The following is a 115,723-nucleotide window of genomic DNA, read 5'->3' on the forward strand; positions in this document are numbered from 1 at the left end:
TGCTTGGCTTTCTGAAACCTGTGTGACGTAAGACAGTCTCTGTTTACCTGTAAGCCAGTTCCAGATCATATAACAGTAATTATATTTTTGCTAGGATTTTGTGTGTTCATGCATATAGAATCATGGAATTATAGACTGATTTGGATTGGAAGGGACCTTAAAGCTCATCCAGTTCCAACGCCCTGCTACGGGCAGGAACACCTTCCACTAGACCAGGCTGCTCCAAGCCCTGTCCAACCTGGCCTTGACCACTGCCAGGGATGGGGCAGCCACAGCTTCTCTGGGCAACCTGTGCCAGAGCCTCAGCACCCTGAAAGGGAAGAATTTCTTCCTAATGTCTAATCTAAGTCTCCCTCTTTCAATTTAAAGCCATTTCTCTTTGTCTTATCATTACATGCCCTCGTAAAAAGTCCCTCTCCAGATTTCTTGTAGCCCCCTTCTGGTAATGGCAAGCTGCTCTAAGGTCTTCCCAAAGCCTTCTCTTCTGCTTTCTTTTGTTCTGTAATATGCTTTTCCTTGTTCTTTTTGTTCTGTAAAGCACAAAATGATTTAATCCTTCTGACATATAGATCCTTAATTGTGTACATGTAATATTTGAGCTACTAATCTGCTTTGCACTCAAATTCCAGAAGGCTGAGTATGTCTTTTCATGTTCAGGTATGCAGGAGGCAGGAGTGAGTCATTCCTCTAGCCAGCCCTCTGAGTGCTCACAGGTTATAATACTTTTCCTAGAACGAGCAGAACAAGTCCTACTAAATGCCTGTGTGTTGTTTTGGGAAAAAAATAATGGGCTTCCTGTGTGCTGATCATAACATAAACAAAGCTATAATAAAGAAGGGATGGACACTTAAGATGTTGTTTCCAGGAAGACCAGTGGATATGATTAAAATGTTATTGGCTTTACTAACAATGATATCTGGTAATCACAAGATATTTATAAACCACAGAGGTCATTAGTGTCTCATTCTGACTCATGTGTGGCCTTTCTCTGCTATCTTGAATTTGAAACCTGTGCAGTAACAAGTCACTTTATGTAAGAACAAGTGCCTTACAATGTGGATTTGCACCAAAACGGTTCTGCCATTGCTATTGTGGCTACGCTGGCGCAAGTCTCATTCCTCGCAAGCCATTTAGCTGGTTCTGATTTATTAGTAGTCATTTGTTTGTACAGTGTAGGCTTAACCTTGTGCATTGTACTTTTAAAGAAGCAGTAAAGAACACTGAGATCTGGTACCCATTTTTCAAAATGTCAGTACTTGGAATCATAGAAAATTCCATTACACTTATAAGTAATAGCATGCTAATACTGTTCTCCATGTTCTTTTGGTACCAAAAGCGTCCTGTACTAGAAGATTTTAGGACAAAAAATATATAGCAATTATTACAGAGCAGATTACAGATTAACACATTTTCTGCAGGAGAATTCATGTTGAACGTGAGAAGATATGAAATTAAACTCTTAAGTGTTTACCTAGTTCACTGACCTTTTGACTTTCTCATGTTCGTGACAAGCTCTCCCAAAAACCTAGCGCACAATCCCACTACCCCTCCAACATCTGCACAATTCTCAGGGCAGGAGATACCGCGGAAGCCCAAGATTGATGGAGTCAGCAAAGGCAGGCAGAAACATAGTGTTTCTACTGAGGAGCAAAATAAGGGGAGTGGTACATTTAGTAAGTCCCCCAGTTCCATGCTAGCCAAGCCCTACTGAGCTGCGTGTGACTAAGCCAAGAAAGGAATTGGAGGACATTATTTTGCAAACCTGCCAGTGGTTTGGGGTAGATTTTAATAGCCCTATTTTTTCTATTGACAGAAAGTAAGTGTGAAGTCCAGTTTTATGACTCTATGTCAGGCAATGATAGTTTGACTCCAGCTTAGAAGCAGATAGCTATTTCCTTCTGGGAGCTGTCATTCTGGATTCGTACAAATCTGCAGCACAACGGTTCATTGTTAGCACGCTGACAAGTGTGTTGTAATTACTGCAGAGATGCCTGAGGCTGTCAGCTGGATGGTTTAACTCAGGTGGTTAGAGGCATCCAGGACAATGTTTCTCTGTGTGAGGCACAGAATGTTCAACAACAGCAAAATGACCACATCAATTCTATGTTGATTGAATAGAACTCATTTTAATTTGTAAAGGTCACAGTGGCTACCTTGAGCGATTCTCGTGTTCTGTGGACAGAGTGGTCATGCACAACAACCATGTGCTTTGACAGTCCATCCATCTTTCAAAGGAGCCAAGCGTGCTATGCACACGGCCAGGGTGTGAAGATACACAACCAGCTAGCTACCTGGTACTGCCAACGAGTTCCTCAGCAGCAAGCACAGTTTGTAGTCTGCTGCTGCTGTAGTTTAGGAGAGCTCCACAGCAGTAGGAGAAGGCTCTCTGGATCACAGACCACTGTGCACTTCAGTTTGATGGAGCAAAATGATGGGGTTTGTTGTGTTTATTTTCTAACCCAGGGGATTGAGGAAGGTCGGGTCCCCAGAGGCAGCTGTTGGCCAAAGCAGATACACCTCCTGGACAGCATCTACTGCTCAGAGGGGACATGGGGCATTTGATTGTGCTCTGGGTGAGGCTGTCCTGCAGGAAGGGCTCTGCTGGGAAAGGTGAGTATCGGAACAAGTGCCTGGTGTTCCTTGACTCTGCACCATTATTTCAGTAGCCTCGCTGCAGCTGTGGGTCTAGTGCTGGCCCAGATGGGAAACACTTGATGCAATACCCAGCAGAGAGAAGTGGAACAGCAGCAAGAACACATCTGCTGAGACAACTAGCTTGCTTACAAAATCCTGCTCACAGCAGTTCAACATCAACCCTCTAACTCCAGAGCCAGGTCCCATTACCCTGTGTCACATTTTCCTTCTATTGGTAATGCAAAGACATCAGCCTGGGAGTTACCTCTCTCCTGAGGCCACCAGTGTGCTGCTGAGCTGTGGCTGTTCTCACCCAGGGAGAGGACACTGAGAGGAGGAGAAAACAATTGACAGAGCAAAGGGCATCCATGTGAGATCGTGGCTGCTAATGGAAACCCAGACCCTTCAGATCCCTACAGAGGGAACGGGCTCAAATACTGCTGTCCTCGGGAGACACAGCTGTAGTTTTGCCATCTACTGATTTAATTTCCAGGTATTAATTATTGTGGGATAGTATTCCAATTTTAATCAAAGAAGAAAATAATCAACCTAGAAGTATAATAGCCTGTGCTGTTTTCTAGGGATTTTACTTAAGAGGAAATGAGTGTGAGGTGGAGTGGAGGTATGCCAGTGAGTATGTGAATGGTGTGAATATTTCTATATCTGTTCTGTTTTATATTCTTCCCCTCCATATCTTCTTTTTCTTGCTGAAACAGTAACTGAGAAACAGGTCTGTAAAGCAGAGCTTCTATAAAACCTTTGTTACAGAATAGACAGGAAGGAGGGAGCCAACATGTTTCATGGCAGAGATGAGGAAGAGCAGTGCAGAATGACTGCCAGCTGCGGAATGACAGGATGCAGAGGTGGGGCATGAGTATCATCACAAGCATGAAACTGAACGGAAGAGGACAAAAACACAGAGAGGTGGAGAAATAAAACAGAGCACATTGCAAAACATTTCCAATAATCATGTATGACTCCAGGTAATATCCTTTTATTGGCCTGAATATGTCTTTCAGGCTTAAATTTGTGCTTAATCCCTCTTGGGGTAAAAAAGCAGATGTGTTTTCCCTCCGCCCTCAGTGGCTGATGTGTGATGTGGTAGTGGAAAAAGCAAGTGGGATAACCAGTGAGGGGGACTGAGTGGGTACAAGTAGAGCAGTTCATGTCCTTGTGTTCCATGGCTCTGTGTGGCAGCAGGAGGTTTGCCCGTGTGAAGCTGGAGCCCTAAAGTGGAAGGAGCAGGAGAATAGATGGTGGCACAAGTAAGTCTTTCAGCCTTTCTGTACATAGTTGTTTCTCATGGGTCAGGAGAACTGGGTGCTTCCCACTTCAGCTTGCTCCTCTTTTTTTTGCTGCCTATGTTGTTTCATGGTTTCTCCTTGTTGCTCGTCCCTTTCTTCTGCTTTCCCCCTCCTGCAGTCTCACTGCTCCACTCGGCACAGACAGCTCAACAGGGAGAAGGACATGTACAGCCAAGAGCGGCTTGGGCAGGCGCAACGTTTCCTGTGAGGTCTGGGGGATTGAGGCAGGAGGCCAAGCCCAGGACTGCCCCAGGGCTTGATGTGTTGGGTCAGCACATCCCGCTGGGCTCACACACTGCTTCCTCCCGGGCCCTGTGCCCGATTCTGTTGGAATCGAGCCCAGGCCCGAGGCACCTCCTGTTGTGGGGCTTACCCCACGTGGGTCATAGAATCGTAGAACGGTTAGGGTTGGAAAGGACCTTAAGATCATTAAGTTCCAACGCCCCTGCCATGGGCAGGGACACCTCACACTAAACCATGTCACCCAAGGCTCTGTCCCACCTGGCCTTGAGCACTGCCGGAGATGGGGCATTTATGACTTCCTTGGGCAACCCGTTCCAGTGCCTCACCACTCTCACAGTAAAGAACTTCTTCCTTATATCCAATCTAAACTTCCCCTGTTTAAGTCATGACTAAACTGGGGATTGTGGCCGTTCAAAATGCTTGAAGCACCTCCAGAAGAAGCAGGGCCCATAGAGAGGGTGTGGGAAAGGCTGGGAGCGGGATGTTGGCCACCGCATTAGGCCAATAACTCCGGCTCCGGGTTTTTGCTGCAGCTGCCTCGGGAAGGCTCCGGCTCCGCTGAGTACACTCCGGCGCCCGGTTTTGCTCGCGTCCGCCGCTGCCGTGTGCGGGCGGAGGAGGCTCCGGCTCCGTCCGTTGGACGGGCGGGGATCCGGTGCCGGGTTTTGGCCGGGCCGGCCGGGGAAGTTGCCGAAGTTGGCCCGCGAGTGCCGGGCCCGCGGCGCGTCCTTCCTGCGGGCGGGCCGGTGCATGATGGAAGCAGCATGGCTGCGCACCTCTCCCTGACACAGGTACCTCTAGCGGGCTCCCCCCACCGCTGCGCTGCGGGGCCTGGAGCTTCCCGTGTGGGGTATGGGGGGTCCGGGGCAGGAGCGGGGCCTGGCGCTGCCCCGCTCCCGCGCCGCTGAGGCGGGTGTCGGGGCCGTCTCGACACCGCTGGGGAGTGGCTCGGCGCTCCCCGGAGGGCCCCGCGGCGGGGCGGCTTTGTGTGCCCGCCGCCGCCCCTCAGCCCTGCCCCGCCGCCGTAACGGCCGCGGGCGCTGTCAGGTGGCGGCTGAGGCGCGGTGGGGGCTGCGGTGTGTCTGAGGGACGGGCAGCCGCGACCCTGCGGCGTGAAACCAGATCCCGCCCGGTGCAGGTGCCTGTGCCCGGGGCTGAGCGGGGAGCGGCCTCCCGGGGGGGCAGCGCGCTGAGGTCTGTAGCTGCGGCCGGTCTTTTGTCTCATAAAGGTATAGAGCGGCCGGTTTAAACAACAGCAGAAAACCGAACGTGCCCCGTCAATTTCGGGGGCAGGTGGCGAGCTGGGAGGCGGGAGAGGGAGTGCTGGCCGCGGGGCTGAAAGGCGATAGCTGTGGGTCAGGTAGCCGTGCCGCGGCCGGTGCCAGCGCGGCCTCCCGGAGCTCAGCAGCCGGCAGCAGGACAGGAGAAGGGTCCGGGGGCAGCGGTGTCAGCGCCGTAACGGGCGGTGTGCGAGAGGGGTGGCTTGGGGGAGCATAAATTCATGTTTAAACTCCGAAGATACTGCTTGGAAGTCATTTTAGCTTGTGTTTGGTGGGCCCCACCGGTTTTATACGCTGCCTATACAGGTGCCTAACAGAGAAGAGCTCTGCAGGTGATGGTCTCAAAACTCGGAGAATCTTTGCTCTGTTTCATGCTCAGGTGATCTCATTTTGCCGGAATCTTTGTGTCTTTTTCCTGACAGTAGTAGAGTCACTTCATGCAACTTACTCTAGTTAGAGTGTTCTATTGTACACACTGCTGTAGCATAGTTAGGATTGCATCTTATTCCCTAGAGAGCCGATACCAAATAAACTGTGCTTTATGGTACTTTTGTGTTTCATTTAGCAGTGACATGAGAAATTTGCATTCCTAGCCTGAGATGGGCCTGTTGGTGCACACACTCCTGGCTTGGGATGCTTCAATCTGGTGCTCAGTTGTCACGTTTACTGAAAGCTGGTAAATAAGTGTGAATCACTTAAGGACATAGAAGTAAACTTAAAAAGTTGGCTGCAAGGCTACTCAGTTTGTGGTTACCCACTTATCTAGTTGACTTTTGAGGAAATCATCAGTTATTTCAGGGAAAGAAATGACACTTCAGTGAAACAGTGAACTTTAGGACCAGATGATCCTTGTGGTCCCTTCCAACCTCGTATTCTGTGGTTTTAGTGGAGAAAATAACTGTCTTTACAAGTCTAAAGATATGTAGTTATGAAGTATAGTGCCTTCTATGAGAGCTTGCTTTGATATTAAAAAGCCTTAGCTTAGCCTTTTCTGTGTCTCTTTTTCAACAGTCTTCAAGCAAAAGGCAAGTTTAAAACATCCTCTTACTGAAGAGAGAAAAGTTTTTATAGACCAGCAGCCTGATTTGTGTTGGTCTAAAGACATGGGCTGCTCTGGCTCTCTATTTGGAGAGAGGGGAGCAGTGTCTCCTCTGGTGTGTTGTATAGCAAGACATTATTGCTACAGGCTGTGCAATCCTTTCATTGTAGGATTTATTTACTTTTTTGGTCACGTGGCAGTGGGACCAAATACAAATGTGATAATGTTGACAGAAGCAGAAAAATCGCCGCAATCTTTAAAACCATTGTGACTGCAGTGTACATCAGTGCTTAAATTGAGGAAGCTGTTGCTGAGCATTTGTGGGGGGATCACTTTTCTGTTTGGTTGGAGTTTTGTTTGTGTTTTTCTTCTTGCATTGCATAAAAATCATCTTGGTCAAGCAAGCATAGAGGTGATTACTGCAGTGTGGGTTCTAATTTCTGGAATTTCAGGGTTATGAAAAGTCACAACAAATTGTTAAGTGTTCTAAATGTGTGTAGATGAGCATGAGGAAGTGAAAATACCAGTGTAGGGGGTGGGGGATACAGTTGCTGGCTGCAGTGAGATCAGTTACTAAAACAAGCAGTAAAAAGCACACAGATCAGTACTTTCTGCTGCAGACCCTGTGCAGAGAATAAGAGGCATATTGACCTGCAGCAAAGCTCATGACTGTGTCAGGTTTCTTTTCCCCTTCCCGTGTTTGGTTTGACTTTGGTGATTGAGTGTGGCTGGGAAGTGGGGTGTTTCCACATGGGGCTGGGGTATTTTCAGATGGCTTTGCAGCTGCAGTGTCTGAGGGCTGGACATCCTTTATCTGACCATCAAAGCTGTTTAAGTAATGGGAAGCTTTTGGGTGCTTATTGTGTTCTGTTGGCTAAAGAGTAACAATATTTCAGGTCCATGTAGATGTAGTGAAATTTATGACACCCAGGACACATATTTGCAAACCAAAGGTGATTATCTCATCCTCCTCCCCCCAATTTAGCCATGATCTGAAATATATTTTATCTCCCCATTTTGAACCCATTCCATAACATCTTGTTGCCTCTTGCATTTGCTCAGTCAGTGTCATGGTCTGAGCATAGCTATGAATTTAATATGGAACTTCTAAGGAAACATTCTACCATGTGAATGTTTTGTTGTGGTTGCCTTTAGTTTGGAAACGAGCTAGCAACATCAGTGAGAAGGAAGGGCTCCTGTCTCAAGATAGTTGTTGGAAAACTGAAATTAAGCTGTAGGCAATGTGAAGAGTTGTATTTTTGATCTTCCAAGGATGGTTGTTAATCTTCCCTATTTCATTTAGGGAATTTAGGGAGGGTGAAAAGTGAAGACGCGAAAAATCCATGTTGAAACTGAGGAAGATCTGTTTGTTGAAAGCTGGTGTAATACTGGCACTCAGAAACTCCTTGAAAACTGAACATGTGGTTTATTCTGAAAACCCCTTGTGATGGAGGGGGAAGGCCTGTAGAGAAATGTTCAGGGAGAACAGGAAGGTAGCTTCTTGTGTTTGTCTTCCTGATGTCACAGAAGGCTTTTTGTGGAAATTGTGGTCACTGTTTTGTTTACTATAGTAGGTCATAACTGCTTTAAGACAGTCATGTAATACCAGTTTGTATCCCAGTTAGCTGCAGGTTTCAGTTTGTAACTTCAGTGTTGTGTCACAGGGTCAGTTGTGTTGAAGGGAAGCATCAAAAAGTACTACTAGGCTAAGCTAGATAGATACCTAATGCATGTACTGCCAGGGTTGATGTCTTGTTACTAGAATACATAGGATTTGAGTATTTAGGATAGGCATGATGCTCTCATAGTAGTATGTATGTTATATATAGTGTAGAGCCAGAGTTTTTGAGGTCCCGAGACCAGTTTGCCAGATAAATGATGAACAAAATGGTAAAATTGAGGTTTGAATTTGTCCTTTTTACTGGAGTGAGAGATCTGTTGTTCCTCTTTCTGCCTTCCATAAAAGGGGAAGAAGAGTATGCAGGTGTGTGTGTTTAAACTTGCGTATAGAGGCAGCTGACTGCTCCTAAACATAGAACTTCATCTTTTTTGACTGATAGTTCCATCAACCATGTTAGAGAGTGGCTGCATCTAAAAGGGCAGTGGAGCTCCTCTTTCATATTACACAGGCTTTGTTCAGTACTGATTAGAAGATGGTGGGAGCTTTCCTGTAGTGATTTGAGAATTCAATCGAACCATTCTCAATTATGCAGTGACAGACATTTATGCAGAGGGGAAATCAGCAGAGTTTTTGTGTATGCTTCAGCTGTCAGTGGGAATGAAAGTGCTGGATTTAGAAGTATGTGGTAATATTTGTGTATAAATTTATAGTAAATATTTTCTTTACTTTTGTTACTGCTGCAGGAGTTGTGCTTGGTTATATAGTGGAAAGCTTTGCCATGAAACACTTCAGATAAGAGAGTAAAGCGATAGGGGAAAAAGAGACAAGCTGATTATTGTTTAGAAAGGGCATTGTAAGAAAACCAGCTACGCTTAAGCTTACCTGATTTTTAGCTGGCTGACTGTGGGAAGAACATTTACAACCAGATGGTGTTGTTTGGCCTGGAAACCCAAAATTAATCCTATATCTTTGCATCATGATAGGATACAGTACTTTGGATTTTCATCAAGATAGACTTGCTTGTTTCTCCTGTTTCTTATTTGAGTTGGAGGGGAAAACTACTTTGTTTTTCTCAATGGACAGCTTGTTTGTTTGTTTGTCTTTAAACCTTTTTGTGGGCAGGAAGACTGTGGGTGGATGGGGTGGACAGACTGGTAGTGGTATCTTACTACACCTAAAGGCAAGTGTGCCAGAGGGGTGAAAACACGGGGATATAAAGGCTTGACTGACAACAGAAGATGAAAAAGAAGCGTGTCCCTGAAGGTGTTTTTTATTTCCTAGGTTAGTATTCTAATGTTCATAGTTTTGTAACAAAGGTGGTAATTACTGGATCGGATGTTGCTCTTATGAAGCAATACGTTATGAAGATTCCATTTGAAAGTTTATTTCTATTTTTGTACACTGTGGAATCTGACCTTTTCTCCTTCCCTCCTTTTTGCATTGAAAACGAGTTGAATTTCCTCTCTGCAATTAGTTGTTAGAAATCCAATAAAAAGGATTCTGCCAGGTAGATTCTACCCCGGCACTTCGAAAGATGTTCAGCAGTACTTTTCTTCTGATCCCAGAAGAATATTTGTGTGTGTTGTTTTACTGTGGGGTATCGTTGGAGGAACACCAGGTCTGTTACTAGTAAGATAGCCTAGAAAACATTTTTACTACTATTATTCTATTTGGCGTCACAGGAAATTCCAGTTACTGCAGTGATACTGGTGTTAAAATGAATATTGGAAACACCAGTGAAATAAATAAGAATTATTGGCTTGTTCTCTAGGTACTGAATGAAAAGATTGTTTTGCACTTAGTGTTTTCATTGCAGGACTTCAACACAATGTTTCCTGTCCAGGAGTGACAATGATCAGTTTGGCTGTAATAATGAAACATTTGGCTGAACAAAGAGTGATATTGGGCAAGAGGGATGATGTGTGAGGACTGATACTTCTAGTGCTGGCCAACTCTGTTCTAGTCTTCTGCGTATGGCTTAAGTTTGATTCTGTGCCTGTACTTTTACATCATATTGAACTAATACTTAGTCCAATACTTGAATGTTTAGGAGAACTGGCCCTCTAGGTTGGGTTTCAAAGTGTAGCTGAGTTGGTAGGTACAGCACTAGAAGTTTGTTTAAGAAAATAACTATGCTTTGGAGCATGCTGGAAAGTGATGGGAAATGTTCTATTGGTTTTATGGTAGGCAGAGGTCTGGTGAAACTTTGACTATGTTTCATCAGGCTATTTTAAGTGATGTGTAAAAGCCTGCATAGTTGATGGCTGAGATACTGAAGGTCTTTGGGTACCAGAGCAAGGTTAACCTATATAAACGGAGGTATTGTTTTGAATACCAGTGATATGTAATTTTTAATGTTCGGCTATGTGAGAAGTATTTCCTACCCACCTCCCAACAAAGAGACAAGTCTGCTCCCCCAAGAAACACACACACCCCCCCCAACAGCTAGAGAATCAGTAATGCCATGTGGCTTTTAGAGGAAACTGTGTCTCTGTGACAGCGTACTTGCTGAATAAGCAGATGTCAAGGTCTCAGTGAAAGTTCTCCTGTCATTTCTAGCTGTGCTCTGTAATTTATCTTTCAGGATGTTCTGGTGATCCTGCGCTCTTTTCTAGTTAAAAGGATCACACTAAACCCCTGATTTCTACCAACCAACCATTCCCTCTTAGCATTCTTTGATAATTGGCACCTGTGAACATGTAGGTACTTAGCCAAAAGAGCAACTGTGTTAACTGTTTGCTATAGAAAAGTGTATGTGGTCTTATTTAAGCTGCCACCATTTATGTGCACTGTAGAAAGTGTTTTCTACAACTGTGATTGATGATGTCTAGAATACTGTTGGTTTTCACATCTCAATACAAACTTCTAAATTTTAAAGCTGAAGAAGCTACCTTGTTGGATTCAGGTTATACAAAGGTCTGTAAATCCTGGGGTTTAAGATCATATTACTTTTAAGGGGGAGAATTCTGGTTTTGAATGATACACAAAGTTAAGTGGTTTAGGGTTTTTTCCAGTGTTGTGTGTTACTGTATTATGCTCAGCTGTTCCAGCTGGGTTTGTGAGGGCAACACGTGGTAATCTAGTGTTAACCTCTCTGTAAATGCACAGGGTCATGCACACAGTCTTTGGGTCAGGCACCATGCACTTCATCAAAACAGTATCTGATTTTTGTGCCTGATTATATCTCTGGGAAAAGGGGAAAATCTAACAGTATTGGAGCTAGATGATCTTTAAAGGTCCCTTCCAACCCCAACCATTCTGTGATGCTATGAATACATTTTTTAGTAATCTCTTGGGCAAGCCAAGATCTTAAGTTTTGCATGGTTTCAGGCCTTGGGCCTTTTTAGAGCTGCTAAAAATGGTTTAAAAATAAATTGATAAAGGGGCCTTTTCCAAAGAAGCTGTTTTATCTTTGTCCACCTAAGTTTAGGTGAGCACTGAATGTCTGGTAGGTAGCAGTGGATTAAGGCAGAAGCTATCTCTGGCAAGGATTCAAGTTACAAAAGCCTAAATTTAAATATTACTCTCTCTTAATTTGGTACCATTGCTGTGGATTTAGTTGTGAATCCAGGAGCTAACTTGGATATCAGGAAATTTTATGGACTGGTTGTATAGGTCACTAAATTCTAAAGAATGATGCAGGGGCAGTAAAATAAAATGATATTTGCACTCATCAGGGAGCGCTTCCTAGCCTGTGTCGTTTCAGGTTTCTTTTTTTGCCTATAGATGATCTTGCTTAAGAACTCATTTCACACTGCCTAACCTGGTGACCTGATAGTAATCTGATAGTGGTTAGTATCACTGGCTTCAAAACAAGAAGTTAGTCTTCTAAAGGTTACAGCATGAAGAGCTCTCATAGTCCTCATCATTTTACAGAATAAATAGAATTACATGAATGCTTAATGTTTCTTTGAAGAGCAGTAAAGTGTTTTATATATTTATTTATCCCGAGAGGAACAACTGAAATATGGATTATTTTTAATTATGGTTAATTTTCTCTCACTCTTTCTCTTTTACAGCTATCGAGTGCAAATCCTGTGTATGAGAAATTCTATCGACAGGTATGAATGTTCTTGAGAGAACAAACTTTATTTTGTGTTTAAACCAAAGAATATTCTTTACCTATGGACTTCAGCATGGCCAGCTGTGTGTAAACAGTAAAAGTTCAAGGAAAATTATTCAGCTTTAAAATGTATTTGTCTAGTAACTAACACTTGGGGCTGAGCTATGTCAGTATGAGTTTTACATTGATTGTAAGATGACTTATTTAGTTTGCTAGGGAACTGCCAGGTGTGTATGACATACATCACTTTACAGTTAGACAGTGCTTTGAATGGAGTAAATCCTTTCATAATACTGTATTGATGTGCTCTTTGATCCTTTTTACAAGCAAAGCTGAATTTCTTATGTTTGTAGTGCAGTTAGAGTCATGTAAGACTTGCATCTCTCTGAGCATACCCAGAAATTCTTACAGGTTACTGTAAGGAGTGAGATTTGGACAGAAGGCCCCTGAATGCCAAAAGAACGCATGTAGTTCTTGCAGCTTTACTCAACAGATACAAGTCTTTTGACTTTATAATACAAAAATAAAATTACATATAAATAATACGAAGTTTATGCATCACCTGTCTTATCTTTAGGCCCTGCAAAAATAAGGTGTATTCGTTGCTATAAAATCAGCTTTTTTGAAAACTAGCTGTTTCATCTATAATAGCAATTCCATAATAGGAATATTTTGTATCATGTGCATAACTTTTGTATTATTGTACAAACATAGATAATATGAAAACTTCCAGGGAAATGTAAACCGAATGCATGACTGTATAAAACAATTAAAAATTATTTTTTTTTTGATAGAAAGACCTGATGAGTCTGTAAAAAAACAACCTTATATGAGTGTGTTTTCCTTTGTGCAACTGTAATGTTCCTGTCTGTCTGTCCTAAGACAGGGTATAGAGTATGTGACACCTTTGTTTAGGAACTTCTTCTGGGCATCAACATTGGAATGTGAGCTTTTCTGCTGGCTGAGAGAAGACCATAAATTCTATCCAGCTCTATTTTTGAATTGTGCTTAGAGGACTAGTCCCGTTATCAAGTGCCTAAAACAGCAGTTTTATCAAAATTACTCAAAGTGTATAAACCTGTGATGCCTAAGAAGTTAGAGCTTTCTATTTTACTTTGACAGGGGGGTTTCTCCACTACAGGAGAGTAGCAGATTTGAAATTGCTAAATGAGAAGAGAGTTTACCTTGATCTAAACTTGGATTGCTCCTGAAGGCTAAAGGAGATAGTAACACCCTCACAAAGGTTTTCTTCAGTGATGCACAAACCCACTGTCTATATCTGGGCATTAGATTAAAAGCCTTAGGGAATCCCATATTATGGGGATCATTACAAGATCACAAGAAAAGGCAAGGAACTGATTTTTTTGTACCTTAGTTTTCCTAGCTCAATATTACTGACTGTCACTTTGATGATCTTTGGCACATGCTTGTCTCTTCCTCCTGACTGCAGTTGCTAAACCAGTGAAATGTGAAGCAGAAAGCTGGATAAACTGAATTTAAGCACAAATGTGATACTGGTTCCTAAATCACTTAGCATCTTGAATTCATTAGAATATATAGCCTAGTGAAACTGGAGCACTATTTGTTATCCAGAAGCCTCAGCTGTATACGTGAACATGATGTTACTGCTCATGAAGTTGTGCCAATAAATTTGCTTTCAGAGGATTAGTTTTCTGACTTGCTCAGCCAAACTCTTTTCTGCAAGCATTTGTCCTAAAGAATAACTTTCAAATGTACTGTGTCTGAAGTCTTTCAGTCGCACTGGGTAACTTTTTCCTTCCCTCCCTTAGATAAGAAGATCTCAACTTTAAGAATAGAAATGTTAGAAACACATTTCCCACTTTGTCCTGTGGTGCTGGTAGAGCATGTTTTTATTCTTTTATACCAGAAGCACTTCAGAACATTCTGTGCAATTTGAGAGTAAATCCGTCACCTGAAATAACTCTGATGCTTAGAACACTTCCAATTCTATCACAAAGTAATTCATCTGGCATAATGTGAAATGGATATAAAACCTGGGCTTTATACTTAGAATGTGGTTGAAATCAGCCTTTCAACAGAGGCAATTTTCTTTCAAATGAAAGTTTTTCTGTGTAACCTTTTCTAGGCTGACTCTCAAAACAGGGTCAGTTTAAAGGACAAATATGAGTGATAAAGTAGTAGGAAGTCACTTCGTTGTATGATGCCCTGTAGCAGGTAAGCAGCATGCCTGAGCTGCTGCTGAATTCTTGATGAATCCCACGTACTTCTCGCTGTTACCTTGTTGACTTAGTGACCTCAGATGTACGTTTGTAACTTTTAGTCATTTCTGGCCCTTACAAAAGACAGCTTGCAACAAGGGAGTTGCTGGCCAACACAGCTATGGAAACGGCTTTCTGCACATCAGAGAAAAAGCTCTACCAAGCTGTTGCATAACTGACAAAAACCAGTGATCTTCTCAGTGCAATAGTCAAATATAAGCCAATTTCTGCAGTGTTTTAATGCTTAGTATGTACTAGTAGCTTCCTTGAGTTATGCAAGTGTGCAAAAGGCAGTAATTTTAAAGAAATTGAAATGAACCCTTTAAAAAAATGTAGTTACTGAAATTTAGCTACTTAGTTGCACAGGAAGAAACTGTCCATATTGGGTTGAGTAATAACTGTAGAATAGTTAGGGTTGGAAAGGACCTTAAGATCAACCAGTTCCAATCCCCCTGCCGTGGGCAGGGGTTCCTCACTCTACACCATGTCACCCAAGGCTCTGTCCAACCTGGCCTTGAAAGTTGCCAGGGATGGGGCATTTACCACTTCTTTGGGCAACCTGCTCCAGTGCCTCACCACCCTCACAGTGAAGAGCTTCTTCCTTATATCTAACCTGAACTTCACCTGTTGAAGTTTAAACCCATTCCCCCTTCTCCTATCACTACAGTCCCTGGAGTACAGTCCCTCCCAGCATCTTTATGGGCTCCCTTCAGATACTGGAAGGCTGCCATGAGGTCTCCATGCAACCTTCTCCAGGCTGAACAGCCCCAACTTTCTCAGCCTATCTTCATATGGGAGGTGCTCCAGTCCCCTGATCATCCTCGTGGCCCTCCTCTGGACTTGTTCCAACAGTTCCATGTCCTTTTTATGTTGAGGACACCAGAACTGCACACAATACTCCAAGTGAGGTCTCATGAGAGCAGAGTGGAGGGGCAGGATCACCTCCTTCGACCTGCTGGTCAGGCTCCTTTTGATGCAGCAGAAGGCTGCCTTCCTCTGGGTTGGAGGCTGGGAAATAAAAACTAAACACGGACGATAACCATGCTGCTTTGTAACTTTCCCTAGCAGAAAAGTCCTAGGCTGGAGGTTTGCTGAGTGGATGCCAATATTTCTGTGCTTGTTGTGCAAGGTCGACTCCACTAACTGAAAAGGGGATTTGGTGCAGCGTCTTGGCAACTTTTTGCTGATAATATGAACAGCTGTCTCATACAGGATATTTAAACAAAATCTGAAGAGCAGGTTAACTGCAAGGCTGTAATGCTTGTAATTTTATTGCCCTGACCAGGAAATTCTCAACTATATGAAATAACCTCTTCTAATTGAAATCATACTAGTTATGTTGAAAACAGAAGATGTGTTCACTTCTGTAGTAAATGATGGTTTTGGGAGTGCTTTCGGAGTTTTTTCTTCACTTTTAGAAGAAGTGTCTACAGACAGCCTTAATCTGCTGCAGCATGCTTTCCAAATGACACATCAGAATCATAGAATAGTTAGGGTTGGAAAGGACCTTAAGATCGTCTGGTTCCAACCCCCCTGCCATGGGAAGGGCCACCTCACACTAAACCATGTCACCCAAGGCTCTGTCCAGCCTGGACTTGAGCACCGCTAGGGGTGGAGCATTCACAACTTCCCTGGACAACCCATTCCAGTGCCTCACCACCCTCACAGTAAAGAACTTCTTCCTTATATCCAATCTAAACTTCCCCTGTTTAAGTTTTAACCCATTACCCCTTGTCCTTTCACTACAGTCCCTGGCGAAGAGTCCCTCCCCAGCATCCTTATAGGCTCCCTTCAGATACTGCAAGGCTGCTATGAGGTCTCCAGGCAGCCTTCTCTTCTCCAGGCTGAACAGCCCCAACTTCCTCAGCCTGTCTTCATATGGGAGGTGCTCCAGTCCCCTGATCATCCTCGTGGCCTCCTCTGGACTTGTTCCAACAGTTCCATGTCCTTTTTATGTTGAGGACACCAGAACTGCACACAATACTCCAGGTGAGGTCTCACAAGAGCAGAGTAGAGGGGCAGGATCACCTCCTTTGACCTGCTGGTCACGCTCCTTTTGATGCAGCCCAGGATTCGGTTGGTTTCTGGCCTGCAAGCACACACTGAAGCCGGCTCATGTTCATTTTCTCATCAACCAACACCCCCAAGTCCTTCTCCGCAGGGCTGCTCTGAATCTCTTCTCTGCCCAACCTGTAGCTGTGCCTGGGATTGCTCTGACCCAGGTGTAGGACCTTGCACTTGGCATGGTTAAACCTCATGAGGTTGGCATCAGCCCACCTTGCAAGCGTGTCAGGGTCCCTCTGGATGGCATTCCTTCCCTCCAGGGTATCAACCAAACCACACAGCTTGGTGTCATCGGCAAACTTGCTGAGGGCGCACTCAATCCCACTGTCCGTGTCATCAACAAAGATGTTGAACAAGACCGGTCCCAACACCGATCCCTGAGGGACAGCACTTGTTACTGGTCTCCAGCTGGACATTGAGCCATTGACCACAACTCTTTGTGTGCGGCCATCCAGCCGGTTCTTTATCCACTGAGTGGTCCATCCATCAAATTGATGTCTCTCCAATTTAGAGACAAGGATGTCGTGTGGAACAGTGTCGAGCGCTTTACACAAGTCCAGGTACATGACATCAACTGCTCTACCGCTGTCCATCAGTTCCGTAGCCCCATCATAGAAGGCCACCAAGTTGGTCAGGCAGGATTGCCCCTTAGTGAAGCCATGCTGGCTGTCACCAAGCACCTTGTTGGTTTTCATGTGCCTTAGCATGCCTTCCAGGAGAGTCTGCTCCAAGATTTTGCCAGGCCCAGAGGTGAGACTGACTGGTCTGTAATTCCCTGGGTCATCCATTTTCCCCTTCTTGAAAATGGGGGTTATATTTCCCTTTTTCCCGTCATTGGGAACTTCACCTGACTGCCATGATTTCTCAAATATGATGGCCAGTGGCTTAGCAACTTCGTTCGCCAGCTCCTTCAGGACCCACGGATGGATCTCATCAGGTCCCATGGACTTGTGCACGTTCAGGTTCTTAAGATAATCTCGAACCAGATCCTCTCCTACAGTGGGCCCAAGGTCTTCATTCTCACAGTCCCTGCGTCTGCCTTCCAAGACTTAGGTGGTGCGGTCAGAGCATTTGCCAGTGAAGACTGAGGCAAAGAAGTCATTAAGAACCTCAGTCTTCTCCAAATCCAGGGTAGCCAGTTCTCCTAATAGCTTCCTGAGGGGACCCATGTTGTCCCTAGTCTGTCTTTTATTTGCAGTGTAACTATAGAATCCCTTCCTGTTATCCTTAACATCCCTAGCCTTAGCTTTCCTAACCTGGTTCCTAGCTTACCCTGGTCCCTTAGGTCCATTCTCCACAATCTTTCACTAGCTAGTTCTAAGTCCATCTCTGGGAGCTACTTGCTTTGAGCACCTTTTGTGTGCTGCACCTGTGAACACAGAAGTTTGGTCTTACATTCCAAACAAGCTATTTTAAACATAAAGCTGTGAGACTGTAAATGATGCAATGCATCATCATCATCATCATCATCTTGTGTTTTGCTGGATATTGCCAAACTTTTTGTTCTGTCTGAAGCACTAGTTTTCACTAGGCATTTTCAGGCTGCTTCCAAGCCATGATGACTCTGTGTTCAGCAAGTGCTCAGAAAGCATTGATCTTCAAAAGTGCACACTGGGAAATCTGATGGTAGCATCACATTATTCGTTCTGTGCAAGTACTTCAGTTTTCCATGCATGCTGATTTATTTGCACAATTTCAGGTTTGGTTCTCTCTTTTCTCTCCAGGAAGTATGGAAAGTAAATTGCCTCCATTGCCTCTTTCCTGTCCTTTGAAATGTTTGTCACAAACTGCAGTTTCAGGGCATCTCAGCTGATCATAGATGGGAAGACTCTATTTTTGAAGACAATGTTATATGTATTTTTATATATAATATATAACATACTTGATCTCTAGATCCTCTAGGACATATATGACGGTACCTGTTTGATGCAGTAAGCCTGACAGGTTGAATTCATTAAAGATACCCTCAGTCCTCTTCTTTATACTCTGTCCTTTTTAGCCATCTCTTGCGACCATAAAGTCCCCAAGACTCACAGCTTTTCCTCTATTTCCCTTGTGCTCATGTAGCTGATGTAACTTTAACTGCTTGCTTCTTCCACTTGAAGGTATAACTGAGGTAGTGTTTTCACTTAGGATCTTGAATAATGATCTATTTTAATGATCTCCCTATTAATCTAGGTAGAAATGCATGCTGGTTGATACTCTGCTCAAACTATCACCAACTTTTTTGTTGTGCAAATACGTTTCACTTGAGGGAGTAAGCATTTCCCTCTTCTAGGGTGGTGGAGGTATCTTCAAGCAAAGCCTTCTTTTTCAGAGCATACCAGTAGGAAATTTGTAGCTGGACAATTAAATGTAATCACACTCTGGGGCTTCTCTGTCCTTACAAATCAAATGTTTTGCAGGCATCAATGAGAAAATCCTGTGATTATGAAGGGCTAACTAGATAGGTTCAGATGATGGTCTAATGTGAATAAGCTTCCCTGTCTGCTGTGTAAGTTGAGAAATTCTTGGGGCTTTGTCTATACTTGAAACGTACTACTCGAGACTTTGAAATCCAGGCATAATCAATGCTTACAACCTTACAACAGTGGACACTTGATTGTTTGCGTATGTATTAGTGGGTTTTCCTCAATTTTCAAGTGGAATTAATCTAAATCTTCATTGCTGACCTATAAGAGTGTCTTGTGCTGGGGTGCCAGCTTGTGACTTGGGAGACCTGGGTTACCTTCCTTGCCTTCTGTCCCAAACTGGGCCATCTAGGCAAAATTCTTACCTACCTGGGTCTTAGTTGTGTACAGACAATGGGGATAACAGTGTATTTTTCTGGAACACTGTAAAACATATGAGAGTGTGAAAGATGCTTAGTTGCATATGCATAATATATCTTAAATTTGTCAGTGTTATTTTAAGCTATCAACTTCCAAAGCTTGTCTGTTGATATTTAATCTGAAGCAGCTAGCTCAAAATGTCTTCATTCTAATATAACATGATTTTTGATGAAAGGGAGTTTTTATTGTAATATTTAATAAACATTTATTTAATATTTAAATTACTCTTCAGAAGTCTGAAGATTGGTCTGAAAGTGCTGATGTTAACTTGAGCATTTTTCTTTGCTAGCTTTTTGAGAGCCTTTGTAAAAGAGATGGCATCAATTCAAAAGGCAGATTGTCATGTGAGGGGTTTTTTTTCTCCCCGCAGGTTGATTCTGCTAATGCTGGAAGAGTGTTGGCTTCAGATGCAGCTGTTTTCTTGAAGAAGTCTGGATTGACAGATTTGGTACTTGGAAAGGTATTTAATGGCAATCATGTAATTATCTTGTCTCTTGCTTCAGTTAGTAACCTGCGTAAATTAAAATGCTTAGTGCTACTAAAAGGGTATGTGATTTTTCCCTAATGTGTTTTCAGTTGTGCTGTCTAATAGTCTCCAACTTCATTATCCTTGCTTGTTCTACTATGTATGTAGGTGGTAGTGGAAAATAAAACTACTTAAATGTGTCACAACAAGTAAGTGCTATCATGAAAGTCAAGACCTGAACTTTGATCCAAGAATGTATTGTTAAATGGACTGGGAAGTTGCCAGCTTCCTCTCAGTGCTGTGGAACACTTGTGTTTATTGTTTTTATGTTTTAGATTTGGGACCTAGCTGATACTGATGGCAAAGGTATCCTGAACAAGCAGGTATGATTATTTATATGATGTATGAAGTTACTCTAACCATTAGGAAGCCTTGAAAGAAGATAAAACAAGTTTTCTAACTGATTTTTTCAGATTTTTCTGATTGTATCTAGATATGTTCGTCCTATTTCAGTGTAAGCTACAAGAAGTTAAGCAGCCTTCAGCTGCCTCATCAGTTTTTCTTCAAGTCATAAAATGAACTTCTGTGTAGCTGTGTAGTACAACATGATGAGAAGTTATTTAAGGGTTAATGTACTGCATTTACTACAAAGGTGACTTTCTTCTTAGCCTCGGAAGAAATTTAATGTAGTTTCAAAACTCTTTGTCTAATTTTGGTGGACTTGACATCAGTATGTTCTGTTTGGAGCTGGTTCTTCCAAGGCTGTAATGGTGAACGGCATGGCAGTCACACTGGAGTATCAATGCTACTGGAAAGCTCTAATGTACACTGATGTTTGCTTTGAGGTGTAGTTACTCTAATAACAGCCTGTGGAGAGTGAGTTGCTTCATTCCATGGTAGGAAAAGGAGGAGAGGAGCTGGAAACATCTACCAAACATTTTTTTTCCCAGATTTCCTTTGATTGCTTTTTCTCATGTGCTCTATCTTTGTCTTCCTTGTCCATCAACTGCCACCTTTGGGATCAACTCAGTTCCTCCAAGATGAGCAGAAGAACTTTAAATTTCCACTGCTCTGCCGTAGAACTGCTGAGTTCTAAAAACTGACTACACTAGCCAGGAAGTTACTAAATCCTTGGAGCTAGGAAGTACAAACTTTGCCTCACTGGACGAATTCAGTAGTTGCTGACTGCTGCTTTCTGTCACTTTCTGATCTCCTTTGAACCCGTTTGCAACACTTTGTATATATAGCAATACTAGAGAAACTCTTTAATTCTTCTGAAATTTGAGTATTTTCATATAATAAATCCTTTCAAATTTCATTTCTCCTGTAGGAATTTTTTGTGGCTTTACGACTTGTAGCATGTGCACAGAATGGATTGGATGTTTCCCTGAGTAGTCTTAATTTGCCTGTTCCTCCACCAAGATTTGTAAGATTTCTTTTTTAATTGAACATACCAACTCATTAATAAGAGCTGCTTTTAAGTGAACAATTGGGAAGGTTTGGTAAAAATACCAAGCACTTCTGACAGTGATGTTGTAGGGCAATAGGGCCCTACACCAGGGGACAATTAAGCTATGTGGAATAAGAATAAGGTGCTATATATTCTAATGGGGATTTGCATATAAAGTTGTGTATAATTTGAATATATATATGTCATTTGTCCTATTAGTGGACAGAAACATGTTAAATTTCTTACTCTGAATTTTGGTATCCTTAATTAAGGTATGAATGATTAAAATGCAGCTCTGTGAAGGAGCACCTTCTCAAATATGGGAGTGGTTTTCCAAGGTCAGAACCATGTCTTTTTTAATGTGTTTGGTTTTTTTCCTGTTTCTCCTTAGACTGATACCAGTAGTCCTTTGCTACTCAGTGGAACAACACCAAGTGATGTACCATGGGCTGTTAAGGTAAACTAGAGATCGGGCTGCTACCTAGATCTGTGATGCGGTTTGAGAGGAAACATAAGTCTAAGAAAAATATAATGCTGCTTGTAGCTATAATTGGTAAAGTATGATAAATTACCATTTGTGTCAAATCTGTAATTAGGCCAGCAGACCTAATTTGATAAAAACACTTGACCCTTGGGAAACCTCTTCATGTTTAGAAATTTTGCAGGAAAAAAGGGAATACTTATTTGAAGCCATGCAAATAACAGAAGAATAAATCTCACTGGGTTTTAGATGAGTCTCTAGCTGATTCAGAAATAATACCTTTTTCATGCTGTCTTTTAGGCATCAGGAAGTGCAATGTATGTGTGTTTCCAACCAACTAAAGCAAAAAGTTAATACTTTTGAATGAACAACTGCTTCTTAGGCTATGAGTGTGACTGTTACCATGAGTAATATTTTTCTTCTGCCCCTCAGCTGGAAGACAAAGCCAAGTATGATGCTATTTTTGACAGCCTAAATCCTGTGAATGGACTGTTGTCAGGTGACAAAGTGAAGCCTGTACTCCTTAATTCAAAACTGCCTGTGGATATTTTGGGACGAGTAAGACCACCTTCCTATTAATTGTTACTTCACAAATAGTAACTGTACTGCATTCAGCAATATCAGTTTTTCAAATGGAAGATTTGTACTAATGAGCCTAACTATTACAAATACTCTCTTGTGGAGTGGCCACACATGTGTAACTACTAAACTGTAAAAAGTATATAAAATATGCTTTTGATACTTTGATAGATTGCCTCTTACTACAGTTTATCAGTTGTGTGTACTCTTTAACACTTGGTTTAGGGCAGCGTGCCCTTAGCGCGCTCTTTCTCCAGCTTAAGTATCTCTCTTCTTTTGCGTGGTCTATGTGAATGTATGTTGCTCAGTGAAAACTTACGCTGTTCATCTTAATAGAACTTAAGATATTGTGGAGAGAGACTGTCCACATTTGGTTTTAATGAGGTTTTAAATAGGAAACTGCTGCAGTTCAGACAATCATCCCTATATGCTGCTTTTTCTTGGTAGGTGTGGGAATTGAGTGATATTGACCGTGATGGAATGTTGGATCGAGATGAGTTTGCAGTTGTAAGTATCTTTTTCCTGTTGGGGTTTTGAAAGCCTAATGACAGTGGTTTACAATAGATCTGTTGTATATTAATTTTTGACTGTTTGTGTGGTTCATTTATTGCCTTTATTCAGAGACCTTAATCAAGTTTTAGTACTATTTAATGTTTCTGTCAGTTCGAATGTCTGTCAATACACAGCAATAATTTCCTTTGTGGGCTAAATGAGCCATTAAGAACCTGTGATCTGTGTCCCATGTGAGACTGTTTTCACTGAGAAGGTTTTACCTTCACCTTCACTGTTTATCTAAAAAGAAAATTAATACCTGTTTAATTGCCAAGAATTGATGTTATGGGCAACATCAAAACTTTGCTTTGTTTCTTCATAATATAAATGTGATTAATTTACATTTTCCTGCTGTCATGTATGTGTTTGAGAAAGGATTAAAGTGTAAAAATTGTCTTGCTTGAATATTGTTCTGTCATTTTGGGCTTCTTTATGCTCCTGTTTCTTTTGAAACCAAGTCCTTTAAGAGCCTAGTAGTTAATTGTCACTATATTTGATTTCCTGTGTTTATGTTGTAATTCTTCAGATTTCTAGCTTTGAGATCAGAGGATTGATATGCTCTAGGGAAACTTTTGAGATACAATACTTTAAAGGTTATCAATTTAATTTATAATATCTTTAAAATGCAGTTCTAAATATTGAACAACAGTCATAATACCATCATATAGTGTGTATATATATGTATATATATATATAGTACTACTATATATACCAAATGTACCACTACAATAAAAGAATAGACGCTTAGTAGAGTGATTCCTGGAGAAATGGTAAATACATTAAAATTAAGTGTACGAGGTGTTTTCTCAAATAAAATTCCACAAGTGGTGGTACAAGCTTGGTAATATTTAGGTAAACTTTAGTGTTCCAAAATATGTTGAGCTGCATTTGCTAAGCACTGAGCCTCAAAAGAAAGTAGTAATGAAAAACACAGGTCAGAAGGCAAGAAGCTGCAATTCAGTTGAGGGGGGCTTGTAAAGGAGAAACATAATGAAAATAATGCTACAGAGTTATTTTTTTTTTAATTTCTCTCTATATATATGTTTCTTATATATTTATATACACACACCTTGTTTTCTCTTTAGGCCATGTTTTTGGTGTACTGTGCTTTGGAGAAAGAACCAGTGCCAATGTCCTTGCCTGCAGCTTTGGTGCCACCATCAAAGAGAAAACCTATTAGTGTTCCAGGAACAATGCCATTAATTCCATCTTCCACATCTACCAAAGAGTCTCATCAGTCCTTGCCACCTGTAGGCATTTTGGCTGCCAAAACACCATTAACACAGGTATAGTCTGAAGTTAGGTGGGGTTAGATGACTTCTGCTCTTATACTGTGCATTGGAGACTGCCTGTATGAAGAATCTTGACACAGGTTTTTAGTTTCCTTCTTGCCTGGTTGTTGAATTTTAAGAGGCAGATGGGAAGACCACGTGGTATGAAATTTATCTTCTTCTGCATTTTCTGGATGTCTTCAGATAGAAACAGTTGGGTAAAAGAACATTATTTAGTAAGGAATTTAAAGATACTTTCCAAATAAATTATTTCAAGGTGTCAAGCTCACCCCCAAGTTATAATATTAAGAAAATGGTTTAAAAATGTAGTATTGGTACATATATGCAGAACACAAATCTCTGGCTGAAAACCGACTTGAATATGGGCAAGGTTTTAAAACCAGTTGTGGCAGGCACCTCTGTGCAGTTGTGTGTGCATGCATGCATGCAGTTTGAAGAGGACATTATTGAAAGAGGAAAAGGTAAGTACAAGCAGTGGGAAAAAGAAACAAAAGGTCTGGCATATCCACCTAAACACATGAGATTTGGTATTTGTTCTGAATGTGATTATTAATAAGTTTGATGCCTCCCACCCCACTGAGCATCTTATTTAATCCTGGTTTGTTTAGAGTCCAGAATATGGAAAGATGTCTTTCCAGATAGATAGTAACTTGTTCTATTCAGTATAAGAAAAACTTGAAAAGGTGGTCTAAGTTAAGAACTGTAGTACATAATGCATAAGGTGCTGCTTGGACATTTGGGTAATCGATAACAAACTGGAGATGCCAGGGTTTTCATCTGGCAATTTACTTGACTGATTGTAAGTCTTTCTGTATGTATTACAAAGCAGTGCCATTCTGGGTGAGTGTCTCAATGTGTGTTTTGTGTACAGCACCATTTGGGATTCATCTGTTGAATGTCCTTGTATGCTGAAACTAATTAGCATTCATAAGCATGCACTTGAAGCCACTTTCACTCAAAACCAAGCCAAACATCTTTATGATAGCTTAGTGTTTGGAAAAATTGCTGAAGTAAGAGAAGTGTTTTTAATTCCCATCTTTACCTTGATTGGAGGCAAATTCTACAGTTTAAAATGTGCCAACTATTAAAAGCCTGGGCATGAGCAGACCAGCTGTCTAAAGCTGTCCAGCTGTGTAAAGAGAAATAAAATTGATAGAGCCAGACAGTAAGCAGGACTGTGACTGAGCCCAGTGATGAGGGCACAACCCCATGCTGGGAGGAGATCTGGGCTTTAGGGAGTGCTTTTAATGCACAGGCAAAGAGGCAGAGAAATACCAGCCAGACTAGGTGCTTCACTCACTAGGTGCTTCTGCTTTTGGACTTGATTGTGGATCTCTGATTTGGAGGATAAAGCTGGTTCATGAACTAGGCACCGATAGCACTTTCTAAATCTGTGTTGTAGTCCTTGACTTACATAACCCTGAAAGGAACTATGTGAAAAGAGACCTGCCTGTATCTCAGGATTGTGGGTTTGATTTCTTTTTTTCCCCTCATATCCCCACCCCCTTCAGTGGGTTGTGTCGCCTGCAGACAAAATTAAGTATGATGAGATCTTTCTGAAAACTGACAAGGACATGGATGGGTTTGTGTCGGGTGTGGAAGCCAGAGAACTATTCTTGAAGACAGGACTGCCTTCTGCTCTTCTTGCACAGATCTGGTAGGTTTTTTTCCCCGTGACAGCTGTTTAGATGATGGCATGGTTCTCGCTCCTTCCTAGCACTTAAAGAAAAGTGCTATGTTGACATTTCTGGGAAGTGTAACTTGGGGTTTTTTTCTATAATAGCATGGCCTCTGTATAAGCAGTGGTTATTTATTTGATTCTACTTTAGGACAGAAATGGGGGGAAAATGAGTTTATGCTATTCATCCTGTCTTAGAGGAGGAGGTAAAGCACCTGAACACAGATTGTTACAAACAAATACTGCAGTTGAGCTTGTGTATTTAAGACATCGTAGTGTTGCTGTGTATCTAAACATTGATACTGTCCATATACTGGTAACGAGAATTATCTGTATAAAATTCTTAGCATGTAAAACTTACTGCCTGTCTCAGTCTACAACTTACTCATCTGTCATTGCAGATAGCAGTGACACACTGCTATTTTAATTCTTTCCCCACTATAAGCTGTCATGGGGCACTCTGATAGGGAAAGTGGTTTTTTTTCTCTTTCCAAGGTATGGTTAACACAGCCTCTAATTTAGGAGAATTTAGGTAGACCTATATTGGCTGTGGAAAGTTTGTAGTTCTTTAACTTAGAAGGCACCTCAGTTACAGGTACTCGGGTGGTGTTATTGACTTACGGCTCTGATTCTGCCTTTCACCAGATCAGAACTTAACTGTAACAGAGCTGTGGACCTTAGCATACAAAGAGAAAAAGTGGCTGTGTATGTTTGAATAATGTTTCCTATTTATTACCATGCCGTACTTCTATAGTGCATCATTTTAGAAGTGATATACACCAGTAATTTTGACATTTTTAAATGACAAGTGCAATAAACAAGGTTGTACCTGCAGAAATGAGGGTTTGATTTATTTAATGTGCATCTCTGTACAGGGATCTCTGTGACATGAAGGACTGTGGAAAGCTGTCAAAGGAACAGTTTGCTTTGGCTTTCTATTTAATTAATCAGAAGTTAACAAAGGGTATTGATCCACCTCAGGCTCTGACTCCAGAGATGATCCCGCCTTCAGACAGGGGTGTCAGTTTACAGAAGGTAAGGATGGGTTTGGCATTTTTAGCGTCGATCTCAAAGAAAGAATGTTAATTTAAAAGCACCTCAAATACTGGCTTATCTTAAATTTATCATAGTATCAGGAGCAAAACAAGTCTTGGGTGCAAAGACTTGACAAAAAACTGTTCCGTCCATGTTTCAAATTGGAGCTGTCATTTATTATGCCTGCCAACCAAGCGGAGAGACCTTATGTTGGGAAAGCATTAATTTCTTTTTTGAAAGAATAATCCTTCTACTGCCTATCTAAAGAAATTTTAGGTTGCATCTGAAATAACACTCCCAAGTTCAGTGTTTTTCTCCTAATGTGTTTATGGTTACTTCTATTCATATTGATCTTTTTGAAGAAGCCTGGAAATAATGTGAACTAAATAAAGTCTAGAACTATGTAGTTAAAGTTTAAAAAGTAAATGCTCCACACTTTAAACGTCCTCATAGTCTGTTGACTGCCATCTACCTTAATCCAGCAGTAGATTGTACCTCAAGCAGTTTAAGCTGTATTTATCAGAATGGTAGAGCTCATCACGAATTCTTACCTGTTTTACACATCATGAAGTCTGATGTGAGTTACCTTTTCTTGGTTGTGCAAAACATTGGCCTAATTCTACAGCTTTCTTAAACAGAATGAAAAATTCGTACCTGGAAAAAAGATGAAACTCAAAATTTGGCACTCCTTTTGAGTTTCTGTAGTTGGTTTCTAATTCGTTTTTACATTCTGTTTTTAAAAAGTAATTGCTTTATTTGCAACTCTACTAATCTTTTTTGTATGTTTGCTTTCCTTTCTATGTCTCTTTTCTAGTTTGGACTGTTTTTTCCATTCTGCACCACTCTGCTTTTCATCCTTATTATTCTGTCAGTTTGTTAACTCTGCTTTCTCAAGGTTAGAGAATCTTTGCTTTTCTAATATTTACTGTCTGTTGGTTTAATGATGAACATCCTTCTAAGACTCTTACATATTCATTGCAATAGCACAGCACTTCTCCGAAGTGTCACAGTACCTTGCAATCTCGAATTATTGCTGATTTCCAGTGTTGTTCATCTGGCAGAACTCCAAGGTTCTTCCTTGGACCCAGACCTCTGTGTCTGTTACCTTTTGGTAATACTTGCTGCTTATCCTAATGCTGCATCTTACCCTGTTGAAATGACTGAGGAAGCGGTGACAGAGCAGTAGGCCAATGTAATAATTTGCAGTTGTCATTTACTGATTATATTACAGAAAATTTAGCAATTAGAACATTTTAGAAGAGATCAGTGTTGGTTACTGCTCGTCTATGTGTGTGAATTGTTTCAATAGAACTCTCAAAGATATTAGTATGCTGTTTTGGGGTTTTTTTTTTGCATAAATGAGAAGAGTATGAATATTGTGAAAGAAGGTAAGTTAGCTTTTAGTTAGCTTTGTAAATCCTCACCAAGAATTTATTTTACTAGATTGAGCTGAACCTTCAGCTTAGTTTGAGCTTTTCAAAAGAGATGTTGTCTTGTTGATATGAAATAACCTGTTTGTCCAAGATTATTGTTCGAGAATTGAGCTCAAAGGATAAAAGCAATAGACAGAAATAGGCTTTTTGCTGGTTTTCGTGAAGTGGCATGGCTTACACTGGGGCGACAAGACCCAGACTTACCCCCAAAACCCCGCCTTAGGCTTCATCTTCTGAATTGACCAATATGCAGGTAGTAGCAGGCATATCAGTAAGTATAATGGCAAACCATTACGTTTTTAAGATAGAGAATATTTACTTGTGACCCTTCTTGCTAGATATTCAGAATGCATATGTATGTATATTGCTGTTATCTAATGTTTGGTTTCCTTAGAGAATTTTATGACCGTGGTAGTGTAACATCTATTTCAAGTTTGAGGCCTGAATGCGATCCAGCATGGGATACAGCAGCAGTCTAGTACTTGTTGCTGTGTTTCTTTACTTAGAACTCTTTGAGGTTGTGAAATTGTACTTGCATTACCAGCCATAAAACTTAAACTTACATGCAGGTTCCTCTTAAAGAATTTTGACAGGGATTCACTTTTATTGCTGTTTTGAGTTTAAAGACCCAAACCGTTGTTTGCATGCATGTTGCAGTGTAGTAGATGGCAGCAAATAGCTCTAACTTACGTCTTTGTTAACTTGAAATTGAAGCTAAAAATGGCTTTTATGTTCTTCCCTCACACCAGTTCTCCTGAAAAATTGCAAATAAGACTGAACTACGTCTTGTTCAAGCTTGACACTGGCGTCAGTGTGCAGAATAACTGATGAGAGGAGGAGGCCTGGAAAGAATTTGAACTTGTAACTAATAGCTCCATGTTCTCCTTCTGTCTCTTTGCTAGGAGAAGTAAAATCTTTCTCACTAGAGCACCATGAGCAGCTCCGCAAACCTCTTGTGTAATTCCTTTAGAAGAGATCTGAACGTCATAGTCATTTGAGAAGCTGCATGCTAACCAGTTTAAGAATAGCTGTATGGCTTTTTTTATTCTCAGTTCATGATATTTGTTCTAGTAAAAGATGCATGAATAACCTATAGTTCTGCTGAATAATACTTTCTGCCAGTGTGCTCAGATTTACTGTTTAGGTCTTTTCATGGCTTGTGTTTGCTCTTTGGTTTTTCTCCAGAGTATAACCTTGAATAAATACATGGTTAATAATAGGTTGATTTATCTTTAGAGAAACTTTGGCATTTAAAACCTTTGGTGTTATTTTGGGAGTATCACTGCCTTTTTTTAATTATATGTATATACTTTTCTCTGAACTTTGTGTTTGTCCTGGATGACTTTATTCCACTTCCACTTGAAGGAAGTGATGTATTTATAGAAGGTAGTTACAGTGACTATGGCTTCCTAAACATGTTCTTGCTGTGATAAGGCATAGTAGAATAATTACAGTATTTGCTAATTGTGTCTTGTTGTTCTCTAGTCTATTTTTGAGCCAAATAATTTGTATTATAGTAATTGTCTTACAAACAGACTAAGTAAATGGGAACTCGTGGGCATAATTTGACTTTGTTTTACCAAAGTTGCATTCAGTACACTGAAGGTTCACATTAAACTAGCTCAGAAGCACTACAAAGTATCTATACTCTGCAACAGGAGGATCACCAAGGTGAAGAAATATGCAAGTACTAAACAAACCAAACCACTCTTAAATGAATGCTAGGAAGCCATATAAACGTTAATTTTAGAATTCATTTAGTTGTTAATTTTAGAGCTAGATTAATTTGTTTGTATGATCAGGTGGTCCTGTGCTTTGTGGAAGGTGACTTCAAGAGATTACAGGAGAGAAACTGTTTGAATTACTAGATATATTGGATGTATGTTGTGTTCTGTTAATATAGCATCTGGACTGACTGTGCTTTTGTTTGAACCAAGTGTGAAGATTTGAGATACAATGCTACCAACCATTGTTATAAGAGGATAGCTCATACTGTCACGAAAAAGTGAATTTAATATAGTTGTTGGACAGCATAAGCTATAAACTAACAGTATGTATTTTTTATCTTTCAGAGTACTCAAGGAACAAATCTGGTAGCAGATTTTTCTGCAATTAAAGAACTTGACACGTTAAACAATGAAATAGTAGACCTGCAGAGGTAGGTAAAGAAGGAATAGGCATAGTTGCCTTAGATTCAGTTGTGCTACTTACTGGGTTTGTTGTTTTGTTTGGGTTTGTTGTTCTGTGTTTTCTTTTTAAAACAAGTTCAATGCATAAGAGAAACCCAGGTGGCAATAGTCTGCTTTGCTAAAAATAAATGGTTAGCATGTCTGTAATGCTGTTTTAACACTTCTACTTCTTGCTCACTCCGATGAGTGCATTTAATAACAGCAAGACTGTGAAAGGTCTATCTATGGTGCCTTCTGGGTATTTTTCCTATCCAGAGATGGAAATAAGATTGTTTCCCATCCTGAGACAGAAACGTTCTTTCTTGCTTAGCTTTACTGGCAGATGAGAATGGATCTTTAGGATGCTGGAATCATGATGTGAATTGGTATTAGTTGTCTTTGATTTGTAGAGAGAATTCTGAGGACTCTTTTCTAGTGGCAGTAGGAAAATGAGATGGGAAAGGTCAAGTATGTAGGGTAGAGAGTTGGAAGGTGACAGTTTGTATATGGGCCTCTGTAGGAATTTGGTGGTGGTGAAGATGGACATGCTTCTGTTCAGTAAATTCAACTGATGCACTGAGAAGAACTGTTTTACTTTGAGGTCTGCAGACCCTTGGGTTCCAGTAATTATTTCTAATCTAATTAAGATAATGACTTCAGGTGACTACAGAAATCAAACTCATATATATATTGTGTATATATGTATAGTCTCCAGACTTAGCAGATATTTTTCTTTGGTTTTGGGTGGCTTTTTTTGTTTCTGATACTATCATGTATCTACCAAAAATTCTATTAAGAACAGTTAATTCTACTATTTTTTAAGTGAGGGTGCTTTGTGTTGATGGAATCTGCCTGTCATCTTCATGTCACTTGCAGGAATGATTTAATTTGGCAGTGTGTCAAAGCACAGTCTGTTTCCTAAATACATAAATGTTTTTTCACTTCAGCTGCTTGTTCTCCCTCTTATTACTCCCACTGCCTCCTCGCTTCTCCCTGCTATGCTTTCCTCGGCTGTTCTTTAGGCTATATTAATTCCAGTTTTGGATTCTGACATTTATTAACATGAAATGTGATTTGCTATCATGTATGTTTGCTGTTGGCATCTTAGAGGGAAATTAATTGTTCACCAGCAGGAATTTGCAGATGAAGTTGGTTTTCAAGTAGGTAAACTTGCAGCCTACCATGCAAGCTGTTCTGTTTATGTCTTGTTTTCTTTTATTACTGTGAGGTGTGAAGGATACATTGCCTTTGGAAAGTTATTGCTTCCATTTCTTCAGTGGCAAATACACTTGGGCAATTATTTAAGACATGTTTGAATGATATTAGATTGTTGAAGATATGGTGGGGGCATCTGTGTATTATTTCTGTTTGGAGAGTGGAAATTTACTTTTATATGATTTTTGATGTTCAGAACAGAACTGGATTAATGATCAGAGGCTTAGGCCTATTTCATCAAGCTGAGGTATAACAGAGGGGTGTATGGTTTCACTGAGGACAGCTGTCAAACTCTCAGTGTTCTAAAGTACATTGTGGCTCCTGTAAAATTTTTTCTTTATATTTTTTTAAGGAAAGTTGAGGGGTTTTATTGCTTGAAAATCCTTTATCCACTGTAGAGGAGTTATTTTCTGTAGCAGAGGAACCGTTGCCTTCCTGTACCTTTCCTCAGCACAGGTGGCTGAGGCAACACATTAATCTTTGGTAAACATAGGAAACTTTTTCATCTTTGGCAAATCTACATTTCTGTTACAACTGGTGACATTTTCAGTCTTGATAGTTACCATATAAAAATGAAATTTAAACGTAAGTTAGTTTTGTTCATTATTAAACAAGGCATATTGTTCAGCTGTTGGACTCAATATGCAGTAATTCTAGACCATGATTCCATTGAGGAGTATCCATGAGAGCTGCATTTCTGAGACCCAGTAATAGGAATTGAGTCTATTTTTGAAATGCACTCCAATAAAGGCAGCAGAGGAGATGCCCAAAAGAATGACAATGTGTGGAAAACAGCATTTTGAAAGACGGAGCAAATAACACAGAGGTGATACATTTGTAGCTCAACAGTTTGTGTGGGAAAGATATCTGGTACCCGAAAGCTTTTTAATTTAATTCAAAAATTCAGGATGGTGGAGGCTGAGGATCAGATGAAGAATAAAATACAACACACTTATTAGTGAAGATAATTCCTCTCTGGTAGGGGGATGATTTGCCTAGGGACATTGAATCTGCATGAGATGTGGAATGTGCATCATTTTGAGCCTGTCAGCACTGCTGCCTACAAGTTCTGTTTCAGATGCACTGTATTTTTAGAAAGCTATTTGGAGCTTTTTTTGATCAGCATTGTGGGAGGGTAGACCAGATGTTCTTAATATTCTTTTTTTGTGCCATAAAACCTTTCTCTTCCCCAGCAAACCCTGCTTTGCTTTCGTGTGTTCAGAGCTATCTACGGCCCACAAATTTGTGGGATTTCTTTGCACTTTGACAATATGACGTTCCTCTCTAAGCATGATAAGTAGTTGAGCTTAATTTAGGATAGCTCAACAGAGGTGCCATCCTTCACATAGGTTGGACAGGAACAGTTATACTGATTGAATCTAAATCAGGTTAAAAGGACCATAAGTTGGTCTCTTAAAAGCAGGGAAACAGCAAAACGTTCCCAGAAAACCAGGGCAACCTCTCCCTGCCCTGCACTGGCATCAAGTCTTAGTTTCAAAGTTCAGAGATCTACAGCTTCTTAGCAAAGAAATGTTAAGAGTTTTAACATGTGCTGGATTACTTCTTCTAACCTCTGTCTTGGAAGTAACTGAGCTGTTGCAGCTGAAGAGGTTGGGGGAACACAGGGGAGAAGAAACAAGGCAAACCCTCAGCATTTTTTCTAGCATTGCCAAACTGAAGTGCTACTGCACTAGGAATTGCCAAAATTACAAATGTTTGTGGAAATAAGGAATGTCGGGCAACTGTGAGTGTAGATAATGCTACCAGCCCTGTGCGTAGGCATCTGTCACTTATTATGGAAAATGGAACTATGATTTTTTTGCTTTTGTAGCTAAAGTGGTTCTAAGTGGCCATCGAAAAGCCTGGCCAGGGTTGTTTCATGCTTGGCTTGAATGCCTCTACTGACATAGGAACTGCAGTTGTCAGCTGTAACGAGTATCTGCAATGGGCTGGCTCTCATTTATAAAGTACTCCATTCACAAATTAATATAAAGCTTATGGATTTACTAAGATTATGTGATTGTAAATCATGAAGTATCTGCACTGGAGAAACCATCTATTAGTTAAGGGCTTTTTTTAAATCATTGCTTTTAGTTTCTTTGATGAGAGGTTCCCCTGACCTGACTGCTGTTAAAATGCATAGGGAAATAGTATTGCTTTCATAAATTCACTTGAATTGGTTACAAGTGTCCTTTATTGGCAAGACTGCAGTTCTTTGTTGGGTTGGTTTTTGGTTTGGCTTTGGGTTTTTTCCCCAAGTACTGATGTGGTAAGGGCCTTTATGATCCAGGAAATCTGTCATATCCAATAAATCAATTTTGTTACTTGTTTTTGGTTCTTTCAGTTGCTGAGCATTTCTACAGGGGTATGCCAGATAGTTTGTAAAAGAAATGGAGGCATTCAGAAGAATTAGTGAATTAAGTAGGTCTGTGTTGTCTTTTTCTTTCTGAAACAAAGAAGCATTACTTGGGGGGGAGGAGGGGATGTGTGATGTGTAGGCTATATACACTCAGCTTGTTTTCCTTTGCCTGAGACTGCTGCCTAAGCTTTTCTTGTTCTGCCTGACAATACTTCTTTCACTTGATTTTTTCCAATTCCTTGTTTGTGTTGTGGTTTGGCCAGTGTAAGCCGCCTGTGGGTGGGTATTGTATCCTGTCACTTGCTTAGCATAGTCCAGATCGCAAGGTTTAGGTGCCTGGCTTCTGTTGGAAAAAAAAGGAAGTGTTCTTCCTTCATCTCTGACAGTCTCTTAGGCGTATCCATGACAGTAATGTGGAAAAGCTGTATATTAAAGCATATGTATCTGCTTGCTGTTGTACTTCCTGTCTTCATTCCCAGTTAGGCAGAATAACAAGTATTTGTTTATCTAGTCAGTTATTCTCTTTTATCTTCAGCGAGGAATAATATGCCTCAGTGTTTGCTGTGTTTGATGGGTGTCTGAGGGCTTCAGCCTGCCTTGTAGTTAGATGTGTGGAATTGATTGCTTTACTGAGTTTGAGACCCTTTGTTCAAGGAAAGTTAAGGAAGGCAAAATCAACAGAGCTTGTTTCATCCTTGTGTTGCAGTTCTTTAAATATCTAAGAGCAACTATGCTACAAATACTAATTTATTGAGCTAGAGGAGTGTGCTATAGCTTTGATGTAAACAGTGAAGATTTGCTTAGAATTTCCATGATACTTTTTTCTGATGAGTAGAAAATGAGAAATTTTATGAAACTTGAAGGTTCACACTTAACAGAATATCCAACCTTGTTCTGCAGAGTTCCTCTTTCCACATCTTTTCTCTTCCTTCTATTTAAACCTTCCCTTTGGGCACAATCAGCAAGTTGTTCTTCAGTCAGATACTGAGATAAATAATAGCAGAATATAACTTATTGTAATTATTTCTCACAGCAAATGTTCATTTAAGATCTGTGACATTTGGGGGGGTGTTATTTGCATCTTTCACTGTACGTGGTTTAGCAGTAAACAGGAGTTCCTCAGCTTGAGTGAAGAGAACATAGAGTAAACCTGCTTTACTTTGGAGACAGAAGTGCTTTCTTTTATATTAAACAGTAAGATTACTAGTTTTAGATTAATTACCCATCTGCTGTATGAAGTTACCTTAATTTCAGTATGGACTAGTGATGTAATTTGGTAGCTTTTCACTATGGTATTTCATTTAGAAATGTTACTTTTATCATTGTTCAAATTCCAACTTCTAATGTGTGTGCTAATCTATTAACAAAATCGTTATGAAGGTAAGTATCTGTGTACAAAAGGTGGTGTTAAAACTGTGAAGCTTAATGATTCCATATACTATCTAGAGATAAACATGATCTTTCTAAAAACAATAACACTTTCTGAGTGTATTTCTGAGCTGTTGTTATGCCTGACTGCCAAGGATTTATTGGCGTCATAAATAGTCACTTTTCAACTTGAATAAATGTCTGTAGAGACAGACTTGATATGACACAGCAAATAACTACATGTGGAGTTTCTGAGCAGGGAGTGATTACGGCAAGCTAACCTTTCTTCTTCTGACTGAGATTACCAACAGCTGCATCCACAATCAGATAGGCGAAGTTCATTTATCAGCTAGATTGGCCTGCTGGAAATGTTTTCTAGCTGCTGTTAGCATAGGAATTACTGCGTTTGCAGGGGTTAACAGATGGAATCTGATGCAATCCCTCCCACTTTTCCCAGCAGTTTTCATTAGACAAGTGCTCCATAGCAACAGTGAGATCACTGGAGACAGTATTTCATTGATTTCTTCCTCCCGCCCCCTTCCATTTTTGAGCCATTCTTATCACTGAAGTGCAGTTGGGGGAAAAGACGGGGTTTTTATGCAGAACACTTATGTGGGCTTCTGTCTTGTAAATAATTTGGAAAGCAGAAATTTCTCACATCTTTTGTGTTTAATGTTTCACTATGTATTTAAAGAGAGATACAGGCTTAGGGGGCTGGATAACTGTACCTGCTGTAGCTGATGTTCTGAAGTATTCTTGCATTGTTTGCTGGTCTTCTAGGGAAAAGAATAATGTAGAGCAAGACCTGAAGGAGAAAGAAGATTCCATCAAGCAGCGGACAAGTGAGGTCCAGGTAAATAAGACACACAATTATTGTTCGGACACTTGATACTGCACCATGGGGTTCTTTAATAGCAGTGGGATTACTGAGTCAGTGAAAAGAATTAAAATTGGTGGCTAAGGAAAAGAAGATACTTTGAGATGTATTTTCTGTATGCATGTGGGTTGGTGTTGGTGTGTATATTTATATAAATGTGTGAGCATTGAGGATATGTCGCCTGCATGGAGTATCAAATGAAAAATATTAGAAGAGAATAGCCTCCTTCTGTGTTTTTCCTTGTTTTGTTTTTAGCAAGGCTTTCTAATGTATAATTAAAGCTAAAGAAGACACTGTAGCGCTGCAAATTAATAAACTGAAGTGGCTGAATTAAAAGGGTTTGTATACGAGGCTGCTTCTTAAGAGTCGCAGTAATTACCAGCTTGGGTGGAACATAGACTCAATTTTGCCTAATATGAGTGAATTAAAAAAAAATGATCTGTTTGATTTTTATTTAAAAGGCTGACATTGAATTTCCAGATTATTGGGAAATGTAAATTTTGCAAGTGGTTTACAAGGACTAAAAATCATCCAGTCAGCATCAGTGTTCAGGGTGTTAACAGTCTAGCCAAGCTCTGAACTAAATGCTGCAAAGCAATGTTTCAATTAGATTTTAAGCTGTAAAAGCAGTTGGAGCTGCTGCTTAAGATAAAAACTTCCATATGTGATACCTGACCACTGACATTTATTTCTACATTTATTTTAGGAATCTTTAGTTTAAATATTGGATTAAGAGCAAATTATGCCAGATTTCTGCATTTTACTTTGTGTTGGGGCAGAAAAAGAGCCAGTGTGTTACAATACTTGTGCATTTTGTGCTTGATTGTTTAATGTCCTTAAAGCTTAGCTGATAATTAATAGTCTGACCTTTCAGAAGATACTCAGATGCTGGCCTGTTAGTCACAATGGCAGCCAGATAGAGCAGCTGCAGGGATACATACAGAAGTTGCCCATGCCTGTGATTCTGTCCATGCATGCAGTGGTCACTGCCCCCACTCCCACTCTGCAGATTGCCTCTTCACAGTTAAAAATTCCTATGGGTATTCCTGGTTTTGTACCCAGGATGGTTTTTGTTAGTGTGTTGTGGAATCTGTGTGCGTGTTCCTGTGAAGGTTGAGTTCTCTGGTGCCTTTGCACAAAAGGCTCAAAGCCTAAATAAAACCCTTACCTTTAATGTTATAGTATTATTGTCATCTGCATGTGTTCAGTGTTTTGAAGTCAGCAGCATTACAGAATCAATTAAAGCATCGTATCTAGAGCAGTAATGTTGGAAGCAACTGTCTCAGGTCTTTAACCTCTTTGTGATCACACAAGCTCTTTGTCCCCTGTTAAATATAGAGTTACAGAGTTCTGTCAGGCTGCAGAGAAGGAACAGTCTATTACCGGCTTCTCAGAAAAATGAGAAACCATTGGGATCAAACAGGAAATGGCTGCAGCATTTATTTAAGCTGGTGGCCCTCTATCTCTGGTCCCTTTCTTGCTCCTGAACGTGGGAGGACCCGCGTGTTTCAGGAAACTTTCTGGAGCTTCAAAGAACAGTGCTGACAGACTAAGAATATCTTTACATCATGCTGCATTTCGTCTGGATTTATTCTACTGGTGACATTTCTAAAGATGGTGTACAAAACCAGTGCGTTCTTATCTGCCACCTTGGATCAAGCCAGTTTTGTGGCATCACGCTCCATGGTTCTGAGATCAGAATTACTTCCATGTGCACAAATTATAATCTCAAGTATAGTCGGGGTCTGTGATGTGTTGAACTGATTTTTATGGGAGGAGGGAAAGAATGGCAGGGTTCTTTTTTTTCTATAAAATAACTTCTATACTATGTTAATAGCTATTAAAAAACCAAGACAGAAAGAGTTAGAAGGAACCATTGATGGGTTTTGATGTGCTTGTTAAAATATCAGCCCTTCTGTAGCAAAGAATAAGAGTGTTTTTACTTAAAAAATTATGGGCAGAATAAGAAAGATCAAGAAACTTCTAAGGCACAATTTCCTTATGCTGTGATTGGATTAGCCTTTTCTCATAAATACGGGAGTAATAAATTCAGATATTAAATGTTCTTGGCAGTAGCGAACTTTGGTTTACAGCATTAGTATGTCACTAAAACATTAGGTTTTGACCACATACCAAGTGACATCAGGAAATGCCTTTACCTGGCTATCCCCTTGCACTCTCATCACCAGCCCTCCCTTCTAGACACAGATAATGGACTACAGTGGTTTTCAGCAGCTGGACACTGCCTCAAGCAGTGGGGCTTTGGACACATCCACAATACTCTCGTCTTCTATCTAGCACTTCACATGTATGGGCATGGTTTGTCAGTCTACCTGCTAAGACACTGAAATAAGTAGTATTTCTCCTGGCTTTCCCAACAGTTACAATGTTCCCTGGAATTTCATTGATGTGAAATCAATAAAATGGGACACTGAAACTTTGTAAAGGAATTTTTAGAACAAATGCATGTAACTCCTGAAAAAAATGTAATAGATGTTCATGTCATTGGGGGGTGAAAAGTGTAACTGCATATGAGACTGCTTCAGGGGAGAAAAGTAAAAGATATCTTGGGATTGTGGCCCTCTAAGCAGTCTGGAATGTTTCTGGCCTTCTCTTCCAGCCTTTTGATCTCCTTGTTGGCCTGAGTTTTATTAAATAGATTTATGCTTTGAGTACCCGACTCAACACTGGGTTTTCTCTGTTCTTTCTTAGTTGCAGGGCACCCAAGCCATTAGGAAGTCAGTGAAGTTTAACTTTTCCATGCTATTGCAGGCTTCATAGTTCTTGATAGTGCACCAAAAAGCTATTAAATCTCCTGTCAATCTGTGGAAATACACACCTCTGGACTTGCCTTGTCCTACAATACACTGACATGGAGAGTTATAATGATTGTAAATCTAATACAAGGATGTAAAAACAATGGCTTGTACCACCTCAAATATGTTAATGGTTTTCATATAGAATCTCACTGAGTGCTTGAACATTGAGATGTTGCTTCTCTGCTGAGAGAATTCTTTGAAATTCAAGTTTAATTGGAGCCTGATTTACTTCATGAAGGATGCATGAAGATGTATCTGAGTATTCAGGGTACATGAAGATGTGTCTATTATCCCTAGTTTTGTGTATTGTATCTACTCCAGCCTTTAATTTTGGAATGGTTATGTGAACATGCTTGGGGTTTAGTTTTGGTTGGGTTTTTTTTTCTTTTCTCTTCTGGGAGCCATCAGACTTAGGTCTCCTCAGTGCTCCTCTACTCCTGTGCTTAGTTCCAACACTGGGATTCAAGGAACAATAGCAAGAGTGGAGGTGATCTATGTTTAGCTTGCGTGGATGTCAATTCTTGCTTGCTTTTAGAGAAAGGAGATTGAAATCTCTTCAAGCTGTTATTTTTTCCCCCATTGCTTGCGTTGGGTATCAGCTGATACTTGCTTTTCAAAGCGACGTGAAAAATGAGTGGATCAAGAGTGTCCCAATTATCCAAGTCAGTAGCTGCTGTAAGAGCTTTTTTTGTGTGTGTGCTGGCTTGTCTGTCATAGATTCAAAGCACCCAGTGATTCACCTAGTCTAACTGCTGTACATCAGTCATACACCCTTTACTGAAGTTCAGATATGATTTGGGGGCTTGTGTGGGTGGTTTAGGGGGTTGTGTTTTGCTTGGGTGTTTTCTGTAAAAGCATCTATGATGTTTCTTTAGGTAGTTTTCCAGTTGTCTCGAGGTTACTTATTCCCCTAGCATCTGACTGCTGCACCATATGCCTTTCTATTTCTGTCTGGCTTTTCTGTCCTGATTTTCTGGAGGTGTTGGCGCATATGGATGCTCTCCCTCACCAAAAATACCCCCAAACAGAACATCCCTAAAAAAGGATGCCAGGATCTTAGCCTAGAGCAGCACATGAATATATGCTCTAATCAGAAATTCACGTCTGCTTGTTTCCTTATCTTCCCCAATCTTTTCTCTATTCATTGTTTTACTGTTGTTCATGATTCTTCCTTCAATTACCATATTTTCTTGGAAAGGCTGCGATCTTCTCTTTTCATCTAATACTTTTCCTTTGTATTAATCCTTTTTGATCTCCCTGTTACTATCACTTCCTCTTGACTTTAACAGTTCTTTCTTCATCCTAATTTCTTTTCTTGACATTATATCAATGTCATCCGTGCAATTTGTTGAAGTATAACCATTCTTGTTGCTCAGGAATGAACTAGTCATCATATGGTGCTACTTAATGTACTGGGAATACAAGACATACTGCTGTTTCATAAACTAAAAGATGCCATATTGCTTTGTGTGGAATGTGCACTTTTCACAGTACTGTTACATGGAAAATATGGTTTGGTTGTTTTTCACAAAATGAAAAGCAGGGATGCTCTAGAAGGGAGTGCATTTGAGCTGTTAATGCACCAATTTGGTCATTTAGCACGTTGCTAAAACAAGTTCCTATTTTCAGCCGTGTGCTTTTGAAGGGGGAAGGAGCGGAATAAAGACCTTCTATTACTATGGAACTCAGTAAAACGTATTGCTAAAGCATAGAGACAGACAATGGAGTGGCCTGAATAAAGACAACTTCTAAATTCAAAATGAAACCTTAACCTCCCTGTGTGTAAAAGAGTTAGTCTCTGTGTTGATGCACAATCTTCAATATTTCAGTGAGATTCTTTCTTATAAAGAAAAGAAAAAAGCAGTTTATTTGTATGTCTCAGAGCTAGAATTTGAGGACACTTGTTTATCTGCCATATTATGAATGCTGGCTTCTGAAAGATAATTTGTTGATCCTTTGAAATCCAAGTTAGTACTGCAGTCTATATTGGAGGATTTAGTGGTTAGGAGAGAGGGAACATGCAAAGCTAATCTGTTTCCTTACAGGATCTACAAGATGAAGTAAAGCGGGAGAGCAGTAACCTGCAAAAGCTGCAAGCTCAGAAACAGGAAGCACAGGAAATCCTTAACGATCTTGATGAGCAGAAGGCTAAGTTGGAAGAGCAACTGAATGATATCAGGCAGAAATGTGCAGAGGAAGCCCATTTGGTAAGGTCTAGTGCGTAAGGCCCATGAAAGAATAAATCTCTCATTATGAAGAACTCAGCCTTGCAGCATAACAGTTGTTGGGGAGGGGGGGGGGGAACTTTAACAAATAAACAGCCTGAGCATCAAGATTTTGTGACCAATAGAGAACAGGAAATACGTCACTCCAGTGACCTCCTAATTTAGTATCAGTGTGTGAACAAACATCCTGAGATACACTTGCACATAAAGAAGGTTAAGTGCAAGCAAATAGTGCAAAATTAGAATGCAATTTAAGTGTAATTAGAAGCACTAATTAATGGGACTGATTTCTTAGCAGTTATCTCTTATGGGTATGTAGAGTTTTTTGCTAATATAAAGCTGCAGTATTTCTTAAGGGTCTAAAATTATAGAATCATGGAATGGTTTGGGTTGGAAAGGACCTTAAAGCTTTTCCAACTTGCTGCCATGGGCAGGGACACCTTCCACTACACCAGGTTGCTCCAAGCCCTGTCCATCCTGGCCTTGAACGCTGCCACAGCTTCTCTGGACAACCTGTGCCAGTGCCTCACCACCTTCACAGTAAAGGACTTCTTAATATCTAATCTAAATCTACCTACTTCTAGTTAAAGCCACTGCAGTCAAGAAAACAGCTAGAATATTATGATCCTATTGAGACCACTTAGGAATTAACCTCTCATTCAGGTATGATCTATAATCTCTGCACTAGCTATGAGTGTTTTACTTTTTCTGGTGATAAATGTTGGTATTTGGATATATTTGGAAGTGGTGTGATTTTTTTTTTTTTTTTATAATTTGGCTTTGAAATATTGTTCATGTTGTAGATTGCCATGCTGAAGGCTGAAATAACAAGCCAAGAATCAAAGATTTCAGCGTATGAAGATGAACTGACCAAAGCTCAAGAGGAGCTGAGTCGCCTGCAGCAAGAAACTGCAGAGCTTGAGCATTGCATTGAGTCTGGGAAAGCACAGCTGGGACCTCTTCAGCAACATCTGCAGGATTCACAACAGGAAATTAATTCAGTAAGGCGCTGTGAAAGACCCCAAAAAAAGCTTTTTTTAGCTGACAACCTTTAGTGTGGTTTTTCTTAAGGGGAAGGAGTTGTTCTCTTTTTTCTCTTCACTATTTGCTCATGTCTTCAGTTGCTTATACATGTGCTCTGTGCTTGTTAGGATCCTTGGAGGCTGGCTCAAGAATACCTCGTGATTTTTGTCCAAGTTTTGTTAATAAAAGGGATGAATTTATTGTACCTCATAAATAATTTGTCTAAATGTAATGAATGAAAAATGGATAATGCATGTGTGAATTCTCTATGTCCAGTAATTCAAGCTTTCTTCCTCTGCCATGGCTTGCGGCATGCTCTTACTATTCTTTAATGGTTGTGAAATCAGTATAAAATCACTAATAACATTTACTTAGTGCATTGTTGAAGTGGGAAAATAAGGTGAATGTAAGAATAAATTTGATTGAGATTAGATACTGAGAAGCAGAGATATGTCTGCACTGTTTTTAAGCACTGTGCTTTGAAGTGTCTGCTTTTATGCTAAAGGAACACTTAGCATCTCTCTGTGATCAGTGATTTATTTTTACTTCAGGGATGTGCAAGCTAGCACAGCCTTTCCTCATTATTCTTCACCTCCTCTGACTTGCCAGCTAAAATATTAGCCAGACTCGCATCATTCTCAAGTTAAAAACAAAATGAAGAGCCTTCTATTAACTTTGAACCTGAGAAATGGCTGGCTTTTGGGTTGGTCATTTCACACAGTTAGAGACATTTCATATCTCTAACTTGTTAACACTTTCATTTTTTTTGTTCTTAAGACTTCCACTGTTCAGCAAGACACTTTCTTCTTCTGAAAAGCCTCATAACATATTTGTAACTTTTAAGTTTGGCTTTGAAATTTAGAAACTGATAAGAAAACAAATGGATTTTCCATTGTTTCCTCAGAGGTAGAGGGAAGATTGTGCTATTTCAATATGAATATGCTAGCAAGTGGTACTTTCAACGAACAGATTTGAGCCTGATAATATAAGTGGTTATGCTTGACTGTACTACAGACTTTTTTCATAGGTTTTATATTAGTACTCCTGATTTTATTGCTCTTGAACAATGCTTTGGTGCTTTAGGCAAGCTTAGCTAATGCTTGGTCTGAGGTCTGTGTTTGAAAGACACCTGGTGTTGTCTTTGCCACCTGACTTGTGACATGCGCAAGTCAATGAAACCTCTATTATGTGACTGACCTAGCAGAAGTCATTTGGATTTAGACAGCTAAATATCTGAACTATGTTCACTGTAGAATCAGAATAGTTTGGGTTGGAAAGGACCTTCAGCTCATCCAGTTCTGACCTCCCTGCCATTGTCAGGGGTGCCTCACCTTAGACTAGGTCGCCCAAGGCTCCATCCAACCTTCTATATAATCTACTAAATCCAGTAATTCCTTCATAACTGGCAAGTTGATTGTAAATGTTTGCTGTGAGGCACTGCATTCAGCATATTGCTGAAATAATAACATGTGAATATAACTGTCTCCTTAGGAAGACAGACTGTGGATTTTATAGACTTCGGAAGTCATGAGGGAGAAGATGAATTTGTAATTGTCCTTTTTGGAAGATGAGAATTGCGATAAAGCAGCATCTGTAATTTAGAGTTTAAGGCTAATGCATAATTTAAATGAAAAGAACCCCCATCCCCCCAAAAGCCCAACAAACTAAATAAATAAAATCCTGAAAGCTTTGCAATTCTTCTCGTGAGTTTGAGTAGGAAAAAAGCATCAAACCTTGATGTTGCCAGTGATGCAGTCTGCTTCCTTGGCAGGAGAAGGTTCTCAGGTCTGTCCTTCAACCACATTGCACCTCCTCCAAATCAGATCTGTGCTCGTCTCCCAAATGTCACCCTTTGAAATAACACGGTTTTGGATATATTTGCTTTTGAAAATAAGAATTTCAGACATACGTCTTCCATCTAATATTTAAGAGGGCATGGTCATATACTGGATTCTGTGTCTTGTCATACTGATGCATACACATTTATTTCTATTTACAGGTACAGACAAAACTCCTTGAGCTGAAAGAATTGGAAAATAACCAGTTTAGTTGGCACTCTCAGCCACATACTACACTTGTTAATGGAACTGTGGATCATTCTAGTCTTAGCAACAGCAGCAGTGAAACTGCTAACCTTAATGAGAATGCTGAAGGGGAAAGTATAGCAGAAGATGAGCAAATAAACAGTGTGTCTCCAGTGAGTAGTGTTTTGCCTGCTTGATCATCATGCAATGCAGCTGTGAAGTTGGATTAAGTTAAGAATGTATCAAGATTGATTATGTTGTTAAACACTTGCACAAGTGAAATTTCAGAGTGTTATTCTGAGGGACTGTGCTTCCACAATCTGAAAGTTGATAAGCAGGGAAGGAGGCAATTTTAGTATGAATTGGATATGGCAATAAAAATTTGTCTGTATTTGTTTCGAAAGCAAAATATCATAAATTGAATAGTAGAATTAACATTGAAGGAGAGCAGCTGTCTCCAGTTGGAGCAACAAGAGTGGAATAAGGAATGGTACAGAACATCTAAAGATGTCTTCCTTTAAATGCTCCACCTTATGTCCCAGTAGATTCTTGATATATTTTTTTAACTTTCTCAGGGTTTACAGAACACTTCAGTACGTTCTATAATAGGTATGAACCTCTGAAGTATCCTTTAGTATGTTCTTTTAGCTGTTTAATACTTAATATTTTGTAGTCTTCTATTTACTTATTTATAGTGAATTGCTTTTATTTTTATATACAGATAAGGAATAGTCCAGAAACAACAGCCTCTGTTGTAGAAGAAGAGAAAGAGACCCCAGCTGCAACTGTTACCAAAAAAGTGAGTTTGTTCAAATTTGGGGGAGGAAAAGGCAAATTAAATCCTGGTTAAACTGTTTCAGCCTGGCATTGTGTCACTTGTACCCTGCTCATAGGACAACAGGGAAATCAAGTTGTTATTCCTTACTGTTTTTATTTAGAGCATGATGTCATAAAAAACATTTAACCTCATATAACAGGTTGTAGTTGAAAAATATGTTGGATCTCCCTTGATGAATTATGTAGAATTCTAGCTCTCTTTCAGCTGTCTAGCTGATAGAAATCCCCAGCTTTAAAAAACTACTAAATGGTAACACAGGACAACATAGGTCTTTTCCATCCTGCGTGTCTTAATGTGATACTTTTCTCTACTTGTTTTGCATTGCCCAGGAAGACCCATTTGATGCTGAATCTCATTCATTGCCTGATATAGGTTCTGAAACCAGCTTAGAGTTCTTCCAATCTGACCCTTTTGTTGGCAGTAAGTAAACTTTTCTCTCTAAGTACAGATTTCCAGAAACAGGTCTTGTATGAACACATCTCAGACTACTCTTAACCTTGGAAGTACTCTATATACAACAAATGGGAACATATTTGAGTGGAGCCAATAGCATTATGAAAATAGAAATTATAGAGATGAGAGGTCCAGGGTGTTTCTCCTTCCTTCAGCTGGACCTTCTAAGTAGCTGTGAGAATTGCACATTTCCCTCATTGCTCTTCCTGAGTACTTCTCTTACACCCCACCCACCCTTTGGTTGCATTTTGGTCTTAAAGGTGTGGGCACAGTTGTGATACATGCGGTGTCACTAATCTAATTTGCAGCACAGATCCACAAACAGGTCAGCTGAGGGTTCAGTGAACTGTGGCGTGGGGAGGGTGTGGGTGGTCGCGAATGAATGGCTGTGCCCTACATATGGTGAGTTTGGCACTCACAGAAAGGTAATGTGGAACTGCACCATCTGTTCGTCTTGTGGAAGTGCTATGCTTTATTTTAAGAACTTTGCCACTTTGAATGCTGCTGCTCTGCTTTTATGTTTCTTTTATTCTGGAAGGAATGATCTGTCTGTATGGAGCCACTTGGAGAAGGGGAGTTAATTCGGATTAACTGCTGAAGTGGATGTTTTCAGGCACATTAATATGATTTTGCATGCTTTCAGAATCAGTGTGGTCTGATCAATTTAGCTGGTATTGCTTCAAAAGGAAAATAAGCTAAATTTGTTTCTCGTTGCTTGGCTTCTGAAAGAATATCAATGCAGTTTAATACTTTTAATTAGTAAATGAAACTAATTGAAAACAGCTTGACTGGTTTCTGTGTGGATATTGCTTGATTTCTGTTCATATTGAAGAGGTTCTACTTAGAGCACATAACAAAGCCTTTCTTTCAGAGAAAAAAGGCGTGTTAGCCGCCAGCCTTTTAGGCTTTGTGTGCTCTATATATTCAGGGGTAGATACCTACAGCTAGGAAACAGTATATCTGTTTCTTTCAGATGTAGATAAGGGGTTAGAACTAATGCAGTTGGGACCATGCATCTGGTACAGAAATGAGCGCTTAGGAGCTACCATCATGGTGCCTGTGAGAATTAAAAAGAACTGAGACTAAACTCCTATCTGTGGCTGGCGTGGATTACTGTGGTTGTAGATACTGCATAATGTGGGTGTTTATGGACAATAGCCAACAAAAATGCATCTTTGAGATGGCTGCTTTTATGTGTTTCATGATGGTAATGAGCTATGTCTAATTAGCTTCATGTAATGCTAGTTCTTGTGGTTCCATTGAAAATAGCGCAGCTATTCCTCTGAGTGAGAGCTGTTTAAATGTAGAAGTGAGTCTGTATCCAGAAGACTCCATCTGACTATATGTAACTTTGTTTTTTTAACAGGTGATCCCTTCAAAGATGACCCTTTTGGGAAAATTGGTAAGTAACTTTATACCCTCTAATGTGTTTGTTTTTCTAAATGGTTCTTACTAGAAGAGTATGTGAGGAAAAGTATTACCACTTTCAGCACACAAAAGGTGGAAATGACCCCAAAAGTCGCCATAGGATAGATAAATATGTGGTGGTAGCAGGTGGCCACTTGTGTTAAAGCTTTTCAGAGAATCATAGAATCATAGAATAGTTAGGGTTGGAAAGGACCTTAAGATCATCCAGTTCCAACCCCCCTGCCGTGGGCAGGGACACCTTAGGCTAAATCATATCACCCAAGGCCTCGTCCAACCTGGTCTTGAACACTGCCAGAGATGGAGCATTCACAGCCTCCCAAAGAAGCCCACTGCCAGTGAACTTCTCTCTTGTTGGAAGTATCTTTAGTTGGGATTTAAGCATGTGAAGGTGGTGAACAGAAGCCTTCAAACTTGTTACCTGCTTTGTATTCAAACAAGTAGGATTGTGCTCTTTCAAAAGGCTCTTAATTCACCAATTTTCTTTAGACCTAAGTACTGAAAAAGGTGGGAAGTCTTTATTTAGAGTGGCTGTAGAGGCAATGTCATTGCATTTTTTGCTTGGTCCTAACAAAGTTATAGCTAACAAAAAAGTAAAGTGGCCAGTAGGAAGCCCATGGAAAAATAGCTTTGAGCACCAAGTGCCAAATAAGAAACATCAATTCTGTCTGGTGGAGAGTGGAGGACAGTTATGGGAAACATTAGATCTTGTAAAATGCTTCATTTTAGGGGGTCTGGTTAAAGAAACTGTATGCTCAGATAGATGGTTCTAGAACCACAGCACTGGTACCATCCAAAGTTCCTGTGATGTGCAGAAAATATTGGCTTGTCTAATCCTGAATCACAGAATACAAATGATTTGCAGGTGAATTTCATACTTGGTCTTAAATGCAGTATGGCCGCATTGCAGTATGCAAAAAAACAATATAATGTTTAGTTCTTAAGAAACCAAGCTAGGTAAAGCTGGCAGAAATGCTAATGAGATGTTTATTTTTAGATCCCTTTGGTGGTGATCCCTTCAAAGGCTCAGATCCTTTTGCAAGTGACTGTTTTTTCAAACAGTCCTCCACTGATCCATTTGCAACTGCTGGCACTGATCCATTTAGCACTGCAGACAACAGTAATATCACAGTAAGTTTGGCAGCATACATTTTATTTCCTTCTCTCTATAATTTGGACAAAATAACCTTTTTCCTACATTTAGACATGCCTTGAAAAGCTGATATTTGGAAATCATATAGATAAATGGTTACGTCTTACCCCTTGGCTTCGTTTTGTCCTTTTTTGCTTCCTATTTCCTAGAAATAGCCACAGATGAAATAGAAGTAAAAACCAAAAAAAAACCCCATTTTTAAGATGTTTCAGTGTGGAGCTTCATTGTTCCACAGGAGCAGACATTTAAGAATAACAAACTAAGCTCTGTTGGTAGCTGGTGGAACTTACAAACATTGAAAGAAACCCAAGGTTAATGTCACCAAGTTATGTTGAGACACTTTTGCCTCCACAGCTTATAGGATCAATAAAGATGTTGTATATCTTATTTGAAAGATGGTATGCAGTTTCCCCTCTGAAGAGCCAGATTGTTCTATAGCTGTATGTTGCTTGGGTTTGGTTTATTCTTTTCAGTAAGTCATTGAAGCCCTCTCATAATGTGGAGATTCTTACTGAATGCATCCCTTTACCTCTTTCAGGAGTACTTCAGTTTAACTTTTAGCAGTTCACATTATAACTGAGCAGTTATTGGTTAGTCTTGAGCCTATTAAAAGGTAGAGTTGGGTATGAAACATGCTCTGATGTTGGATAGAACTTGATGAAGATGAGGTAATATTTAGGGCTGATAGGCCAACAATCTAAGAAGCTGAAACTCTTCCCATGTTGTAAGTTTGTCTCCATCCTTTTGCCATCTTCTTTCCTCCTCAGTGCTGTTTCTGTTCGTGCCTCACTTCCAATTTTTTGTGTGTATAAAATATGCATATACATATATAAGAATTAAAGATAAGTGTGGATTAGTGGCTGTAGAGTGTGTCTGAGGCAAACCCAAAACAGTGGAGAGAGTGAGACATCACTGCACCTAACGGTGGTGGTGTCTTTCCATGTGGTGTGCGTCTTGTGCCGCTCTCAGGATCATATTGCACACCACAGCCTACAACTCCAACCTTCAGTCCTCCAACTCTACAATCTTCAATGCATAGCTATCTTTTTGCAGTCTTGGTATTCTAATATAACCAATTCTTGGCCATATTGCAGTCTGATAATAAGAGCTTTACCACAGCTTTGTGGTGGTGTTACCGTAAAAGTCAGTCGGAGTTTGAAATTTAAGCCTGCAGTATTGATATCTTGTAGATACATCTTCATGAAGATGGCTCTGGTTGCAGAAATCCAAGACTAAAATAAGCAGCAGATACTGTTAAATTTTGTGTTAGTGGTGACCAAGTATGTTGCACATATTGTACCTTTTTTTCTGTCCTTTGAGAGTATTAATCACTGTTTTGAGGAGGAGTTTCTGTTAACAGACTTGTTTACTGATGTTCGTAAAAGCTATTTCCAAAATATTTTATCTTAAAACCCCTGAACTAAAACAAATCGTGGTCCTGCTTGTAGAATGAGGAGTTTTTCAAGCTGAAAAACAAATTTCCCTCAAGGATTTTTTTTTATTTTAGACAGAGATATCAAAGAAGAATGATCCTTTTGCTCCTGGTGGAACAACTGTTACTACATCGAATGATCCAGGTAAAAATAGATTATATACATAAATACATACTGCTCTGAGTTTTATTTGCCTTTTTTATTATTATTACTTTTGTTTCTAGTCTTTTAACTGAATTAGTGATGGAGCATTTTAGACATTTCCTGTATTTTCTGGATTTTTCTATAAAGTATGAAATAAGGTGCAAGTTTACAGGAGGGTATTTTTATACACCAAAACTGTCTCATTATGTGTAGTGTATATCCACAAGAATGTTCCTCTGCCTTACCTAAAACTGGTTAAAGATCCTAATCTGAGTGTTTGGACTATTTGAATGTTTGTACCGTTTCCCATTAGGGTTTTTTTTGGTAGAGATTCTATGTTACTTTGTAAATAACATACAAGATGACTCCTCTTGGAGTAGAAAGCTGTGGGATAGAGTAACTTCTTCATCAAGAATTTTTACTGCTAAAGCTTTCTCCTTTTGTTTTGCTATGACCTTTTCACATCTGAGGGCTAAAGATGTGTTAGGGAAGACCCTAATCTCCTGTTTTCCCAAGTTGCACTGACAAGTGGTAATCCAAAACATGAATCCATGTGTGATTTCATATTGTAAGCCTGTGTAATTTTAGGGAAAACATGCCATTTTCTAGAGATGCAGAAGTGAGTATCAGTAAAGACAGTGCAATTCTTACTTTAGAGTAGAATAGGAGGTTTTGGATGTTGTTCAGGCACATAATAATGAAAGAGTACTATTGAATTAGATTGATTATATGAGATTTAGATACTTTATTCCACAGTGGGCTTTTCATATTTACATATATACATATAAATATGTCTGTGTTTGTGTATTTATGGGTGTATGCACACAAAAATACCTCTGTGGACATGTAGCTCAGCAGAACATCCAGTAGAATGGTTATTTGATACTTTCAGTGGTAAATTCCACTTTTTTTAATGTAGGAAACCAGAATACCAGGATTTTTTTTAATGACTCCCTGTTTAGAAGAATTAGTCTTAATTGTTAGTTGAAGTTTACGAGCTTTTGTAAAAGCTGCTTAAAGGGCCCACCTCAAAATATTTCACTTGAATCAGTCTATGCTGCAAAATATGCAGTGGTTACTTGTTTGTTGAGGGACTTTTTCCAGTCTCTTTGTTGGTTAACTTTTAATCTCATTCTGTTTTCTTGATTTGTGTGTATTTAGCTACAGACCCCTTTGCCTCTCTGTTTGGAAATGACTCCTTTGGAAGTGGCTTTGCTGACTTTAGCACACTGTCAAAGGTAATACAAAGCTACTGCTACTCATACTCCACAGTGACAAGACACCATTTACCCTCTCTGCTAACAGTTTTATTACAGTTTTGCCACCACTAAAAATTTATAATGGTTGAGTTACTTGAAAAAGAGGCCTTTATTGTAAATTGCACTACACTGCAAAGAATGCAATGTAATCCTTGTGGGTTTGTAAGTATTTTCAGTATATTTGCAGTGGCATAATTTATGAATTCACTGAGTTTAACAGCACAAATACTACTTTTGCATATTTGACTGCGCTCAACTTTATATTGCTGTGCACACAAAACATTCCTGATTTTTCTTGATTTTTGCAATAGCCCAGAGTGTGTGGATGATATGTGTAAAACCAAACAAAAGTATTTTCTTTCTGCCTTAGTCCAGACTTTCAGCTCTAAATAAATACTGCATTACTGACAAGAAGAGGGAAGTATAGAGGAATTGCACTGAAAATGTGTGTGTTGCTGTTTTCTCTGTTAAAGGCCAACAACGAGGATCCTTTTAGCTCTTCCACATCAGATTCTGCCAACAGTGTGACCATAACTAAAAACTTATTTGATGAACCACCAGCTAAAAGTGAGGATGTTCCTCCTGCACTGCCCCCTAAAACTGGAACTCCCACAAGGCCCTGTCCACCACCCCCTGGTAAGAGCCAATGCTGAGATGTTGTTAGCAATTAGCTGCTTCAATATTGGAGTGGGACAGTATGAGGGAATGGTGAAGTGCCTGATTGAGACTGAATAAGCAGGATGTGAAACTAGTCTGTTCCTCATCTTTGGTGTTTCCCTTGGAGTTAAATGTTGCATGGTGTTTGGGATCAGTGAGAGAAAGGATTTAGAAAGCAGGAAAAAATCAGGTTATTACAAGGATCTGCAAGAACATAGTATGGCTGCAAATTAAATAGTTACTGATGTGATACATTGTGAAACTTGCATTAAATTGTGCACAAAGTGAGAATTCAGTGCATTTTCTTCCATTGCAAAATCTCTGGGTTTAATGCGAAATAATTAAACTGAGTTAAATGACTGCCCCAGGTTTTTAGATTAACTTCTTCCAGGTGGCTTTGCCAGAGGTCTGTGGCAGTCAACCTAGCCAGTGTAATGGTAATACATGCAAGTTTCCTATGCTATTTTCTCTTCAGTGGTAGCTGAGTCCTCTGGTATTCTCCATGGCAAGGACAGTTTTACAAGTGTATGTAGGGATAGGACAAAGGAGGAGTGGCTTTAAACTGAAAAGAGGGGAGATTCAGATAAGGCATAAAGAGGTTTTTTACTGTGAAGGTGGTGAGGCAGTGGCACAGGTTGCCCAGGGAAGCTGTGGCTGCCCCATCCCTGGCAGTGTTCAAGGCCAGATTGGTTGGGGCTTGGAGCAACTTGGTCTAGTGGAAGGTGTGCCTGCTTTCCAGATAAGGCCATGATTATCAAAGATAACACCACCTTCTTGTGGTTGCAGCAAGCCCATGTTACAACAGACTTCTCATTTTTTTTTGCATAGATTGGAAAATATATCACTAATATTTCTGAAGTTTCTGTCCTTTGTTTCACTTTCTTTAAAAACTCTACTGCATCACTTTTTCACTATGACCCTATGGATTAATCTGAAGGTGTTTTGGAAAACTGTAGAATGAAACTTAAACACGTATTCATCATTTTCCTCAAAAGAAGGGGAACACAGTAAATGTAGGTGTATTAATACTAAAATTTAAACTCAAATGTTTAATGTTGATGTGAGATTTGGTTCATGCTTGCGCCTTGCAAGTAAACAGTTTCATTGTGAATAGCATTAAAACAGCTGATAGGAACAATGATAATTTGAATGCTTGATAGTGGTTCATCTTAATGGTGGTCCTTATCTAAAACAAAAAAGGATTAGCGACTTCACTGTATGGGAGTGGCTATGATGTGGTGCACAGATCTGCTTTTAGAATGCAGGCTTCTGGTTGGTGAAACAGCAGCATCCTTATCAATAGGTGACTAGTAAAAAGTAGCCTGGTTTGTTTTTCACATATTAAAAACTGGTGCTGTGGTTATTTTTGTAACCATTCCCCAAAAAATCATTTTCTTAAGAGAAATGATAAATGGGGATACTTAAGTGTGTTTGGTTTTAATGACTCCCTTGATCTGATCCAAAACAAGGGAATACTTTTTCAAATAAATGCCCCCAGAGCTTTCTTTTAATTCTTCACACTACTGGCAAGCATGCAGAAGGGCTGTTTGCTTGCCTCTGAAACCCCCTGCTTTTCTAGATACTGATAAGCACCCCCATTACATGATTTTGGGGGCAGATTGGAGATTGTATATTTCATGCTTATGCCTTGCATAAGTGTGGCATTACATGGGAATATAATAGGAAGTGGGAAGTCTTAAAATTATTAATCCTTCCCATGCAGAAATGCAATTTTCTGGATGTCATTTGAAGGTGCTTCTTCCAGTAGTCAAGAAACAGGCACTCGTTCGCTAGTAGATCATCATCAATGGGGGAGAGCTGTCATGGCAAGCTTACCTCAGAAGTGTCTATATCATATATTTCCAAGAGGGCATTTTCTAATTCATTGACAAATTAGAATCTCTTTTGGTCTGTGAAAGAGGTTTTAGGCTGATTTACAGAATAATAAGCACACTGGTTCAATTCTGCAGTTTTAAGCTAAAATGACAACAGAAGCAAGTTTTAAAATGCAACCATTGTAAATGTTGAGCCACTTGCCGAACCCACTAGTTCAATTCAGGAAGCTGCAATAAAACCTTTTCTGTAAGCAGTAACATATGGAGAGAATGGTGGGATGGAATTCAGCTCACCTGTTCAGAAAATATTTGGGTTAATGTCCTCAAAGGTGTTGAAAGCTGACTAGAATTAAGCTAAAAGAAAGAACAAGATAAGTGGGGGCTTGTGCCTGATTCTGTTATGTCTGCAGCTACCAAGGCAAGGATTAACAAGAGAGTTAAACCTGTGATTGCTTGTTACCATACTCCTTCGTTTTGTTAGTTTAGAATCTCCAGAAATTCCTGGTGTTAGCATAGTGAGAGGACATGGTGTTTTGCCTGGTCTCTGAAAAAAAATGTGCTAGCTTGTTCCAAGCAAATAATAAAAGAGCCTTGTTAGAATGATCGTGGACAGTTGAGAAGCACAAAACAAAACTAATGTGTTGATAGAGTAGGAATACTGTTAGAAATAACTGTTCTCAAAGTAGTTAATTAGTACAAAAGTTGGGGCTGTTCAGCCTGCAGAAGAGAAGGAAGGCTGTGTGGACACTTCAGAGCGGCCTTCCAGTATCTAAAGGGGGCCTACAAGGATGCCAGAGAGGGACTTTTCATCAGGGAGTGTAGCGATAGGACAAGGGGTAATGGGTTCAAACTGAAACAGGGGAAGTTCAGGTTAGATAGAAGGAAGAAGTTCTTTACTGTGAGGGTGGTGAGGCACTGGAATGGGTTGCCCAAAGAAGCTGTGAATGCTCCATCCCTGGCAGTGTTCAGGGCCGAGTTGGACAGAGCCTTGGGTGACATGGTCTGCCCATGGTCCATCTTAAAGTTCTTTCCAACCATAACTATTCTGTGGTTCTATAACTGTGTTCTTGGATCATTAACATATGTGTGCTCCTTTTTACCTGATTACCCTTTAAGAAACTATGGACTGTACCTTCATTTTTTAAATTGGCAATCCCTCCTCTGAAGTCACTGCAACTCCACTAGTTTACTACAAGAGGCTGCATTCCAAGGAGCTTTTGAATTTGTTCTTATTTTTTTTACTATTTTTAGCATGTTATTACCTGCTATCTTAAATTCATTTTAAATTCATTTTAATCTAAGGGAAAAGACCTATCAATCAAATAGACTCTTCAGATTCCTTTAAACCGAGCGATCCATTTCAGCCTTTCCCCACCCCAGACATTCCCAAAGAACAAGAAGCAGATCTATTCAGTGATCCATTTGCTCCCACCAGCGTCAGTAAAGAGGCTGACCCCAACAATTTTGCAAACTTCAGTACTGTGAGTAAACCCTTTTTACATTTGTTTCAGTATAATGACAGCTTTGAATTGTTCATACTGAAGTCTTCAATCTGATTTAAAACATTAAAACATATCCCCTGTACAAAAGGGATATCGCTTTCAGTTGTAACAGTATTTACATTTAATTTACAGCTGAGGCTGTCCTAACATAAAATACTGCAAAATGTTGTAGTTACTGTTTAAATTGCATTGGGTTTGTGATTTTTTTAATTTTCATGGAAGCCTCCTAGCTATTAGAAAATAGGACTTTTAAAATCTTTCTGTTCTGGAGATTACCCGTTTTATCAGGGCATGTAGCAGATTTAAATTATATGTGTATAACAGGCACACTGTTAGCTGTCCAATTAAAAGATGTGATTTTAATTTAGCTGTCATTGACCTGTTTGGTCATAATCTCAATGTCCAGAAATATTGATAAACAGCCTCATCACAGTGTATGTTAATGTCAACTATTTGCTGAGTTTGGCATGGTTGGTAAATTCCAGTCATATGTACAATGAAATATAAAGTAGTAAGTGTCTCTTTATAACCAGAATCCATTTCATAGAAGTCGTGGTGTCCAAGCAGTAGAAGCAAATCTAAAGGTTTGTGCATGCTTATATAGTTTTGGGTTTTTTCCTTTTGAGCTTTTGCACATAGGAGTTTTGAAAGCCATCATCTCTCCTGCAAGCTTGATACCTGTCAAATGCAGTTTGCATTTACAGTATCTTGATCATACTGCTTTTTTTATTTTCAGACCTAATAAACTATGTGCTTGATTGAAGTCAACTGAGTTTTGACAGGCTCTTAAAATTGACTTGCACTGGTTGATGTGTCTTGTAGCATGATAATTTCTGAAATGCTTTTAGTTAGAGGGACTGAGAAGCCACTTTGGAGGAGAGAACGTGAAATGTGGAGGAGAATGCAAAAATCTTCATTATCTTTATGAAGGGAAGAAAGTATTCTTTACCAGCTACAATTACTGAAAATACTGAGTGAATTATGGAGAAAAATTGAGCTTTTCTGTATTCATTTCCCAGAGAGGCAGCCCAAAGCAGAAACTAGCTGGAGTATATTATGATAATCCTTTCAGACTTAACACTGGGACATTCACGAAGACATGGGCTTCACCTACCTCTTCGGTTTTCTGCATGCTGACTAGAAAAAAACTTTAGCATAACCTTTTGTATTTTGTTTAAGATAATACCCTTAACTGTATGATTTATAATCATTGTACCACAGAAATTTAGTTCACATTCTGTTCACATAGATATACGTGGAAAGAATATGTTCTTTTTTTTTATCTCTTGTATCACACTGACCTTTCTTTGTATTACTACTCAGCTTCTAACTGAATGGTTACCTTATTATTTTGCTGCTTCTTGGCAGAAGTATTTCTCATCTGCACAATTAAACAGTCATTCTACACCTAATTGTTGCGGTCATTGTCACCTGGGGAAAATCATCCTGAATGCAAATAGGGTAAATCCGGATATCCCCAGTGTGGATTGGGGTGTATTCTGCAAAATGTTCTCCTTATTTATTCAAATTTTTTGTTGTGTAGACGTTTGTCCAAAATACAATTTGAATTTGAATTATGGCACTTTCTGCTCATAATTTTTTTTGAAGCTTAATGCTGAACTTTGAAACACTGCTTAAAACAACGTCAATTAGATAGCTTTGATGCAGTTCTTCATAGTTAAACCTTAGACTAAACTAATCTTAAGTGTATTAAAATTAAAAAGCAAGTAATATTTGAAGACTAGAATACATATATTTTTTAAAAAACCTAATTGTGACTTAAAGCAAGGACTTGGACACTTGTAGTTATCATTGTATTATTAATCTGGTTCGTTTTGTCTTTTGAAAATGCAGTATTCTACTGAGGAAGACATGATTGAATGGGCTAAGAGGGAAAGTGAGAGAGAAGAGAAAGAAAGATTGGCAAGACTAAAACAGCAAGAGCAAGAAGACTTGGAACTGGCTATTGCACTCAGTAAATCTGAAATATCAGAAGCATGAAGTTTAGAATAAGATGCTGTCTTACGTCAACTGTTTTGTCCCTTTTCCTGAATACCTAATCTATTTAAATGTTAATCAGAAAGTACATATATACAAGAAACCACAAAAGGTTTTAAATTTCTGAAAGTGATGTGAATGTTTCTGCTAAATTCAATCCTTTTGGTTATTGTTTGAATAACTGTTAAGTTTAGCATTCAATTTCTCTCAAGTGTTCAGGAGAACAAAGTACTTTTCCCAGCTGTAACTGAATCAGTTTAAAATGAAGACAGTGAGATTGTAGTTTGGCTGCAATCTGTCAGCAGTTGGTAATTGAGCATAAAGTGATCACAGCAATTATTCTGTCATGGCTGACTGTCTCCCATCAAGCAGTTAGTCATTCGAAACATTTTATCCTTCTAAAGAGATTTTAGTAATGCCAGAATTGTGAAGTGCTTTATTTTGTATGTATGCATATAGATTTTCACTTCATTGAGGATTCTATGTTTGGATTTGAAATAACAATCTTCATGGAGTGTAAGTCAGAAAGAGTATGTCTTTCTGAAACCTTTAATGCTTTCCTTGCATGGTCATAGGTTTTAAGACAGACTTGTTATTTTGTTTCATAAAGCAGTTGAGTTGTTGATTCATGTGCGTTTGCTGTTGGCCAAGATGACTGTCAGACTGGGAGACCCCACTGCTATTTGAGCCACTTTTGCCTGTGAAATACGCAGCTGAACTGGCAAATTAGGAAGTTCAATTTGAAATAGGATTGAGAATAGGAAATAAAACAGGTAGTCTGGTTTTTATTTTATTTTTACCACAGTTGTTTTCTGTATATGTAATTTATTGAATGCCAACTGATAGTTGCACCTTAAACTGAATGATTTCTGAATGGTCACTGAGTCAAGAGTAGGATTGATAGAATGTTAATGAAAATAACTTAAAGAAAATAACTTATTGTTCATTTTGAAAAAACTCTATTGAAAGAATCGGTTTCATTAAAGTAATACCCCCCCCCCAAATAATCTTTTGCCCCAAGAAAAATGGATGACAGCAGCATAAACATCAAGAAGTTTATGGTTTTTTTCCTTGCACTTTCAGCCTGTAGTATTTCTGTTGAGGAAGTTGAAGCATTTCAACACACAACACTGGGCGAAGGGGGAGAACTCGACCATGCTTCAGTATATTTAAGTTCTTCCCATTACCTGTCAATGCTGCTGTTGCTTGAATTTGAGGGTAATTTTCAATTTTTCAGGAAAAATGGGTAATGTGACTGGGATTTTTTTTTTCTTTTTGCACTGGGAAATGAGCATTTAAACACCTGCTCAGAAAAATAACTTAAATTTTTGCAAGTATTAAATAGTTATAACTTATCTATACATCTTTGTAATGAGTGTACACTAATCTTGCAAATCATATGCTTAACTGGATTACATAGTTTCTTATCTTTTGTTAAAAATGTATACTCAGTGGACCAACACAATATTATATGTATATATTATATATATATTCCTGCTTTCCTTTATGGAATTTAAAGTTTTGAGTCATTTGATGTTACATTTCATGTTACTGACTCTGACTATAGTACTTTTACTCAGACTACCAACAAACCACTGCTGTGAGCTAAATGGCATTACTTTATGAAGTTTTAACTGTTGTTTTTTTAAAGGAAAACCTTGTTCAGGTGGGATTAGCCTCTATTTATAGACTTCCCTTTTGGTTAAAAATTCTAACAATAGCCTGTAATTATGAAGAAATAAAGTTTAAGTACACAAGCGTGAACTCTTTGCCTGTTTTGTCAAAAGGGTGCTGTTAGCTGTGAAACAATATATAAATGTCATGCAAACAATATGTGTTCTGATTGTAGTCTGATGGGAGTGAGTAAATTGGCAGAGGAAAGAGTTGCCTGAATGTTGAGGTTAGCTGAAGTGCACACTAATCCCAGCTGACACTTCCTCCTTTAGGAGTTGTGGCAGCTTCAAAGAAAACTCAGGCTACTCTTGTCCAAGGATTTTTGCCTGCACAAGAGTTGCAGAGCCCACATGTTTAGGTACTTAAGATTTATCTGTGAAGATATACAATCACCTCTGCTGTCAACATACAGGGCTTAAGAGAACTTTAGTTTAACCCAGCATATATGATTCTTCTTAAATATGTCTGTCAGCATGATGTCTGCTTTACGTCATAGAGTGCTTAGTCAGAGGTTTAGGAGTTCCAGCAACATTTTTCATGTGTCTTTTGATCATAGAATCATAGAATAGTTAGGGTTGGAAAGGACCCTAAGATCATCTAGTCCAAATCCCCTGCCATGATCCTTTTGTTACAGTAGTTCTAATACACTCACCTAAGTGAACCCAGATCTTTTTGCCTATTTTCTTTTAATGAGACATCAACTGGATTAGGTAGTATAGCATCTTTATTAATTTTATCAGGTTCACACACACTCTTGAAGCTATTTGAAACCTTCTGTGAGCTGCCCAATTTTAATTATTATTTCCTTTTAAGTCTCCTGTCACGTTTCCATCTTGGGTGCACTTTGCCCCTCTGACTATGCTGCTTTCAACCCTCTTTCCCCTCAAACCATCCCCTCTCAAATTGTGTGCAGCCTATTTAACTCTTTATCATGAAGCTGAAGATGGTTAGGTGGTTGCTAATTATCTTGAATAATTTGATATCCTCTTCACTGTCTTTCTCTAGTTTTCCTGTACATTGAAGTGCTGTCATGTAAAAGTTCCTATTGCATTCACAGAATACCACTGCACTCAAGATTAAAGAGGCTAATGTCTGGCAGATGAATTGGCCACTCGACAGTTACATTTCTAGTGCAAGTTATCTGAAGTAACTTAACTAGAAACTGTATTGGCAGCTGATTGGAAATTATACTGGGGATTAATGTTAAGGCTGTTACATCATTGTGAAGTACTGACAGGGAATAAAGTGACAATAAAAGTGCTTAATGAAGAAACTGACATACTGGGTTGAAAGCTGTTTGCTTCAGTACAGCAGACTTAAAGCCATACTAACCCCTCGGCTTTTAGTACCTAAAAGCGGTTGTGGTAGACCTCAGTATTAGACTTGACTGGTTTCTTTGGTTTACAACGACTTCCTTGCCATCCTCTGCCGTCTGACGCACCGTGCTGTGTATCACCTCTTACCAGAAGTAGCATTGAGCTGTCAGAATCACGTTGCGTAGTACTGTTTCCCCACTGCTCAACAACTTCATTTAGCTACTTAAATTCAACTGAGTTTGGAAAAGTATCTTATCTGTTGCAGAACATTGGCAGCTAAAGTCATATGTCTTCTCTTTATGGAACTCTGTATCAGTGAATACTCTTAAATTTAATTCCATTCTTGGAGTGAACATGGTGGTTGGCTTTCAGATGCATCCATTCTTTTTTATCATAAGAAGAAAGAGGATTTGTTTGCCGTGTGCAATTACAAAACACAAGATAATGTCGAATTAAAAGCAAACAGTCAACAGTTCATACTGGAAGTAGACAATAACTTTCCCAAACTGAAGATCTTTTTTGCCTTCAAAAAAAATCTTGCTTGAAGATCTTCAAGCAACTTTGAAGCTTACTGTTTTGGTAGGTAGAGCGGAGCTTTGGTTTGGCCTTTGTCTCTTACTCTAGAAAAGACGGGAAGGCACTTTTTATTTGTCAGGTGACAAGCCATCAAGTCTAGGTGAGTAATATCCTGAAAGTGATTTTCATCTAAGATTTAAAGAAAAATAATAGTAAAAAAATGCATAAATAATACCAGCTGCATTGCCATTCCATGCTCAGAATACTTAAGAATTCCTGTTGTGCTAAAATTGAGAGATCCAGAGCTCCTAGGACCTTAGATTTTAAACTGAAAACAAAAAGCATTAGGTTTTGAAGTGGGTGAACAGGTAGCTAGCTGATAGAGGGGAAGAATGCTGCATTGTCTGGATGTGTATTCAAGAGGTCAGGATGTTGTTTCTAGTTATCTCTTGCTGATTGATTAAATTACTTTGGACAAACCACTTCTTAATGCTAATCTGTTTCCTGTTTTCTAAGTGACAGTGGGTCTGATAGCATGTTACTTAAGCTGCAATTTGGAAAGACAATCTTGTGCAGAGTAAAAGGAATTTTATCCCATTTTACTTGTGTGTATCCTATAGGTAGAAGAGATGTTTTAAGGTGTTTTCTTATATAGGCAGCCAGTTGCACTCCACAATAAGTGGAAATAAATCAGGAATTTAGGAGAAGTGCCACTTTGAATTAGGTATTTGCTTGAGAATTTAGTTTGCTGATGAATACAGGATGAAGTTCTTACCTTTGACTTGAGAGGTCTGTCCCAGCTGGCACTGGCCTGCAACAGAACCTGTCAGCTGTCTTGGTTTTGTATCTGATAGCTTCCAATTCAATAAACAGACTCATCCTGAGCCACTCACTGATATTTCTGTGTGCACCGATTCATTACTTACTCTGTGGAGGCTATGTAACATTGAACTTGTTGTATTCAAAGCGGTAAAGCCTTTAGGATTGTTCTCCACAGACTGCAGTTTCTCTTGAGATGTTACATGAACAGCTGTGGTCACTTACACAGAAAAAAAACCTAATTTTGAAAGGCTCAATGGATTTTTAGGTAAAATGCTTCTTGTAGAATTTCTTTTTTAAAATGCTTGTCTCAACCTCTCTTAATTCCTCCTTATTCTTAAATGCTCTTCAGTAATATAGATCAGGGTCTTTTGAGTTCCGAACTGTTCTGAGGAGTTTGGGCCTACATCCAGTAATAACTTTTACTGCATAAATGAGATGAGGTTCAACCCAGTGACCCAGAATCCTGAAAACTGTACATAAAAGTGCCAGTTGAATGTTGCAGTCATAAATTCTCTGATTTTCTTTAACGTGCTATCAATTTATCTCAAATTATTTATTTTACTGTCAGGTACTAAAAGCACAACTGTTCATAACATTTCATACATGTGGTATGTACGTCATACATATTCATGGCATGTCATACAGTGACATGCTCAGGAGAATAATTTGAACTGTAATTAAGCTAATGATGCACATTTGCCCTTCTGGTTTAGCTTTTTCTTCTTAGTCCCTACAACACAGAAATCCTAAAAGTTGTAACAATCGATCTCAAGTAGTATATTCTGTAGGGTATATATTTATTAATACAAACGTTCTTTAGGTGAAATGTGCCTGGCTGTTGAGAATGGGCTGTGTCTGAAGTGCAGAACTACACAGGAAGTCTTTTCCTTTTGAAAGCTGCGAGCTGAGATGTACGAGCTTCACAATTCAAGGGCAGAAATGGACGAAAACAGGTACTTCATGCTGAAAAATGCGGGTCTACGTCTGTACCAGAATAACAGCTCTGTGAAGGTGCTTGTCATTGACATCCCTCACTGATCTAAAACGTTTGATTTAGCCCAGGACAGTCATGAGTTTTGCCTATTGTCAAACTAAAGAATCCCAATTGTCCTCGGTTGCCTCCGGTTCTGTCTCTCACAGCAGCACCTGAGCACTGGAGCGTGAGGCAGCCCTGCCGCCTGCCTCTCACTCCACACACCAAGAACCACATTGTCCGCGTTCAGCTAATAAACTCTTTCTTTAACCTCATACACGCACTGTTCTCATTAATGTGCCCATTGTTCTCTTATGTCAACCAAGGCCTTCTGTTTGTCCTGCCACTCCCTAGGCCCTGTATACCTCTGCCTTCTTTCCCCTGTTCATTTCCTTCTACAAACTCCTTCCTTTTGTCAGTCTCTTCTGTTATAATCTGAAGCTGCATGGCTGACATGATTGATTTGGCTATTACATATATTCGAAAGCAATCTTTATTACATGTATTAGAAAACTTTTTTTTTTTCAGTATCGCATCTCTATTGTAGTTTCAGTTGGTTTAATTGTGTATTTAAAACAATTAGTACCTCAGTTCATAAATGTGAAATGTAAGCACTGTTGGTCGTTACTCCTTTTGTACCATTACCTCACCGTGGTGTTTTGGGGCAGAGGCTCCACACAGGCACTGTATTGGAAGCAGGCACGTAGAGAGTTCAGGCATTTAGAACTTGGGTAACAGAAGTTACATTTCCACCCGTGTTTTCTCAAGAGGAATTAATTATTCCAGTACTTAATGCGCTTTTCCCCGTGGCGGGCTCACCGCAGGCCTCCCTCCACCTCAGTTCCAGAGCGGGCTGGACCCTTCCCCACACGCAGCGCAGGCACTGAGCCCTCGCCCCGTTGTCACCGCGCTCGGGGCAGCCGCAGGAGCCCGGGCAGCCGCTGCCGCTCACCTGTGGGGGCGGCCCCTCAGCCCGGCCCGGCCCGGCCCTGCCCGAACATGCGCCGAGGCTCGCTGCTGCCGCCGCCGCTGCTCCACACCATGCGAGGTGGCTGCGGCTGCCGCCCGCGCCGGGGAGCAGCAGCACCGCCCGCCCGCTCCGGCCTCCTTCCCTCCCTCCGGCTCCCGGGGACGCCCTTCGCGACGCCTCCATGGACCCCCGCGCGGCCAGCGGAGGCGACGGCCGGTACGGGGCTGCGGCGGGCGGGGGGCAGTTACCTCAGGCCGCGGGGGGCAGTGGGAGCTCTGCCGCCACAGGCAGCGCCTGCAGCGGGGCCGGCTCGGGGGTCCCTGGGGGCTGCGCTGCCTCCCCCCACCCCGGCCTTGCGGAGCGCCGGTCCGGTGCCGGCCGGAACCGGGGGTCCGGTCTCCGGAGACGCCTTTGTGGAGCGGGGGTGAGGGCGGCTCGTCGCACGGGTTAAGCCGCCCGTCTGGGTCTGGAGCCTGTAGATCGAGTTTGGTGCCTGTCTGAAGGACTCCTTCCGGCTGCGGGCAGGCAGTGTCCCCGTAGCTCCAGCCCCGTCTGTGCGGAGGGGCCGGGGACACCCAGGTGCGGCCGGGATCGAGCCGCGCTTGGCCCGGTTCTGCCCGCAGACCGCTCACGGGTGCGGGTGAACGCGGCTGTCCGCCCGCGGACCGAGCGACCTGAGCGCGGCCACTGGAGGGGCACAAACTGCTCTGTGCCCTTTGAGGGCTTTATCTGTCTACTTACTCATTTTCTCTTGGACAAAAGCATTTGCTTAAGCTAATTACATGCCTGTACAGCAGTACTCCACAGAGCTACATCCAAATTAACTTCAGCCCTCTGAAGTCTGTGGAAGAGCACTGAAGACCTTGTCCTTGGGCTGCTGTTAGCGCAGCTTGTAGCACACCTTGGCAGTGGAACCCCGATGGTGGTTGCTCTGTAACTCAACACCTCCTTGCTCACCCTGGCTGTAGGTGGATAGCTTTCCTCTCTCCTTTCCACGTGTGCGCTCCCACAGCCCCTAAAACACACAGACTTCCCTTGCGTGCATGTGAGGGAGCTGTTTGTTCCAGCTGAATCAGTGTGCAAATAGCATGCCACCCTGGTGGTGATGCCGTGTTGCGTTTTAGATGTGGCTGCGTTAAAGGCCTGCTTGTGGGTTTCTTCCCATTTGACATAAGACTTCAAATAATCTGCTTTGTAATCTCTGCGGGGTTAGAAACTTTTGAGAGCATGGTTTGGAAGGTCAGCAAACTGCTTCTGTACTTGGAAGGAGATGGTAAAGATGCTGTTTGTGACTTCACATGAAGCGCTGGGAGAGGTGTTTTGCTCTGTTTTGGCCTGCTTTCCTTATATCTTGAAGTTGAAACCAGCAAACATCAGCCCAAGACTTTTAATTCATCCCCAGACACCATGGTGGAAAAGGTTTCCTGAACAGCTTCAGATTCTAAAAGCTACGCAGTAGAGCTCATTTTTTAGTGGCATATATATTAGCATTAGAGTTATTACAGAGTGGAGGTAGGTGGGCTAGTGGAATTTAAAACAGCAATCCTGTAGGATTTTATACCGAGTGTTAAACCTGCTAATGATCCAGAATGACTTGTGTTAGTATTTGTAATAGTTCTATACAGTTTTGTTGCCATGTTCTGTCTTGATAATCCCTTAAGGGCGAGTAATCCTTATTTTTTAAAGCTTTTCTTCGGTTTTACTCTCCAGGGTGGGAAGGTGGCCCATATGTTTGCAATAATGATTTTAAATCGCAGCATTAAATGACTTCCAGGCCTTGTGTTTGCACTGACAATTGCAGCTGCAGAGGCTGAGAGATCGCGATTGTGTTGTGCTTCACAAGTTCTGAATGTGCAGAAATGTTCAGGAGCAGGAAGAGGCTTGGTGAATTCTCCTGGATTGGACAGGTTGTCCCAGGCTCAGGCTGTGCTGCTGCAGCTGCTGGAGATGCTGTCCCCATCACCTTTCTGCAGCTCCATCTACTGGAACCAGTTTCCAGCTTAACTGCACTGGGATAGGAAGTGCTTCAGATGTTTCAGTTACTGCCCTGCAAAAAATTGAAAACATAAATACCAGGAATTTTGCCTTTTCGCTTTTTGAAAAAGTATTGCTATTTTATTGTCGTTCATATTTTACTTTAAATGCTCTTTTAAAACCCTGATGAAGCTCCTAGACTGTTTTCACAGGCCTGAGTTTGTGGTTTCTTAGGTTTCAGATGTGCTTTGGAAATAGATGGAAATTATTAGTCCATAGCTGGAAGACATGATGGTCTAGTGTATTGGTTGGAATGGGAAACTAAATGCAGATTTTCTGAGTAGGGAGGTGAAAAGTGACCTCCCATTTTGTAGGTTTTCAGCTTTTACCTTCACTTTGACAGTAGAACTTTTGGTCATCTCTTGTGGAAAAAGAGTTGGCAGAAGAGAGCCTGAATGCTCAGGTGGTCATTCAGATGTATTTGCTTTAATGGCTTGAATCTCAAATGCAAATCAAACAGGGCGCAGTACTGAGCTCACAGGTAATTTTATGTTTCTCTTTGGCTCTAACTGAAAGTATCACCCTGAGCTGCTGAAATCTTCACCCTCACCTGTATAAAAGGTTTTAATTTTGACCAGTCCACGTTTCCTGTCAGAAAGGGAAGAAATGCCAGAACGATTTCACTATTCTGATTCTGAGTTCAAAATCAGCCTTGCCTTTTTCCCCTTTTTTTATCTTCATGTAGCTTTCTTAGTTGGGTTTGCACTCTGTAATGGAGAGGATAATAACCGTCTGCTTCCTGAAGCTGTTGTGCCTAAGAATAACTTCAAAATGGCTTTAGAAATACAAAGTGCCAGGAAAAGGACTTTCTTTCTGTTCCCGAGTATTGATTCAGTAGGCAGGTTCAGGAGAGTTCTAAAGGTGTATTGAAGTGCTATGCTTTAATTTTTACTCAACTGCAGAGAAAGTGGTGGTGTTATTGGTCGAGGTACTATGAAATATGCTTTGCAGATGACTGCTGAGATATAAAGTGAGTTTGTTGGAAGCTCTTGAGGAAATGAAATCTGAAATTTCATGTAAAGCAATGATTAAAGGCAAAGCAACAATCCTGTTCAAGTACTTTGTGTCATTCTGATGTATTTTTTATGAGAGCCTCAAGTAGTGTTCACCAATGGAATTGAAACAAAAGCATGAGTTTTTTTTAAGTCACAATAAAAGATATTACAGAGTAATTTATTTTGAAAAGCTTTGCATAGATTTCGTGCAAAAAAGACCCCAAACCAAACAAAACCAAAAACCAAACCAAGAAGCGTGTCAGCTCAGATTAAATACTGCAGGAAGATGCCTTTTAAGTCAGAATGCGTATTTCATTCCTTCCATGTTCATCACCACACTGAAATCTGACAGAAGTGAACTCGGTGTAAGAAAGTACAGACCAGGCTTTCCAAAATGCTGGAGTAAGATCATAGAACCCCAGACTGGTTTGGGTTGGAAGGACCTTAAAGCTCATCCAGTTCCAACCCCTGCCACAGGCAGGGACACCTTCCACTAGAGCAGCTTGCTCCAAGCTCCTGTGTCCAACCTGGCCTCGAACACTGCCAGGGATGGGGCAGCCACAGCTTCTCTGGGCACCCTGTGCCAGCACCTCAGCACCCTTACAGGGAAGAACTTCTGCCTAAAATCTAATCTAAAGCTAGATAACTGTTTTGTTACCTACCAGTCAGTCTTTATTACTGCTAGGTAATGCAGAATCCAGCTGAAAGGGAAAACTGAATAAATACTCCCTAAATCTTCACTGAATCTTATTTCAGAAATAATGCAGACTCTACCCTGGTCTTGCAGTCCTTATACAGCCAAATCTCACAGATTTTGTCTGGCTTTTTACCATGAATGTGGCAGACCTGAGCTTGCCTTATGCTTACTGCTTTGTTTGTTTGTTTCTTGGGTACCTGAATGTGCTCAGCAACATTGCAAGACAGTGGACTAGTGCAGCTCTTGTTATTTCTCATTAGTCTTAATAGAGCAAGTGGGTATTGTAAGTGGGTCTAAAGATCTTGAGATGCTTAAAAAACCTAAAAGGGTGTGATAAGAATCACATCTATCTTCCAAAGTGGTAAAGATTGTAATGTATTTGAATTGAAAAAGAAGAGCTCACCAAACTTGCTTTTATGATTTATGATGAAAATTTACTCTCAGTTGCAACAATCTTGTAATTCTGACCCTGTGTGAGCTAATTTTCTTTGTACATTCCAGTTTGATAATACAGTTCCAGGATGCTTGGGTTGGTAATTTGTAGTTTGCTGGGCTATATTGTGTGTCCGTGTGTATATATATATATATATATATAGTGTGATGCAGGCAGTTCTAACTGGGAATAGTCACCCACAGTGGTGTATTTAGCCCTCTGTGAGCAGCTGGAGCAGTACAACACGGAAAGGGAACTGCAAAAATGACACCAATGCTTTTTATTTATCTGAACAAACCTATCTTAATGAATTTATTGTGTTGTTTGCCTATTCAAATACAGGATGAGGACAGTGAATGTAATGCAGCCCACATCCTGCTTGCTGCAATTTAAACAGCAGTGGGGCCAAGGGCAGAACACCACTGATTACCTGGTCTTTGTTCTGCTGGCTCACTGCTTTGCCATATCCTTTTGTTCTGTGAGCCTTCACTGGAACAGGAGTGCTGAAAGCTTGAGTATCTTTTTAACAAAAGACCTTTGACATGAAGTTCTTTACTGTGAGGGTGATGAGACACTGGAATGGGTTGCCCAAGGAGGCTGCGAATGCTCCATCCCTGGCCGTGTTCAAGCCCAGGTTGGACAGAGCCTTGGGTGAGATGGTTTAGTGTGAGGTGTCCCTGCCCATGGCAGGGGGGTTGGAACTGGATGATCTTGAGGTCCTTTCCAACCCAAACTATTCTATGATTCTGTGACATTGCTGAAGCCTCAGCAACTTGGTGATTTGAGAGCTGTGTTAACCTCAAAAATTAACTGTGTCATACTCCACGTGCAACTTGAAATAGCAAGGTATCCTGAATTCTAGATTTGCATCACTGTTGTGTCTCTTTATGCAGGATATTTGGAGAATATTGAATCCTTTCCAACTGCTTTGTTGTTAGAAGTAATGGAATTTCTGCAACACCAAGGAGTCTTAGTCACTGGTCAGAAACATGTTTAAGAACACCGAAAGATAAATGCTGAGGTATTACTAGCTTGGCACATAGAACAGGAAGGGATATGGTAGAACTAATTCTCTTGCATTAACTTATTTGCTTTTGAATTATGAAGAAATTTCTGCATTGTCTGAAAACTGAATAGTAACAAATTATTGTGAGAAGGGCTTACTGTGATTCTCCTTTTCATGGTAATGAGAGAGAGCTGCTCATCCAAGATTATTTCTGATCTCTTGTGGTTTTTGGAAATGTTTGCAAAAGAAAAGAATTCCTCCCAAGTGATGTGCTTTTTGTTTGCCTTGATTATAAAGATTTCTTCAGGCTCAGAACATTGTAACGTGGTGTTGCTCAAAGCAGTCATCTATTTACAAAAGTAGTAGCCATGGATTTAGGGTGATAAACTTGAAAAGGCTAATGAAATTAACTCCAGGCATATCCTGATATCTCCTAATGTCCACGTGGTTATCCAGCATGATGAGAACAGAAAGCGGTGCCATGGCAAGAATTTCTGTGTTCAGTGGTGATATTTTTGGGAACATGCACCAGGACACCCTGGTGTCTGTTGAAGGTACTTGACCACACATGGTGAGCTGTGTATCAGCAAGCCGAGTCATGTTCATGTGTTGGAAGTGCCTTTAGGTGTTTTTTGTGTTAAGAACTAAAATTCAGACCTTTGAAATGTGCTTTGGGATGCTCCTCACATGTGTAAATGGTTGAAGTGTTAGCACTGGTGAAGCTTTGGTAGCCTGAGTGGCACAGTGTTTGTAGGGGCAATACTCCTTCCTCTTTGGGGAAAAATGAAGCCATTTTGGGCATTTGAGACTAATCTCTTCAGTTCCATTTCATACTCTGTGAAGACGTTTTTTAAGTATTTATTACTTTGTCTCTGACTGTGGCTAGACGCAACACTTTAAATGTCTTTGTAAAGACAGACTGTAGTGCTAGTTGTTTCTCTACTAAGCTCTCCACCATCATAGTACTGAGGTGTGCTGCCTTAGTATATTCACTATTGATGCAGGTAGTTTAAGAGGCCTGTGTTGTCTATGCGTCTTAGTCCTTTCTTACCAGTCTTAAGAGTGTTTGTGATGTTTTTTTAATAGCATAAGATTAACATTATCATGCAAAAATTGAAACTGTATGTTACAGAGCCCTTGATATAATGAGAGTAAAGGAGGTCAAAACACAGTATTGTCCAGATTGTTAAATATAAAATGAAATCAAGAGCAAATACTCCAGAGTCACTTAACAGGAAACTTTAGAGCTGAAACGGTAACCCTTCAGATAAAGAGTTGTGTTCTCCTTGCCTTCCATGTGGCAGGGCTGAATGGTTCGGTTGTGTTGCAGGAGCAGAAGACAGCTGAGCAGTACAGGTAGAGCTGTTGCAGAAATCAACCCAGAGCCTGGGTTGGTATTCACTACAGTAGCTTTGTTGATGGTTTTGAATAAGATGAAAGCAGCATCAGTCATTACTGAGCCCAATTGTGCTGATGTTGTTCAAGACCCTGAAAGAGGTCTCTAGAGAGAGATCTCATAGAGATAATCCCATAGAGATTTTGCTGTGAATCATAGCATCAACTAGGTTGGAAAAGACCTTGAAGATCACCAAGTCCATCTTGGGTGGGAATATATTATTTCCATTAGATGTTTTTTTCTGATCTTGCATCTCACTTGCTTTTGCATGTTTGGAGCTAGCCTGTATTTGGGAAAACAGGGTGTACTTCCACTGCTCCCCACTACAACGGTCTTCTGATAATGGAGAGCAGGGGGTCGACTACTGAGTCACCAGCACTTGGTCTTCTCTGTCATAGGTTCTCATCAAGCACTGGGTTAGCTCAATTGTGCTTGGCTCTTTGTATTTTATTCTTTTCCTCCCAGTGAAGTTAACCCATGTACACTACCTCAGCTGACTTAGGCACATAACATAGATTTGGCAGAGAAGTGCATATATATTTTAGGATGTGACCAATTTAACTTGCTTTCACTGTTTCACAATAGTGAAAGAGCTCTTGAATTGCTATTAAAAGCTTTACTATAAAGGCACAAACTTCAGACTTACCTTTCTTTGCAAAGTTCTGATGATTACTGGGGTCAAAGGAGTCAGTAATTTAGCACTTTTCAGGATACACGGTTCAAGATCCTTTTTATTGAAGAAATCCATAAAATTAAATGGCAAATCGTAAAGCATATGTGCTGCAAACTTATAGTAAGAAGCCAGGCATCATCATGCATGCAGTGAAATACAGTTATGCAGAAAGATGGTCACTCCCACGCTCAAAAAAGCCTTCCCTCCCCTTCACTTTGACCATGGAAAACATCATGATTCCTTCCATGTGAAAATGCTTTACTTTTCCTTAATATTCAGAAACTTAATTTTGCTTATCTCTGCTTATTCATTTTGTTTGATATTGCTGTTGGCATAAAAAGGATGTGATGTTTAAGGGAAAAAGGCATTGCCTAGGATGTCCTGAGTAATTGTGCTTCTAATTAGAGACAATGGGGATGCAGTGGACTAGGATCAGGTCGTATCATAAGACACAGGGTAGACTGTAATTATGATTTGTAAAGCACCCCCAGTTGTGGTCCCTGGGGCAGAGAATGATGATTTTATAAATAATAAAACCACAATGAGAACCATATGACTGTCCTTGCAAGACCTGCTGGCAGAATGCAAGAACATGGAAAGAAGCTTCTAAAACAAAGGGGGGAATGGCCTAAATTTGGAAATATTGCAGATCTTTTTAGATTTGTTCTCTTCTGGATACACGTGGGGAAAGAGAGGTTGCATACTGAAGGTTGTCTGAGCATGTTAGAGTTTCCAGAGAAGTGGTACTCAAATGAAAACCTGCCAATTCAAGTCCTGAAGAACTTAGTGGAACAGCCAGAGCCTTCACTGTATAGAGTTTTAATGACCATTTAGAGCAATATGGTATCAGTTAGAAACTGTATAAATAGCTGGTGAAAATCAAGAATAATCTTTCTGGAGGAGCTCATGATCCTGCTTTGGAAGCACCCTGGTTGATTTTAAGTTATAACCAGTAGTTATTCCCGACTGGGGGAAAAGGAAAATGGTAATATCTTCTATCTGCTGCTGTGGCCCAGTTACCTACTGCTGTTATAGACATGTAATGGAGTCATTAATGGGGCAGCCTGTGGATCAATTACAATAATTTATATACCAAATGCAGCACAGGTTTTTCCTGTACAGGATGTCATAAAACTAGCATTTAAGAGATGTAATCAGATATGCTAATGTCTTCAGAGCATCTTCCTGAAATTATCCTTCGCTTTTTTATCATTTTGGGGCCTTCCTTCTGCAGTCAATGTCTTCATTATTGGCACTGCTTTCTGTAGTCTAACAAATAAGTCCATGTGTGAGAGAAAGGACATGTATAATTTTTAACATTAGATAGTCTTCAAGAAATGAACTTAGATAAGTGTGACATAGCTGATCAGCTTCTACAGTCCAGGTGTTGTAATGAGGGAGATTAGTAGTATAGTACAAACTACTACTTAGTAGTAATAGAGTTCAAGCTTTAGCTGCTTGTAGCTGAACTTCTTACGTACAGGACCAGTACTGGTGATGTGCCAACAAAGCAGCTTGGGAACATACACTTACTTTATTTTGGGCCAAATCAACCAAATGAGCTTACTCCACTAATTGAATTATTTATGCCAAGTCGCCTCAATTTGCATGGCACTAAAGAGAGACTTTTACAAAGAACATGTGAAGTCTCACTACCTCCCAGACTTATAGGAGGCAGCAAAAAGCGACAGTTTGGGTGGTGGAATGAAGCCTGTTCTGCAGAGAATCAGTGCTGGGAAGGAAGTACTCTCTCTCCTCTCTGGCCTCCCTATTCCTCACATTTGCAGCAATTAATGCCTCAATTCTCTTGCAGGTCAGCTGGCCTCATTTGACTTTGTTCTGGTTCATAGGTTTCTGATGTGGCCTGTTGCTACATGCAGTAATTTTTATTGTTTCAGATCTGTTATTACAGGGATACCTGACTTCTGCCCAGTTTGTACTGAATGAAAGGTAGCTGATGCTGCCACTAATTTCAGACAGGTCTGCAGATCAAAGATGTACCAGCACCTTTTCCATTAGTAGCATCCAGTGATAGATGAACTTCATGTGTCATTGACTGGCTTCCAAATCACTCATTTGTAGTATCTTATAAGTGAAGTAATGATGCTCATAACTCTTCTCGTATTATCCCTAATGGCCAATCAGAGTACAGTGTGGCAGGCAGTGGGCACTGCCCTACCCTCTGCTCACACCGTGACTGTCACTCAGAGCTGGGTAAGTAGCACCGAGTGCTGCTGCTGCCACTCGATGCTCCTGCCTGGCTGCTGAGTGAGCATCATACAAATCGTACAGCATCATACAAATGACTATGTCAGAAAACACGAGACATTTAGCAAAAAGGTAAGTAGCAGTGCACAGCATTTTCCATTTGGCTTAGAGGCAGTTCTGATCTTGCTGTTGAAAGCAGGAGAGAATCTGCAGCCCTCTGAAGCATGACTAATCAGTTTGCTGAAATGGTTAGCACTCTTTAGCTTAAAGTATTTCTTCCCTGTTGTTAACAGCAACAAATGATGATTTGTAGCATTTATGTAAGTAAGGTGTGTGTTCTGGTCTTAAACTCTTTGCTTGGGAGCTACATCAAATGTCAGGATTCCATGGAGCAGGATGGAAGGGTGCTGCTGGGGGTGGCACTGTGTTAACTTTTATTCCAGAAAAGATGCCAAGTAATTAATACATCTTATTTGTGCTTTGAGAATCATAACAAAGATGTTTTTCTTTGTCATCTTTCTATTTCAAAGGGATATTTTGGAAAGGTTTATTTGTCTTAAATGGGGTAATTCTCCTGCGTTGACAAGAAACAAACAGAAAAAATAGGTAAAATGTTACTAGTCTAAATATATTAAACCAGACAAGACTATATTTTATATAGTCTTAAATATGCTGATTGCTTCAGGGGCACAGGTTTTAAAAAGGGCAGATCAGAATCGTAATTCATATTGGCAGAGTTTTAGTTATTATAGTAAGTAAGGCTCAGAATAGTTACGGGGACACTATATTGCATGTTGTATGAGATGAATGCCAAGACTTGGTTAATCAATGTTTGCAAAACACTTGGTGGAAGTATTGGGCACAGAAGGATTCACAGTGTATGTGAAGCGTGATGACAACAGCCACTGTGAACAATGTCATATAATGTTTCCCTTGAATTTGTAATCCTGTTTTTCATATCTATAATTATGCTCTCTTTTTCTTTGCAGTCATTATTAAAAACAAACCCAAGCTGCTGCTGCAGTCAGTGGTTATTGCTGATGCTATCTGTCTGTTCTGTGCACCTCTGTCTTTTCCGTAAGATGATACCAGGACTTTGCTTTCTGTTTTTCCTTTCAGCAGGCAGTGTGCTGTGCCATTTTTAAAGGAACTAGCACAGTTTCTAAGTCACAAGACAGGTCACATTAGTTATTGCTGTTTGGAGTCAGGAACATGGTGAGGATTTGTTTTATGTTGGGGGAGTTTTCTTTGTACAGACTTGTATACAGCATGTTAGTGGAGTATAGTTCTTTGATCATTAGATGCAGATGCAGTGTCCTAACATTGGCCAGGTGACCTTAACTTTTTTAGTGCAAGGCCTTATTGTTTCATCTGTGAATTTTTTTGTCCAGCAGTTCTGACGGTGATGAACTTGGGCCAAAATTATTCAGCTGGTCTGTATTATCTTGCTGCCAGTAACCCAAAGACCAGCTGAGAACCCTTGTGATGGGTCAGGCTGACATCTGAATGTTGTAAGGGAGAAAAGTACAGCCAGAGTAAGCTGCTGAGAATCTTCTGACTTTGAGATGCAGCAGCAGCGGGGGGGGTTGTGAGTGCAGTAGCATTTCATACAGATGATGTTCCCAGGAGCAGGCACAATGTGGATTTCAACCCACCTGCATGTGTTCAGTTGTCTACTGGTCAGGAACCACGCTGAACATGAGCTGAACTAAAGCAGGTGTTCCAGCAGCAGTCAATAGAATAATTTGGTGCAGTTTGGCAATGTCTCATCCTTAAAGTGACAGCATGATCATAATGTCACTAAGCCTGTAGTCTCTTGTCAGCTCTACATACGCTCAGATGTGCGTTGTCACGCGGTGCTTCTGTGTTCCTGATACCTGAGCTCATCAGATTGCCATGATCCCACATAGTAACTTCTGCATGTCCAGGTTGTTATTTACCTTACATGCAGTTTATTTTGTTTTCAGGAAACACAGAACTTGAAGAGCCTTCCACATGTCACAGGGTAAGAGCATAGTTAAAGAAAATCACCTACCAACATAATGGAAGTCACTTTCATCTTTTGCAATTATTGGAAATGGAATAGCAGGTTATACATGACAATAAGGCTAGAACTGCAGAAAGGGGGTTCAAATGTAGCAGCAATGCACCAGTAGATGTGCTGAGTTTATTCTGTTTTCTTCTGGCAGGTCATCCACATCAGACCTCAATGTGGCATTGCGTGAGTGTATGGCAGCTCTGGATTTGTTTCTTAACAACAAGTTCTCGGATGCTTTGGCTTCTTTACAAGCAAAGTAAGTTGATTACTTTTATTAGTTTTCCTCCATTCAGTTTTATTTGCTTCACCGTCTCTGAGGAGAACTGCCTAGACAGCTAGTTCTGTGTTAATAGTTGATAAGACTGCATGGTTTTGTTCTAGAAGCAAGTTAATATGTTAAGTTTTGGGGAAGACGGAAGTGCTTTACACTTGGGTAAGTAAAGAGATTGATCAAAGGTAACTACAGAAAGCACAGAATTGATGTCCAGAGAAGTAGCTCCTCAGCTGTAGCACAGTATGTGGGGTTCTTGCTCCTGGAAGAATAAAAACCATGGTTTAACACTTTATTTTTGTTTCCCTCCTCTTTTACCCATATTTTTCTGCATGCTGTGAAAAATTTGAGAACCTACAGTCTAAATGAGCAATTGTCCAGGAATTGCCAGGTTTCAGACACATTACTTTAGGTATGAATTCTTGGTTTATTGTCTTTTTAATAACCACTTGCAGAAACTTTCTCACAGCTTATTTGCAATTCAGTATTGTGGCCATGCACTGTCTCCTAATTACATTGCAGCCCAACATGTAATGAGTGGCCCAGCTGCAAGCAGTGAGCGAGGTAATAAAATAGCTTCTAAAAAGTTGTTGCATCTTTACAATGTCTGTGAATTTTCCTACCCTGTCCTGAAGTTACCTGTGCTCTTGGCTTGGTGAAGTCTGTGGTTAAATCACATTCTTTCCCCTCAATTTGCTCCATTTAGTTTTGAGCCATCAGCAGATTTACATCAGGCCTTTTTTCAGGCCACTGGAATGTGAAATAAGTAAAATTCGTAGGTAACGCAGTAGTGTGTGTTTGATATGCATCTGCAGTAACGATAGTAAATACTACATACCTGCTTTGTTGCGGTATCAGCCTCAGTCTTTGATGCCAGAATCTGTAGCTTAACCATGAAAGTACACTCTGTGAAAGACATTCATGACAAATTGTAGGCTCAGATGTATGGTTTTATTCACAGCAGTGTTGTTTTGTGTTTATATATCATCAGAAGTTATAATAAAAATGGTAAGAAGAATAACTGTGTGTTCATTAAATTCTGACAGTAAGGCCCCTGTGCCCATCTGGAAATGCTTACTCAGTGCTTAGCATAAAATAGGGAGATATTTTATTGAAGGGGGTTTTCAAAACACTGCAAAAGCTAGCAAGGCTGTAGGGTTCTTTTTCTGTAAATCCATTTCTCTTCTGTTGCATATGGGTTTTATTCAGCTTTTGTTGGGCTCTGCGGAACATATTTCATGAGCTGATCCTCTGGTTTTGTACCTGATCGTATTCCACAGTGCAAAACCATTTTGAAACTGATTTTTCATGTTATTCCTGTTGCCTTTGGCAGTGAAGAAAATAGACTTGCAATCTTTGCAAGTGTAATGCAGGAACAGGATGCTAAATTTCCCCACAGATGATATCCATTATGGTCATACTCCATCTCATTAGGGAATGACAAGAGCTGTAGAGTGGGCACATGTGGTAATACTGAGGATTTTCTTTAGGAGTCATCAGTTCCTCACTGTTGCCTTTTAGCATGCTGAGATTTGAAATTGGTTTTCACAGTCCATAAACATACTATCTTTGTTTAAAGAAATACTTTTCAGTTTTTACATGCTTGTAAAGGATCTCGTATCACAGCTTTTGCAGCTTTGCCACTTACGTTGTAGGACATACTCTGCTCTGTATTACATTATTGCAGATTCGCTAAATTACTCACATTTGGCTTCCACAATAAGTGTATTTGCAACTGATTTGTACCATGTGTAACTGAGAGCAGATTTGGCAATGTTTGAGAATTAAAATTGGAAGATCTTTCCTAGCAGCTTAGAAATAAATATCTGAGGATGATGTCTAGACTAGTGTTGAGGTAAAGCTCTTTTTTTCCTGTTAGAAAAGCAAATCCGTCATAAAGAAGAGATCTAATTTCATAAAGAATTCATGTGGTCTTTTTGCTTCATGTTGCATAACTTTTCTTGTTTCCTCTTCTACCTTTCAGCTTTCAGAGTCAGGTTTCTTTGTAATCATTAACAATCATTGTAAAATATGATTAAATTATCTTGTGGTTTCTGCAGCAAGTTTAATTAAATTCACCTTTCATATAGAGTAGTCATACTAAGTTGAAGAACTGTTAAGAGTTAAATTCAGTCACCAAACGCAGCGGTGATTTTCAATATGTAACCTGTTAACTGTGACAATGAGTAGCACTGAAACTGTCTAGTCACTGGAGTGGGGAAAAAATATCATCTTCCTTCTCAACGCTGAGATACAGTAAATCAATTAAAAGCTGACTAGGTTTTAGCCCTCATGTAATTGCAAACAGATAATCATAAATCAAAGAGTTGGTCCTGGTGAGATGTCCCTTTCACTTCCCCAAAATAAATGTTTAATATTTTAATATTTATCCTGAAGGCAAGCATGACATAATCACCTGATTTTGTCATGCTTTGACATGCCAAGTGGTTTGACATCAGCATCATAGTTCGCTGATGTCAGTTCACTTGGGAGAATGGTATATAGTAAAGATAAATTCATTACACAGAGTGATCATTGAGGGAGCTGTGACACATCTGTATTGCTGCTTGCAATACTGTAAGAACAGTTTGAGAACAATTCATTCCAGGCAGTTGACTTTATTCTGAAAATAGTCTTCAAAAAGCTTTTAGTGTTGTCTGGTGGTATGTTAGTTCTAAAATGACTGTGTTTGAAAGGTAAATTCAGTGCTTTGATGTGGGAGTATCTTGGGTGGATCTGCTAGTTACTTGTGAAACCCTTACTGGAGTAGTGTAGTTCTGTGGTACCTATTTACTATCACTGGAATTTTTAATATAAGCCAGATTTACAATATTAAATGTTATCTTGTATATTCTGATCTGTAAAAAGTTTAAAGAGGTTACTAAGGAATGGGAGCCTTTTGTAATGACTGTTTCCATGGTGTGGTGAAATGTTTTTGCCCTTGTAGAACAAAAGCAAGCATGAGGGTGGAGGAGCTTTCTCTGAGAACTGATCTGGCAAAGATATTGTGTGACTGTCAAACTAAGAGTAGTGAAAGAGCAAGAGGAATTACACGGAGGCAGAGTGAGGCTCTAGACAGTGTTTGGATAAAGGTGGTGCACAGCTCTGCAGAAAGGTTGAGTTAGCTATTGTAAAGAATGTCAAGAACATGAAGAAGGACATTATTTCTAGGGCTTTTTTTCCTCTTTTTATGCCTGGAGTCTACAAGAAGACAACTTTTATAGCCACTGTAAAGAAATACATTACTGCCAATACCTGACCTTGTTGGTTTCACCTCCTAGATCATAGAATCATAGAATAGTTTTAGTTGGAAAGCACCTTAAGACCATCCAGTTCCAACCCCCCTGCCATGTGAGGGACACCTCACACTAAACCATCTCACCCAAGGCTTCGTCCAACCTGGCTTTGAGCACCGCCAAGGATGGACCATTCACAACCTCCCTGGGCAACCCATTCCAGTGCCTCACCACCCTCACAGTAAAGAATTTCTTCCTTATATGCAATCTAAACTTCCCCTGTTTAAGTTTTAACCCATTACCCCATGTCCTATCACTACAGTCCCTAATGAAGAGTCCCTCCCCAGCATCCCTATAGGCCGCCTTCAGATACTGGAAGGCTGCTATGAGGTCTCCATGCAGCCTTCTCTTCTCCAGGCTGAACAGCCCCAACTTTCTCAGCCTAATGGAAGAACTTAGATTCCAAATCTTGGAGAATGGCTTAGATCACAAAGGCTCAGGGGTTCTCTTGTTTTTCTTTCTGTGGAAGCCCATGCGGTCGGTCTAGCATGTTGTTTGGGCGTTGGGTGGACCTTCTGATCAAAGATGAGGAAAGCCTTCAGGCCTTCTGTGATCACATTCTCTTGGTGCAGTTTCAGTTTAGGTCTCGGTTTCTTACTCATGGATACACTGAACAGACTTGGCTGATCTGTAGAGGGCCTTTCTCACACTGTGCTGTTGGATTTGTTTTACTTGTTTGAGGCATCTTGATGCTAAATCAGGGCATGGATTTGAACGTGGGGTTTCCATAACCTTTCCTGCCTGCTGGATTCCTGTGAAAGCATCCACAAAAAGGTTTTGGGCACCGTGTTTTCACAAAAAATACCAGCCCCTGAGTTAATGACCAGAGGTCAACCCAACCCAAGCCAAGCTTTTTGGTTTCCGTACTTCAGCCGGAGGGGACTGCTGTCACTGTCCTCACTTAGGTCCTTGTTTTCAAGCAGGAATAGAAGTGTTATCCAGCAGCTCTCAAGAAGGGATAGTACTACAAGATCATGATTGCACATAGTTGGAGAACAGGCATGTGGCATAACTCCCTAAGTGCCTAAAGATATTAGTTATAATCCTCTTACTCAGCCATGTGATACCAACTACTGGGGTAAGTCATTAATCACAATATTAGTTTTATTTATGTCATAAAGACTTGTTAACTCCAGTAATGTCCTGGGAAAAGGGCTGCTGAGGAATCAAAGAAGAAATAAAAATGCTATCAAGTTTCATTCTGTATCCATCTGTATAAAATGCAGGCCTTAAAACTCAGGGCAGTATGCCAGGATGGAATTGGCAATTTTAATTGTATAGTTAGTATAAATAGCATAGATAACTCTTTTATATTTGGTTGTATTACTACTTGCATCCCAGCCCCTGAAAAAAATAAATAGTACATTTGAGTGTTTATAAATACCAGTTGACTAATGATAAACATTATTATTATATCCTGTAAATACTAGAGGCAAAATAGATGAAACCATCGATTAGAGCAGGGGTGATTTGGTATCAAAAGCAAAGTACTGGGGAGGGAAATCCTTCCTCTCCCTGTGTATGTGAAAAGCACCAATTTTCCTTTTAGTGCAGTGAATTTAATATTTATCTGCTTTGATTTTGAAAGCAAATTTCTACCATTTTGAAAGAGAACTATTTTAGTGCCTTCCCTGTGCTTTGAATTTGAACCTTGGGAAGGGTTTTATTTTAATAAGTATGAGATGAAGTGTGTTTCTCTGCACCTTCTGAGGGTGATGAGTAATCAAATGAATAGGAGCACTTCATCAGGCTGGCATTTTATAGTATGTTCGTTTTTTTTTGTCTGCTTTACATTATCATTCTGCTGAAAGAATCATGGTCTAGAAGGCCAGGACAGAGCTGTTCTGACTCCACTGGATTTTTCTTCTTGAAAGAAAAAGGTAATGAAGTGTCTCGGTACTAGAAACAAACACCAGAAGTATACCTATTGAGAATAGGTGTGCTGAGGGGCGAGATGCTGTTGAAAGGATATCCTTGTGTGACTGCAAGTATTTTTGAATGTTTCCTGCTATATAAATGGGGATCTAGCTGGTCCATTCTAAAATGATTGAAATGGCAATTGTTGCTCTTCAGCAGTATTTGTCTAAGTCGTGCTATTTGTCAGGGGTGGATTAGCAAGGTCTACAGAGAGTTTCTGAGGCAGGAATTCATCTGAACTTGCCCTTCAACATATTTCCCAAGTTGTCTTTATTGGACCTCTTCACCTGAAGGTATTTTGATTCATTGGCAGAGGATTATACTAAACGTAGGTACTGTCTGAATGCTGTAAATGTGTGCAATATATAAATGCTTCTTCCTGCCAGAGGAAGGAAGACGGCATCTTCCTGCCTGTAGGAGTTAATTGTTTTTCTTGCACTAATGCCAGAGTTTTTGGCTTTCTGCAGAAGAGGCACCGTCTGAAATCCCACAGGATAATAGTTGAATGGATTGGGGTGGAAGGTTGGCGGAAGGGGAGCAGAGAAAAAAGCTATAACGTCTGACGTGGATTGGAATGCTTCTGGTGGGAAGAGCTGTTTGAAGATTCTATTATGGCTGTGGTTATAGTATTGTGTTACTTATCTCCTTTAGTCTGTCCTGGGTAAACACCCCAAATTAGAAGAAGAATATCTGAATTTCTGCCACATGTTCTCATATTGATTAGATACTCCATTAAAAAACCAAACCCCACATAATTCTGTCGTCCCTGAATGGCTCAGCCATGTGGTTAATTCCTATGCTTTTGTATATTAAATACCTATCCTCTGCTCAGAACTGGAACATTTTAGCACAGTTACTGAAACAGGAGCTGTAGGCATGGTTTCCTGGACAAATCTCGATCTCCTTGATTATTTTGCTTGTCCTTTGTATTTGATTCCTAGTTTATTTAAACCTTGTTCCCATGAGGCTGATACATTTCTGGTATTGGATTTATATTTCTTTTTTAAAAGTAATAATGTCATCAAATCAGCTATGACTTGCATCTTGTGTTTTCTTTCAGAACTAAAGAGAGTATGTATCATGCACTGACTTACGCCACCATACTGGAAATGCAAGCAATGATGACATTTGATCCTCAGGACATACTGAATGCAGGAAACACAATGAAGGAAGCTCAGGCTACTTGCCAAAAGTAAGCATGGAGCAATTCAGTCAATAAATGTGCCCTTCATGGGAAAGTTTTGAAAGAGATACAGGTTAAAAAAGGACACGTTCTATAGAAATCGTGGAAAACTGAAGTTGGAAGGGACATCAGGAGTACCTCTAGTCCAGCTGCCTGTTCAAAGGAGGGTCAGTTATGAGGTCACACCACATAACTTTGGCTTTTCAGCAGTCTGGTCTTGAAAACTTCAGTTTACTGCAATATTTCTTGTCAGTTAGGTTTTTGTTCTATCAGGAGCCCTGATTCTCCAGTGTCTGGAGGTTATTTACCGTTTACAGACACTGCAAAGTCTTCCCATTTGGTGATAGTAGTACTGTAGGTAGCTGTGTGTGAGTGAGCTGTGCTTCCACTTCTGTACACACATGAGCACATATAAAAGAAATCCAAAAGCCCCCTTGTCCCCTTTCTTCATCAAGACAGATTTCCACACATGAAGGGTGAAAGACAGATCCTGGGACCATGTTGGCTGTGCTCTGTAGGGAATGTGATGAAGTTTGTGCATATGGTAAGATGGCAGAGGGTTGAGCACTGGAGGTGTGTTAGTGACTCTCTGGGTGGCCAGCTGAAAGATATTGTACTCTGTTGTTGATGCTTTGTGTTCTTCACAATGACCAAATTGCCTTTTCTGCAGATTTAGGAAGAAATCTACAGTAGCTGATTCTATCAACAACCTTGTGCATAGACAAAGCCTTGAACACTTCACTGAAGGTAACATTGTCTCTAACGTGTTACTCCGTTACTCCTTTTACTTTTTACTCCTTCCCCCCCCTTTTTCTCTTTTCTTTCTTTAATTTGAATTGTGTAGTATTGTTCACCCAAATGGCTGATTTGGCAGTTGCTGTGTTGCCATATCCAAAATCACTAACTGATTTTGTTGATTGCTGCCTTGGCATTTCCAAAAATGAGGAACCTAGAAAGAACTAATGAAATGCCTACAAAGGTTCTAGATCCAGGAATTCCTGGAAAACACCAGAGGAATTCCTGCAAAGGTTCTGTAACTGTGTGTTGTTTCTGCTTGGAAACTACTGTTCCAGTAATCTAGGACTGAAAAACACTGCAGCAAATTTGGAAAGGTTTTTGCTCAGTTTGAGCTTTGTGATGTTCTTCCTGTATTAATGGGCTAAGTGGTTTTTCATGACTTTTTATGGGATTGATTTCTTTTCTTTCCCCCTCTGTGTTACACTAGAGGAAATCCATGCAGAAATTTGCTATGCTGAATGTTTACTTCAGAGAGCAGCACTCACATTCCTCCAGGTATGGATTCCTGCATGGCTCTTTGGGGGGGAAAAACACCATACACGTTTCTTAAAATGAAGGACATGGTAGAAGACCATAATTTGACCTAATGGTGTAAGACTCTTTTAACAGGATTAAATCTTGTGATGAGATAGTAGAATGCTTTTGTTAAACAGTGCTGCCTGTCTTTGAGAGAAGGGGAGCTCTACCTCTTCTTTGAATTTTATCTATCTAAACAAATGAAGCTTGATTTGTTTGCTGGTTCAACATTAGCAGTACTTACTTGGGCTCAGGTTTGCAACTGAAACTGTTAATCATAGTTGAAGTAACTGATTTTTCTTCTTGATGTGACTGTACTTGCTATATGACAGTGGGATCTCTTCATCTGTGCAAAAGGGACAATAAAAGTCACATTCACAAAGGGCTTCTGCTACTTGGCTCGAAGATGCTGATAGAGAATGAAATCCAGGTGGTGATTTTATAGTGTTTGGGAACTGCCAGATGGGCTCTGACTGAGGTCACATAAACCATGTAACCTTTTTCAGTGACCTGTCATGCCCCTCCTCTAGAAACTATTGCTTCATAGCAAAACCAGTAATCAGAGTAGCTTCTCCTGAAGACTTTTAGGGTGCTGATGATGGTGACTTCACGGTAAGATGCAGGACTTTGAAATGGCCACGGTGTAGCTCTCTATTTCCATATTCCTTTGGTTTGAGTAGCCTTTAGCACTGGGGACAGTTTGCGACAGCTGTGGAAGCAAGGTTTTTCAGAACTCGTTGTGTCTGTAAGAAAGGAGTGTTTTAATTCAGTGTCTCTTGGTTTTAAGCACTGTTTTAGCAGATATCTGCTTTTAAAAGTGTTCATAGATACATGAGAGATTTGAGAGTAAGAAAATGATTTCTTGTCCTCTTCTGCGCAAAGAATGTCTGTTCGCTTCCTCTTCTGTGTTTAATGTTTCATGAACAGGTTTTAAGAATTAAACAGAGGCACTTGGTTCCAACAGCTGTTGCAGTGGGTTAGGCGTGATGCTTAACAAAAATGACCAAATCCAGTTGAAAACACAGAAAAATTAGTCTCAGGATTTTTCAAGGGCTGGACTATTCTCATGTCAGTTATCTCTGTTGTTGGTATAATGAGTATTCTGAATTTAAGCATTTGAGAGCCATCTTGTTTCCTCTTTCAATTTGCCATTCAAAGGAAAATATAACTGAATCTTTAATTATGGTTAGGTATGCAGTACAGCCCCCCTCCCCCCCCCAGTTGCTAATTAAAAACTGATTTTTACTTGTGATTGGGATTCACATGTGTGGGGATGTATCCTCAGGAATTATATGTTCATTTATGGTGCATAGTTTCTGTCCTCAGCAATCATAATAACATTGCTTAAGAATGACTTTAAAGGACACAGGTCTTGTTGCAAGCTGCAGGAGTAGTAAGCCCCTGCCCTTCAGTTCCAGCCATCAGGCTTCCTATGGTAGGTCATAAAAAGCAAAGTCTGGAAGAAGTTGAGCTGTGATGGTTGGATCAAGTTATTTTCCTTACAGCAGATGGAAAGCACTTTGAGGCAGGTTCTGTCTCTTTGTTTACATGTCAGTGAGCACAGTTGGGCCCTGTTTCTTTAACAATAACAGCAAAACTACCAGATGTTCATCTAATCTATGGTATATTCCCCACAATGCTTCATACAGCCTCTTAAAATACCATCACAAAACCCGTCTGCTAAAACACATGTATTCTTCCAGTCTCAAACTAATAGCAGGTATCAAAACAAACCAGAATGACAGGTTATATTTGATGAGTGAGGCAAGAAACTGCCACCAAAAGTTACAAGGCTAAAGAGTTCTCTCTTTGGAGTATAGCTGTAAACTAATGGTCCCCCAGACACGCTTTGCTGCAAGTTCTCAGTTTGTTACAGTTTGTAATGTAACATATTACTATGCTAGTATGGATCTCATAGATACCTGAGTATTCAGACCAGAGAGAGCATATCCAGCATAACTCTACTTACCCTGCTTCCTTTTCAGGATGTAAAACCATATTCTTTAGACTCTGTAGGACAGGCTGTTATTTGTATCTGATGTTGAGCCAGGAAATGTTCACATCTCAACTGTGCTGAAGGACAAATGAGAGACAGCTATTTTTTGAAAGCCACAAATTCTTACTACCTTAGGTACCATTCATTAGCTTAGTAACTGTGTCCATTAATCCAAACTCAGATGTTCCAAAGGTTACAGGGGGCTAAACTAATCACAGAAGGCATCAAAATGAATTGCATATGTGTGAACAGAATAAATAATATTTTAACATAGAAAGGAAATCCTAGATCCCTGTATTGTTTCTCAGAGACTAGCATGGTCTGTGTCATGATGGTTATGTTTAAGGCATGTGCTCATATGAAGAAGACGAAAGCCCCTTATAATGCTTACAGTTCATGTTGCTAATGTGTTTCCATTCTAACAGGATGAGAATATGGTTAGCTTCATTAAAGGAGGCATCAAAGTCCGAAACAGTTACCAAACATACAGGTGAGTCGGAGTGCTGATGTGATGAAGTGTACTCTTTCACTATAAAGTGTTGCTGGGCAAATTGTCCAATTCACAAATAATTACTGTGGTATTCATGGCAGCCTTTATTATGGGCCCCATGTCTATAGGGTTTCTCAGCCCAAATTCCTCCTTTGCATGACAAACCATATTATGGTTGATTTGTATTGTAAAGATAGTGGACCCTAACCCTGTTAACTCCCAAGTTTTGCCTACTTCAAGTACTGTATACTTGAAATTATGTCAAAAAATGACTGTTCTAAATGATATAGTGGTGTGTGTCAGCATAGTGCAGTTTTGATGTCTCGCAGTCACTGGGCATGTGAAATGGCGTTTCTTTGTAGTTCTAGCTACGGCTTTTTGGAACATTCAAAAGCAGTAGTTGAAGCAGAAGTAATTCCATAATAAATGCATGAAACTAAAACAAAATGAAGAGACAATAAATTGAAGTATAAAGGGCTTCAAACAAAGATTAAACAAATTTACAGGAAATAGGCTTATGGGGGCTAGTTACCATAGTAAAACAGATGCAGTTTCTCTGGGTCATGAAGTCCCTGAACAGTCAATTCCTAGATGATGTTTTTTCCAAACATATGCCATTGAGTGAATTATTTGCTTAGCTGGACTTTTAATCTGGTTAAGTATGACAGTTGTTCTACTCTGAAGGTGCATGCTATTGAAAATGATAAGCAGGGCTGCTTATCTGAACTCACAACATGCCTATTACTCAGTGTCTACAAGCCAAAAACACGTACTTAAGCAGATTTCTTTTCATCCAGGAAGCTGGGGAGAGCTACTTTCAACATGTGCAAAAGGTTTTGAAGTGCAGTAGTAAATCCTAAAAATTACATTAAACTGGGCAGCACACTCAGTTGTGCCTCAGTAAATTAAGACCAGCTCTAGTATATTTAAAAACAAAGTGTTATAAATTTAGTGGTTCTTAGGTGGTCTTCGAAAGAATGCTAATAGCAACTTGCTTTGTACTAAAACATGTATGTTAACAAAGGAGAAGTTTGTATGTGCAGTTGGCAGTTACAATTGTTGGACTGTACCTTTGATGTGGGAAGAAAGAATTGTTTGCAGCATTGGCAAGAGTGTGTGCAACAGGTTACAGAGAAAACACTGGAATATGGAAACGAGACTTTATTTGCTTGGATTGATCAGTATTGTTTACAACATAGCTTTCATATAAGAAGCTGTCTTTCCTTTTGCCACTGTTAGCAGTTGCTGTTTGGTAATCTGCAGCAAGAACCATTAAAAGACAGGAGGAATAAAGGTTGCAAAAATACAATTTTTATCAATTTACAAGTCCTTTTCAGGGAGGAAAGGTTACCATACACTGTAAAAAAAGATGGAATGAGCTAAAATGGTCATTCAGGTTAAAACATTTGCTTATTGTCAGTGAATAAGAGTATAAGAAAACTTTCACAGTAATACAGGCTTGTATGAATAATTTGAAGAAATGAAAGCTAAATGTGCATCATATTTTGTTGCATTGTAGGACTTGAAATTTGGACTCAGCCACAAAAAGTCACATCTAGCAGATACAAAAGAGCATCCAGTCCAGGTTCTCCATAAGTATACTGAAAGGGAGAGAGATGACTGTCCATAGTTGTGTGGGTTGAAGGCAACTCTAAATGCAGGTCCATTGTAAAACTTCATTTATAACAAATATTGCTTTATCTGCTGGCAACAAGCAGTAGATAAAAACATGAGAGCCTGAATGCAAATATGTGGCTGCCATTAAAAAAGGTTTTTTTTCCTTCTCCTGGCAATTAACAAAATGAACTAAAACAATAGCGTGAAAAACACATAGCTAAAGAAAACTTGGAGACAAAACAGGTTCAAATCCATCTGGATTGCACAGGGAAGTAAAGGGATACTACAAAGCTGAGACCTAGAAAAGGTAGAAAAATCAGCAAAAAGTAATTTCGAATATACCTGCCCTTTTAAAAATATTTCTTACTGTTTTCCTATATATAATAAAATGTTCTTTTCAGTGAACATGAGGAAGAAGGGAATACCTTCAGGGATTAGTGAAACTCAGATCCAGTTTGCTAATTTAAATTTCACTCTCCTACACTGCCCCATCATCTCTTTTCATATTAGTAGAGGTTTATATTGCTCCCAGCAGCCATTCTTGACACATTTTCAGGCAGAAATGTGGTTGCAAATTGACTATGTCAGTTTGACAGAAATTAATCTCCAGGACTCCATATATTTTTGAATTGGTGGTAGTGTGACAGAAATGATTTGTGGATAGAGCCAACAAAATGTTTGTTCACCTGAGTGAGATGACAGACTTTAAACGCCTGTGTAATTCAAGGTGACTGGGTTACTTTCTTTCTGAATTGTAATCCATCATTTTATTTATTGACAATGTAACAGATCCCTGTGCATTTGCAGGGAGCTGGACAGTCTCATACAGTCTCCACATTATGTCAAAGGAGAGAACCATCTTCATTTTGAGGGAGGTGTAAAACTTGGAGTTGGAGCATTTAATCTGGTACGTACCAAGAGTTCTTCTCTTGAAGTCCTGCAGCCTCCTGAAAATGATTCTTAACACCTAAGAAGTTCCGTGAACATCACTGTTACTAATTGTATGGTTATAGGATGTGCTCTGACACAGGATCCTCATCTCTGGTCTCAGAATGTCAGACAGTAGTACACTTTAGAAATAGACTGCTACTTGCAGCATGGGCAGCACTGCTTTGTGTGTGCAGACCCACTTGTGCATCCTCATGGGGAGATTATCAACTAAGAAGTTATCTCATCTGATATGGGTTTAAGGGCATGTTCTTTGAGAATATAGCTGAGTGCCTGAGCTCAGCTTCCAGTAAAGGTGATCATTAGCCAAGTGACCAGTGACTGGGAGGTGCTTGGAGGGAAAGGTATTATAGTCTCATGAGAAGTTACAAACTAGGATGGGGGCCAGGAGAAGCCTTGCTCAGAAGCAGCAGTTGCCTGTGCTTATTGATTTCCATGTACTGTTTAACTGGCACTTGGGAAGCAACCAGGGACTTGGCTGTTAGCAGGGCAGTATTTCTGAAGCATCCAAGAAGTACTGGAGTTACTAAGTGCCGTGTAAACATATTTCTGTGCAAGCAATCTTGGAGACACAGGTTCCCTATATTAAACAGGTACTTTTGTTTAAGTTGTATGTAAAATATAGTAGGTGTGCATATTTGGCCAGAAAATAGTCAGACATAAAGATGTTTTTGGTAATTTCAGTGTTTGGAAAAGTTGTAGGGGACAGTGGGTAGCTGAGAGGCATACAGTGCATTACTGCATAACTGTTGCATTTCTTTCCATAGACATTGTCCATGTTTCCTGCACGGATACTGAGATTGCTGGAGTTTGTTGGTTTTTCTGGGAACAAGGTAAATGTGAACTAAGTATTGGTACATTCCTCTCACTCTTAAATTGTGAACTGAGACAGGAGCTTCTCTCTTCTTCCTCATGTTAGCTCAGTAGAGGCAAAAATCAAATAGTTCTATATGTCAGTTACGACAACAAGCCAACTTGTTTCTCTCCTAGAAATGTAAGAGCAGTTCATGTACCAGCAGGGTTCCGAGAACACTTTGCTGAACACTCCTCTTATTACTGCAGATGAAAATTGTCCCTCTAATTGAATTTGTGATGTTTTCTTTTGGCCCTGGGATTTCTTGTATGGGTATGAGTGGGCTGATATTTGTGTTGATGAGTCAGCTCCTATTCCAGTCTTTTTAATAACTCACTGAAGCATGACCTATGTTATCATAAATCTAAGTGAAACCCTGCTGTCTGCACACCATAAATTATGGAGTATTTTAAACATGTTGATCAAAGCTCATTGATGAGCATTTACTTTAGCGTCCTAAAAAGGTCTTTTTGCATTTACCATTGGTGAGTCAGATGTCTAAAGCCAAAAGCAGAATTGAAATTGCATTTTCAATCATTTTGAGTGGTGATTTTCCAGAGCTTGCAAGAAGCTGTCCCCTGCAGTACAGGCAGGAGTCTGGAAGGTAAAAGAAACAGTGACAGAGGAGGAGAGGGAAAGGAGTTTAGAATATGTCTGTATTTGATCTTTAAATCTTTTCCATTAAATGCTCATGGTGAGCATCAGATTGTGCAAGAGACAAAAGAGCCATGGTTAGTGCCTTGAGCTGTTTACAGTTTATCTGAGAGAAGTGCAGAGCACTGGAAGGCACCTTGCTTTTGGTGTGGGTCATGTGTTTATCAGAACTGGATTTAAAATTGCATTGTGATATCTTCCACGATACCAGTCTGCCTTGGAGCCAGCAGATTTACCCCGAGGGACTCTTCTTGTCTCTCAGACATGTCGTGTCTGATAGTAAATGAGGACATGCCCAAAGCTTCATTACTCCCAAAGCCATTTGTAGGCACTGTGGACAACATGATCAACTTAACAGCAGTCTGGAGTCTCAAAATAGTAGGTAGGGATAAGATCAAGAAAGTATAAAAGTAGCCTGAGGCCATGATTGTTCCCTTCCAGTCCAACAGGTGCCAGTTGTGCTTGTCTCTCTGTTTAAGCTCTGTTCCCCTGTATCGTTAGTCAAAATACGGGCTTATTTGTATTTAATAGCATAGGACCTGTGTTTGGGCATTTAGGTTCAATGCAGTTTTGCCCAATTTTGTAAGAAGTTTTTTGTGGGCAGAGGTTTGTGGAACACACCATCAGGTACACTGTCCTGGGGAGGCTGGCCTTCCTCACTCACTGGGCAGTAAGTGGGGCACGTGTTCCATCTGGACTTTTTGTGTTTAATGATAACTAACTTCTGATGTGAGATCAGAAGAGTCCTTGCACTATCTCCCATGTAAGCACTGAACTGTTCTTCCTGACTCCTCTGCCTGGTCTCAGGCTAAATATTTACTCTCGTTCTTATTTTATAGGCAGTTACAAATACTGTGCTGCTGAACTGTGAAGAAGTCTGACATGAGCAATTTGTCAGGGGGTCGATGACAGCATGATTTCAGAGCAGGAAAGCTTTCAGATAGAACCACTGTCTTTCAAATTGTACTGTTTGATGTGGGAGGACACTTTTCCTAAAGCAGCTGAGCTGAAGAATATTTTTGATATGTCAGTTTGTAATACCTGGGTTCCAGTTCGTCACTAAAGCATCTTTTTGAATTGCGTCTTGGTCTCTTCTCCACATTTTAAATGAAGACTAAATCTAAAATGCTACATTCAAATGTGCTGTCTATCAGTTTAATTAGTATCCATCTTCCTTGCTAAGCCTGCAGTAAAATGATCAGGTCATGGGACATGACCTTGCTTTGCTTTCCTTGTCAGGATCCATAATTAAAAGGGAGTGATCTCAAAATATCATTAAAGAGCATTCACATCAGAAAAGTAGATGGATTTTAGTCAGTGGCAGCTAAAATAAGCATGAATCAGTATCAGCATTGTCTGATAATGATTTTGAGCATTGTCCTTGTTCATCCCGTATTCACTAGGAGGAATCCCCACTGCTCATATGGGGAGTCCTGAATGACAGAGCACTGGATGTCCTGGGGCAAGGATCAAATCAGTAAGATACCAGTGTAACATAGTGTAGTGGCAGTCTTGGGAATTAAGAGATTGTGGGATGTTATGAGCAACTTGCGAAGGAAGGTGAGAGTTAGTGTACTGGATCACATTAATCATAGAATCACAGAATAGTTAGGGTTGGAAAGGACCTTAAGACCATCAAGTTCCAATCCCCCTGCCATGGGCAGGGACACCTCACACTAAACCATCTCACCCAAGGCTCTGTCCAGCCTGGCCTTGAACACCACCAGGGATGGAGCATTCACAACTTCCCTGGGCAACCCATTCCAGTGCCTCACTACCCTCACAGTAAAGAATTTCTTCCTTATAGAATCATAGAATAATAGAATCATTAGGGTTGGAAAGGACCTTAAGATCATCTAGTTTCAACCCCCCTGCCATGGGGGCATCTATATCCAATCTAAACTTCCCCTGTTTAAATTTTAACCCATTACCCCTTATACCTTAATTCCCTTCAGAGTAACTTACATTTTCTGTGAAAACAAAACCTAAATGTGTTAATGTCATTTAAATATTTTGGAGAAATTACGAGAATTTACTGCCTCAACATCTGTTTTATATTGCAGCAATATGCCCTGTAATAGACTTTTGTTTGGAAGCTCCTTCCTGGTGTTCTGGGATTGCTCATACCACCTGTGGCATAGGTGTGGGAGATATTTATGGGTTATTTATGATTAGAAGGTGTGTCCTAACAATTAAATGTAATATACTCACTTAGTGACTGGCACCAGGGAGTGTAGTTTGCATACAGAATTCCTCCTTAGGCTCAAGTAGTAGCTGCCTGTGATTTGTTTCTGAGATACTCATTTGATCCCCAGCGAGTATTACATGGAGGTATTGCCCAGCTCATGACACCTCTCTTAGCTGATTAGGTTTGCTGGCTAATCTCCTTAGGCTCCCTATGGAGAAAGAGTAGGTGCTTGAAAAGGTGATTCATGCCTGACCTTAGGCTTCTATGCTGAATTGTTCCTTGGAGGAGTACCTCTGAGTCCACAGCCACAGAGGGAGCCTAGGGAGGCTGGCTGGCTGAGCATGGTATCTAAAACAATTTAAGCAGCAACACCATCATCTCGCTTTTCTGTGGATCTCATCATAACAGAACCAGTTTGCAAGGGTTTTTTTGAGGAAAAGCAGCTTTGTTGCAGCCTTTTCTATACACAGATGTGTAGTACTAATAGCAACACCTTCCAGATTTCTCTTTTACAGACTGATTATATTGTAACTTTAATATAGAAAGGTTGGGGTATTCAAGTGGCAGAGTGAAAAGTAAGCATTCTTTAATACCTGTGCTGGACAAAACAGGATTATGGACATACCACAGAGAGAACTAACTTGCTCGGTGAGTTTCCCATACCTGTGCAACTACTCAGCTTTAGGGTCAAGTGTGCCAGGTTTGCATCCTTCTGATGAATGGACAATGTTCTTAATCCGGTTACTTCACAGTGACTGCTTTCCAGGATGAAGTCCCACGCAAGGAGGGTTCAGGTTGCATTCTTTGTTCATAGAGATGATAACTTTGTGTTTGCCTGTATTAAAATACATTTTTGAGACTAAAATACATGAGATCAACTCAACAAATTATTACGTTATTCCATATGAGTAATAAAAATTGTTTCTGTATCATTCTTAGTGCTATTCACAGATGTGATCAGCATTCTTTTTATGTGTTTTTCTATTATGTGGAAGATAATGACTGTAAACACTGTTAAGTGCTGGTACTGATGTCAGTAAAGGCTCAGTGGAATATCCAGCCTGAAGATTTTTCACTTCAGAAAAATGTACTTTGGAAATCTACTTTGGGATTTTTTTTGCCAAAATTCATTCCATAGAATGTTTTGTCTTCTCCCTTGCAGTGCTCTAGTGCTGGGTTTTAAAATCCACATATTTGTGGGTCTCATCTGGGCAGTTTAAAGAAGCTGAATGCATCATATTTTATTACTTATCTGTATCAATCAAACTTTTGCTCTTTGCAGCAATTGCAGTTGGCTTTATTTTGCAGAGTGCTTGATTTCCATTATTGTCTCTGATTTTCAGTAGTGATTTTGCTAGCTTTTAATCTCTTCTGAAGTGACATGCAAGTTAGTATTGTCATTATTTTGCTGTGACTAAATGTTGCACTAATTGACCTGCAGATATGTTTGTTAATTACCTTTCCCTGTAATAAATGCAATAAACTGAGATTTATGGAAAACCCCACCAAGCAGCTGTATGTGTGTGAAAACACAGCCACACTAGTTAAGTGAAGAAATTCATGTATGATGAAAATTAGAATAAGTGTGAGGTAATGTAACACTCTTCTGTTGTCAAGGACAAACAAAAGATTAAAATCTGTGTTGAGATGATGCTCTGAGTGCTGTTCTGATACCTCCCACAGTGGCTCCAATAGGCATCCCTCAGGGTCCCTATTTATAGTGTAGCTGGTTTGAAAGGATGTCCTTATAGACACATACATCGTGTTCCAGTAACTTTCCATTGCAGTCAGAGTGTAAATTTGAAACAGAATTTTCCCCAGCACACAGGGGATGTCTCACTGTACATATTTACTAGTAGGCAGATCTCATGCTTAATACTTTTGCATATTTATATTATAGAATCATGATAGAATAGTTAGGGTCAGAAAGGACCTTAAGATCATCAAGTTCCAACCCCCCTGCCATGGTCAGGGACACCCCACACTAAACCATCTCACCCAGGGCTCTGTCCAGCCTGGCCTTGAACAACACCAGGGATGGAGCATTCACAACTTCCCTGGGCACCCCATTCCAATGCCTCACCACCCTTACAGTAAAGAACTTCTTCCTTATATATATTCATGCTGTTGATCTCATGGAACCAGTTCTAGAATGGGCTGCTGAATGCTGTGGCCTCAGGAGCTTGGATCCTTAAAGCTGGTTATCCATCATGCTCTCACTGAATATAAATACACTGTATACTTGATTGCTTTAGTTCTTCCCAAAGGGAACAGAATATTCTTTTTCATCATATTTTTCCACTTGTAGTAGTGGGCCAGAATCATTGCAAAGCTCCTTTTGTTCTTGGCATGCTTAAAAACTTCCTTTTGCTCTGTCATCTTTTGTCCTGCTAGTTGCAGATTTTATTTCTTTTCTTGATATCTAGAACTTGCTTCTGCAGTGAATAACAACAAACATGGATAGGCTGCACAATGGTGATATGCGCTATTGGCCTTGCCTTTCAAAACTGTGGGGTTTTGTTTCTGGATTGCTGTTTAGCAGCACTTGGATGGTGGTGATAAGTTGTCTCACATTCTCTTACATTAACCATGCAGTACATCCCAAGTTGCTGCTCTGTCATCAGACGTTTTTCAGGCTAACTTTGTAGAATCCTGTTAGATATGTGTATTTTTGTCTTTGATCACTGTGTAAGCAGTGTATGTCAGTGCATTTTGGGATTTTGGTGAGTGAGCAATTTCTAGTTGATATTGCAGAAGTTAAGCTAGCAAAACACAGCTTTGTTTCTTGTCCAGTACTTTGTCCTCCTCACCTCTGTTTTCACAGGAGCATGGTCTGCTGCAGCTTCAAGAAGGAGCATCATCATACAGCTTTAGGTCGGTGCTGTGTACCATGCTGTTGCTTTGCTATCATACTTTCATGACCTTTGTGTTAGGTAAGATTGTTTATAATAACTCTTGGTTTTGATTAGTTCTTGTGGGACACAGGGGAAAAAAGTGATTCATGACCAGATTAAATGTAATTCATTTGTGGGTAATTTTACAATAGTGATTATTATATATTCACAATATATAACTCACAGTATATATTATAATTCACAATATATATTATAATTCACAATACTGAATTGAAGAGAATGTCTTAATCTTCAAGATGGAGGTTTGTTTCACATATAAGAAGGGAGACAATGGGGATAGCATAAGAAGTTGAGAACATTAAATCTGTCTTCAGTACTCAGGTACTTTATTGGGGAAGTTAAAATAATGGTTGTGAGTGATAACTTCCCAAATACTTTCTTCATGTTTATGTTGTCCCTAACTTTTCTGGGAGGTGATAGCTTCCCACTGAGATGTATCTCCCTGTTATCTCCTGCTAAAGCATTCTACAAAATGTGTTTGTCTATGCATAAGTGGATTTTCAAGTCATTAAACGCAGTGTTGTTCAGGTGTTCCTGCTTGTTGGCTTTAGTCAACTCCAACCTGTATTTATGCCTTACTTATTGAGAAAGGACTTACATGTTGGCCAGATGAGGATGGCTAATCGGTACCTTGCATTCTTGTTTTGTTGTTGTTTTCCTTACTATTTATTATCACTTGCATTTTTATGCATTCTAGGGACAGGAAAAGGAAATGTAGAGGAGGCAGAAAGACTACTCAAGCCTTACTTGGCACGCTATCCAAAGGTAAAATGAATCATTATTTAATTTGGTGTGACTGTTCAATGTTTTTTTGCCAAACAACAAAGATCTAGACTGTGTGGTCAGATTGAAAACTGTTGTAGAATACTTGTATTTTTATTATTATTTATTACAGGGAGCCATATTCCTGTTTTTTGCAGGCAGGATAGAAACACTAAAGGGTAATATTGATGCGGTAAGTAATCTTTTTGCTCTTGGGAAAGTAAGTTTCAAAAGCTTTAGAAAAACTCCTCCAGGAACAGTGTTTCCTTTTTGGCTAATGCTTCCTGTAGCTTTTGCCTATGGATAGTTTATAGACTATGAATTACAGCTATTTTGAGTGCCTTGTTTGACCAGCTGGTTTTGCTACCCTTCTCAGTTTCAAGTGATAATATAGTCCACCAGTATTAATGGCACAGTTTTCTCACTGTCTTTCCTATTCTGAATCGAGTTGTGCCATTAATAATATCCAGTGGTAATCGTTTGCCTTCAGTCTGATTTGGAGAGTCATACAAGACTTGAAAGAATTAAGGAGATGAAGAAGGTATGTCCAGAAAATTCTGAGAGTATTAGCTGGTATGCAGTGTGGTAGCTCCCTTGGAATCTTTGGAGCTGCAGCAATAAACGTCAGCTGAGAATCTGTCCTCTGCCTTTAGTTTCCTAATTTCCCTAGACACGAACATTCATTTTGCCTGTGCTTAAAACTTAATACAACTTCCAGGAAAGGGGAGGTTTGTGCCAGGGATAGACTTGCTAACACCAGAACGGCTGTAGATGCATGAATCTCTTGTGTGAACCCAACAGATGTGATTTTGGGGAATACTGGATTTTTACTAATTTGGAAGTTGCAAGAGCCATGCTGGCAGATCGTGGTGCCCCAATGTCTATTACAGCATTGGTGTATGTGCATTTACACATGATTAAAGCAGCGTTTGGAAATCTCTGTGTTCAGGCAGTTAACAGGTATGAAGAATGTTGTGAGGCTCAGCAATACTGGAAGCAGTTTCATCACATGTGTTACTGGGAGCTCATGTGGTGCTTCACCTACAAGCGCCAGTGGAAGATGGCTTTCTTCTATGCGGACCTGCTGAGCAAAGAAAACACTTGGTCAAAGGTAAGTTAAACAAAACAGGAGAATGGAAGGCCCTGTGGTATCTATTAACTTTCAATCAGATTAAGTTTTTGTAGCTTTCAAGCTTTTATAGCCTTGAAGGTAAAGATTGTAAAACAAAGCCTGATCTGCTGTGGCTTTACTGAACAATGTGAATTGCAACCATTCAAATCTGACCAGATTGTGGGCAGACAGAAATCTTTTGGGTGTGACTTGTAGATGAAGAACAGCTTGTTAAAGGTGTTCTGCTGTGTACTGACTGTGTCATCAGCACATTGCAATTAGTGGCACAAGTTGCCATTTCTTTCAGTGCATTATGGAAATAAGCTCTTTTGGTGATGAGCAAGAGTAGCCATGATGGTGCCTCCAGGATAATAAATGTAATTAGAAGAGGCGCCTTGCCTTGTGTGTCTGAAAGAGAGAAGCTCTTCCATCCAGAACCTTCCATCCTCCTTTTGTCTTCCCCTGAGCCCCAGGGAAATCTGTCAGAAGGGATTAAGTCTGGCTGGGGGTGTAGGTGGTTCATTGGTTGGTTGTTTCTTCTTAATGTGGTCAGGCTATGTGTATAGGGAGGGTATCTCTACTTTTCTACCATGCATTGTATGTATTGGTCAAGCGGAATCAAAGCCAACGTAAGGTCCAAGCAGACAGGTGAGATCAAGTCTCTCAGTACTCCCACTTAGGTGAAAACTGCAGTATGGACTCCCTGTGCCCCTGGGGACTCCAACAGCACATTCAGCTGGGTGCATTATTCTGAATAGCTCCCACAGAACTCCCACAGGCAGAGGTGCACCACCTGGCTTAAAAGCATTAACATCCTGTGGGATTAATATTAGCATGTGTCCTTTTAAATTGTGTGTAAAGTTTTAGATTGCGTTGCAAGGGCTTTAGAGAAGATGCTTTCTATTCATATATAATCTACAGTGCAATGTGATAGTAGCAAACTAGTAACTACATGAGCTAAATGAAAGATGGTCTTGTACATGCACTGTTAGATTCCAGTGTAAATAAATAATCACATCTTAGAATATTCCAGAAAACTCCTGAATTTTGCGGTTATTGTATACTCCTTAAACAGTAATCAAGAACTCTCCAACTGTTATTCTCTACTGTTGTGAGAGTTGTAACATTCTCTGCTGCTTTGTTTTCCTTCAGTGTTTCCTTTGTTGCTGAATGTATGATTGTTCAGGAATCCCTATGAAGTCAGTACTTTTCATAACTAATGAAATCATGAAACCCTTCATGGAATCATTCTATGAACGTTGCACTTGACATCCCTGGCCAAACTGAATTCTCTCAGGCCTTTAGCTTTCCTAACCTGATCCCTGGCTGCTTGGACAATTTCTCTGTATTCATCCCAAATTACAGGTCCTTGCTTCCACCCTCTTTAGGCTTCCTTTTTGTGCTGGAGTTTGTTCAGGAGCTCCTTGTTCACTCACAAAGGCCTCCTCACATTTTTGCCTAACTTCTTCTTCGTTGGGATGCATCATTCCTGAGCTTGGAGGAGGTGATCCTTGAGTATTAGCAGCTTTCATGGGCCCCTCTTACCTTTTCACCAGCATGATATTTGTTCTTGGAATGTGGACGTAAACTATAAGCTGATACAAAGTAAACAGAGATGTCCATGGTAAAAACCAACAGCCCTGTACTCCATTTCCTAAAATACTTATCTCCTGCTTAAAATTTGGTGAGATCCCATCTGTGAGCAGAAGCAGCAATTTCTTCCTCTTTGTTGCTGTTTTATGCTTTATATCAATAATGGTGATGCTGTAAATTCACTTTTCTGTATATTCTTGGTTGCATTTGCAGGCTACTTACATTTACATGAAAGCTGCTTATCTCAGTATGTTTGGACCAGATGACTGCAGCCCTTTTGGAGACAGCGAAGTTGAATTATTTAGGTAAAATTTGCTAACTCCCAGTTACGAAAGTTTCCTATCCCTTCATGTCACAGCGTTGGAGCAAGAGAGGCAAGATTATTCATTGTGTAGTCTGGAAGATCTGCCAAATAGCATTGGACTGTTAAGAAATTGCAACATTAAACATTCCCTTAGACTGAAGTGGACCCTGAGCTTTCTCCTCGCCTGGAAATGCTTTAGTGATAGAAATCAGGTCTGTCAGCCATACAGTGGCTGCTGCTGTTGCAAGTAATATTCACATTCTTTCTCAGTTGTTTCCTTTAATCAACATTACATGTAAGATATGAAAGCTTTCAGTGGATTATTCTACAAGATGTGTGCCTTCTTCATGGAGACAGCAGTAGAACTTGATTCTTGGGGTTTTGAGTCTGAAAAGAATATGAAGGAGTTAAATGCGCAAGTGAACATAAGCATTATTAACACAGTGAGTTAACCTGCTTGTAATTTAAGATCAAAATTGCCTAAATCTTGCTGGGGTAAAGAAAATTGATTATTTTGGGGTTTGCAATTTTTCTATATAAATATTACCTTTTTTTTTGTGGCTGGTAATGATATTTCTTTCAGGTTTTCCATATATATTCATTACAAGCAGATTTCATTGGATTCTGGCACCGTTACAAAGTGAATAGGTGTGATATTTGGGATTATGAGAGGAACACTGACAAAAGCTAGCTTGCCTCTTCCTTAGTCTATGGGGAGAGATGGGCCTTTTATTAGTTAGGTGGACCATATAATTTATTCTTTGGGTGGGGAAGAGTCCCTCTTCTTCCTGCTTGATTAAAGAGGAAGCCTAGAGATATTCGTGCCCTGCATAAAGACAGCTTTTGTGAATATGTATTGCTCAGCTTCCCCAGAGGTAGCAGTACTTCAGTCTTCAGGAGCTTTTTTAATGTCTTTTGATTTGATTTTTTTGTTTAAGTTTGAAGATTTTTTTCCCCAAAGGTTCTCAGGAAAAATTCCTTACGTTTTCCTTTAAACTTTTAGGATTGTTCCCAGTTTGAAACTGAAAATTGCAGGGAAATCTCTGCCTACAGAAAAGTTTGCCATTCGGAAAGCTCGACGATATCTTTCTCCAAACCCCATTCCTCTGCCCGTTCCACCTTTGGTAAGTTAGAACTGTATCCCCCACCCCAGCCTTATTAACATCTTTTTAATTTATGGAAATAAACCCAAGATAATTAGAATAGTATCTTTCCATGTTTCTAAGGTAAAACCTCTGCAGGAGACTGGAATGTTCCCAAAGCAAAGCCAAATGAATGCGAGGAATGCTGTAAAACTGGGGCATGCACCAGCCACAGGGAACTAATCCAGTTGTTTGTGACACGTAAATGTGTTGCATGTGTAACTCATTATTCCAGCCATAGACTAGCATGTTCCTAGCAGCTTTCTTTTGATTCCCTTTTGAGGAACTTTGCCCTGGGTCTCTTCTGTCACGTGTCATTTACTGAGGCTTGCTAAAAGAAGACTTTAAGGTACAAGTTACAGGGGGAGGAGGGGGAATCAAGGAAACAATGCACGAATTGGGAACTGCATATAAGCATCAATTTAATGTGTCCCTGAATGTTTGCAGTTCGGTGCTTTGCAGAGCAACTCACGGGTGCCAGGATGAAACAACCAGATCCTTTAGCCACTTTTAACAGTATGCAGTGGTTTTCTGCCTTTCTTCTTTCCCTATTTTTTGTCTATAATGCTGGCCACATACCCGTGACCGGATGAGAACAGCTGCATTAAGGAACCCATTGCTTCACTTATAATGACTTAAAAAACCTGCCTGCAAAGAACACGTAAAAGAACACAAAAGGAGGTTTGCCAAGTGCAGTGGTGTTAACATTGCAGTGCTTTGAGATGTTGTGTTTGAGAAACAGATGGGTGATTAGTAAATAGTCCTAAAGAAAGCGCCTCAACAAGAAGAGTCTCTTGGAGACATCAATGAGTAGTCATTTCTCAGCCCACCAGCTGGGAATGTGACAGGGTGCTGCTTGAAGAAATAGAGTTGTTACTGCATAGCGTGGGTATTCACTAGGGGCCACTTCTCACCAAGTCTTGAGGCTGCAAGGAGAGAAATAATTAGGTTACCTTGATTTGCCTTTCAGGTTTCAGAGATTGCAGAGTCAAAAGTGTACACACCAGGGGTTTGGCTGGGCTATTCCAATGGGATTTTAGCAGAACAGGTGCCTGTACTAAACTCTCTTTGGAGCAGCTGGGCACTGCGTCCTTTGCTTCTGCTGCAGTTGCATTTCTGAGGCAGCAGATGCCGCAGCTGAACAGTTAAAAGCGCTCTGAAGATGTGGCATTGGGTGCAGAATCTCATCTCTAGCGTTTTTCTTTTCACTGTGAAAGGACTTGCTGAGAGGAGCAAGTCCTCAAGCAAGTCTTAGCGCAGAGATTTAGCCTGCAGTAAACGTAGGTTGAATGCTCCCATTTCAAAACCATGTTAACAAGTCTGCACTAGATAAAGTAGGTTCAGCACAGGTTTTCCAATTGATAGAGACCAGATGGTGAAAGCAACAGTGACTGGGGTTAACATGCTGTTTCATTCTGTTCTAGTCTGTCAGCTATTGGTACTGCAGTTCCAGAGCTCAGTTATTCTGTGCAGAAATTTTATTGGAAGGCTTTAAATGATCAAATACAGATGAGGTTGTATAAATAAATAGAATAAATATCTTGTCCTGAGGAGCAGTCTGTTTCTGTCTTTTAACTCTGTGATTGCTAGTGGCAATGAGCACATTTGGTCTGGTGATGTAATCTAAGAGAGAACCCCAGTAACAAATAGGAATTAAACCTATTTGTTAAAACCTAAGTTTTTAATACCATTTACCCTAAGAACAGATGAATAAGAAAGGAGTTACTTTCTATGGGAACATCAAACAAATCTGAGGAATTTAAGGGATTTACAGTTCAGCTCTAAAATTCTGTTGGTTTCTTTGGAGCTCGGCTTAAAGGTTAGAGGGGTGGTTTTCTTTTTGTTCTGTTTTGCTTTGTTGTTCTGAGGTTTCAGATATTTTCTATGGAAGCAATACATTGTAGTTAGTTATTACTGCTCTGGTTAGGATGCAACTGAAAACCAAGAGGAGAGCTTTATCAAGGGACAGTTAGCTGTGTGCCATGAATGTTTTAAGGTACTTGTCTTCATAAGTGACATTGTGTTTGTAGTCTGTTCAAGCAATCCTTCTTGCACTGTGTGTAGGAAATTGTTCTGTAGTTGTCTTCCAGGGCTGATTTGTTCTGAAATCCAATGTAATAAGTTTTCAGTTGCAACGAAAATGTGTTTTGACAAACTAACCCTTTATTTAAGGAATCTCTAACTTTTTCTTCATACAGGGATAAAGTAAAGTATTTGATAACTGCATTTATCCAGTACTGTAACTAATGATGCTGTCATTTCTCCCTGTCCCTAGGAAATGATGTATATCTGGAATGGCTATGCTGTAATTGGAAAATGTCCCAACTTAACAGAAGGCATGTTAGGGACTCTAATTGAAGCAGAAGAAGCATTGGCAAGAAGTTCAGGTAATCAGTGGTAGGGTTTAAGCATTTGTAAAGGGTATTTCAGAGTGCAATAGCTAAAGATATTATCTGTAAATAGAGACACACTCAGTAGTAGTTAATTTGATCGTAGGAGGAACATAGGTGATGAAACCATAAACTGTTTATGCAGATAGTAATAATTTTCCTTTTTAATGCAGCAATAACTTACAACAGTAGCAAGTGATTTTCCATCCATTAGGAATAGTTTGACATGTGTAAAAGGACTGTTTATTTTGCTAGATCGAAACAGTGTATGCGTCGAGGTGATTACAATCATGAAGCTTTGTTATCCTTAGATACTGTATTGTTATTATACAGTTATCAAGGATAAATAGGAGATCAGTTGGTCTTCTGTTTTAAAAGTGCTGTTGATTTATGATATGACCTTGGGCTGAGTGGTATTTGTGTATCAACAGTATGCTATAGAAACCTGGCACATCAGGGTTGAGCTTCCTTTGCGCTGTGAATGAGTGTAAGATGGTATTGAACTGGAACAGGCTCTGCTACCACATCTTGTGTCAGTCTGTTAATTAGGCTTCCATGAGAAAGTTGAATTGATGCTTATTTCTTGCCAGTCTTTCCCAACTCCTGTGGGAAAGCAAGCAGTCTGCACAGCTTTCCTCACAAAGTTTTCCCTTGCTAAATATTTGATCTTATTATTCTATACTACCTTCTTGCAAAAGGATGAAGCCCCTGTTGACAAAGGAGTGCGGTCTAAATCACTGCGTTGCAGTCCTTTTCTAGGACCTTTGTCTTCCTGTACACATTGCGTTACACAGTATTTTAAAGGGTTGCTGGAAAGACCAGCTAAAGCTATCTCCTTGTTAATTAATTGAAGAAGAGTATTTTCAGTGGGAGGTGACATCTTAGAGGAAGGCTTTTTGACCCTTTCACCTTCTTTGTCACCCACTTTTTTACAGTATTTTGAGTAAGTGAATTATTCTCAGTTCCCTTTTTTCCGTAGTTGGTAAATTGGGGATAAGGCCAGGTTTTTGCAGGGGGTTGTAGAAGCTGATTCATGTTTTTGAAACTCTGTAATCAAAGTGGGATTGTTTTTAAACATGCCAACAGTTTAAAGTATTACCTGTTCCAAATTGTGACTTGCTGTTTCCTTGAGCTTTCTTGACAGTGTTTGGGGCTAAACTATTGCATTTTCAAGTATTTTCAAGTATTATGAATCTGAGGATGTGCTCCTAGTAGTGTTATATCATATAAGATGTAAAGGAAGCCTGTTCATGGAATTAATGTCTAGAAATACAATTATGCATATCAGATTCGCATCTAGGATAGGTCCCTAAATGTTTGCTTAAACAATCCAGGGCAGTTTATGTTGTAATAGAATAAACACATGCATGTGAATGTGTTCTTGAGACAGCTATCCAGAAGAGACAACTGATCTGCTTTTATTTTATTCGTATGAAATAATTCTTCTGTGGCCCTGAGTCTCTCACTGTGCACATAATGTATGTCAGCTTTTGCCCTCTTCCTTGTTCCTTCTAAGTTAGTTTGCTGCATAGTCTTTGGGCATCTTCCCTTGGGTTTGCTTTGGTGGCATACATATGTAGAGGTCTCTGTGGGACTTGTCAATAGAAGTGACTCCAATTGTGTGACCAAGGCCTCCAACTGCTTAGTCTAAAGGAAAACAGCTGCTTCATGCAGTGTGTGTCAGCATTTAATCAGCTGCAGTAACAGAGAAAGAACCAGGTAAGGTTTAAAGCAGTGAAAACTGGATGACGTTGGCTTGCACGAGATGCAGTATCACACATTTTGCAGAAATTCTTTTCAGTTTGTGTTTCATGACTTGGAAATGAGCAAGCAAGCTGGAGACTTTGCTTGTGAACTTCACAGCTGCCTGTACGGAACAGCTACAGGAAAGCCAGATGTGTTCTTTGAAAAGCACTATGCAAGAATATTCTGATGGAGAAAAGGCGTTGATAGTAATGACTTTGAACTAGGCACTGGTAAGGCTGGTAAGAATGACAATCAAAGTATAAACTCAAAAAGAGGTGAATGTTTCTGTTTAGCCATTAAAAGGCAGAGAATTGATAAAACACTTCCATATGAATAAGCCATGTGACTAGAAGTCAAGGAAAGAGAAGAGCTGTAGATACTAAAGGGCAATAGAGGCATAAGGTTAAGAGATTATAAATTGGATCTCAATATTTACAAAATGACCACCTTAAATTAGTTTTTAGGTGTCAGAACAATAAGATTGTGGGAAAAGAGTGGGATTCAGTGGGATTAGGGAGGGAAAAAACAGCCCAAGAATTGTTAGACAGAGTTTGTTCTATGTATGAAAAGCTTGATGCATGCTTGTGTCAACTAAATTGACCAGTTATTTCTTTCTGTCCCATGTTCCAATAAATGGATTGTTCTAACACCTACCTATGTAGAAGCTTCTATACAGGTAGGAAAGTCTTTGCTGCTCTAGAGTGTTTTAAAATGTACCATTTACTTCATGTTGCAGCTACAGAATTATTGGCAGATGACCAGTGTGTGATAAAACTGTTAAAGGGCTTGTGCTTCAAGCATTTGGGCAAGATCTCAGAAGCAGAAGACCATTTTAATTACATCTATTTACAGTAAGTTCTCATACCCAGCATACGGGAGGGCTCTTGAATTTCTCAGTAACGATTCATTTCAAGTAAGAGGAGATGCAACTGTGGGAGAACTAGAAAAGAAAGGACTGCAGCATCTTTCATATTTATTTTAGTTGTTTGGATATCAAGGAATCACAATTTTAATTGCCAGCATTTTTAGCCAAGTATGGAAGAAGGATTGCAGATCTGCTCTCTTTACTGAGATATTTTCTCCTCTATTGGGAGACTATAGGTGCATTAAATATTTGAGATAACACTTCCCTTTTTTACCCTCTTCCCCTTAGTAGTCATGAAGAAGCTGTATCCAGAAAGCCAGATGAAGTCTGCAGAGACAGGTGGCAGCATGATTATACTTAAAACCTCTATATATCAATAGCATCTCTTTTTGTCAGTTCACATGGACATTGTCATCCTTTCTAATAGTTCCCTGATAATGAAGGCAATATTATGTGATCCTGAGAAATAACGTACTGTGTAGGATGGTTATGCAAAATACACATTTAATTACCTGGAAGTTAGCTCTAGATAGAAAGCATGGCAAGTGTTGTAATAGGGATTGATTGCTTTCTGACCTTAGCTAATCTCTATGTACTTGTGTTTGGAGCTATTAAATGAGGGAAGCAATTTATCATTTCGAAATCGTGAGGCTATTTCTTTTCCAATGCAGTGAGAAGAAGATAAAATATGACCATTATCTAATTCCAAATGCCTTGCTGGAGCTGGCAATACTGTATCTAGACCAGGACAGAAGAGAAGAAGCGATAAAACTACTGGAAAGAGCAAAGTAAGCAAGTGAAAAGCCTGTGCTGATGTCTGATGGGTCAGTATGGTGTTTTACTGGTTAGTGGAAGGAGAAACATTTCATTAGTATCATGTAAACTCGTCGTTTCATTTTTCAATGGAAGCATGCATGCTTTGGACCTTTCTAGTGGTAGGCATTATCTGATCACTCAGTCCGTGACTTGCTTGTCCATTTTGACAAGAGTAAAAAAAACTTGATGCTACTAGGAACGTCAAAGGCTTCCCTAAGAAATAATCCATGTGTAACAAAATGTAATAATCTTTGTAGTCTATTTATTTATTCATAAAAGATGTATTAAATTACATCAAAGCTCTGTGTTATGGCTAAAACAGCATTACTCAAATTGATGGCTGGCATTGCTGTTTTCTTTCCTTGATGAAATACATTTAAGATAATGCTTCAGGTTGTGTTTAGTATCTTTGTCTTCTTTCATCTGCATCCGAAAGGCAACTGAAACACCTGCTTTCCTGGTTTGTGTGATTGATTTTTCTATTAGAGTGGGTGTACCAGGAGTGGTTGGACTTGATCATTTATGTTCTGCATTAGAAACTTAACAAAATATGGGGTTTGCCCTTTCTGAGCCTCTACTTCTCTGCTGAGCCAAAAATTTGGAGAGGGAAAGAGGAAGAAGAGAAGGGAATCCAAAGCAAACAAACCCTCACCTTCTTCAATCATTCTGCACCAGGGCAGTTCACCTCTGCCTGGAGCCTGAATGAGTCCAGATGTCTGCATCTCTCCAAGTGCAGGGTCACACCAGTCACTGCCGCAGGTGTGAGCAGCTACAAAACCGATGCCTGGCCCCACGTTTCAGGGAGGTCACATTGAGATTTTGTGTTGAGCTGTTGTCCAAGTCAATCCACTGTGCAAAACAGAGTGGGGAAATCGGCCTACCAAAGACTGTGCCAAAAGCCTGTCAGCACAGAAATTAAATTACTACAATTCTTAATCTCCCATGCTTGTGAGCCTGCTTCTCTGTGGACTCCTGGAAGATACTAAGAAGAGGAAAAATTACATTAGCAAAACGCAATGGAAAGTGTTCCAGTTGGTTTCACATTCCTCAAAGCCTGAGTCTCCTCCCATCCTCACTTCCTGTGTTTGAATCTCTCTTAAGAAGAGATCTAGAAACTAATGATGCAGAGCTTCTCGTTCCATCTGGTACTTGTGTCGCTTGCTGCTCATCCATTGCACTTCTCCTCTGACAACTGTGTGTGGCTCAAGCCACAGGCCCCTCACAGGAAGGTGTTTGGCTTAAAGAAAGCACCAGTAGACAACAGCACTTAAACATTTGTTACCCAGCATATGCAAAGCAAACACTCAGACTTGCTGTGCTCAAAGAACTCCTGGAAACTGTAATGATCTGCAGATAAAGAAGTAAACCACACCACCACGGACATCATCCCTATTTCAGTGTGCCATAAACAACAGCGCAGCCCTCACATCTCCACCTGTACCTGTTACACTGCATCAAAATGCTGAGGTTTTAAGAGCTTTCAGCTACAAATGCTCAGTGCCTTGGAAGCCACTAGAGGGAGAGCGCGTTGTCTGTGGTGGGTTTCAGGGCTGCAGAATTAGGTTTGCCATTAGCAGGAGTGCAGGCCAGCACTTGGCGTGTGCATGATGCTTGATTTGCTTGACCTAAATCCACGTTCTGCTGCTAGCTTGACTGTTTCAGCTCTGGGAGAAGGAGTGGAATGAGATGATAAACAGTTCTGGCTTGGTCGTGCATGGAAATATTTCTGTTTGTATAAATGCAAGCTACAAGCAGGAATATCAGCCTGCTGGTGAGAAATGCAGCATCTGAGTGACAAATTCTGCTTGCTTTAAAGAAAAAACTCCAGAGGGTTTCTCTCAGCATACAGCAGAGCCCAGTCACCTCCTTATGTCAGTCAGCCTCTTGGGTGTTGCATACATGAAATTATAAACTGGTGTAGGATGGGTGTGGAATTCCTTGTTTTCACAAAGAGACTGCTGTAGTGACAGATACCATGCTTCCATGCTTGATTTGAATTACAAATCCTGAACTGAAATGCTTTTAAGGTATGCAGGCTGTTCAATACTTCATGTGATGTTTCTGGGAAGATGACAAATACCTTCTAAAAGAAAATTAGCGTGGTCTAATCCTCTTTGGTATTTGGATTCTGTATCCATCCTGCAGGAGCTGACATGTTAATTCCTATTAAGGAGGATCTGCACTTTCTATGTGGTCCTAGGGGCAAGTTTTCTTTCTTTATATAAGCTTTTCCATGAAAATATAGAGTCTTTTAATGCTTCTGTAACTCTTTAGACCATGACATAGCTACTGGAAGCTGTGGGCAGGTGACAGTGCTGAGTCAGCCGCTAGATGTTTGTGAGGGAAGTCCTGCCACTCTTTCCCTGGGCTGGTGAATTGCTCCTTGGAAGCTGATACGGCATCTTGTGTGTGCCCACTTTCTCTTTCCAAGCTTCTAGGGCAGCAGATTGCCCTTATTTCCTGCACACATCGTTGATAACCATAGGATGGAGATAGGGTTTTTCCCCTGTTCTGGTTCAGGACAGCTTCTTTCTCTCTTTCTTTCTATTCCCCCTACTTCCCTTCTCTATTTCCTTGCAATGTGTGTGCTGAATTAAGATGAATCTTATTAATATGGTCTTTAAAACCCTGAAAATGTTTGTATTTAGATTTGTCAGTTATTCTTGGGGGGGGGGGGGGAGAAATCTAATTTCTGAATGTAAACTAAGCGGTTGTTATAGGTATTTACCAAGGACTCAGTATTTTGATTGAGTGGACCAGATTCAATTTCTTATTAAGCTATATTTCTCTGGTAATTGCCAGACAGTGGAACTACAAATAAAGAACAAAGAGCTGCATTGTTTGGCTAGGAACACATGCCTTGTATTTTAGAGTAGGCAACAAAGGAGCCTGTGAAGAACAGCTTTTCTGCTGTCTGCACTTGCTTTGCATAGAACAATCATAGACAGATACTTGAAAATGTTTTAAAAATATATATTCATGAGAGTGGATCTGCTTTTGTTTCAGACAAAACTACAAGAATTACTCCATGGAAACAAGAACACACTTCAGGATTCAAGCTGCCCTGCACCAAGCCAAATCCGCCCCGGAAAATGGAGTGCACTCGGGAGCCTCGGCAGTGTCGTAACTTTTTCTTCTTTGATGTCCTGTTCGTTGCAAACGTTGGTGCAGAAAATTCCTGACACTTTAGAATCATTTTTTTCCTTCTCCTTCAAGTCGGTGAGAAACCAAATCATTGAAAATCTTCAAGGTGATGCATAGAACATTAATCGAGCGTAATAACGTGGCAAAAAACCTTCCCAAACCAACCGTAACCCTGAAAAAGAGTGGTTTTCCAACAGCGGCTTCTTGAATACTTACGTCTGTGTAATTCATTTTTCAGTCATGTGTGCCTTTTTCGTGCATTCACAGCATTTACTAAGCAAGCTACCGTGTAAAGGGCAACGATTGGTCAAAAGCGAACAACCAAACGTTAAAGTTCACCGATTTAATCTGTTATCTATACAGGTTGGTTTGAATTTGCCCTGCTCACAGTTGAGAAGGAAGCATCACGTTTTCCAAGTACCTGCTTAGTTGAAATGGTGTAAGAAGATCTCGGTGTGCAAGGGACACAGCTCTGAATCCAGAGCATTTCTACTTGTGCGTGGAAAGCTCCTCTTTACCAGCTTTCACCAGTGGCGTTTTTGCTTCTGTAGGAAACTTGCGAGTGAAACAACGGTCTCCCTTTTGCAAGTGTCTTAACTTCCTCTTTAATTTGGTTTTCATGTCAAGTCCGCTTCTTGTAGCGGCTGAATGATTTACTGAGGATCCAGGGTGGGGGGGAAGGTGATGGCAGCATAGAACTGCATCACTTCTTTGACAAGGTAAAAAATGGGGGGTCCTTAGGAAGCCATCCTTTCAGCAGAAAGGAAGTGATGTGAGGTTTATATCGAGTTTTAAGCACAAGTCTTCAAAGGTCATTTAGGAAATGGCGATGTTGCCCTGGCTGTACAGCAACAGGAGTTACTGTGACAGCCAATCCCTTCGGAAAACGATTGTTCTGAGGTTTGCCCAACTTGAGCAGTCCGTGCTTAAAGAGATTGCACGGCCTTGTTTCCTGTGGTAAGAAGCTGGGGTTGGAGCAGGCTCCCTTGGCACAGTGCTCTGCCTTTCTTAAAGGAGAGCCCTTTATCTCTTTGCTTGTTATTAGTCTTTGGGGGGAATTTTTGTGTAAGGGGCTTTGGGAATAGAGCAGTGAGCTGGGTCTGCTTCCCAGTGCTGACTGCTGGAGAACAACTGCTTTTCTGCTAAACTGGTGAAGTCAGATGTAATAGGTAACATTTGACTCACATTTACTGTTCTCTGGGCTAGCTCCATGTTTGTATGCCTGCAGGTTTTGGGCGCTCACTTCTACCTCCCTTTTGAAAGAGCTTCTTCCCCATGACCCATTCTGATATGTGGAGATGGGAGGTCTTCTGACAGCCCGTTTTCTCCAATGGAGATGTTTGTCAGGAAGATTCCTGTCTAAGTACCTCACAGTGAATATTCTTTCTAATGTCCCCAGCAGCAAATTGACAGTTTATAGCTCTGCTTTTACCTCCTCTGGGGAAATGGTATTGTTTTATAATTGCAAATTAATATGCAAGGAGAGAGAACCACCTATTCCTCAGCATGGAGAACTTGCATTGTCTCAAAAAATAGACACCCTTTATAAAAGTCTTCCCAAGCTAAAAATCATAGATGAAGAATGCATTTTTTAAAGTGACTTTCTCAGAGAAATTCAGTTCAAATAAATTTCTCAATGCAGATAAAACTCAGTATGAAGTGATGCTATTTACATATTGCACATCCACACTCAAGTGTAAAGATCCAGGCATTCTTTGTATGGAATAAAGAAGATTCTTGTTCTATTTCATGCATATAACGCCTCTTCTTCCACTTGTGTCCCTTTTAACTGTTTGGGCAGTCTTAGCATCTTTTAAGCAAGCAATGCCATGAAAATCAGCATAAATTGTGCTTTGCAGAAAGTGAACAATCCCTCTGACTAGATTCATCTCCCAAGGCCGCACTGAAACGCTCTTTGAAATGTCACCCACAACCGAGTTTCGCCTGATGTTAGATACACTGCACAAAGGATGTACTGTGCAATGCGCAGTCGACTTCCCTGGTGCTTTGCAGCAATGAAAATACTAAGGCTTTCATGGTCATCTTTGGTCAAGCACAAACATCAGTCGTATCATGGACCTGATCTCCAGCTCCAGCTGAGGATTTTGTAATCAGCCATGATCAAGTAGTCGTGCTTTTGCTCTTTTGAGTTCCCAAACAATAGGAAGTAGTCACCTTCCTCATGTAACAACAAGGATTTATGGACTGTACTATTCTGAAGTCATGAACGGAAAATGCTAAAGGATGAATGGAAGGTCTGGTACGTTGTTGCTGCATCTGTTTTTCTATGTTGCATTTAGAATTGCCCACCATTACTCTCTGTTCATCAGCATACTTCTTCATATTGATGCTCTTCCGTGGCAGGGATCAAAACCTCAGTGGTGTCAGTCTGGGCTTGTTTTTCCATTCTGGGCTTGCTTTTCCATAGCTTCTCCTGAAGCTTCCGCACTCTGCCTGAAGCAGCTCTCCAGAATGGGAAATTGCTTCATCGGTCTGAGTCCCAACAGAGACAATTAGGGGAAGCCCTATTGGTGCATGTTCTCAAACAGCTTCGGCATTTCAGTGTATTCACCTACCCAGAAGGTAGCGGATACTCCGATGGAATCACAAGTCAAGGACTTTCAGCATGGCCTAAGATTCAGGAAGTGTAAATACTGCTTCAGATGGGTATAGTCAACACCTCATTTGCAAAAGGAGCACTTCCTTCTGCTTTCAAACACTGAATTGTCTGACTAATGCTAGAGAAACCCACTGTGTGTATGAAGCATTGGCCAGTGATTGCTGGTATCAACTCTTCTCAGTCCTCAACAAAGCCAGAGGAGTGAACCAAAGGCAAACTACTAACTCATACAGCAGCAAATAGGTGTCTGCACTCGGTAGGACCTTTACTGTAAAACTTATAAACTGTACTTCTTTATCCCTGTTTCCTGTATGTCTGCAGCAATTGCCATCGTGCCCCATGTGATATCACATCACCTGGAAGTGGTAATGGCCAGGAAGGGAAAAGCGCTAAAATGAGCATCGCTTTTATCATCAGATCTGATACATGGAATCCATGTATGTATGGTGTCTCATTAAACTGGAGGGAGGAGATGAGTTGGAAAGCCAGTGGCTTATGCTTGAGGTCTAACAAGGTGTAATTACATCAACACCTAGCTCCTGTAAGTAACACTGGGTGAAGAACAGTGGGCTGAAGCTGAACCTGGTCACAGGTCTTGATGATTAGAAGAGATTTTAATGAAGTCACAAATATAATGGGAACAAGTAAGTGGGAAACACCCACTTCTGATTGCTCAACTAAACCAACATCACAGGAGCGTGCTTTGATTTGTTACTGATAGGCAGTTCTGTTGCGATCTGCAATTAATGCATTGTCATGGATGGTTAGTCTAAAGACTGTCCCGTTCTGACAGTGCCTCAGGTTGTTTACACTGCAGTGAGACAGCATGCAAAACTTGGCTTAGGAAGCTTTGCCTTTTATAAAATACAGTAGCACTGAACAGGAACAGGATCATATCAATCATTTCCTCCCATTTCACACTGGTTTTGGCATTAAATTCTATATCGAGTGCCTCAGTATTTCCAGTTGATCTGTGGCCTGCATCCAAGACCTACTGGGGTGACAGCTTTGACAGCTTGCATGCCTGCAGCCCAGCAGAAGCATCAGGTCATGCTCCCCTGTGTGAAACAAGGCTTTCCTAGAGGTCAGCCCCAGAATGCAGAAACACTCCCAGGAGTTCAAACACAACACCCTCAGCCTTCAGTCCCACCTGCGAGATGGGTTTCTTCATCTTCTCAAGCACAAGAACACAGCAGCAAAGCCAGCGTATATGAAATGACCAAAACAACGCGTTCCACGTGGTTCCTCCTTTGGGAGGAAGACGAGAAGATAAAGAGGTGAGTCATGTTGTTTACTGCTGTGCAGGAAGATGGTTAATGGTTGGAAACGTCACTGACGAAGGAGCTTTGAAAACCTGAACAGCCTGGAACCGAACTTGCTGCTTTTCTCATTATGTTCTGCAAATACCTTTTTGTGATGGATCCTATGCAAAGCGTGTATTGGCAAGTATTTTAATGGAATGATTTATCATCAGAGAGTATTTTTTGCAGATGCTATCTAGGCTTGCTTTGGGTGTCTGGAAAACGAGTACAAATACTTCATTTCAAAAACATGCCCAGTCAATGCCTGTCTCCAGGATTTATGAACAGCAAGGGAGCTAATAAATACCTGCATTGCACTGTGGTAAAACTCTGCACGGTGTTTGCTCCAAATTCAGCAACGTTTTTGTAGGACTCGGCTGTGTTCCATTATTTTGGGGTGTTTTTTTAATCTCTGGACCTACTTTTATTGCTGGCTAAACATAGGTAAAATGTTGATTTGGAACCGTGCGTTGCCTTGAATTCTGCTTGCTTTTTTACCTCTTCTTGACTGTTTTACAGAAAGAATACAAAACAGCAGTAACACACACCCCATGGGCTGTTTTACATCATAAAATTAAGCAAGGTTTCTCTCATGTTAGTCAGGTACAGGTCTGGCTGAAAAGCAATGTGGTGAGATCAGTAGGAGCCGTGCTACCCTGGGCAGTTTCCACCTCTCACTATCGCTTTCACCCTGCAGCACACAGGGCATGGAGGTAAGGAACAGCTTCCTCGGCACTGGAGCTGTGTTGGATGCTTGCAAAGCTGGAGCCACGGGGGCCGTGCTTGCTGTTGGTAGTGTCACAGGTGCAGTTCCAGGATGAGCTGGTGGTGGTTGTGACTGCCATGCTTTTCTGGGCGTTTTGGTAAAGGTGGTGGTGTGAGATGGGTGAAGACTGGCTCTGCTATCCATAGGTGCAGACAGGAACTTCATCTCCAGCGGCTGGCAGACTTCAGTACATCATCCTAGCGAGGCGGAGCAACGTTAACTCTAGAAGCTATGGGTCACGTTCAAGGTCATCTTCACTTGGGTGCAGTACCCAGTGCTGCTGTCATCACTATCAAGGTCACACAGCCTCTCTGGTGGGCAGCTGCAAGGTGGTTTTAGAAGCAGGCAGCAGGGCCAGTTAGTTTTGGTGTGTACTAGCACCACGGAATTCCAGGTTGGATGGAGCCCTTGAGGACCAGCGGGTCCAACCCCTCTTGGCAAAAGCACAGTCTAGACAAGACAGTCCAGCCCCCTCTCCAGCTGAGTCTTTAACATGTCCAGCGTTGGGGAATCCACCACGTCCCTGGGGAGATTACTCCAATGGCTGATTGTTGGCACTGTGAGAAACCTGTTTTGGCTTTCATTCCTGCGGCTGTGGAGTCTGGGCTCCGGGTCAGGTTTCCCAGGTTCTGTGATGCTGGGCTCATCACTGATGCAAGTAATTCTTTGTATTACGAAGGAACAGTAGGAGTCTTACACATACATGTCTACTGACAGTAAGTGATCTGTCACACACACACACACATATAGAAGTACATACACACAGAAAGCCTATGTATGTCTGCTCACCCACACCAACAACAGCCTCCGTAACCAGAGCTTTTTGTCGAGTTCCCAGACCTGTTTGAACCATTCAGTTCAGCACTTTAAAGAAAAAAGGTGAGATGTGTTTCTTAAAATAACCCAAAGCTTTGACACCTTTTCGGCTGCTGGCTGAGGGAACTGCAGGGAGCTGGAGGGCCTTCACGGCTGGTTTGCTGTGGGATCCTAAAGGAAACTGTGCAGGGCATAGCCTTCTGCAAGGTGAAATCCCAAAACAGGCAATGTAGCAGAGCTCACCGAAAAGCAGTCTGAGGCTGGAGAACTCGGGGAGCATTGGGCAGCTTTTACTCTGGAGTAGCCAGGCTGTGTCTGAGAGGCTCTGTGCCCGGGATGGCTCCATCCTGCTGGGGGAGCACAGGTTTGGACCGATTCATTTCCCCCCCTTTAGTTTTTGCCCTGTCTGTCTGCCTCAGTGTGAATTCCTGATTAGACAGGCAGCTGCCACTGATGTGCCAGAAGGGTAGGGAAAAGAAGCTAAAAAGATGGAAGTCTGGCTGTCCTTCAGCAGTGAGAACCGTGGCAGAAGTGCCACTAAGGAGCAAAAGCAGGGTCTCTGCCTCCAGGAAGGATTCATCCAGGGTGCGTGTAATATTGCAGTGAGCTGGACATTTACTGTCGCGTGCAGAGTTGTGGAAATGCCTTATTTGAAACAAAGACAAGTGTTTTCTAGGGGTCTGGTGCTGCAAAGAACAAGTTTATTGAAGTTACTGCTGCTCGTGGTGCTTGCAGTGGGGCTGGATGCCTCTTGCTGAGTAAGGGCTGTGCTGTTAGAAACATGGGCAGGCATTTTCACACAGCCTTTTTTCATTCTGGATTCCCCTCTGCACCTTTTGCTTAGCAAGAGCGTCAATGCAGAGTGGACGTTGTAATAAATCGGTTGCATGCAACTGAAGTTATTTCTTCTGCTTGAATCAAAAAGCTCCTTCTGCACAGTATGCTTAGACCTTTCTTTTTATCACAAGGCATTAACTTTGCATTTCATACCAGGAATCCTAAAGCCCCTACCTCTTATCCAGAACAGGTTTAAGCGCAAGATAATCTGCAAAGGGTAGTTAGCATAAATTACAATCTTCAAAGTTAAATGCTATATAAAAGGAAAAGTTAATCCTTGAAGCTAATTTTTCTTCCGGGCATGAAGGCAAGAAGGGTTCTTCTGAACAGATCTGAACTCACGTTTTCTATAGTTTACCAACTAGTATGTCTGTTTTTAGTGAAAACACGGTGTCTGTAATAAACCGCATCTGTAATCAACTAGCATCCCCTTCGTTTCTAAATCCGTTTTAATCCAGGATTTAAGTGAGGAGAGGCCGTGCGTGTTTGCTTTCAGCCATCTCGTTATTGATTTAACTGGCAGTCTGACTCAGAAGAGCGTTCATCTTTACCACGGTTGCACAAGGACAGGAAATGTCAAAGTCTTGAAGCTGTGGCAACTTCAGTTCAGGTATTTCATCATCCCGCAGCCTAGAAACAATTTGCTTCTACCACTGCAATGCCAAGCCCCTGTCAGCCTTCCAAACGCAGCATTGCTTTCAGCCCCGGGAAGCTGCACAACAGTAGGGACTTTGAAAACCTGCAGTGGTTCAAGCGCTTCCACACCACAGCTCCGCACAAAGAGATTCTCCGGGCTTTTCTTCTTGTTTACATACAGATTTGATGCTTCCCCCCCCCCCCCCCAGATTTACATAATGAACTGGCAACAAGCAATCAGGATTATCAGCCTTAGATGTAGAATGATTGAAGTGGTAATTCCAGGAGCCTGCGAGAATTTCTAAGATAAAGGTCCTTATTAAAACTGCGTATTCATTACTTCCCATTGCACCTCTCCTGCCTGAGACTGGGAACTCTGCTTCCCTCTGTTGTATGAGACAAAATCCGTTTCCTACCCTAA

At 40.4% G+C, this 115,723-nt stretch overlaps 2 protein-coding genes across 7 annotated transcripts; both read left to right on the top strand.

The window, feature by feature from the left end:
• The first annotated feature begins 4,681 nt into the window (after positions 1 to 4,681).
• On the top strand, positions 4,682 to 58,817 carry EPS15 (epidermal growth factor receptor pathway substrate 15). Of its 3 annotated transcripts, XM_061451253.1 has the most exons (25): positions 4,682 to 4,972; positions 12,141 to 12,182; positions 19,690 to 19,779; positions 20,121 to 20,168; positions 21,116 to 21,211; positions 21,627 to 21,692; positions 22,149 to 22,274; positions 22,743 to 22,802; positions 23,933 to 24,133; positions 25,651 to 25,796; positions 26,693 to 26,852; positions 30,358 to 30,443; positions 36,176 to 36,248; positions 41,137 to 41,298; positions 42,120 to 42,317; positions 44,339 to 44,536; positions 45,085 to 45,162; positions 45,531 to 45,621; positions 47,021 to 47,056; positions 48,077 to 48,210; positions 49,740 to 49,809; positions 50,971 to 51,047; positions 51,542 to 51,704; positions 54,863 to 55,041; positions 56,917 to 58,817. In XM_061451253.1, the coding sequence occupies exons 1-25, from the start codon at positions 4,946 to 4,948 to the stop codon at positions 57,061 to 57,063; spliced, it is 2,754 nt and encodes a 917-aa protein (XP_061307237.1). In that variant the 5' UTR covers positions 4,682 to 4,945; the 3' UTR covers positions 57,064 to 58,817. The 3 variants fall into 3 exon arrangements, with proteins under 3 accessions (XP_061307237.1, XP_061307236.1, XP_061307235.1); XM_061451252.1 differs by lacking the exon at positions 54,863 to 55,041 and having other exon boundaries at positions 4,776 to 4,972; positions 56,917 to 57,059; XM_061451251.1 differs by lacking the exons at positions 25,651 to 25,796; positions 26,693 to 26,852 and having other exon boundaries at positions 4,777 to 4,972.
• A 4,491-nt stretch (positions 58,818 to 63,308) lies between these two features.
• On the top strand, positions 63,309 to 108,788 carry TTC39A (tetratricopeptide repeat domain 39A). Of its 4 annotated transcripts, none has more exons than XM_061451248.1 (18): positions 63,309 to 63,547; positions 74,963 to 75,067; positions 81,356 to 81,487; positions 82,149 to 82,225; positions 82,704 to 82,771; positions 85,214 to 85,278; positions 87,703 to 87,802; positions 88,611 to 88,676; positions 94,363 to 94,471; positions 95,151 to 95,218; positions 95,349 to 95,408; positions 96,165 to 96,326; positions 98,133 to 98,224; positions 99,227 to 99,347; positions 101,641 to 101,752; positions 104,238 to 104,352; positions 105,038 to 105,154; positions 108,189 to 108,788. In XM_061451248.1, the coding sequence occupies exons 1-18, from the start codon at positions 63,513 to 63,515 to the stop codon at positions 108,307 to 108,309; spliced, it is 1,725 nt and encodes a 574-aa protein (XP_061307232.1). In that variant the 5' UTR covers positions 63,309 to 63,512; the 3' UTR covers positions 108,310 to 108,788. The 4 variants fall into 4 exon arrangements, with proteins under 4 accessions (XP_061307232.1, XP_061307233.1, XP_061307231.1 ...); XM_061451247.1 differs by lacking the exon at positions 63,309 to 63,547 and adding an exon at positions 72,788 to 72,905; XM_061451249.1 differs by lacking the exons at positions 63,309 to 63,547; positions 95,349 to 95,408 and adding an exon at positions 72,786 to 72,905.
• Positions 108,789 to 115,723: the final 6,935 nt, after the last annotated feature.

This window comes from Pezoporus flaviventris, unplaced genomic scaffold (assembly GCF_033815535.1).
Source record: "Pezoporus flaviventris isolate CSIRO_AGI_PZ_B2104156 unplaced genomic scaffold, CSIRO_AGI_Pfla_v1 ptg000013l, whole genome shotgun sequence".
Classification (NCBI taxonomy): domain Eukaryota; kingdom Metazoa; phylum Chordata; class Aves; order Psittaciformes; family Psittacidae; genus Pezoporus; species Pezoporus flaviventris.

Excerpts from the sequence above, each read along its gene's own strand:
- EPS15 (XM_061451253.1), top strand. The coding sequence starts at position 4,946 with ATGGCTGCGCACCTCTCCCTGACACAG. Across the intron at positions 44,537-45,084 it reads AAATAAACAGTGTGTCTCCA|ATAAGGAATAGTCCAGAAAC; the intron begins GTGAGTAGTGTT and ends TTTTATATACAG. Across the intron at positions 45,622-47,020 it reads ATCTGACCCTTTTGTTGGCA|GTGATCCCTTCAAAGATGAC; the intron begins GTAAGTAAACTT and ends TTTTTTTAACAG.
- TTC39A (XM_061451247.1), top strand. The coding sequence starts at position 72,868 with ATGACTATGTCAGAAAACACGAGACATTTAGCAAAAAG. Across the intron at positions 95,409-96,164 it reads TAAAGGGTAATATTGATGCG|GCAGTTAACAGGTATGAAGA; the intron begins GTAAGTAATCTT and ends CTCTGTGTTCAG. Across the intron at positions 99,348-101,640 it reads CTCTGCCCGTTCCACCTTTG|GAAATGATGTATATCTGGAA; the intron begins GTAAGTTAGAAC and ends CCCTGTCCCTAG.